Genomic DNA, 135,410 nt, shown 5'->3' on the forward strand with positions numbered 1-135,410 from the left:
AGCCAGACTTGGAAACACGCTTGTGTTTACTGGCTCAGATGTCACCCATCAACAATTATTAAGTCACTGCTAATCAAAACCATAGCGCTGGGAGGGCTTTTATGTCCAAAGCAGCTCGAGTCCCACGAGGAGCAGAACCTCTGTGCCAGACAGAGCAGCGCGTGGCACACAGCTGGGAGCAGATCCACGTGTCAGCAGAGCGATGCTCCTAGAGATGAAGTCCTAATGTGACCGCCATGTTCTCCAGCTGATGTTGGGCAGATTGGTGAGAACTGCAGTTTGGAGCCAAGGGCTTTCCTTCTACCCAGAGAAAAAGCAGAGCCTTTATGTTCTCGTATGGGATCCGAGAGCCACTTGGGAGCACCCAGGATGGAAGAGCAGCCTGGCAGCAGGGCACAGTGCTCAAGGAACAGCTCCACATGTGAGGAGGAGACACAAAGTGCTGCTCCACACACTGCTCTCAGAACTTTCCTTAGAGGCAGCAGAGGAGTGCACTAAAAGGAAGTGCACTCAGTTGCGTAACCGCCAGCATGGCTGAACTTCGAGATATTTCTCTTAGGACATCTTGCATTTTAAATCCCTTTAATTCCACGTAATCTGAAGCATGGGGAGGAGCAACTTACAGAACAGGGCACCGCTGCTCTGACACATAATGAGGACAAGTGTCAGGGCGGGCAGCACCACACGGGCCGTGTGCTGCTATCAGTGCTGCCAGCAAACACCGCCCTGCAGCACTGGAGAAAGGACATAACTGCAAAAACAAACATCTCCAGCCCTTCCCTCCAGAATTCTTCACACACAGGGAGTCAGAGCTCAAAGTGCATCACGGACAGAAGTCTCTTCCTCCCCTATCTTTGATCATCGGTGTCTTCATTTTTCAGCTAAGGTGCACACAGAAGAAGACAGTTACTCGTGAATAGCTTCTGCTCAAAAAGGGATGAGCAGATGCATATACACAGGCAAAAATAATTAGCTTGAAGTGGTTGGGTTTGTCGTAATCCCATGTCAGCTGCGTTGCTCTGTGTTTGTAACACGACAAGAGTTCAAAGGCACAGCCGTGATGGCAGCTCCCATCACTACGGCAATGCAGTCATTCAGCTCCGCTCCACCACTGGTGCTCTGCCCCACACGGGTTTTTCATAACACATAAGCAATATTCTGAATGGGCAGAAGAAAGAGCAGGGAAAAAAAATAAAATAAATGAAATTAATGAAATCATAGAATGGCCTGGATTGAAAAGAACCACAATGCTCATCCAGTTCCAACCCGCTGCTGTGTGCAGGTCACCAACCAGCAGACCAGGCTGCCCAGAGCCACATCCAGCCTGGCCTTGGATGCCTGCAGGGATGGGGCATCCACAGCCTCCTTGGGCAACCTGTTCCAGTGCCTCACCACCCTCTGATGAAAAACTTCCTTCTAATATCCAACTTTAAACTCCCCTGTCTCAGTTTCTATTCATCCTCATAAACAGAAGAAGGGAGCACGATGAAGTGAGCTCAGTCCCCAGGACAGCTCACTCTCCCACTGCTTTCCCAGCACAGCTCTGGGACAGTGGCTGCTGGCTGTGACCGGCGCTCAGCAGCTGCTCCTGGAGAGCAGTGGAAAAACCCCCAGTCTAACACACTGGGTCGGGTGCCTCCGCAGCACAGTGCCAGCACCTCTGCTCCGTGACTCAGAAAGCAAAGGTTGGAGGAAGCCGGCTTTACACCTCAATGGCAACGATCCCGGGCGATTTACATAACGCATTCCAGAAAAGTCTCTTCGGTCTCTCTTTGGTGCCACCCTGCCCAGCAGAAGGTAAACCTTTCTGCCCCTGGCAAACAGAACCTCGCAGCGTGCAAAACTCCCACCAAGTTCCTCTCTGCCATTCACAGGTCGTGTCGGTTCCGGGTGCCGGCAGCCGGGCCCAGAGGTGCAGAACTTCTGCCCGTGCTGCCGAGAGCACCGCTCACCTGAAGCCCGAGGGAGCGGAGCTGCTGCCGTCCCACCTGGCACAGCACTGAGATATGAAGTGCCTGCCAGCACTGGCACGCCGTTCCCGACCCCGCCGCTGACCTCCAGCCCGGCCAAGGTGAGCTGGGGGAAGTCAGCCTGCGGCTGCAGTTTACACATTACACGTCCATGACTAATCCAACGGGGAGAGCAGCCCTCGCTGCTGCCTCGATCCTTCAGAGGGACTCCGGCTGATGAACGCAGCGTCCCGTGGCAGATTCCAGCCAGGGGAGAGGTTGTGGTGTTGGCACAGCTGCTACCCAGCACCCGGAGCTCCAGGATTAAGTGACACACTGATCCTGCCCTTGGCATCTATCGCCCCAGGCACCAGCATTAGTTTCCTCCTGCTCCGAGTCTGTTTTTCAAATCACAACTAAACTCCAGCTCTCACCCCCCAGCACACCCAACTTTCCCTGAGCACATTATGGCCTCAGGACCACGACCCGGTCCCTGCAGGGCCCAGGCACATCCCCACACCCCAAGTGGAGCTGAGTGCACAGCACAGGGTGCAGCCGCCCACCCCCCCACCTGGGCAGCTGTGACAGCTGGGCAACCCGGCCTCTGTTCCCAGTAGAGCTTCTTCAAGAGACAATTTTAAGTGGGAATAAGCGAATCTGACCGATTAACCATTGTAACACCCCTAGGCGTGATAGGAGGGGTAAGAGGCACGGGACGGTTTAAAACGGGAGAGCAGCAAGAAGTGAGCAAAGCTGGATGAAACCCACACGAACTGCAGCTGGGCTGTGTTTGTGCGCGCACCTCGGCTGCCCTACAGCGGAGGAAAGGCTGCGAGAGGTCCCGACGTTCCGCGGCGGCTGCGATGCAACGTGCGGTGCGGGCAGCGCACACCTGGGCTGGGGGGGCCTCGTTAAGAGCGAAGCGCACGCATCCGGCGGAGAGACGCAGGACGGCGGCCGGGGGAAGCGGGAAGCCCCCAGCGCAGAGCCGTGCTCGTATTCGCCGCTCGTACCGAGGAACCGAAGGGAAGCAGCGCAGCCGTCAGCCCGGCAGCTCCGAGCGATTCGCCACGCCGGAGCGCTTCCCAACCCCGCGGGGCTCAGCCGGAGCAGCGGGGCAGGAGCAGAAGGAAGGAAGGAAGGAAGGAAGAAAGGAGCAGGCCGGCCGGGCGCTCCTTTGTTCCGCGAGACCCCTGGGGTCGCCGCCCTCCACCCCGCTCACCTCCGTGTCCAGCTGCACCAGCTCCATGTTGGGCCAGGGCTCGGCCAGCTGCGCGAGCGGCATGCTGGCGGCGGGCAGCCCCGCGGGGCGCGGCACGGCTCGGCTCGGAGCCCCGCGCTGGGCACCGGCTGCCCGGGCCGGGCCGGGAGCGGCGGGGCGGAGCGGGGGGCGGCGCGGCTCCGCCCGGCTCCGGGGCGGCCCCGAGCTGCTCTCCGAGAGCCGCCGTTCCGCTGCGCTCTCTGCCCTGGGCGGTCCGCTGCGGGCCCCCCCGCTCTCCGGTGCAGAGCCTTTCCCCGAGCACCGCCTGACCCCCCGCCCCGCGCCGTTCCTTCGGGCAGCGACGTTGGTTGAAGGACGGATCGTTTGTGTACATCCACGCGCACCTTTGGATTCTTCGGTAGAAGATGAGGCGCTGCTCGAATACGGGTAACAAATCCCTACCCGCCTCGGGGTTCTCGGGGATGCTCGGAGGAAAGGTCTTGTAAGCACGGCTGCTCAAAACACACCCAGCGCTTTTTGCATTTGCCAGGTTTATCATGCAGGAGTTGTTATCTTCTCACTTTTACTGAAATCCAAAGCACCGTGTTTTCAGATTTCTGTTTAAAATGATTTGTCATTAAAAAAAAAAATGGCAAAGGGTGCATTGCTAAGGGCTGACTTCACCAAGGTGTGGCTGAAATATCTTTTAACGAGCTGAAGGGAAAGCACAGCATAGCTCTACTGTTGCATTCCGAGGGCAATGTCCCATGAAGCCTCCCTGTCTGCCCCGAATGCCATGAGCTGATCAGAGGTGGTGAAGGTGAAGAAAGCTGAAGTAGGACAGAGTGCAGCACGTTGAGAAATTCCAGTCGATCTTCGAAACGCTCAGCGCTAATCTGTAAGCCGTCATCAGGGCCATCTTGTTCACATGTGGGGAATCCTACGTAAGAAATTCCCACGGCGACAGAAAGTGTGTGAGCCCAACACTGCTGTCTGTGCTCAGAGCACCCGTCTATGCCGTAAGCGCCAAGTCGCAGATGAAGGCATTAAATAACACAGATCCACCAGGCTGGTGCTAAGCGAGGCCAATTAAACTGATGTCACCTACTGTTGGAGCAAGCTGAAGCAGATCTTGCGGAGAGTTATTCATTCAGCTCCAAAGCTGTCCGTAATTTTCCCCTTATTGCTCGGTACATGGCATGCCGTCTGCTCGCATCCCTCCTCCAGCTGCTGCAGATTGCAACCTGTTTTAAATGGCATCGATAACATGATGATGTCAGTGCTGGCATCCTGCTTACCTTCTACACTTGTTTGCAAAATGCAGCTCCTGTTCCAGGTTTCCAGCTGCTCTGCATGCATCCCGACCAGGTCCGGGCTGGGAATGCATAGAGGAGTGTGTGTAGGAAGGAGAACAAAATGAGACACCGCTCTCGGTGACCTGCTGTGCTTTCATGCCAAGTCCCACGAAGGTGACCTTTCTGTGCCACATCCTGCGGCACTCCCAGCTCTGCTGCCCGGGGGGGGTGGAGTTCCCGTCCCTGGAGATGTGGCACTGAGGGGCAGAGTGGGGGTGGGCTGGGGCTGAGTGCTGGGAGGTCAGTGAGGGAAGGAAGGAAGGAAGGAACGCACTTCTGCATCCCCCCAGGAGGTCTACAGAAATGCAGAAAGTCCTTGGTGTGTTGCAGCAGGACGCCAGGCAGGCTGCCCTGGAGCTCGGCTAATGCAGGAACTGTGAGGCTTTATGGAGCAGTGACGTCCTGCTTGGAGAAATGGAGAGCTCTACACCCATGGGTGCCATTGCACCGAAACAAAGGACTATCCTGCCCAATTCTTTTCATACAACAGCGAACTAAAGATACTGGGGAGACTACAAATAACTTGTGCATGTCTACTCCCTGCATCTGTGCAGCTACTTTGGTTAAAGGCCAGCAGAGAATTTTGCTGAAGAAGCTCTAGGGAACCCACAAAGTTACAGAAGCATCCCCCAAAAGACCAGGCAACAGCACAGCAACTCAGCAGGGCTGGGTGGGCAAGCTGGGCCTCTCAGTCCCCACCTATGGCACTCAGAGCAGCAGTGCTATCGATTTGCAGACAGACCTTCCTTCAATAACTGCGACTCGAGTGCAGGAGATGAACAGGACGTGACACGTGTCACTGCTGTCTGGGTGAGCAAAATGAGGTGGTGGACCCTGGTGTTTATTTTCTAGCCAAAGAGCAGCTATAAAAGCAATCTCCACCCTGAAAGCAGGGTACAAGAAATGCTCTGCCTGCTCTTTGGGTAAGCAGCTAAACACAGTGATTAAAACCTATGTGCTGACACTTTGGAGAAGGCTGCTGAGCAGGATTTCTGCACTGCCATGTAGACTGCTGCTATGAGAAACAGAGTCCTCCAGCTAACCAGAGCCCCGCTAACAGTATCACATTCAGTGAGAATCCAAAACGCTGAAATGTTTGGTTGGTTTCGTTTAAAAAGAATTAAATCCTCCTCAAATACAGTGGTAGCTGCATTTTGCTCTGCAAGCTGGCTGGCTTTTGGTTTGTAGCATTCTCCTCTTCGGGAAGGCTGGCAATGTTCGTTAAGCCCACTGTCCCCAAGGAAGCCCTTCCAAGGCAGAAGTAGTGAGGCTGGTCCTTACCCACACAACCAGAGGCTGATTTTAACTGCTTACACTGAAAGATGTGGCAGTGATTCTCCACCCAGCTGTGCAGTGCTCCCACAGCTCACAGCATCCATTTGTTCCTCCTGGAGCCAGCGAGCATCTGTCTTTAACTGTGGGCTTCATGCTACGCTGCTTTTACACATATAAGGAGATGCAAAGAGATTGCAGGCATGAGAACACACAAGCCGAATCCCAAATGCCTGCTGCAATTTACAAAGACTCTTGAAATCTGCTTTATGTATACACTCAGAGGGCTGTTTAATTAGAATTTACAGCAGCCTTCTTTGCATTTTTAAGATTCACTCATCAGTTCATTGTTAACCCTATCACTAATAGGGAAACTGAGTCGTGTTTTCAATAGCTCATCAGGACAGAACTTGAACTCCATGTCCTGTCTTCTAATGCCCAGCTCTCTGTTCAGGCTCTCATTTCCTCACCTCTTCTGCTTTGTTTTTCCAGTGCGGAGGAAGAGATGATAAATCACCTTGTTTTGATCCCAGGGAGACATTTTTCCTTACCACGGTTCAAACATCACACTGAAGATACAAAGCAGGAGCCCTGCAAACGAAGAGCTCTGGCTGGATTCAGCAGCAGAATTGCTTTTCCCTTTTGTGACAGATTTCTTCCCGATGCTCACTGCTGTGCACTGCCTCCCATGGCAGCGTTCTCCAGGGCAGGTCTGGAATACAGGAGGGACACTCCAGCAGGTGTGGGGCAAGGAACTCCTCGGGGACTGCAGTGCAGGCAGCCCTCCTCCCGGAAGAACACGTGCAGACTGAAGCTCTGCTCAGTGAACAACATGTTTAACTTCTACCAACGCTTCCAGCAGAGGTGAGCATTGTGCTGCCTCGCTCAGCTCACTGAGTCCTGCATTTGTTAGGGTGGCTGGCATATCTGAAATGCTTTCGGGCTGCATGCTGCATTTTGCCTGCATCTGTGCGGTGTGCCTGCAAACCACAACTATCCTCCATAGATCAGATTTCCTGAAGCCTCCTTTGGGGCTGCCAGGGAGCCCTTGGCAGAAGCAGATACCACTCATGTTGGGGAAGAGTTCTGCTGATGAACACAAGAACTGATTAAGCTGTTGCCACATTTCATTTGGAAATTTGGCAGCTATCTCTCAGGAACACTGAACTGCACCAAGGGGCGCCTCAAGGAGAGGGACCCATGGGAGCTGGGAAGGCAGAGGAGGCGACCAGAGAAGAGCTGGCAGGCAGGAGGGCCGTATCTGCTGGTTGTCATGGATACAATCACCCCGGCGGTCTCCCTGATATCAGTTACCTTCCATTTCCTGGATGCAAATCAATGAGTGGGGGGTCTGATCCTGCTTCTGTGCAGAACAGAACGCTTCACGTTCAAACAAAAGGAGCAAGCTGTCTGTTGCAAACCTGGACACGTCTTCTTAACACTGGCTAAGAGTGGAAGGTGACTCGTTCCTTTGGCATTCCAACTATGCGATCTGATCACGCTCTGACCAATTCCATTCGGTGCTGCTGCACACCAGGAGCTCAGAGGAGCTGCTCCAGGCCGTTCAGCTCAGCTCAGCCTTTCCGTGCATCGCAAGCTGCTGTGCAGCGCTTGTCATCAGCTCTGCTGCTCTGAGCTGAAGGCAGGCACACAGCTGGGCACTCTTGGATGCCAGCAGCTCCAGGTCTGGAAGAACAACTGAAAAAGACATTCACAAAAAGCCACATAAAACCAAGAAGTTGCTTTATTTTTCCTTTGAGGGAGATTTTTAAAGCAGGTGTATGGCACATGCAGTAAGTTACTCAGTGTGAGCAATGCTTCGGTACCTTTTGTTTTTAATTAGCATCTGGATGTGTTTGTAGTTAATTTCACTGCAGCTATTCGAGGAACCGACAACATGAAAGAGAAAACTCTGAGAAACTGTAAACAGAAGGGAAACCGTCCGGCCTGTTCTCGTTGTGCCCCAGCCAGGGAGAAAGATGAATGAGCAGAGCTGCTGTGTGCAGCCCGTCCCTACCGTTCTTCGGGGTTTAAGAATTTGCAAGGCAATGAGGGGTCCTTTAAGTGCATACAAATAGATCCCCTCTGCTTCGTGTGCCCACAGAGCAAACGGAGCTGTGCAGATCCCAGTTTCTCCAGACAGGGAAGGGGAATCTGGCAAGCAAAACCACATTTCAACAGAAACCCAGCTTTGGTGAGAGGAAAGCGTCACTCCTCTGTTCTGAGCCTTCACCACGCAGCTCAGTGAGTCTCATCCTGCTTAACCCAGGGCACACACAGATTGCTGCTCCTCATAACTCCGTCACACGGTTTGGGACGCCGTGATGCAAAGTTAGAAACAAAGCTATTTCTAAACTGGAAGTGCTTTTCAGAAGTTCTGATGACAAACCTGAAGATGAGGAAATTATAAAGCAGCTTTATATCAGATTTATTCAGAATCATGTTTGTCACCATTTAAGCACTCCCATTCAGCCCCAAAGCACCAACAAGCTGCCTGCTTTTGGGTGCGTGCGTCCCCTCGTTGCCATTCTGTAACTGCTCAGAAAAGATCATTTCATGTTTTCTAAGATGAAAAGCAAGAAGAATACTCTTATCTTCTTTCCTTCAAACTCTGAGGGCTTCCACATGGTAAGAAGCAGCCTCTGTTATGCTGTGTTAAGCTGGGGCTGCATCTCTGCGGCTGCAAAGAGAGGAGGGTGGTGCTGCTCAGCTGTAAAGTCGTAATTTGTCACCCGGGGGGTAAATAAAAGCTTCAGTGCACACTGCTTCCTACCGATGAAGGTGTTCTATACCAGTTTTGCTAGAGGCAGTCAGCACTTCAGTGTGTTCCATCTCTGGAAGATAGTTTGTGTTTTGCTGCTGACTTCAGTGACAGCAAAAATGAGGCTTGGTTCTTGCAAGGTAGGTAGAGGCTTCTTTCAGCCTTCTCCTGCAGGAAATCAGGTGTATGCTCCCAGCACTGCTCCCCAGAGTCCTGGCCACACCTCATTCGCCCACTCAAAATCTGCACAGACTCATTTTCTCCCCCAGTGTGAAAAGCTGCTAACACAGTTAGAGATGAATGACCTATGGCAGCATCCCAGTATAAGGCATGGTGGAAACAAGGCCAGCATGCTGGGAATGGGTAATAAATAACACTGCACAATGTTATTTAACTTAAAAGTCTTCTATCAAGTACGAGGACACCGGAGCACCAAGAACACAGTGCTGTTAGCACCCAGTAACACCACATGCTTGTTGAAAGGCAATATTGATCAACAGAGATGGGAACAGCTTTTGGCAGCTGTTGCCCACTCCTTGGAAATTAATACAGAAGTCAGTTTCTGCTGGTTTAAGGTCCCTCCTTGCAGAGCACTGGGGCACTCTTGGCACGAGCTCTTCTGCTGCTGGGAGCATTTCAGGAGGGGCAGATACAGGCCCTGTCAGAAACACAAAAAAGCAGCAGAACCAATGCTGGTGAGGTGGCAAAAATGGGAATAATCCCTCTTGTGAGTAAAGCAGGGTATTGCATAGAGACTTGCGTAATTGCTGTGCACGGGAGCTGCTGCTGCACTAACTGTACGCAAATGCAAAGAGGCCACAATTCCGTCTGTGTGTCTGGTTCTGAAACCGGCGCCCTTGCTCTGTGCCCAGGCACCATTTCCTCCCTCCAGGCATGAACTACACACCTTGGATAGCAGAAAAGAGGTCACTGCATTTCTCACTGCACAAAGGCAGCGTGCCATGAAGCTGAGCACTGTGTGAAGGACCTCAGGGTCACACTGGGGCAGTCTATCTTTGCAGTCTGGTTACTCACCCCTGCAAGTCAGGCATTGTATATAAGCTAAGCTTGCAGAGGCCAATGCGCTCTAGCCCACCTACTATGCCCACTGAGGCAGCCGTGAGGCTCACCACCTCAGTGATAGGAAGAAAAGGTCTATCTGGTCTGAGTTTGCTTTTTTTTTCCCTTCCCCCTTCAAACTTGTGGCTGGCACTTCCTTGCTTTGTTGATAGCAATAGTTCCTTTCATGAGTTCATCAATAAACCCAATTTCTTAAGCATGCCCACACAAGTGGTGAGGGCTCTGGTCTGGTCGTTTTGCACATCATTAAGTAATCACTGTAGGCTTATTATCTAGGAATTAGCAGGGAACTGCGACAACACCAATTTAATGGAGACATGAATAAAATCTTGTATTTTCCAGCATGGTGCTCACTCAGATGTCTCTGAAACAACTGATCTCAGTGTTGCTGTATCTTCTTTTGTCAGCAACTGGAATCCTTGCCTTCCTGTAATTCTGGGTGGTACTTTGTCCACTATATCCAATAAATCCACTGAGCACAGTAATCTCTGTCCAGATCAGTTACTGAGAATGGAAGAAAAAGAATTACAGGGCTGGGTAACCAGAGGCTGATCTTCAAGGAAATATCACGAGCGTGTTGAGTGCTGCACATGCCATCTCTCCAGCTCTTGTAAGCAGCTGCTTCCTTTCCAGCTTCATGCACCGCTCCTTGTTAGAAGTAAACATCGAAAGCAGGTGTTAGAAGGAGATAACCCAATAACTGAGGTGTTTCACAACGTACAAGGTTAAGGACAAAGAGCTTTCTGCAAGTGGCAGTATTGCTTCAGCCCAGTACATATGGGAGGATGTCATTGTTAGAGCAGACAGGGGCATTAGTGCAATGCTGCTAGAAGTTGCTAGATAGCAAAGTAAGCTCTGAATTTTACAATCTATCCTAAATTTAGTGGAGAAAATTCAAATGCACTTGGATGCTGGCATACAAAAGCAAAGGGAAACATGACAAAAAGTACAGGAAGCTTTGTGATGAAGTATTGTTTCTTAGTATGGTACAATCATCTCAGGTTGAAGATTCAGCACATCTGACATAAAACAGTGCCAACAAGCCTAAAACTGATCAGGCTTATACAATAGCTATTTCAGTCCGGGTTTAAGATATAAAGTACCTCTTGTCCAGCTGAGGATAGGTGAGATGGATAACCAGCTTAGGCTTATGTGGTCAGGACGTGTGTCACAGCAGCTGCATTGCTTGAGGAATAAAGGAACGGCCCAGTGACTGTCGAAATGAAATCTGAGAGGCCTGTGTTCATGTTGCTGCCTGTGAGACGCCAGCAAACCTGCACCCCAGCAGCAGACTGCTCTGTGTGGGCACCGAGCAAAGGCGTAACAAAAACTGCAAAGCGTGGTTGGATGGAAACATTTGAAAGGATGCAAAAGGAGACTCGCTGCTCAGGTGATTCCCGCTGGCCTAACGCGGATCTTCTGAAGCTGAACGTGGCCGAGGAGAGCGGTGGAGAAGCGCTTCTCCCGCTCCCAATTAACGCACAGAGGGGCTGCCATCTGTGGGCTTCCAGCTCTGATTCTGTGTTTCCTGGTACCACCTTGTGGCGAAGAGAAGGAATGAGTCGTTAACCGAAACGATAAGGAACCGAAGGGCGCTGCGGGAATCCCGCTTGGATGTGACAAGAAGGAGAGGCTGCCAAACGCCACGTTCCCCTGCCAGGTGGCTTACCTGGAAACCACGGCTATTTTCGCAAGGGAAATGAACTCCGTATCAATGGAATTTTTCTTCCTGGATTTCTGGATGAATTGCCCCCATGGAGCTAATTGGGTCACGCCACGACTGGGAACTCTGGGCATTTCCAGCCCAGGTGGTCCAACAAAACCCCAAATCACAGCGCCAATCTCACGCATTATCTCTAGAAAGAAAAAACAAGCAAATTGACTCAAAAACGCAATTTAGTGGGATAGCTGAGCAGCAGCAATTGAAATCCACTACAAAATCTGCCATCTAGAAGAGGAAACGCGGGACGTTGGGATTTTGAGCATTTGATAGAGGAGCACCACGCCTGGTACCTGTGGTGGGTCGGAAGGTGGAGAGCAGATGACATCCCTGTGACATCCGGGCCACCAGCAGCCACTGAGGACCTCTCCTTCCAACACATTTTCTTCTCACGTTCTCCAGGCTGTTTTTAACACTGAAGGCATAGATCTCACATTCAGGAAGTTTCCCTGATGTATTCTTGTTTCTTTCATCACATCCCATGTTCTCTGGTACCCTCAAAATTCTGTTTGCAAGAAGACAGTTAAAAAACCCCAAAACAATACCCACAAAATATTTCCTTCATATATGTATACATACATATGCATACTATATATATAAAGACCATTCCACAACCGCAGGGTTCACTTTGTTCCTGAGAATCCAGACTCAGAGGGAAATCCCAGACTCCAAACTCTCCATCAGCCCTCACTCAGCTGAGCTGCTCTGCCCACAGCCCTCTTTGGGAGGACGAGGCAGCGCAGATCAGATCCATGTCACTGTGATCCGAGCGCCTTCCTCACAAATCTGTAAATCCTCGAGCTCCTTTCCACTTGGCCCCAGCACCTCAGCCCCACACTCGTGTCCCAGGTCCCCAAGTAGCACCTCTTGGAAAATACATACATACAAATATATACATGTATTTAAGGACTGCACGTCAAAAATGTTCCTAACCTCAGCTTACCAAAGCTCTATTGGCTGGTATTTCCTCCTCAGCTTCTACTGTCACAAATCCTTCCCACCCACTGCAAAAGAGGACAGATGTGTTGTAAATTGTCTGCTTAACTCCATCTCCATTTCATCTTTATGAACTGGAGGATAAGGAGACATTTCTCAAAAATTATAGTTGGTGGTATTAGTCCCTGGATATGGTGTCACCATATCTGGGATGATTTAGGGACAATGAAATCCCTGTGCTATCAAGCTCAGTGATTCTTCTGACACAAACGATCTTGCAACTCAATATTCACTGTGAGCTCCTGCTGAAACACGGCCTCTTTCCCATCCTTGTTCCTTTTCATACCACCCATGGCAGGACTTGGCTGCAGTGCTCCTGTCTCTGAATATAATTAAGCTCTTGAACACAAGATGAGAACTTCTGCAGGACTGCGTTATTCTGAAACTGAAGGCTGTTAGTGCAGGGGCACTGCTCTGGGAGGAGCAGGGCACGGGTCTGTGGTTCTTGGGGAGTCCTCCCAGCACAACCTGGTCTACTTCTCATGCTTTCTTTAGCCCACAGCCCACTTAAAAACAAATAAATGACAAAAAATGGAGGTTCTGTTTCCCACTTTCACTTTGGACTGAAAAAATAAGCTGAGAAACGACTTAGCAGCACAGCTACTGATTTTATAGGACTTTACACCACACGGGTGCACAGACACTACTGCAAAGCCTGAGCCTTACTCAGAAGTGCTGAACCTTACTTTGCCTTCCTGTTGTCCATGGTGAACGTCAGGATCCTGGATGCAGCTGTTCCCCCTTGCAGGACAACAAATCCAAGCAACAGGTTCAGCCCTGAACCAGAAGAGCAAACCACGCTCTTCTGAAGATGAATAAAACAAAGGTGGGAAAGGTATCAAAGCAGAACAAGAAGACTCCTGTGAAGTGACAGAGGATGTTCAGAACTTGGGTAATTAGCAGGGAGACAAAAAGCTTTTGTGCCGTATTCAAAGCACGGGGCACATCCAATGTACCCAGCACTACTCTGACAACACAGCACACATTTCAAGACTCAGCTGTCTGAAGTGAAGCGATGCAGTATTTGGATGTTACCAGGGCTCCAGCCTTCCAAAATTCCATTGCTGGCCCTCAGCCACCCAGGAGAGCAGCACCCAGCCGCAGCAGTCACTGCTCCACATCACACGCACTTTTCCACGTAGAACAGTTATGATTTGACAGAAAAACTTATTTTTAGCTTGAGGCATTCTGGCAGCTGGAGATGCAGATTTGTGGCTATTCTAACCGCTAAGCATGCGTGCGGCTTGCAGCACAGCGTTGTCTGCTCTTTAGCTTTTAATTTATGGAACTAATTAGTTGGATTTACCATCTTCAGTGTCTCCTACCCTCTATTTGCTTAAGGAGAAAGGATGAGCTCTGCGTGTCAAGTCAAGCCCCAAAAGACAAAAGAACACCGCTTTCAGCACGAGGGCATGCCAGTGGGAACCAGCTCAGATGCAGCAGGAGATTGTGACCCTGCAGCACCAAATGTCACTGTGCAGAGGGGCAGCTCCCCCCATACTGAGGTGCAGAGCACCCACCGGGCTCAGGACCCAATGAAACTCCTTCGAAGCACAGAGGCGTTCGTTCCCACTTGACATCCCGGCCAGCAGCAACCCCTTCACAACTCATTTGGAACTGCTTGCTCCCTGTGCTCAGAGGACAGTAAGGCACGGGTAGGATAGCTGAAGATTTCTTCAGTCTTGCATTATTAAAGCATTTAATTATTAATCTAATTACACTGTTATTGGGTAAAACCTTAATTTTGTTGTCCAGAGAGCACTTACAGCATCATCCAGGTTGAGATTGAGACCATTTCAAAACCTCAGGGTTCACTTGGCACCCGCGACTCAGTGGGAAATCCAACTCCAAACTCTCCACCAGCCCTCACTCGGCTGAGCTGCTCTGCCCACAGCGATCAGATCCTCTGTGGGAGAACAAGGCAGAGCACATCAGATCCGTGTCACGGTAATCTGAGCACCTTTCTTGGGCATGAATCTGTAAATCCTCGAGCTCCTTTCCACTTGGCCCCAGCACCTCAGCCCCACACTCGTGCTCAGTGCTGAAGCAGAGAACTCCCTGATGTTACCCATCTCTCTGCAGCCTTTCACTGGCTGCATTCTACTTTTCAGTCACTTAAACGAGTTCTCAGGAATTTTGTCACCCCCTTCTGCACTGCTGCTACTGGGTGGGGTACATACAAGATTATTAAACCTTATTAGCTTACTTATCTCTGCTAAGGCAAATGTAAGATGTTCCAGCCGTGGTAATGCAAGATGGAAAAATAGCTCTTATCGGCTCATTTTTGTGTTTTCTGTGCTCTCGAATACCTCTGGTACCGCAGACACAGGATACTTCTTGGTTTGTAACTCCTCCCTGCTTTTGTTGGATTCCCCTCCGGAAACAGCACAGGTTGGAACAGGCACTGCTTCATCAGGAACTGCCACTCAGGTCCCAGGGAAAACCAAGTCAAGATGGAACGTTTTTTCCATCTCCTAAAGTTGCTGAAGGAGGTGTTTGCACATCAGGGTTTTGGTGTGGCTCTGCTCTTTACTGTAAGTAGCGACCATAAAAACGCTGCATTTTTACTTAACAAATCTTACTTCCTGCTTAGCCACTGCCACAGCAGTCTGCACTTGATTAGCAGAAGCAACAATGTCTGAGCTTGAGCATGGAAATCCAACACAATCAGTTCCACGGAAGCCATCTGGTTTCACCAGGAAGGAAACCTTACCAAAACCAGTTGTCTCTGCAGCAACTGGAAGACTGCAGCTTCTCCCCTTTCTGTGCAGTCAGCACAAGGTAGATGCTATTTTTTAAACAACAGCAAAGAGAAATTGTCTCAGCAGACCCACACACAGGCTTCAATCCGGGCCTCCTATTAAGTCAAGACTTCCAAAACACCGAGCAACAAAGGTACCTTATTTAGCTGCCGGGTATAAAAACCCTGCTTCTCACTGGTGAATTAAAACAGAGTTAATTATCTGAACGGAAATACTTCAATTCTTTTAACCACATTAGAGATCAAACAACGGCAAGAGAAATTAGGGAGGCATTAAGAACAGTCCAAGCCAAACCGTATCCAGCTTTATTAAAGGTACTTTTCATAAACAATCATGGTAATTTAGGCAGGACATGGGCTACAATCTGCAACATTTTACAACAACTGTCAAACTCCCCTCCCTTCAAGGACTACCCAAACATAGAGGCTGCTATAAAACCGACAAATCTTCATTCTGTATACTTGCAGAGGGAAATGTTTAGAGTGAGGGCGGACACTTTCACATTTAGCGTGTTGTTTAACAACTCTTCACAAATCTACCCTGACTTTGCGAGGAAAAATTAAAAACTGCAGATTCCTTAATCTGTAGATCCACAATATGAAAGAGGAAAGCAGCTCCTTTTAGAGCTATTATATCCCAAATTGAACACCAGAAGTCCAGATCACCTGACAATGCATTTAGAGCAGTGAGTCCCAACATGCCGTTCCTGCCGTGAGAGGCTCTAGGCATGAAAGGAAACGCAGAGGGCACCGCAAACTGCAGCTCTGAGGTTGGCAACAGGCATCTCGGGAGCTTCCGTTCACTCTGATGCGGTCCAGAAACGGAAGAGGTGTGCAGCACAAAGGAATCCCTTCCTGCTCCATTCAGGAAGAGTCCTAAAAACTGGGAAGGGGTAAACTTGAAAATGTAGGTTCCAAGAAACAGATTAAGTGACATTTGTCCCACTGCCCCCCCCAAAAAACACAACAACAAAGCGGTCTGTGTGCTAACAACATAGCTTAAAAAAAAGTAAAACAAAATTCTGCATTGTTATAAAACTTGATAAAAAATAGTATTTCAAACTGTACAGTCACCAGAAGTACACAGTTATCAAAAATTCACACATTTTACTTGGCATCACCAGCACCTTCGGCTTTCTGTGCCTGAAAGAAAAAGTGGAACCAGTCAATACACACCACACACGCACCAAAAAACAGTAATTTATTTTCCCGAGTAACAATTCTCTGAATAGCTGAAATTTTGTCACTGTAACTTTTAACCAAACCAAATTAAAGGTTGCAAAAAGTAACCTGAAGCTGCTTTAGGACCTGCTAAGTTTACACCACCTCAGAAAAGACTAAAGGTAACTTTTCACTCAAGTACTTCAACCAGTAACTTGTTACCAACTGAGCAACACAGCTCCCTGCATCCATAGCTGTGCTGTCAAGTCATGATCAACAGATCTAAATAATTGAGTGATAATTCATCTTCATCATCACAAGCCTGGGCTTGCCTATGTTTGATACAGGGAACAGTAACTTGCTGATGTACCACACTCTGCTAGAGCTGCTGTTGTACCTGGTCTGTTTTGGCATCTCCATTTTCTGCAGGGTTGTTTCCCTCCTTGCCAGCATCAGCTTTCCCCTTCTTTCCCTTGGGCACTTTCTCACTCTTCTGTCGAACGCAAACGACACACAGCATTACAATTATCAATAGTCATTAAGCCACAGGAATCCAAAACCTAGCATGGTAAAACCAACATGGGATGTTAGCCTGAAAATGAGCACAACACCCAATGTTCACAAGTTTAAGACTCACAACTGCCAAGTGCCATCCTGAACTGTTATCAGTCTTAGGTTCTTTTAATGCAAGTTTAAAACTATAGCAAAAACTTTGTAGAAGTGACAACACATCCTGATGCCACCACTCTGATTCCAAGTTCTAGGGTACCAAGACCAATCAGTGGACAAGTCTAAAGCTTGTTTCTCACTTACATCTCAAGAGCAGCACAGAGCAACTCACCTTTGGAGCTGACTTTTTAGGTTTAGGCTCTGGCTTCGGAGGGGCAGGTTTCTGTAAAAAAGCGTAAGAAAACCCAATCTATGAATGTTACTTTATGAGGAACACAAATACATTAAAATATTCACCCCAACTGGTCTACTTTTAGGAAAGGAAATCTAAACACTTGAAATCGAAGCACTTCCTGGATTTGCCAGTGATCTGCCACTCCCCCAGCACACACAATGGGGCAGTTTGTTACACCAGTCTCTTTCTTCCAGCCCAGCAAAGCGTCTCTGAAAGCCCACAGCTCTCACAGCCACAGTACGTAATGCACAAAGCTAAGAAATGCTGTGCCATCCCAGAATACTCACAGCAGATAACCTTGCCGACCTCCGCTGTGGCTGAAAAAGCAAAAAGATTGCATTTAGTGTGAGGAAATGTAAACCACTGAGTATGAGTTCAAAGCAACGGAATCCCAAAAGTCAATGTAAAGTTTCCAATTCTCGAGGAGCATGGGAACACCCTGCTGACATCTCTGCTACCAACCGGCAGAAGTTAGGCAGTTTTTCCTGGGTTAAAAGCAACAGGCAACGCTTTGCAGGGCAGCATCCAGCAAAAGGAACCCCTTCTGCCCCTGCTTCCCGGTGAAAATATCACTAAGCACCACCTCCCACCCGCAAACGTTCCCCGATCCAAGTTTTCTCAAGACGCCCAACTTCTTACCTCATCCTTAACTTTGGCCTTATCGCCCTTGGTATCTCCTTCAGCCTGCGGGGCGAGACAAGAGCCGTGCCAGCCGGTCCGCGGGGCGGGGAGGGTCGCGCCGGTCCGCCCCGCCGCAGGGGGGCGCTGCCCCGGGGGTGACTCTCGGCCCCGCGCGGGGCAGGGGGCAGCGCGAGGCCCGGCGGAAGCGCGGCCGCGCCCCCCTCCCCGCCTTCACGGGGGCCCCTTCGGGGAGGCCCCGCGCCCGCCCACGGGCGGCGGTTTTGGCGGCAAAGCGGCGGCGGCGCGCGGGCTGAGGGAGCGCGGCCGCTTCCCGCCCTTTCCGCGCGTCCGAGGGCAGGGGCGAGCCGCCCCCTCCCCCCTCATCCCGCCCTCCCGCCAAAAGCAGCCGGCTCCGACCGGTCCGCGCCGCGCCGCGCCCCGCCCCTCCCGGCCGTTAGCCCCGGCGCGCGCGGCCGGTAACGGTCCCGCCGCCCGCCCCATCCCCCCGCGGCCGCCGAGGCCGCGCGGCCGTTACCTCCCCGAAGGAAGGCGGGGGTGGGGGGAGCGCGGAAGGGAGAAGGGAGGGGTGAGGCGCGTAGTCCTGCCCACCCCCCCCCCCCCCCCAAACGACGGCGGGGGGAGCGGGCCTCGGCGCGGGCCCCGCGGTGCCACGTACCTTTCTCTTCGGCATAGCTCCGGGCGGCGCGTGTGTCGCGCGAGGAGAGAGCGAGCGGAGGGGGCGGGCGGGGGCGGGCGGCCGGGCTCGCTCGGTGGCGGCGAGAAGCGGGGGAGGGCCGAGGGGGAGAGCGGGGCGGCGCGGCGGGGCTGGCGGCCGGCTCGCTGCGCTGGCTGCCGACCCCACTAATTTGAATCGGGTGTTTATAAAGTTTTATATAGAGCCGGACGCGGCCCAACCGGTTCCAGCCGGATCCCCGCCGCCCCGCCAGCCCATTGGCCCACGCGGGTCACGTGGGGTGGGGCCAGGCGGGGAGGGGACGGCGGGGAGCGCCGAGGAGGTGGCGCGCGCGCAACTGGGCCTCACCGCCCCCCTACCGCGCTCTGCCGCCGCCTTCCCGCGCGCCGCCTCGCGCTGCCCCACAGGCGGGAAACGCGGTGGGGAGGGGGCGGCGGCGGCGCAGGGCCGCGCGAGGCGCGCGCCGCGGGATGCCCCGCGCCCTCGGGGCTCTGCGGACGGCCCCGCTCCGCGGCGCGCAGCGGAGCTGTTCCTTCAGCACCAGGCGCGGGGTTGCGGCTCCGCGGATTCGGGGCCCCGACGCTGCCGGCATCCTGCGGAGCGCTCCGGGAAAAGGAAGGGGGAACTTCGCACTCCCCCTCTCCCGTCTTCTTCGAGGAAGAGCTGAAACAGAAGGGAGACGATGAGGCAGCGCACCTTTGAAAGAAAGAAAAAAAAAAAACAAACCATAATTCAATAAATTTTGCTTTAGAGAGATTCGCAGGTGGTGCAGCGGAGCACCTTTCTCTCAAGGACAGATGGACAGACACACGGACGCACAGCCACACACCACCCCAGCCCTACAGCTTTCCTTCCATGACAGTCAGTGCAAGGCTGACCGGAAAGATGCGCTCCTGAAAACTCAGCTTTTGCCGTTATAGCTCACACTGACCTTATACTGATGCAAAGCTTACAGGAAAATTTGCATTCACTCCCATAACTGACACAGGTGGAATAAAGCTCAGAGGCAACAAGCCCTCCTACTGCTTGCAAAAACTCTCATGCCCTGCCTCACCCCCATCACAGCAATGGCTTTTACGAAATGGATTAAAACTGCCCCTGCAAACCTTCTGGATCTCACACCCTGCAGTTACCACTGCAGCCACAGTTACACTCCTTTGTCAGGAACGAGCACTGGAGCCTTGGTCACTTGCAACATAGCCAAAAAAATTCAAGGCAAAAAATACATCCTTGGATAGAAACACTCCCTGCATCTGCCTTGCAAAGCAGACTGGAGAGTGCTTCATCTCATGGAGAATGAGTTATTTCTCCAGAGAACTTCCCAAAACCTGCAGAGAAACAAAATAAAATAGAGCAGAAGTTTAAGTTGACACCTCCAATCATCCTCCATCCAAAGGACTCCTTGCTACTTACACGAGAGGACGCACGTGCACAAAGCCTCACTCAGCCCGGTCCTGGGATAGCAGCTCATTGCTCACACAACTGGAGTAAGAATGAAGCCTTCAAATCTTTCCCAGCCTAAAGAAACCAGATGAACAGTCTGCCATAGGTTAAACAACATGGTAGATCTGGATGCCAACTTCATTGCACTTAAGAATATAAAACTATGTGGTTTTAAACGTTAAGCTTGTTTTTAAAATGATTTGATATGAATATACTTTATTCACTGCTTGACAATGTAGTTATCCTCTTCACAATCACATTCAAAATGCTGAGTTTGCAGTATGTAAAAGTCCTTTAAGTTTGCATTTACTCATTTTCACCTGGAGGTAAAAAAAGAACACTTTGAAAAGAGCAATAGCTGATACTGCTGCACCTGTACGTGCATCAGAAACACTTCCTGTTGTTTTCCACTGTAGGGACGGAAACCAGAAAAAAATTAGTGACAATCAATCTTAGAAACTAGCTAATCCTCCTCCCTGCTAAAAGAGATTGGAGAAATAGCACCCACAGCTGTTCTGGCCACTCCCATTGAAGTCAGCCGTACAGCACTTAGACCATTTTGGCTGAGGTCAGGTTTTGGCTACTGCATTCCTGTATTCCCAGCCTCATTCCCTTTTCCAGGGTGTCTGAAGTCCTTGCTCTTGAGATCTCAGATGATTTTAGCATAATTTTCCTATCACCTAGTTTTAGTTAACTTTTCCTTTGTAAGCCATGACATTAATTCCTAAGTAATTGTTTCTCCTCACCTCTTTGGATCATTCCCCCTTTTTCCTGAACACACTGTTTCAACATCACCTTCTACATTTGGGTATTCACCCCCCCCCAAACACACTCACTCTGCTGGGAAAGGATTGCAGGACCTGATCCAGTTCTTCTTTTTCCTTTATGGCAAGGCTGACAACATCTCACTTTACCTCTTTGGAAACCGGGAGCAAATATATCAAACCCTGCTTAGTGAGGTGGGGAAAAGACAAGATGCTATCCCCAAGCAGGCAGTGGGGAGTATCTCTGCCAGTGCTTGGCACAGGGCTCTCTTACACACCTTTCTGTCTGTTGAGGAAGGAAGTTGAATGGGAACACAGAGGAAATCTCACTAGATTTACTACTACAAAATCACAAGAAATTCAAGTCCAGGCTGACTTTATATGACTGAAACAGTTTGCCTGGGCTAATCCATGAGGAGCCCGACAGAATGGGAGGCTTGTTTTAGTTAATTCCTTGTCATCAGTACATCAAGCAGTGGAGATACAGTGAGGTGCATGTATTCTCCCTCCATCATCAGGGACAGGGAGGCAAGATAGAAGGACGGCATTACCTCCCTCAGCAGCATTCACAGAACTAGAAAGGTTCACAGTACTCTGTCCCTGCCCTTAGACAGGGCCAGTGGGGACTCAACATCCTATGGCAGTCCTGCATCCCCACAGCAGAACCACCCCAAGTGAATTCCTCTGGGCAGCAGCTATTCCAACACGATTAAATACTGCCTTCCCAAGAGCCACCCAGCATGTGTGTCACGCAGACACTGTACATAATCTTTCAAAGAAGTCCGCTCTCTTGTGCTCTAGTGCCTGTAGAAAGCCCTGGATTCTCTCCTCCCGCATGGCAGTGCATTTTTGCAACAGTGTCCGTCGGCGCCGAGAGTCTCCATGGGATGCAAAACCCTCCTGCTGCAGCTTCTTTGTCACATAAGCCTGATCCCTTTCCATCTGTTGTTGCTTCCTTTCCTCCATGTAGGAGTCTCTGGCCTTCTAGAGTGAAAAGCAGTAGAACGTTAGCACTTCACCAGGCCTTTCAGCTCACCTGTATTACAGATACAGGGCAGCACAGGCTTCGGAAGAAACAGCCTCTGCTTGGCCATTGAGCTGCAGGGCAAATGAAGAGTGGCTTTGTGTGTGCTCCTAGGCAGTGTGCTCAACTGGTTGGAGAAAACACGGGGATATCCTTCAGGACCTTCTACTCCAGATAGATGTCTGCTCAAGGCACTAACTGCTTGTTGAAATAGGCAGAGGTCATGACTACTTGCGGAAAGGTCCTCAGATATCCATATCCGGAGGAACAGAGTACAAGAATACTTCAAACCACAGATGTACACACAAGCCTGCCCGTGTCATCACAGAATCTTTGCTATCACTCATGCAGCAGCTGAAAGGTTTTAGGGGATTGAGAACAGTGATTTATAGGGCAATTCTTTTAGCTCGTGATCAACTGTAGATCTACCTAGCTTTACAAAAGAGCAAGAGTGGTCTCAACATTCCTAAATGTCTGTGTTCTAATAATTTATGAGCTCAAGACAGAGCAGGATGGGCAGCAAAAGGTAAAGGCAGTAGCCCTCCTTGCCTACCTTTTAAGTACTTGAAGTATTTCAGCAGAACATCATTTTTGGATTTCTTCTTATGTACATCCTAGCCTGTAGTCTTTAACACACAAACTGAGAAGCCCTCTACTGTTGCATGAAGGGATATTAAGGGGAAAAACTGGGCTTTCAGATGAGGAAGGAGTATCACAGAATCACAGTAGTAGAATCAGAGTAGTAACTGTCTGGAGCTAAACTGGCTGATTTTGCTCCACAGCAATGAAGACTGTTTACTTGTTCTGTCCTGCCAGATGAGAGAAGATGTTTCCAACTGGTACAGTGAAAATAACCAGTAGAAACAGCAGTGACCTCAGATAATTTAGTTGTTCCTGAAAGCAGAGGAATCTGTCCACATGCTAACACATTGTAACAAGACACAGGAGATGCAACGCATCTCACATTGGCTGCTGGTACTGCAACAAGGTCTTAACTAAGCTCACTAAATGAACAATTCCTTTGTTCCACTTTGCACACTCTCACCTGATCTCCAGCTCCCTTACCTGTAATGCATTATAGTTCATCTGGAACCGAAGGATAGCCTCACACAAGTTCCAAAAGGAATATTCTGGCCACAACACTGACTGAAACACCAGGCATGAATGGGATGTCTGCAGAAAGCAAGATCACCAACAATGTTATCATCTAGCAAGGGAAAAAGAAGTCATCAAGATGCAGCTCTGATGCTCAAGCTACGCCAGCTTCCCCACAAAGATTTTACGTAGGCTGTTTTAACAGAACCTACTTAAAATTAAGTAAATACCAGCCAGGATAGTTTGAAATTGCACTATGTAATGTCTATCTAATAACTATTAATGCTAGAACAGAAGTTATTCATTCATGTAAAAATACCTGCAGAATTCTCTCCAACGTGACCCTGGCCTTTATAGAGGCATTTTTAATAGCTTAAGTGCCACAGATGTACAACAAAACTAAAATAGCAACACTGGACTATCAAAGGTTGAGTTAGGGGAATAACATGAACATGATCAGGACATGTAATTTAAGCCATTTATCAAATAACATCTCATGATATTCCTTGCTGTCCACTCATGGCATTTCAATTGCTTAATGAATCTATGAGTTGTGGTATGCTGTAGATATTCTAGAGCTGAAAAACCCAAGCTTTCAGCTCTAAGCATATTTTTGCCTCTCAGTATTTCAGGTAACTGCATTCATAGAACTACAAGAAACAGACTCTTTAGAGGTGCCCCTGCACTCAGTCCATCCAACAAGTTATCTAAGCTCTGGCAGAGAAAATGGAAGAGCCATCATCATCATCACACCCAGAGACATACCACTCACTGATGCAAAGATGGAACACTTAATGGAGAAAACAAAAACTTTTACCTGCCAGAGCAGGAAATCACTCAAGCGGACCTCTCCAGAGGTTCGAATCAGGAGGTCTGGGTCAGGGGAGTTGCTGGTATACAAACACTTATCAAGCAACGATTCAGACACATCACTGAAAGACAGATGCATCTTTTTAAGGCCGCTTTCCTGATCTAACAGGATAGCAACAAATCAGAATTACTAAGCATTTTTATTACGACAGAACTACAGATTAAAATCAGGTGGATGGGACTGTACCGCTGCCCGTCATCAAATGTTTCTGACAGACTGGGCCAATTTCAAACACTCTTTCAGCCCCCTGAGCATCCCCCGATGCTCCGGGAAACATAAAACAGTGGTAGAAGGACTGTGAAGACTTCCATCTGGAGCAGAGCTAACTACTCCTTCTCCTCCAGGGTACAGGAACAGTTCAGTACTCATGATTCATCTGTTGTTTGACCTCACGGCTGAAACTGCCAACTGAGCAGCCCAAAACTGCAGTATGAAATCTGTCTTCACATTTAAAGTAACTTAAGATACAGACCTGCCTTCTCTTCTGCCTTAGTTGTGTACCTATCACCATGGTAACTGCAGTAATAAAAAAAAACAAATATTGCATAGTAACTTGAAGTCATTTGTTCCAGTTGGACTGGTTCAATTGGATCTATTTAAAAGCCACTTGGTTTCTGAGAGGTTAGTATTAAAGCGTAGGAGGAAAGACAGGCAGCCTTTATCTATGAAGCCTCACACAGAAAAACAAAGAGTTACCTGGGTTCAAGCAGTCCTTGCTCTACCCCCCAGGCCATCTCCCTGACAGCATTGCTGATTTCATGTCTTGATGTGTATGCAAAGCAGACATTTAGAAAGCACCTGAAAAGAGGAAAAAGATGTGGAGAACCTGGAAGTAAAGAAGGTCCACCAGGTAACAAGGAGTCTATCTAAACTGTTATGTGATTCTTGGACCAGGAAAAGCTACACCATGTCTGACAGGTGTACCTGACAAGCAGAAGGCAGCATGAGGTACCTTGAACTCCATGTTACTTACTTGTTGTAGTTCCTGGTTGCCATCACAGCCTGGGCAATCAGCTCCTGAATATCCAAGGGTAGAAGTGGCAGGTCCCCGAGCACACGGATACACACACCATGCTTCTTCAGGTTCTCCCTACACCCAACAACAAGAGTGAGGACTGCAGAAAACAGACCAGCCCTGATTGCATGACTGCCACATCTTTGCATAACATCCATCAAATGAAAAAAAGCAGGCACGTAGCAGGCGTAACTTCAGCAAATCTCAGAATCAGACAAAGGCATAACAACTAGATGTTTTTTGAGTGTTAAGAATTTGCTTGGGTTTGATCATCCCAAATCCTTCCCTAAAGGAAAGATGATCATTCCCCATACAGGTTTCTCAAGTGCAGACATAACCAAAGGACTAGATAATGATCACAAATTAGGCATGCCTATCTGAAGTTATGAAAATCCACATACAGAAAACTTAAAATAAAACCATAGGCAATAAAATAAAACTCTAGGCAACTAACTAATAAAAAAAAAAACCAAAAAACAGAAAAATAGCAGAATTACTGATTAACACAGAATAGCACAAATACTTTCTGGTCTATCGCTCAAGAAGAGCTTACTTGGGTAGAAACTGGGCAACTAGCTACCTTGAATCGTGGGGCACTGCAGTGCTCAAACAGAACTTGAGACAACCAGAGCAGTGCACACGTGCTGTCTTCTCCCACTCATGTGCCTGGCTGTATACCCTCACCATTTACTTCAACCATATAAATGACTATTTCACACAGCACTTATCTGTCAGGCATGGGGAAACAATTACAACCAAGGTACTGTGCAACACTGCACTGTAACGTCCCTCCCTGCTCCCTCAGACCTGTACTAGTTCCATCCACATGCTCCATGTGAACTAGTTCTCCAGCTCTAAAGTGGGCCAACACTTGATGTGCCCATATGTGGAAGTCTCAGGTTGAGAGCTCTCCCTTAAATATGTCATTCTGCTTCAGTTCCACCCTGTAGGAAACAGCCACCAGAGGATTCTTACTGTTCTTCCAGTAGGCGGCTAAATTTCTGCCTTGCCAGATCCATTAGTCCATCCACCTCCTCCTTGGATCGTTTAAAGTTCTCAATACTAAAGGCATAAACAGTGACCTCCCGAATCCCCAGATTTAAACACCACCGCAGTGTCTGCAAGAAAACAAAAACAAAAGTGAGATCAGTAGCCTTGTAATCAGATAGGTCCAGAAGGCCCGTATCTGCAACTGCCAGAGCTGCCGTTTCCCACTATGCTAACACTGTATTAAAAATAATAATAATAAACAAACAAACACAACCATCAGGACCTGACAATGATTCCTGTTTAAGAGAGTTTGATTCACCTTAAAGAAACAGATGGAAAGTGTCACCACCTAGGATGAGACTCCATGATAGAGATGTGACTAATCCAGACAGCAGAAACAATTCCTGTAGACAACGTGATAGATTAAGTAACACCACGATTTTCAAAGCCTTTTCAAAGCAATTCAACTTGCTTTTCAGAATTAAGCTTCAAGATCTCCAAGGCAGACATTCTAATCAAGTGTAAAGCAGAGGAAGAACTAAGCAATCAAGACGACTCAGCAAGGTAACAGAATGAGAGAGCTGAAGTCAGGCCCATGATGACTAATATCAGCTGCAAGCACAAGTCTGGCTCCAGTCAGGGAAGAGAAGGAATATAATGCATCAGTAAAGCAGTAAAGGTCAGTTACCAAACACATCACAACTTCAGTACACAACTCAGAGGCAACAAAAACTCTTCCCACCTGTGCCAGCTTATCAAAGCCCTGCGAATGTCCTTGCTGCCTCTCCACGTGACACTTCTGGGCATAACGGCGATTGCCATCCATGATGAAGGCAACATGCTTGGGCATTGGACCTGCCTAAACACAAGGAGAAACAAGGACAGCCAACAGGCAAGCGGGCATCTTGCATCACAGAGCGTAGTCCCACCACTGCGGAAGCACCCTGCATCTGTGAGAGTGCACTGAGTTTCTCCCAGCTTAAAGCCTGGAGCTTTAAGATTAAGATGCTGAACACCAATCTGGTAACTCCAGCTTAGGCTCCCACTAAAGATGTCAGCACTGACAACGGCCCACACTGAAAAGGCAACTTTGCCCACCTCGTTTCTATTTCATGACAGAGAACTGCAGTACTTCAGAGGGAGAACAGCACTGTCACTGCACACCTTCCTTCTGCAGCCACAGGAGAAGGTGCACAGAGTTGCATGTTGCAAATATTTTTATTTCAGAGTTCAGGGACATTTTCACAGACAACTCACGTCTGTGAAGAAAAGTGAAGTCATGAGACCTTCCTCCCTTTAAGGTAAGCAACTCTTTTCCACTGACCTCATTAGGCCTGCACAGATCCTTCTGAGAAAAGGACAGCAGTGCCACTTCCAGGACTCTGCTGAGCCAGGACAGAATTTCCCAGGAAGTACTGGGTTTTTATTCCAGTCAGCAGAAACTCAGTTTCATTTTTTAGATCTATAATCCAACTACCTCACACTCTCCCTCCTCCCACGTCCTGCCTTCATCAGCAATGGCTTAGAACCTGGAAGCCTGGATGTGTAAGCTCATTATTGGCAAGCACAGCTTACTGCATTGCTCATTTGCAAGACCACGCTTAAGTAATTTTCCATCCCTGAGTACTACTTAGGGATGTAAATGCAGTGCCAGCATTAAAACCTACCCTTGCTAGCAACACCATCTCTCTCCAGCAGATCAGTCAGAGATATTTGCCAGGGTTCCAAGTGGCACTCTGTTAGCTACTGTTTACCATAGGCAACCAAAGTTCAGTCCTTACCTTAATTATGTTGGCACAAAACCTCTCAATGATGGTCAACTCGCCTTCTCTGATCCACGACATGTCTTACCAAGAATTCTCTTACAGCAGGAAGATGAAAATAAAGGGTTAGAGGTACAAAAGACTCTATCTGAGTCCAAAGCAACACTATATGGGATCACCTTGGAAAAATAACCTTTGACTATCCTAGAGCCCTTTTTATCATTTGGATCAGCAGACAATAGGGGAGGTGAATGGATCAGAAATTAGCTCTGGAATTTCTACCTGTATGTCAAGATTCAGTGCTCTACTAACTGATATAAAACTAAAACTCTTACTGCTTCTACCTCAGAAACAGCTGCTGAGCTTGTACAGACACACAGCAAACTCTTGCATGACATTGGACCACCAATGAGCTAGTCATGGAGCAATGATTGTGAAATGACCTTCAGTGCTTTTGTACTGAAGTTGTTGGAAACCCTGCAAAGCAACCATCTAAGCCACCAACCAGCCTGCTTCACAGATATCACTTTACAGTACGATTTCTTCTCTTTTACAAGTAGAACAAAATCAGCCTTTAGAGTTTAAAAAGCTCGCTTTTCACCAGATCAAACATAAATATCTGCTTTATGCAAACAGGACATAACAGTCTCCTGACATTCCACATTCACCTCCATTGCGCTCAGCCCTGACAGATGCGTGCAAAGCAGTGCTGTGGGGCAGCAGGGCTGATGCGACCGCCTCGTAAGGAAAGCAGAGCCAAACCGCAAAGTCAGCACGCCTTCTCCACACGTGCATTCTCTGTGGTGCCCTCAGAAAGGGCCGGCCGGCCACAGATACGGCCGCAAAGCACGAAGGACCCGCTGGAACATGAGCTGCATCCATACCACTCTCGAATAACTCGTCCTAAAAGCACCTCTTCTCCCAGTGCCGTTAACAGCAATCCGTCTTCCACAGAGATTTCGCACAGTCACTTTTAAAAACGCTCCCGCAAAGCAGCCGCTGCCCTCCAAGCCGAGGAAAGCGGCCCCAGGAGGCCGAGCCCGACCGCAGCAACACGGCTCCGCCCGCCCGCCAAGGACAGCGGGGTGCTCCGGCCCACGGAGCGAGCGGCGGGAACAGCTCGGGCTCCACGAGGCGGCCCTCAACCTGCCGCCGGCAGGGGAGAGAAAAGGAACGAGGCGGCACAAACCCGGCCTACTGCAGAGAGCAGCCTCCCCCCAGCCCTCGGGGTACCGCTATTGCTGCCGCTATTGCTATTGCTATTGCTGCCCCGGCCCCTCCCGGCCCGCTGCCCGCTACCTGCCCCGGCGGCGCCGCCTCAGCCCCTCAGGACACTGACGCGCCCTTCCGCTTACGTCACCCACCCGCGCATGCGCAGACACGGCGGGGAGTGTCTGGCGCGCATGCGCACGGGGAGCATTGGTGGTGGTTGGAGGAGGGATGCGGGGTGCTGGGTGCTGGGTGCTTGACGGCCTTGGGGCGGAGGAGCTTCGGGAGCGTAGAGCTGAGACTCTGGAAACGGGCGGCTGGTAACAGAATCACAGAATCGCAGAATGGCCAGGCTTGGAAGGGACCTCAAGGATCACGAAGCTCCAACTCCCTGCTACATGCAGGGCCACCAACCTCCACATTTCATAGCAGCCCACGCTGCCCAGGGCCCCATCCAACCTGGCCTTGAACACCTCCAGGGATGGACGGGGCATCACAGCCTCTGATGAGGTCTCTGGTGAGCAGCTGTTCCAGCACCTCACCACTCTCATAGCAAAGAACTTCCCCCTGACATCCAACCTGAATCTTCCCTCCCTCAACTCAAAACCATTTTCCCTTGTCCTGCTGTTTTCTCTCCTTTCTAAGAGTTGATTCCCTTCCTGTTTGCAGGCTCCCTTTAGGTACTGAAGGCTGCAGTGAGGTCACCCCGCAGCCTTCTTTTCTCCAGGCTAACAAGCCCAGCTCCCTCAGCCTGTCTTCACAGGGGAGGTGCTCCAGCCCCCTGATCATATGGGAGCTGCAGGCCTGCAGCAGGTGGAAGAAGCTGTGGTGTAGAACTGGGTGGGGATCCGTGGACCACCATTATGTCTGCTGTTAGCACTGCTTTGGGGATGAGCTGCTCAACCCATAGCCCACAGGTAAAAAAAAAGAGCCAGCACACAGAACATCACCAGCAGCATTGCCCATGGTTTTTGTTTATTTATTTTTTCCAGAAAAGAAAAAAAAAAACAACACAACCCCACATTTTACATAGTTGGTACAAAAAAAAAAAAAAAAAAAAAAAAATCACAAACGAGGAAAGGAGGGGATAAATCTGCAGCAACAGGAACTCAGCCCTGGCTGCGGGGATTCCAGCAGGAAACCTCATTGGGAAGCACAGCCGAGCAGAGCCACATGCACCCCTACATCCCCTCCACTTCATACAATTGAGTTTGTCACAAACAAGCTTTGGTTGCTAGCAGTAAACATGGAGTTACATTCTTCTGTCTCCTTGTAGACGATTGTGTGACTTGAGGCATTCACACCAGTGGAGACACCACCTGGGAAGGGCCATTTCTCCTCATACATTCAAACGCCTGGTTACAGCAGGACCCTGAGTGCAGCCTCGTCCGCCTGCAGTTTGCTGTCCCACAATGCATAGTGCCCAGCATGAGCCGAGTGTGGGCATGGGCGATGCAGCAAGTTAATTATTGTCAAGACACAGGAAGAACCTTGGCAGCAAACACAAGAAGATTCAAGTCAATTCCATCTTCTCCAGCTTGGCTTCCCTCTACAGACTAAATCCCTGTTTTCTTGGATCCCGGTGCCGTACTGGCCTCGGGGAAAACCTGAGTGATTCTCTAAGCCATTGGCTCTTTGCTTTAGGGACAGGGATGGCTACAGAACTCATATCCCCACAGAGTTGCAAGGCAGAGTACACAAAGAAGATCCTGTCTCCCTGGTCCAAAATCTATTAGATGCTTTGGCTATTTTTTTTCCTTTTTTTTTTTTTTTTTTTTTTTTTTTTTCCATCTTACTTTTGTAAACAATAATCAAAGAGAATACTGAGAGAAAGAGGAAAGATTTACAGAGATATTTACAGATACTAGGCAGCTAGCAGAAAATCACCAAACTATTAAATGGGGCGGGGGGGAACGGTCCTACACGACTCTTCAAACAGATACAAGAACCAGGGACAGGCAACCAAGGTGGGCCAGCAGTCCCCACATTGGGACTGAAGCCCAGGGTTAGACACGCAGCCTGGTGTGTTCTATTGCATTTACCCCGTTCAGACAAAAGCAGTTTTCCTGAAGTGGGTTAGTCTAAATCTCATCACTAGTCGAGAACTTGAGGTCCTTCCCCCACCCTCCCAAGAAGAGACCACCACCTCACCATAGGAACTACTGGAGCAGGGCAGGTTCAGCTAGGAGCTTCTCTCTAACCCCACAAGCCTCATGGCAGGGTAGATTTGGGGCAGAAACAAACCCCAGAGGGGTCATCGGGTGCAGTGATTGCTGCCGGTGAGGTTGGAGTAGATGCTCTCCATCTGGTCCAGCCTGCTCCAATCTAAACCTACATTCTAGTAAAGAACATCAGAAATCGTGCACATGTCCTGAGACACCAGCATGGTAAAACTCCCTCACTGGGAAGGCTCCAGGCAGCCCCAGGCTGTGGAGTAATGATGGCCCAAAAGAAGGGATGCAGAGCATCCCCCAGCCATCCTGAGCCCACGTCTGGGGAAAGCCAGGAAGGGAGCAGAGAGATAGAGCGGTTGCCCTCCTTGGCCATGAGTTGGGTCCACCTTGGCACCAGGCCCCATGTACCAGCAGGTCCCAGCCTGGGGACGATTGAGGGCTCGGGACAGTGCTCAGTCTCTCAGCACCCTCCTTGGCTGCTGTCAGCTCACACTGCATGCCCTGGGATCCCCATTCTGGCTTTTAGGTCACCATCCCCATGGCCTGCTGGGAGTCTGTGTGGCATCCCAGCCCACAGGCGATGGGGAATCCAGCACGAGGTGGACAGAAGTGTTCCCACGGGGCAGCAGGGAGGGAGCACGTAAACAGGAGAGAGAAATGGAGGACAGTCCTCAAAAACCACCGGGCTGGGAGAAAATCTGGAGTTGGGGAGCCAACATGGGCTCTAGCAGCTGTTCCCTGCCCTGCAGCACTGCCTGGCTTCTCCATCCCTGTGCATGGACTCACAGACCCAAATTCCTCCTTAGTCCAGTAGAGAAGGGAGATTCTATTAATACAGTTAAAAAGGAAACAAAACCCAAACATACCAAAAAACACAACCAAAAAGCTCAACAACATGTCAATCCACCTAGCGAGCATCCAGTGAGGTAGATCTACACTTCCAATAGAAACTTTGTCACATCTTTGTGCTGTTAGAAAAAACCCTCCTCTCCGTCCAGCACTGGGCTACAGAGGTATTTTATCCCTGAGATTGCTCGAATACCTGAGAATAAGTTGCAGGAATTAGGTCCTTTCTCTTTCTCTCTTTTTTTTTTTTTCTTCTTTTCTTAAAGATTAAAATATACAAAAATACAAAACCTGAATATTTATATAAAAAAGGCAAAAGAAAAAAAAAAAAAAAAAAAAAAAAGCAAAAACAAAAACAAAAAACCAAACCAAAGACAACAAACAAACCCAAAGATACGTCATTCACGCACATCCTAGTGCAGCTTTCATTTGGCATTGGCTTTGGCATGGTTGGGGTGTCTGGCCTCAGGAGAAGGGCTGTCACTGGGGCCAATAAATAAAGGCAAGGCTGGGGAGGGATGAGGGCAGCCACTGCCACCCCGGGTCCCCATTTTCTTGTACCTACAGGAGGCTCAGCCCAGGGTGCTGATGCAGCATGGGTAGGAGGAGCAGCAGTGTTTGTCCCATGTGGCTTTGATCCACGCAGAAGACTGAGCTCTACTGAGCCGTGTGCTGCTCTCTGGGGAAAATATCAGCACTTCCAGCCCAATTTCAGGGGTGAGGAGCTGAGGGGGCCATGAGGCCGGCCTGCGGGCAGCCCCCCCAGCCCTGCCACTCTCGTCTCTCCCTGCTCCGGCTGTGGGGTGGGGAGCAAGGAGCCACCAGAGCTTCCCTGAGCCGTGCCTCCCTGCTCCTCCTCCTAGCTTCCCAGAGAATTAAGACGAACCTATTTATTTATTAATTTATCTTATCTGAGAGAGGTGCGTTGGATGCTCCCCCTCCTATTTTTGGAGTCACCCCAATGAAAGCTGGGCTTTAAGGAGAATAAGGTTCTGCCCTCATCCCTCCCCATTTGCCTTGCCAAAGCCTCTCCATCCTGGTGTTAGCCCTCCCCGCCGCCCGCCATCATTCCCGGGTTTCGGGGGGCAGGGCTGAGCTGTGCATGTCCTCCTCCTCGCGGAAGTAGGCAGGCTTTCCCTGAGAGCTGGGCGACTGCTGAGCTTTGGCGGGGCAGTTGGCGACCATGTGGCTGATGCTCTGGCAGAAGTGGCATTTCTTGGGCTGCGGAGGCAGCTTGCACTCTTTGGCATGGTGGTCCAGCCCGCCACAGTTGTAGCATCTGCGTGGGGAGGAGAGAGATTCGAGGAGGGGAAACAAAAGGAGAGGGCTCACTGGGGCCGGGGGTGGCCCTTGGGTTTGCTCCCCGGTGGTTTTAGATCTGTCCCAGTGGTGCTGCTGGTACCCAGGAGATGGCAGCAAACCCAAACAACCCAATCAAGAAACAAGCACATGGGGGTGAAATGGGGGGCTCACAGCCCTCTGGCAGCACTGTGGTAATAGACCCTGGGTTTGTGGAAGCTGCATCGCAGGTTACTCCATGGTACGAGCTGCCAGTGCTTGGTGCAACAGGAACAGACAGAATCCAGTTTTCTAACTCACTGGGAAACCCAAAGTTGTGAGCATCTCTCCTTTCCTTCCCCAATTCCTTCTCAACTGATTGGAAGCCCCAAGCTAGGGGGTGCAGCCGCAGCCCTGCTGGGGTGCAGAGTCTTGCTGGGGACACTGAGATCCAGCATCCTGGGCAGCAGGGCTGAGGGGCGGCTGAGAACTGGCTCCAGGGCCCAAGAGCCTCCCTGTAGGAGCCGCTGCCAGGACGTCCGGTCATTTCCTCCCCACAAGCAAGGGTTTCTCTCTGAGAAAATTACCCCTGCCCAGCTCAGCCCAGTGCGGCTCCCACACACAAGGGGAGCGTCAGCCCAGGGTGTCCCCGACCTCTGCCCTCTTGCTTCTGCCTCTCTGCCCTTTCCCCACCAAGCTGCATCTGCCACTCATTAAGTGCTGGAGGAAGTGGCTTTCTTAGAGGAAGGGTCGCTGCCCACACCGTGCCCTGCAGCCCTTGGCCAAAAGTGGGCAGGACAGGGCAACACAAGGGGTCCCTGACCACATAGCCCCCACCAAAGCCCAGCCCCAGGCAGTTCCTGGCACCCGCAGGGCTCAGAGCCAGCCCTAGATCAGGCCCCATCTGCCCCTTACCGGTCTCCTTTCGATCTGCGTTTCTGCAGGCTCTTGCCCTTGGGTCTCCTTTCGCTGCCAATGCAGAAGACGCCCCCTGGGCCGGTCACCCGGATGGACTCCAAACCTTTGGAGGATTTCTTGAAGGTGAATTCAACGGCTTCACCTTCCTTCAGGCTGCGGAAGCCCTCCATGTGCAGCTTGCTCTGAGGAGGAGAGGATGGCAGTCGGTGCTTGCACACCACGAGTCCCATCCCATGGTGCCAGGGTGCTGATGTTCCTCCCCCATACCCAAGGGAGTGGGCATCAGGACTGAGCCTGACTGTGCACTTTTCATCTGTTTGATAATGCAGAGATGAGATGGGCTCACTAACCCAATAAATGAGCTCTGACCCTAATATCTGCAGGGTTTGCTGCAAAATGCTGGCTCTTCACACTGCAAACCTGCAGCCCCCTTCTCTCCTTCCAACCCTGCACTGCACCCTGCAAGCTCCCGAAGCTGCAGGCTGAGAACTCAAAGGGAAATTCAAAACTTCATTTTGAAGAGACAAAGGGATCTCAAGGCTTTGCACATGCACGTGGAGCCCTCCTCTCCTCCCCATTGAAAAGCAGAACAGGAGGGACATGGATGCACGACCAGAGGATTTCACCCCAAACCACAGCTCAGCTGCAGAGGATGCAGCATGCTGGGGTAGGAATTGGGGCCCTCGGGGCAGTGTCCTCTGGTCCCTCCCCGCTGCACTCAGCAGAACAATAAGGAGCTTTTCTCTGGGGCCCAAAGGTTGCTATTGCCTGTTGTGACATAACACGGCTGTTCCCAAAAGCAACTCTCCTCTGGCCTTAGCTCACCCCAACTCTGTGCTGCTTTTGCTTAAAATGCTTAAAAGAGCATCCTTAAAAAGCTGCTGAGCTGGGTGCTAGAGCAGGGTAACCCTAAAGCTCCAGCCCTTTAAGTGCCCCAGCAATGAAGCTGCCATTTGGCTGTGGCTGCTGGGGGCATCCCCTGTCCCACTGGAATCAACGCAGAGCAACACTGAAAGCAAATATGGGGTTTAGAAGAACCCAGGCAGGAGGGGGTGGAAAAATCCACTCTGCTTTTATGAGGCACATCCATTTCAGCAGAACAACATCACAGGGAGAGGAGATGCACCCGACATCTCCTGCCACCCATAGCATGAGCATCGCTGCTGGACCAGCTCTGCCACATCCCAAGCATACATTTGAGCAGAGGTTTTGGTCTGCTTTGTTAGTGGAAGTCTGATGAGCAAAGAGTTAAGAGGGATTTGCTGTCAGAGGGAGGAGCAGCTCTGTGTTGCTGGGCTGGGATTCCTGGCAGAGCTCGGCACTTGCACAGCCGTAGGACCCTGCTTTTATGAATGGAGCATCTCCCATTCATGGGCTGCAAGTTCCCTCACGTGGCCACCCACGCTTCCCACAGGGATGCGACATGGGCACGCTGCCCGGCAAGGACAGCCGCACCACTTCCCTCTTCCTTTTCTGCTACACTCCCAGATCTGTCCGGGATCCACATGGGGACACCCCACAGGAAAGCAGAGAGGGAGGAAATTGAGTTGTTGATGTTTCGGAGTGATTTTTCTCAGTGCAATGTTGCAGGATGTGCATGCATCTGTGAGCGCATAGAAGAAGTGGAAATGCAACGGGGCTTGAGGAACTGCCCCTTTTCCTGCTGATTTTTCCGTTTCCTCTCCCAAACCCCCCATGGGGCTTTCTCCATACTAGTCCCTACCACCACATCCTGGAGTCTGGCTCAGGGTGGGACAAACCACATGGGCAGTGCCACATTACCCACATCTGCTCACCCATGGGGATTGGGGGACCCTCCAGACGGAACCACCTTTTCTGTCTGAGGGCCTCTGCTGCCAAAAACAGTGCCAAAACCCGCTCGACAGGGCCTGCCACCAGTCAGCTCCCTGGTAAGCTGAGTGTAACCATAAACATCAGTACCCAGTCTCAGCTCAGCTTTCCCCAGGCTGTGCATCATGGTGAGGATGCTGAGCATCACCAGGAGGGTGACATGGTTTAGCAGGCATGGTGGTGATGAGCTGATGGTTGTGCTAGATGATCTTAGTGGTCTTTGCCAACCTTCACGATTCTGGGGTGCTGGGCATCATCACCCAGAGGTTGCTGAGTACCACCTAAGCAGGAGACTTGTTCAGAGCATGGAGGAGTTGAGCTCTGCTTGGTGGCACTGGAGGCACTGCTGGAAGCTGGGGGACACGAGGCAGCTGCCTGTGCAGACCTCCATCTCTGGCAGAGATCTCCACTGGGGTGTTTACAGCCCAGCTGTGTTTACACTGCCAGCAACCAAATCTCACCAGCACTCTGCTCCATGCAATGGGTCAAAGCTGCACCATGGCAGGGGGGACCCTGGCACATTCTCTGGGTCCCGCTCTTCATCCATGATCATGATCTCCTTCTTCCCCCATCTCTCTCCCCAGTGCTGCCGCATTTTGGCTGACGAGGAAGAGGAGGACTGGAGCCAAAGCTGCCGCAACATGATGGGGAAGCTATTTATTTTCCAGCAGCGGGTGAGGATGACAACAGCCTCCTCAGCCCCCGGCCCCTCCGCCAAAAGGCCAAAGGAAACGCCCTCTCCCCGGGGAAGGAGGGGGGCAGTGGCCAGGGCACCCCAGCTCTCCCCCCGCTGCAGCCTTTTGAAGTGAGCTGCGAGTGGCTGGTGGTCCCTGCGCATCCCCCTGCCCCCTTCCCAAAACACACACATTGCTGGCATTCCTCTGTTATCAGATAGGTAATCAAACTGCAGCCCATTGAATTAGCTGCATACCTCCTGCATCTGAAAGGAAGGGGCCCAGAGCCCCTGTCCCACACCACACACAAAGCGGGAGCCTTCCCAGGCCTCCACACCCCCCCCCTCCCCAAAAAATAAAGAGAGGAAGGGGGGCCCAGAGCGAGCTGGGGATGCTGGTGAGGGGGAGCGTAGGGGAGGGCCTGGGCTGGGAGCCACCGGGGCTGGCCAGCAAGAACAAAGGGCTGGCCGCGCTCACGCCGGCCAAATTCCAGGAGTTCCAGGCCACGACGGGGGGAGGAAGGGTGGCCGGCATGGACACAGCCCCACTGACCCTCTTCGCTGGCTATGGGGGCTGGCAGCCCCTCTGCTGTGCCGTGGTTGCCCTCCTGAGCTCCACTCCCCATGCACTGGCATGGTGCCGAGGTTTGGGGTCTGGGGTTGGTCTTGGGGAGGTGGTTCTGGTTGGGAGGGTGTGGAGTGACCCCTGGTTCTCAAACACAAAGCATTTGTAATAAAACTATGTTTTGAAGCATAGGTACTGATGGGGTTCTGCTCGTTGTCAGTAGGGTTCAGAGTTAGCCAGTAGGACAAGGAGAAGTAGCAGCACCAACACTGCCTGTCCCCACTCCCTGCGCTGCCAGGCAGCCCCCCTGCAGACCCTACACCCATCCCAAACCCCACCACCGTTATTTAACACAGACAAAGCCACAGCACAAGAGCAGCTGAACGCTGCCCACTGCCCCAGTGCATCCCGCACCCCAATTCTGCCCGTTCCCCCTTCCCCACCTGCACCTCCCACCTCCTCTTCTCATCCCACAAACCCCCCGTTGTGTCCCTTTGGGGTTGGAGCATCCCAAACCCAACACTGCTCCCCAGGCAGCGGCAGAGGTTCTGTGGCAGCCTCGGTTTTGCCCCCACTCTGCTGGGCACTGGAGGGGCTCAGCTGGCCCCAGGGTCACCATTGTCCCCGCGGCCTCCCCAGCGTGACACAAGGGGACGTTTATTCCAGCCAGCCCCGGCCACTCAATCAAATCATCTTTGTGTCCAGAGGGGCCTCGGGCGGAGCAGCCGCTGCACCTCGCCCTTATCTGTACGGGAATTGCTTTGCTTTAAACCGAAATCTCTGGGCAAACAAGCCTGGTGGGATGCTGCTTTAGGAGCAACTCTGAGCTGAGCTGGCCTGGGCAATTGGGGCAGCCTGTGTTTCCCCAGTTTGGGTTTGGCAGAGAGCAGATCCTTCCTCACTCCTGTGCCAGGGGAGCAGAGGGCTTGCGCTCACCCACTTTGGGCTAACACTTGCCCAGCCTGGGCTGGCACAGCCATGATTCCTGTCTGAAATTTCCTCTTCCCAAATTCCACAGCAAATCTTTTCCTGGTGCTGCAGCTTTGGAGCAGAGCAGGGAGCGACTGCCTGCAGCCCAGTGCTGCTGCCAACGCTGGGTAATTGCTGAGCCTGGAAAGAAAGGGTGCTACAGGGATGGGGGAACCCAGCACAGTGAGCACCAAAACATCACCGGAGCTTTCCAGGCTCTGTATTCCTACCCAATTTCCTCAAAGTAAATCCAAAATAAATGCATTTTCTTGCCAAAATAATCAGGCATTCTTTTCATTTTCCACCATAAGCAAGTGAAATGAAACACTAGGTTAATTTGGGTTAAAACAACCCATTCGATAAGGTTCTTTAACAGTCACCTGCCCTAAACCCACATTTCCACTCACTTTTACCAGCCCCAGGTTGCCAAACCTATGTGCTTCCCATCTGCAGGGAGGGGGCAGCGGCAGTGGCCATGCAGAGGCTAATTAGGATCAGCTGCTGCATATTAATTTCATACTCCCATATTGGAGCATGTCCGAGAGCGCAGTACCTTCCCTCAGTCCCCATCCAGGTTATTTTTGGGAGTAAACAAATTTGGGGGGGTGTTCAGAAATGGTGGAGCTGGGGGTGGCCAGGGATGGAGCTCAGAGAATGGGAGAAATCCCATTCATTTGGACCATTTTCTCTCGCAGACCATGTAAGGGTTTTTTTCTCTCCCAGCCGTCACCCTGGGGGCTCGAGAGCAGCGGATGGGGGAAGGGAGGTGCCTGCAGCCATCAGTTAATCTTTAGACAGAGACAGGAGGCTTTTTTTTGTGTGTGTGCATCTTGAGGGAGGTTTCAGGCTGGGATAAAGCCGCTCTCTTTCACGATTTGCCATCAGACAGACGCGGCATTCCCAACAATTCCCATTGCCAGGACGCGGCAGTGTATTTTGCAATGTAATTTTATCCCTGCACTTATTTAAAAATAATAAAAAAAAATAATAATAGAAACAAAAACAAAGGGATTGCTCGCTCCTCCCCTCGAAAGCAGAGGCCAAAGTGCATCTCTGCCCCATGGAGCCCTTCCGAGGGGACGTGCCCCATCCCACAGCTCCATCCTGCACCCGCGGAAGCATCGCACACCAGACTGGAAAACAGATTTTTATGCCCCTCTGCCCTCATAGGCATCGCTGCTCCAATGTGCTGCCTGTTCCCTTTCCCATGGGGCTGCATCCTGCCCCATAGCTCAGCCCTGCAAAGGCAGAACCCCTCAGTCCAGGGAGAAGCCTCCTGTGTGTGCCTTTGCAGTAACTGGGATGGGGCTGCCCTCCAACACGTGCTTTTCTTAAAACCTCCCATCGTGCTTGCTTCCCATCAGCATCAGTCCTGGCTGTGCTCAGGGGCACGGCGCCAACCCAGGGAGCCCTCATGGAACCTACAGCAGAGAGGTGGCCCCTCTGTGCTGTTCCCCACACCCCTTGGTGGGGATGGAGCCCCATGCCCTCAGCACCAGCCCCCTTGAGGCCAATGACACCTGGGGAACCACGGCCCCCTGCCTGGGTAGGACACGATGGCCACATCCTGGCCACATCTCTGGTATGGCCACTTGGGACCATGTCACCAAGATTTCAAAAAATGAACCATTGCAGCAACCCTGAGTCCCAGCTGCACCCAGCAGCTCTCCATGCCAAAAATCATGAAAAGCAGCAAAACTACCAAACATTCTCACTTTTATCTAGGATTTCAGCTTGTTAGGTTGGATAAATACTCTGAGACACAGAGATGAGATGCAGAAAGGCTGGGAGCAGCCTCATCCCCTCTGCTCTCAGCCAGGGCTGTGGGGCAGTGCTTGCTCTACTGCAGGCATTGAGCTCTGGGAATGCTGCAATGGGGCACTCAGACTTCCCCTCTCATCCCTGCACCATTGCAAGCCCAGGACCACAGCCCCCAAATGAATCCATCTCCAGTGTCCAGGGGAGGCATTTTAACCCAAATGCCTCATTTTGAGCTCACAATGAGAGGGAAAGGCAGCCCTGGAGGAGCCCTGTTAGTCTCCTGTCCTGCCGAGATTTTAATCTCTTTGTGATCAGATAAAGGGGGAGAGAGATGGAGACGCACTCCCTGCAGAGCGGGGCCATTCAGACCTGGTTCCTGTAATAAAGTGATTTAATAGATCTAAAGAGGCCAATTCCCTTCTTTTTCCCACAATTACTTCCTGTGGGTCATCATTCACATATGTAAATGAAGAGGGGAGGGCTCTGGGGGGGCTCTGGTTGTTGTACCCCAATGGTTGGGTGGGTGCCGGGTGCAGCACCCTGACCCGATACTGGCTTTTGCCCTTTAGGTCTGACCTGCTCTCCCTGGGTGCTCAGCAGGGTCGAAGCGATGCTGGCAATGCCCTGCAGTGGGACAGTCCCAGTTGGCTTCACTGCGGGAAAGCAGTGACTTTACACCAAAAGCAAATGGAGTGGTGATGGAAACACTGCATCAACCCCAAATGGCCTTACTGCTGGCGGCTGCGTGCGCCAGGAGCATCCAGGCTCTGCTGCATACATCCGGGCAGTGAGAATCACGCACTCACTCTGGGCTCCCCAGTGCCACCCCGTACCCTAAACTGCCCAATGCTCACTGCCTTCTAAGCACCAAACCCTGCTCTGGTCTCTGTGGCCCCAACAAATGGGGAGTGCCAGGAGGACACCCCACTCATCCTCTTTTCCTGCAGGAATGTGAGCAAGAGCAATCAGGAAACCAGACTGCCTGGAGGCAATAAAGCCTGGGGAGAGGGGCAGGAGGGAGGCTCCCCCCCACTGACACAGCGCTGATATGCAAAGACCCATTTGCTGCCCCTGGGAAGAACCCGGAGCTCTGCTTTCTCTGGCAGTTTTGGAGACCTCAGCCTGAAATCCAACAGCGCTTCTGCACAGCGGCTCCTACAAAGAAGGGGTTCGGTTTTCCCCTATTGCCCTTTTTGCCAAAGGAGGGCTGGGAGCTCCTCAGGACCTATCACCAGCATCACTCCGTCGCCATCCTGCGCCCAATCAAATGCACAAAACCACCCGAGTTTGCTCCAAAGACATCCTTATCCCCTGCACTCCCATACTGCTTCCCATCCCCAACAGCTTCTTCTCTCCCTGCTTCCTGGAGGAGCGGGAGCCCAGGTTCAGTGCACAGCCCCGTTGCCAAGCACCCAGCACCGAACCCATATCTCCCTCCCAGCACTGCCCACATGGCCCCAGTTCGGGCTCCATCTCCAGTCCCATTTCCCCAACTCCTGCACATGGTCCCCACCGGGGCTGGATCCATTCTCCACTGAAGTGTCTTTGAGCAGCCACAGCTCCAAAGCTGCAGTCTCCCTGGGCTCAGGACACCAGCCTGACGCATGCAGGTCAAACCCGGACACAAAACCACAGTTATGGTATGGAATCCATAGGGGCACATGTGTGACCCCGCATGCTTTGTGCCATGCAGGATGAAGTGCAGCCCTAGCCCACTGACTGCACACTGCAGCAGGACTTTGCCCCCCACAACGCAGCAGAGGGACCGAGTGTATGTCATCATGTTATGGGTGGTTTTGTTTCCCCAGTTGCCAGGGTTGAGCGTCCCCGGGCTCACGTGGACTGAACCCCCACCCACAGAGGATGAGTTTGGGAAAGCCCCATCCTGCATCCCTGTGTGGGGCACCGAGCACCCTGTACCTGGCAGTGGGGGAAACGCAGCTCTTTTCCCTTTCCCTCCATGGGGTGAGCAGCATCCCTGCTCCGCTGTGCCCTATGTATCCCTTTTTCCACCAACGGGCACCTGCCCCTCTGCATCCAGCCCTCCAAAGAGCTCCCCAGTGAACCGCGGTGAGAAAATTAAACGATCCCAAGGATCAGTTTACGGCGTCGCTCCCTGGAGAGCAATCCAAGGGCTGCACTGCCCTTCTCTGCCCTCCTCTCCCGAACACGGGGGGTCCCATCACCCCCACAACACCAATTTGGGATGGCAGTAGCAACGGTCCCCACCGTGCCGGCGGTACGGAGATCCGCAGGGCAGCATCTGGAGCTGCATCCCAGCACCTCCAGCCCCAAACCCGCCGCAGCGCACCTGGTGCACGAAGACATCGACGGGCGAGTCCAGCGTCGCGCCGCCCTTGGCGGTCATGGAGAGGAAGCCGAAGCCCATGCGGACGTTGAACCACTTACAGATGCCGGAACCATGCAGGGGTTGGGACTCATTCTCGGCTTTGGGTGAATCTCCGTCCGGCTCCTCGCCCGGCTCCTCGCCCGGCTTCGCACCTGGGGAGAGAGCCAGCGAGCACCTGAGTGGGGCTGGGGGGGTCCCGAACCCCCCCCCCCCCCGGGAAGGAACGGAAAGAGCCCGAGGTTGGGTCCTGCTGGATGGGAAAGGCAAAATAATGACCACCGTGACCCAAACGCGGCGATCCGCTGAGCCCGCACGTGTGTGCGTGTGGGATCGCCGTGCGACCGGGGTGGGAGCGCTGGGGCTGTTCTCCAGCCTGAAGTGTTTAGGCAAGAAAAAATTAAAAAAAAAAAAAAAAAAAAGAATTAAAAAAAAAAAAAAAGAAAAATGCATCGCTAAAAACAAACAAACAAAACAAAAAACAAAGACGGAGAATTTAAGAAAAAAAAAAAAAAAAGAAGAAAAAGAAAAATGAAAAGATATTGGAAAAAAAAAAAATCCCAAAAGAACAAAAGCGGAAAAATTCCCCTAAAACACCGACCCGACCCTCCGATGAGGATTCCCCGCAGCACCGGGAGCTCTGCTCCCCACTGACCCCAACCCGGCAGCCCTGAGCTCCTGCGCTCAGCCCGGCGCTGGGCTGGGAAAAAAATCCCCCCACGCCGGGCCCGGGGCACAGCGGGGCACAGCGGGGCTGGGGGGCTCCCAGACCACCGTCGGACTCTGCCGCCGTTATTAATAATCGCGGAGTCGAGGAGGGCTGCGACAATAATATAACTTAACCTGCGAACTGCTGGTTGGAAACAGACCCCATCCCGACACTCGCTTGCAAATTCCGAGTTGTGGCTGTTACCGCCTCCTCCTCCCTCCTCCTCCTCGGCCAGCTTTGAGGGTATCAGCCCAAAAAAAAAAAAAAAAAAAAAAAAAAAAAAAAAAAAAAAAAAACCAAAAAAAAAAAAAAAAAAAAAAAAGCAACAAAAAAGCCCGGCTTAGACCCCGACAGGAGGGAGCCGGGAGAGGTTTGACTCCATCTTCACTCCAACAATAGGGGTGGGAGGGAGCGGGAGGGTTTTTTCAAAGGCTCCCAAATTCTCGCAGACAATAGCGGCCCCCGCTGCCCCCCCCCTCACCCCCAACCCGGGCCGGGACCCACCCGCGGGACTGGGGGGCGCCGGGCCCCGCTCCGCCATCCCGCCCCCACGTGATCCTAATTAACCCCCCTTCCCCCCCCGCTAATAGCGACACATTCCGGGAGGGATTTGGGGGGGGGGCGGTGTGACCCCCCCACTTAGGGGCGAGGCCACCTGTCAAGGGGAAGACACGGGGAGGAGGTGGGACCCCCCCCACCCATACCCGGACTCGGGAGTTCCCCACGCCGTTTCGCCACCTGCGAGCCGCTCGGGTCACGCGTGGGGCCGGGCTTTTGGGGGGTAGAGGTGGCACCGAGGGAAAGCGAGCGCTTCTTGGGGACGCCACGACCTTCCCGCAGCCTCATCCCAATTGCTGCACGCGGGATCAACCCGAGACCCCGACTTCATCCCAGCTCCCCCCCCACCCACGCGTGGCTGCGGGGAGAGCGGGCCCGGGGCCGGGCGGGACAAAGGGCCGAGTGACCGCAGCTCCATTTCCGGCGGGAGGACACTGCCCGCGGCCTCCCCGCCCCGCGGGGGCACAGCGCCTCCCGCAGCCTCCGCGGCCCCGCGCGGTGCGGGCAGCGCGTGGGCCGCCCCAGCTGTCTGTGATCTCCTCTGCCAGCGCCCCCCCCCCAGCCCCCGGCGCTTCCACGGGAGGTCGATGTAGCATCGTCTACGCCGAGAGCCGCCTCCCCACGCGGGCCTCCGAACCGCGTGGCCCCACTGCGTGGGGAAGGGGCAGCGCGCGGGGTTGGCGCACGGAAAGCAGCGAGGGCGGCCGTGGAGGGGAGCGGAGGTTCGGGCCGCGGGGAAAATCCCGCGTGGGGATCCGCGCGGGGGGCGCCGCCGGGCCGCGCGCTGTGGAGCTGTCCGCAGTGCTGAAGCGCGCACTGTCCAGGGTTCTGCGCGACGGTTGCCTTCATCCTCCTCTTCCTCTTCCTCCTGCTCCTCATCCTCCTTCTCTTTCTCCTCTTCCTCTTACCCTTTTCTCGCCCCGCTCACCGCCGGACCCCTCCACTCCCCGGAGTTCCATGTAGCCCCATCCCTGCTGAGCTCTTCTGGGTTTAGGGGATGGAGGAAGAAGAGGAGGAAGAGGAGGTCGGTTTTCCTCTTTGCAGACGAGGGCAGGGAGGTGGGTGAACTGGGCCTTGGTGGTTGTGAGGACACAGCCCTGGTGCCCGCAGCCAGTTGAGCCTCGATGACCTCATTGCAGCAGGGATGGGCAGAGCAGGAGGCACTGCTACCAGCACGCAGCGGTGTTAATAATGCAGTGATGCTCATAGGTTGTCCATCATCTTTACACCAGTGACAACGGGGATAGACGTGGTGGGTGGAATCCACACTAACAAGTCTCTTATCCCAACACCATTCTTGAGTCAAGTCCTCAGAGACAGCGAGCAATCTACTGTAGTAGGAGATAAGAGTCTGGCTGGATGCTCTTCCTCCCACCCACTATGGCAACAGAAAGGACAGATGGAGAGTCCTTCTATTCCTTCGCCATGTGCCATCATAAGCGACCAAGCTCCCTGTCCCGCTCCCCCTCCCGCTCTTTGGGGACCTCTTTGTGCCACTTCCATCCCCGCTTCCCACCAACACGCAGCGGTTTGCTGTGTTCCCCATTCCCTGCTCCTGGGATCGCCGCTCCGGGACTGTCCAAGGGAGCGGCAGCGTTTGGCACCCTCTCCTGGCCAACCTGAGGCAGCTCGCTTTGATTCTCTTTTTCCTTTGCAGAATAATTTGGATATGGGTGTGGAGTGAGAAAATAAAAATAAAAAATTGGTGTGCTCTTTCTTGTCACTTCTTTCCTCCCTTGCTTCCTGCCAACACCATCTCTTAACAGTCCCCAGTTTCTGCCCATCCTCGGTGACCGCCCAACTACACAACCCCTAGCACAGCACCTCCAGGCAGTGTCCTACTGGGATCTGTCCTATCCACCCCCTGTCCTGGCGTCCTCTTTCCGTGTGTGGTGTATTTGTTTTTGGGGCCTGTTGAATGGCACATGTGAACGGGAAGGGGACTCCTTCCTGTTCTTTCAGAGCCAGTCACTGCGCCTGGCTCCGCTTCAAGGGAATAGCCCGCAAAGCGTCCGCTTTCACAAATAATGGCTTCATTAGATTGAAAGAAGTGGACAGTGACCTCTCTGAAATGGACTTTCTGACCCCTGCTGACCTCTGGCCCCAGCTCTGACAGACGGTAAATCTTCCCCTATGCACACGGCTGGGGTGAGAGACAGCAGTGCCCGACCCAGTGCCAGGCACCACTGAGCCACCCAGCCCACTGGTTCCCAGCCCCAAAGGATGAGGCCTGGGGGCCATGTGAAACCAGTTGTATGGGGTATAGATGTGGCAAACATGGGGACTGGTGTCTTTTTGGTGCTGTGGGTCAGGTTGACGGCTGGCCTCAATGGTTGCCTCTGTGGTGTCACCTCCCAGCATTGGCAGCACCAATATGTGATGATCAGAAAGGTACAGAGCCCGCTTTGGGGTGAATCAAGCTGTCCCCCTGCCCATCCCGTTGGGCTTAGCCCTCCTGGCTGCACATGCAGAGCCTACTGCCACCTCTCTCCCCATCAGCACAGCCCCAGTGGGTGCTGACAACCATTGTGTGGCCAACTCACCCCAATTCTTCCAGTTTTCTGTTGGGGAAACTGAGGGACATCAGGGATCCCAAAGCTGGTGCTTGCCACCATGGCGTGGTCCCCAGCCACCCTGGTGCCACCCACCTCCCTCCTCCCGGCATTGTGCACATGCCGCTGACCTTTGGCTACGAAGCAATCAATAACTGAGGTTGTGGTGCTGCTCCTCCCCCTTGGCCGGTGCCCCTAATGAGCTCCGCTGTGATTGAGGGACTGTCAGGTACCTCCCATTGGTGGGGACACCAATGGTGGGGATGTATCAACCGGCGCAGCGCACAGGTGTGCTCCCAGGGATGCTCTACATGGGAATCCCAGCACTCCAAAAGCACTCCCTTGGCATCAGTATACTTTGATGCAAGGATGAGCAGTGCTTGCTCAGGGCCTGTCGTCATGCCACGCTTCCTTCCACGTGGGGTGGGAGGGGAACAGAATTATGCTACTGGAGTGAGGGGTCCTGATCAGGTCCATGGGCTCCACTTTGCACCCCAGCTCCCTTTGATAAAAGCCCCAGGGCAGCTCTGATCGATTGGCTGCAGAGCAGGGATTGATCAGGACTTCAGCCCCATACATATTCCTGCTCTCTGATAAAGGGAAATCAATAGTTGAAAGAGATTGTCCTCTGAGGCAGCCCCTCCAGAGGCAGCAGCTTCCAGCAGGCCAGAGCAAGCCCTGTCCTTTCCTCCTAAATGGCAAAAGGGGTTCTTCTTTTTCTTCTTCTTCTTCTTCTCCTCTTCCTCCTCGTCCTCCTCCAGACCATTCACAGCCCACCGCCTCTAAGCCCCATGGCTGCTGCAGGCACTGCCCTGTGCTCAGCCCCTTCGAGAGCTGGAAACTCACTGCAGATGCGGCTGGGCTTTAGGTCAGCCCAGATGGCTGCTCTTTCTTCCCCTTCTCGTATCCCTTCTCCAGCTGTGCCTCAGCTTCCTTACCTGTTAAATGTGACTCATGCCCGTGCTTTTCTCCTGGCTGCTTTCATTTCTCGCATCCTGAGCTCACACTGTGCCATTGCCACAGTGCCACAGCTCGTCCCCCCCCCCACTCCCCCTGCTGCAGAGCTGGGGAAGGCAGCTGGCATTATTCCTATAGTTTTATTCAATAAAAATTCCTTCCTTTGTAACAATGCTGCCCCCATCCCAGGGCCCTGTTTGCTCTCCAAATACCGGCGCTGATCTCCTTCAGGAGCTCCAGCACAGCACCAACCTTTGCTCCCAGAATCTCCTCCTCCCCATCCCAGACCCCACAGTGTGGCTTTCCCAGGGGTTTCACAACCCTGCAATGGGGACAAGCAGGGCAGAGTCCAACTCGAACCGGCAAAGTGTCACAGAGAACTGTGAGCTCCTCAGATCCCACCCTGAAACTACTGGCCGAGGTGCAGGGTGCCCCAGCGTCCCCAGGATGGTGGCTGTGTGCACTGAGCCAGTGGTGACTCGGGGGCGGCGGCCCGGGACGAGGCTGGGAGCCGAGGCAAGGCGAGGAGCCAGGGCCGGTGCCGTTGCCCGAGCTTTTCTAGTGCAGCCTACACCCCGAGCCATGTCTCCTGTGGTGGCCCAGGGCCACCGCGATCACTGCTCTGTCCCCCTGGGGGCAGCGGAGCGTTTATGGCACAGGGATGATGGATGACCATCGTGATCACCCTGTCCCTTTGTGTGCCACGTGCTTTGAGTCCTGGCAACGAATTCAGCTGTGATCACAGCCACGGGACACCCGGTATCACTGGGGACGGACCCGGTGGTGGGAGGAGGCGGCAGATGGGACAAAGGTCCCACCAAGGTGGCCCGGCAGGGCTCTGGGGGCCTCATCAACCCAGGCGGGCCGGTCCCCCGACCGGCGCTGCTGAGTCTCAGGAAATGGAGGAGCTGGGTTGCTGGGGAACCAGCCCGACCGGCTCCCCGGCTGTCAGCACCTGAGGAATGCCAAACCTCCGCTCGCCAGGGCTGGGTGCTCACCGAGGGCTGGGTGTTTGCCGGGTGACTCTGCCGGTCCGCCCAGCCGCGGCGTGCCGGTGCAGGGAGCAGCACCCCGAGCCCTGCGCAGTGCCTTCGGTGCGGTCGGTCAGTGCAGTGCCCACCCGGCGCGGCGGGACCCTCGGGCGGCAGGTACGTGGGGTGTGGGTTGGGGCCCGTGGATGCTGTGGGGGCCAGGAGCTGTAGGGCACCTGCTGCCAGTCAGGGCTGTGCTCAGATCCGTGTGCCGACGCTGCCGTTTGGTCCCCACTGAGCTGATGTCGGCACGGGTTGGGTTGCAAAGCCCGTTTCTGCCACTCGGCTTCAACTCCTTCAGGCTTTTAACCTTATTCCCAACCCAAAGCACATCCTCACACCCATTGAGGACAAAGAAGTGCTCACCCAGCCCCAGTGGCCTTGTGGCTAGCAGATAGCAGGGTCCATGCCCACCCACATCCCCTCCTCTCTGCAGGGCATGTGGCTGCGGAAGCACCGGTAACAAAAGGGGAAATGGAAATTGCCCTGCCCTAATTATTAGTCCTGATCTGTGCAGCAGCCACTCAAACCAAATTCTCGATTTTCCTGGAAGTAGCAGGTCTGCTCTTACCTGCAGACATTGGGAACATCCCAGTGTGTCTGCAGGCCAGATTTCCCCATGGCCACAAGCTCAAAGCTGGCCACAGGTTGCTGCCACTCAGCCCTTGGTCTCTTCATTACACTGCAGGCATCTTAATCAGGTTCCAGGAGCCCTGATCAGGCTACTTAGGGACCCTTCTGAATAGCAAGAGCCAACAATTAGCTGAGCGGGTTTGCTTGGGTGGGACAGGTGATTAATTGCTGTGCCAGGTGCCCATTGCAACAATACAGCTGGGTTTCATTGCAGCGTGTCCCGGCGTGCAGGGACGGCCACATCCTCACCTGCCTCTATCTGGGGTGCTGGTGCCAGGCAGGGCTGCAGAGCATGGGGGTGGTGTGCCCTCAGCACCCACTGGGTGCCAGAGCCATCTGTGGCCCTATGGATCCAGCTTTGGCTCTGTGGATCCAGATGTAGCTTTGCTGATGCAGATGCCTGGCCCTGCCTGAGCTCTTCCTACATCCAGCCCTGCTCACTATCCCAGACATGGTCTCATAGCCTACTGCAAAATGACACCAACCCCTCCTATATAGACCAGAAAGACCTGCCAGGCTGGGGTGCATGGCGGGCGGGCAGGACCCAATGTTCCCGTGCCATCAGTGAAACATTCTGGTGGAGGGCAGAGCAGATGTGATGGGGTTTAGAGGGACCCAGCCCCGGGTGAACCCCACAACAGGAAGCATCCAGCGCTGACCCCAGGGATGGGGGAAGTGGCCACATGGGAGAAATCCATTTCTCATCCATGAGGAATCAGCCCATGGAGGGCCTTCCCCATCCCCAGCCAAGAAAGTGCTAAATTTTAGCACTCTTTGGGCCATACCCCAGTCCCAGCCCCTCCCGCTGCCCCTGCAGCCCACATACAGCTGGTGTTTGGGTTGGGGACACCAAACAGCCCCTAAATGGGAGATGCTGAGATGCTGCCACGCTTCCGGCTCATTCATCCACTGCTGCTTTGTCAGCTGCTTTCCATTTCCCAAACACAGCAATAAAACCATTCTGGGGCAGTCACGCAGCCCTGCATGGCGTCACTCTGCCAGCCGCGGCCTCGGGGTGCCCATGTCCTCCCCGGCAGCATCCAGCACCGCCCAGCATGGGGACACGGGCACAGGGTGCTGGGTGCCTGCTCTGATCAGGGTGCAAGCAGCGGGTAATTAATGCAGCTCATTTTCTTGTGCCAGTGGGGCCTCAGATGTGGATGGAGCAATCCCATCTTTGCTGAGCAATAACTGCCATGATCAAGGGAAGATGCTGCTGGCCCCAGCCTCCAGCAAAACCCCTGGGTGCTGTGGCACGGCCCCACTGAGGCTCTTTCACCTCATGGAGCTGCTTCCCTGTTATTTTTTGGGCTTGTTTGTTTGCTGTCTTTGCTGACTCGGTGCAGTCCTGCGCCCTCCTGACTCATTCTGCAGCTCGGGGCAGAGCACAGCACAGCCAGATCCTGCCCAGGTGGTGTGGCAGAGCGCTGGGACGTGCAGACATTGCATTGCATTGCATTTTGTTGCACTGCGTTTCATTTCAATGCATTGCATTGCATATCATTGCATTTCTTACATTTCACGCAGTTGTATTGCATTTCGTTGCATTGTGCTGCATGTTGTGTCATGTCACTGCATTGCATGAAACGTTGTGTTGTTGCATTGCATTGAATTTTATTTCATTGCAATGAAGGGATGGTGGTACCCCAGGTCACGCATGGGTGAGCATCCCAAGAGGTGCTCTAAGGAAACACAAAGTTACCACCTGTGTGCTCGAGATCCCCAGAATGTTCTAAAGGACCACGGAGGGGAGGACCAAAGTCCAAAGGGATGGGCTCAAGGTTTGGGGTCTCAGCTCAGCTGGATCCCGGTGCCTCTCCCTGCAGCTCCACCAGCCCTGCTGCGTGGTGGCAGGGCCCGCATGGATCTGCCGTTCCAGCACAGTGAGGCGAAGGGCTTCGTCTCCAGTGCCGAGCTGAGCATGAAGCAAACAGCAGCACCCGGACCCGAGAGCCGATCCCGGTTCCAGAAAGTCTCACTGGTGTCACGACGGCTGGAGCACACAGCAGGAGGGGGGGCCCGGGATGGCAGCCCCTCCCGCGTCTCCCTGCTGCTGCAGGCCTGGGAGAGGGAGATCGTGGAGAAGACGGCGTCGGGGCCGAGTGCGATGACGCAGCGCAGCTGTTCGTCCTCTGTCAGCATCCTGAAGGACTTTGCAGCGCACGGCCCCATTTTCTCACAGGTCTTCTCGCCACGGCGGCGGGAGGAGAAGCGGGAGGATGACACAGTGCCTGCACCCAGAGATGTCCCTGTGCACCGTGAGAGCTACATGCACGGCGTGCTGCTCCCCACTGCGCCCCGCTGCCAGCGCTCAACACGTGACCCCAAGCCCAGGGCCAGGCATGTCACTGTGCTGCGGGAGGGCAGGGAGGCAGAGGAGGGCAGGAAAACCCAAAATGGAATGTGCAAAGCCACCACTGTGCCCCCATCGCATCAGAGAGGCTGTAAGCCGGATGGTGGTGGCATCACCAAGATCACAGCACGTGGCAAAAGCTCACTGAACACCCTGGATACCAGGGAATCCTCCGGGGAGAAATGTCCAAAGCCAAATGAATCCATGTCCGATGCAATGCCAAGAGGCAGAGACAAACCCCAGGACCTGCGAACCAGTACAACCAGTGCCCAGTGTCCTCTGACAGATCAGTCTGGAGCCAGAGAAGGAGGTGCAGTGCACAGGGATGGCTCTATTTCAGCCATACAGCCCAGGACAGAGAGCTCTGAGGAAACTGGTGGCACCTCCAAAAACATCTCCAAGGAAGCAAGCAATGGACCTGAGCTGTTACATGGAGCACGAGCATCTCCAAAAGACACAGAAGTTGAAATGAAGGAGGGTGAGATGGTGAAGAATCATGAGGGTGTGGCCCAGGATACCCAGAGCATCCCTGAGCCTCCTATGGAGAGCACTGCAGAGCCCCAACCTGAGAACACTGCAAAGCCCCAGCCTGAGAGTGTCCCAAAGCCTCAACCTGAGAGCATCCCAAAACCCCAACCTGATAGTGTCCCCAAATGCCAACTTGATAGTGTCCCAAAACTTCAACCTGAGGGTGTCCCAGAACTTCAACCTGAGGGTGTCCCAAAACTGCAAAGTGAGAGTATCTCAAAGCCTCAACCTGAGAGTGCCCCAAAACTTCAATCTGAGGGTGTCCTAAAACCTCAACCTGAGAGTGTCCCCAAACCCCAACCTGACAGCACCCCAAAATCTCAACCTGAGAGTTCCCCAAAACTTCAATCTGAGGGTGACCCAAAACCCCAAGGTGAGAGCATCCCAAAACCCCAACCAGAGGTGGTCCCCAAACCCCAACTTGAGAGCACCCCAAAACCTCAACCTGAGAGTGTCCCCAAACCTCAATCTAAGAGCATCTCAAAGCCCCAAAGTGAGAGCATCCCGGAGCCCTCCCATGAGTCCCTAGCTCCACCATCAGAGGGTCCCCCAGATGCATCCGAGGAGGATCCTGAGCTGGTGGTGGACATGGAAATCTTCGTGGACACGCTGCGCAACATGGAGCCCTCAGAGATACGGAAGGCATCCAAGGTTCCGCGCCAGCCCCGGCCCTCAGCACTGGGTCGCTGCACAGCACTGCCACCCATCCATGAGGACCGCGTGGCCCCACGCACCCACATCTCACTGCCTGTTGCCCTGCAGGAGCTGCTGGCATGGGGAGGGGGGGGACAACGAGCTGAGACCCCCCCAGAGGGCACTGAGAGCCACGATGAGGAGGAGGAGATTGAGAACCCCTACCTGAGCCCTGGGGAGAAGGCACTGAGGAAGGCTCAGAATGGCAATGGGGAACTGGGTTCGCTCCTGGGGGGGCCGATGCAGGGCAGGGCCACGGGTGAGCGCAGTATTCTGTTCCGAGGGAATGTCCTCAAAGGGATGGCACTGCTCTCTGACTTCCTGGAGCACCGTGCAGCTGCAGCAGATGAGGCCAAGCCCTACTCACGCCTGGACAACAGCATGCTTTACAGCCGCTTCGTGTCCTCTGCCAGCACCCACAATGGGGTCTCCAATGGTATGGGTGCTGGTGACCAGCCCAGCACTGAGCTGGAAGCACTGAGTCATGACCACAACCCTTCTGTTCCTGAAGAGCCAGAGAGCGCCGGAGTCCCATGCCCCACTGACATCCCGGTAAGTGCAGCCCTGGAGCAGTGCCTGAGGGTGCTGGGGCACATAGGGATCTGAATCCCCTGAGCATCTTCCCCTGCTTCCAGCCTATGGATGGTGCATTGTATTGGGGGAAGCTGTGCTGCATAACTGCCAGTACAATGGGATGGTGCTGGGATGGGTGATGGGAGGGTACCAGCATAGGCAGTGAGAAAGGGTACTGGGATGGGAAGGTGTTGAGCTGGAGACGGGAGGGTTCTGGGATGGGTGATGGGAAGGTATCAGAATGAGCACTATGAGGCTACCAGTGTAGGTAATGAGAAGGTTCTGGGATGGGCAGGTGTAGGGCTGGGGATAGGAGGGTGTGGGGATGGGTGACAGAGGGCAGGGGCTGGGCAGAGGCTGTTCCAGATGGTGCAGGAATGCTTGAGGTGTGGCTGCTCGGGGCAGTGGGAGGGATTTGCTGGCTGTAGACACGAGGCTTTGGCTGCTGCTCTGTTGGGCTGAGGCAATGGCTGGTGCGGCTGATGTCCTGCGCTCTTCATGTGTCCTCGGGTGCGCACAGCAGGATGACAAGGAGGGCTCTGTGAAGATAAACGCCAGACCCGGAAAGGTATGGGGCATGGGGCCGGGGCTGGGCAGGGCTGGCCCTGGGGCCACGGTGCTGAGCAATCTGCTGTCACCCCAACCAGATCATCCTCTTCTCTGAGGCCGGCTTCGCAGGGCACAGACGGGAGATCTGGGGTGATGTCCCCGACGCTACATCTTGGGAGCTGTCACACAAAATCTCCATCAGGGTCATCCGTGGAGGGTAGGGACCATGCAGGGACAAGGCTGGGGGCAGCTGGGGAGGAGGCTGTGTCACAACCCATGTTCAGTGGTCACCATTGTGCCACAGGCAATGGCTATGGCCATGAGCCAATAATGGGGTGACGGGATGCTGCTGGAGGCTCTGTATGGCCATGTTCTGCACCCTGCCACTAGGCAGAGACTGGTAAGCATAGCAATGGGCATTTCCCTGATGGCAGGTGGGTGATGTATGAAAAACCACGGTTCCATGGACGCAAGTGTGTGCTGGCAGAGGGGGATGTGGAGATTGACAACCCCTGGATAGTGTATGGGCAGAGCGATGACTCACGTGGCAGTCGGCCCTTCCGCATCGGCTCCTTCAAGAGGGTGGTGAAGGTGAGCAGCTGGAAAATGGGGTGCGGAGCCCTCCCAAATTCAGCCACCCTTCATTCTGTGCTCTCCCCACACCAGGATTACTGCACGCCTGAGATCAGCCTGTTTGCTGAGGAAAACGGAGAAGGCGCCAGACTGCAGTTCAGCAACTCGGCTGAGGATACCCGCATGCAGGGGCAGCCACTCACTGCTTCCTCCATCATTGTGCACTCAGGACTGTGAGCAGGACAGGGTGTGGGGTGCTGCTGGCACGGGACGCTCCTAGCCACCAACGAGCATTTGGGCATTTCCTCCCTAGGTGGCTGGTTTACTCCAAGCCCTTCTTCGATGATGACCCCTATGTCCTGGAGCCAGGCGGGTACCCCAACCTGAAGGCCTGGGGAGCAAAGGATCCATCCATCTGCTCCATGCATCCCATCAGGCTGGTAAGCAATGGCTGTTGGAGCACTGGGGCCGTATTCTGTGTGAGCACATCGCTCTGCCTCTACTTCCATTTCCCAGGGCTGCCCGGTGGTGGAGTGTCCTGGCGAGCCGCAGGTGCTGATCTATGAGGACAGGGGCTTCCAGGGACACAGCTTCATCATCAGCCGGGATGTCTACGACCTGAAGCGCCTGCCCGAACTGCTGCTGCCCACCGTGGGCTCAATGCGTGTCCTGGGTGGCTGGTGAGCAGTGGGGTGACCCACAGGCGAGGGCTTGGGGGCTGTGGGACGCAGTGAGGTGGCACATCTCAGAGATGCTCAGCTGTGGGGATCTCAGTGCTTGTCTGATCTCAGTGTCTTGCACACAGCTGGGTCGGCTATGAGAAGGAGGGCTTCCGTGGCCACCAGTACCTGTTGGAAGAAGGAGAGTACCAGGACTGGCGGCAGTGGGGTGGCTACGGCAAGGAGCTGATGTCCTTACGGCTCATAAGGACGGTGAGAGCATCGGGTGCCACCATCCCACGTCCCATAACGTCATGTATTACGGAGAGCAGCCATTCTCCAATCCCTTCCCCACAACAAACTGAGGGCTCGGGGCTTGTCCCTGCAGGATTTCTCTGACCCAGCACTGGTGCTCTTCGAGGCCATGGACTTTGAGGAGGGTCCCAGCGTGGAGCTGAGTGAGGCACTGCCCGATACACAGCTGGCTGGCTATGGCACCGTCACACAGTCCATCCATGTGCTGAGTGGTGTGTGAGTATGGAACCTGGGACACGGGGACAGAAGGGACATAGGGATGGCCAAGCCTGAGCCTGAGCTTGCATCCCCCTGGCAGGTGGGTGGCCTACGAGGGCCCCAACTTTTCAGGAGAGCAATACATCCTGGAGAAGGGAGTGTATCGCAACTTTGAGGACTGGGGAGCCACCAACTGCCGCATTGCCTCGGCACAGCCCATCCTGCAGGTGGGTGTGCATGGACCCCCAGAGCCTGGATCCCCCTCTGCACACCCATGGGTGCCCCATGGTTGGGTGAGCTGGCAACCAGTCCCACTCTGTTTGTTTGCAGGTTAGGGAACACAACCTGCACTTCGTCTCCAAGGTATGGAGTGGTGTGTGGGGAGGGAGACACACCGATCTTGGTGTCACCACTCTTTGTGGGATAGTGACAGTGCTGCTTTGCCTGCCTCACTGAGCCTCTCCATGCCCCTCCCCAGATCCTGCTCTTCTCGGAGCCTGACTTCCTGGGGGAGCACCTTGCCTTTGAGGACGAGCAGAGTGCCCTGCCTGACAGCTTTGTGCCCCGCTCCTGCAGGGTTCGTGGGGGCAGGTAGGGCACTGGGGTCTCAATGGTGGGGGATAGGACGGGGAGTCCTGGGAGACACTCACCCCCCACAATGGCTGCATCAGCTCAAACATGCTCCTCTGCTCCTTGCCAGCTGGATCCTGTTTGACAGCCAGGCCTTCACTGGGCAGCAGCATGTGCTATCCGAGGGTGAGTACCCCACGTTGGGTGCCATGGGCTGCCTCTCCTCCACCACCATCCGCTCCTTGAAGAAGGTCCCAGTGGTGAGTGTCCATCCAACATCACTGAGGCAGAAGCCCTCAGAAGCCTCCTTGTTTCCTGCAGCATTTGTTCTCCAGCCCCAGAGCCCATCCATACACATGGGTGCTGGTTTCCCCCAGCTTTCCCCCTTTACACCTTCATCTTTGCCCCCTCCTGCAGTTCTTCTCAGAGCCCTCCATCTTCCTGCACGGCCTGGAGTGTTTTGAGGGGAAGGAGATCGAGTTGAACAGTGAAGTGCGGAGTCTCCAGGCAGAGGGTTTCAACAACCACGTGCTGTCAGTGCGTGTCAAAGGCGGCATGTAAGTGAGCCCAGCCCTGCTCTTCCCATCCCAGCTGGGGTCTGTTTGCCTACTGAGGCTGACCGCACTCTGCCCATCTCTGCAGCTGGGTGCTGTGTGAGCACGGTGACTTCCGAGGCCGCCAGTGGCTGCTGGAGTGCACTGAGATCACCAACTGGCTGACCTACAGTGGGCTGCAGCACGTCGGGTCCCTCTACCCCATCCGCCAGGTGAGCACCCAGGGAGCCCCCAAACCAGCCCTGGTGCAATGGCGCTGGGGAAAGCAGCACGCTGCTGGCAGTGCTCAACCATGAAAGTGCCGCCAACCTTCCTCGGCTCCCTGCTCCTCCCTGCAATTTGTCGTGGCGAAATGCTCCCCACGGGCAAGCACCTTGCACAATGTCTTGGCAGCATGGCATGGCGAGCCATGCTGTGCCAGCTGTGAGATGAACCAGGGCCACAGCCATCACCCTGGCGCTGTGGAGACATGCACAATGTGATTCTTGGCCGCTGCAGAGATCCTGAGCAAAAAGAGCTTCTCTCCTTCCAGAGACGGATCTATTTCCGCATCAGGAGCAAGGAGCTGCAGCTCTACCTGTCTGTCCCTGATGATGTGGAGGACATGAAAGCAGGGCGCGTGGTGGTCTCCAGCCTGAGTGAGCAGAGCAGCTCTGTCTGGTACTACGAGGATGGGCTGCTGAAAAACCAGGTCAGGGCTGCAGATTGGAGATGGAGGGGACCTGGGAATGCCCCAGACAAACCTTTTAGGGCTTCCACCTGTTTTTTTTCCCAGGATAACCTCAGCCTCGTCACCAAAGCCCATTGATTCTCCCTTCTTCCGGTCTCCTCTGGAGACATGAATGCATTTCTGCCACACCAGAGGATTTTATCACCTTGATCATGCCTGCCCCTCATTGTTTTCCTGCCTTCCCCATGTCCCACCCCAGAACCAGATGCTTTTGACATGAAACCTCCAAGCCCAAAGCCCCTGAGCCTCACCAGGTGGAGGCAATGGAGGGGATGGAGCTGACGTGTCCACCACCTCCCACTGCAGGTTGCCCCCGCCATGAGCCTGCAGGTCATCGGGCCAGCTGGGAAGGGAGCAAAGGCCGTGCTGTGGTCCGAAACCCGGATGCCACGTCAGACCTGGAGCATCAATTCTCAGGGACGGATTCACAGCCAGATGTTTGAGGATATGATTCTCGATGTAAAAGGTAAAGCTGTGGTGCCAGCACAGGGGCTGCTGTCCCAGGCACCCCGTGGAAATGAGGTGTCAGATGGGGCCACTCTCCTCTTTGCAGGCGGCCGATCATACGACCGGGACCATGCCATCATTTGGGAGGTAGCTGAAGAACGCCCCACACAGATCTGGGAGATACAGGTGCTATGAGCAGGGAGCATGTGGCCCTGGTGCCAGCAAGTGTAACAGGGAAGGACAGGAACACCCTGCAGTGGTGGGAGCTGCCTCCTGCCCCGCTGCCTGGGAGCAGCTGCCATGAAGGATGCCATGACCACCCCCATTGCCCACCTCCCTCCTGGAGCACCATGGACACACGTGCTGCTGACTGCTGTGGGACGCACTGAGTGCAACGCAGCAGAGCCTCTTCCCCACCCCATTTCCCTCTCTGAACTGTATTTATGTACGTGTGTAAGATACGGCCCCACTCGAGGGGGCCAGCCCTACCTGGTTTTGCTCTCCTTGTCCTCCTTGCTGAGTTGTGCAGTGCTCCTCAAGCACAGGACCCAATCCTGCTTCCCAGGCGGGAGCTCAGTGCCTTCTAGTGTCCAAGTGCTGTGAGCAACATCCGAACCCTTGGTTCTGAAAAGCAAGGTGCACAGGCTGTACTTCTGAGGTGGCAGTGTGTCTGGCTCTGGATGCTGCTGTAAGGGCAGGGGGCTCTGGGTCCTTCGTTCCTGACTGCAGCAGGATGCTGTGTGGATGTGTCCTGGCACTGCCAGACTGGGCTGGGCTGTACCATAGGGATGGGTACAGCAGAGCACTCATGCCCTTCAGATGGAGGGTGTTTAACCAGGGAAAGCCCTGCCATGGAGAAACATGAAAGCATGTGGGAATCAGAAAGCATTTAGGTGCTCCAGGACATAATGGTTTCAGTCCCACATGGGGATGGTGATGGTCTTGGGCTGACATCAGCACCCTGCTCTGCTGCAGGCTTGGGATTGCCAAAATCATCGCCAACGTGAGCCCCGCTGCACATCCCCACTGCAGCTCAGCTCCTTCTCCAGTCTCCAGAACAGAGCTGCCCTCCATCCAAGCAGGGCTCAGAGCAGGGCCGGAGCTGCCCAGGAACGCAATGCAGAGCTGGAGGAGACACGGTGGGGGATGTCTGCACACCCAGACACTTCTGTCCTCGCTGCTGGGCAGAGCAGCACTCCTGGTTTGCTCAGCAGGTTTGGACCCAGCTTGGGGACATCGCGTCATGTGGGAAGCAATCAGTTACCAACCCTGCAGCAAAACCGGGCTGTTCTGGCGGCAACAGGCAGCACAACGCCTTCCCTGCGGGTCTCTCCTGCAGACAGGGTACACTTAAGTCCTGACATCAGGCAGCTCCAGCTTGCCAGTGATTGCTCTGGCTGTCGGCAGCAGCCGTGCCCAAACACCAGTGATTATGGCGAAACATGCCGAGCTGCCGTGAGGCTCACTGGGGAAGGAGGTCAGAGAACCACACAGATCGCAGCACAGGGGCTGGAGCCCAACAGCGCCCTGCAGGCAGCAGCGGGAGGGACGGAGCGCACACAGCGCTGCGCCGAGCAGAGCAGAGCTGCGGCCGGGAGGCGATCACCTGGGAGAAGGGCCTGGCCGAGGCCTGAGGGTGCCCGGCCGCTGCGTGGCCGCCACGCGTGGTCCGTCACTGGCAGGGACGCTGCCGGTGCGGGTCAGCCCCCTCGTGTGAGGCGAACGGCAGCGGGCGCACAGCTGCACCGCACCGCATTGCACTGTATTGCACTGCACTGCACCTCATGGCACCGCACAACCAGCAGCCCGCCGCAACGCAACACTACCGCACTCATTCCGCCCTTATATAAACCACGCCGGGCCGGGATAGGCCAGGACCGGCGATTTGCAGCTCCAGATTGGCGAAGACCTGGGAGATTTGAATTCGGTGATTGGTCCGCTCGGCGAAGACCGCCTGTGATTGGTTAGCACTGGGTGGAGGGCGGTGCCTCGGGTCCGCCCGTCCTGCTGGGGGCGCTGTGCCCTTGTGCTGCTTCAGCCCGGCAATCGGGGCGCGGCTGCGGCCGCCCCGGAGGCGCGGGCGGGCCTGGTGCTCCCGTCACCGAGCCCGTCCCGGTGCCGGCCCGTAACAGCACGAGAAATAAACGCGTCGGAGCCTCCGTACTTTATTTCTCAGAGCTTCGCAGCACGACCGTGCTTGGAGCTGATCCTCCTGGAGGCTGCGGCCATAGGGAAGCACTGTGGGGACACGGGGACGGGAGCTGGCCGGACCCGGCGGCGGAGCGGGGAAGCGCTGGACTGCGGGGACCTTCGGCTCAGCAGAGCCGCAGGAGGAAGGCCGCAGCCAGCCCCAGGGCCAGGGACAGGAGAGCAGGGCTGCCGCAGGGCGGGCTCCGGGCTACGATCCCCTCTGTCATGGTGCTGTTGTCCTCCGCCTGGCCTAAGGGCTGGAAAAGCAGAGAGGGCAGTTGGCGACGGCTGCAAAGTCAGGCAGAGAGGTGGGATCTACTGTCTCGTAGTGTCTCAGTGCCGTGCGCTCTCCTGAGGCCCCACACGCCAGCAGAGCTGAGGACTTGCGGGTTTTCCCATGCCGGAAGCAAAGCGGGCGCTCCCTCATGCCGTCGCCGTTTTTCGAGGCTTTCAGAAACAGCGAGTAGGAAAGCAGAAGGGAGGGGCTGGCCTCTGAGGAAGTGGCTGGGGATGTGGAGCCTGCGAGGCCAGTGCTGGAGGATGTGGGGTGTGGAGACAGAGCTGGGAAGGTCCCTGGTGGAACCAAGGGGGAGGGGAGCCAAGACCTTCCTGTTGCGAGGGGCACTGCAATTGTTACATGAACTAGTAATGCATCTGGGGTGGAAATTTCAGGGCAGCTTCCTTCCCTCTCTAAAGAGCCCCTTCTAAATTAAGGCACTTGCTTGAACACTCCCGCCATGGCTGTGCAGAGCCACTTGCTTTGTGTTTCACTGCTCCTCAATCCCACAGGTTCCCTCTGGAGCTGTAGTGGACGATTAGGATGGGCCTCATTTTGCAGGCACTCTTTCTAGCTGTGAAGGCTTGTTGTCACAGGGTGAGATGCTCAAAAGTAAATGCATCCCATGGAGCCTGCAATGTGTCACATCTGTGTGGCATTTGAGAGTGACGCCAGCTCATCCGGCCTCATTATCAACATACAGCAGAAAAGAATAAGATCAACCCAAGAGCTGCTCTGAGGAGCATCACCCTCCCTGGAGGTCTTTGCCCACTTCCGAGCAAAGGTCCCCACCCAAGTGATAGCTGCTATCTGCCTGCATGGTGCTGGAACCCTTGAAGGGCCTCCCAGCAGTAAAAATGGGGAAGGGAAGGGAAGGGAAGGGAAGGGAAGGGAAGGGAAGGGAAGGGAAGGGAAGGGAAGGGAAGGGAAGGGAAGGGAAGGGAAGGGAAGGGAAGGGAAGGGAAGGGAAGGGAAGGGAAGGGAAGGAGGGAACCCTGTTGCTATGCCCAGCATCCCTACAGCCATGCGCAGCAACCCTGAACCAGGCAGCAGCTGGGATAGGGAAGGGGCTAGCATGCAGAGGAGAAGATACACAATGGGGGGGAGAGCTGAGAGATGATAAGGTTATGGATATGCGTAAAGCTCTTAAGCAAAAAAAAAAAAACAAAAAAACCCTCAAACAAAAAGCAACATACAGAAGTATTTAAACTTTGTAGCCTGCAGTTCAAAGCTCCTTTTACAACAAGCATGGTTAAAATAAATTGCTGTGGCTCCCAGCTGAAGGCAGAATTCCCCCACCGGTTGGATCCCAGACCCCTAACCACTCTTACACCCCAGGGATGGGTCTGGCTGCTCCCCAACTTTTGGGGTGCCCGAGCAGTGGGCTTTCTCTTACCAAGCAGAGGGCAAGCAGGGCAATCAGGAGGAGCAGGTGGGCACACTGGAGAGGCTGCATGGTCCAAGCTCAGTGTGCAGCTTGCTGCAATGCTTCCTCATCTGCTCACGGTGATTGCTATCAGAGCTTTTAAAGTGCAGCCGTGGCCCCATCTCACCAATCACACTTTCCTTCCTCATGCTGCTTCTGCAGAGCACAACCCATCACGCAGAAGGGACACCATAATCGGATCCATGGAAAAGCGCCAGAAGGCATTACTGGCGCTGCTGATGCTGCAGGGATGTGCAGGTGGGGATGATGCTCTGAACAGGACATCCCAGCCACCATCTCCAGCAAAGGCAGTGAGCCCCTTGCCCTCCCATTTCCAACACCATATAGCACTCCCTACATTGTGCCCCATGCCTGTGTAGGGCCAGCACCAATTACAGGTTCAAACCCTCTGCTTCAGCAGGAGGGTCTGTAAACACTGCGCCGTGTAATGAACCTCCTGCCCCGCAGTGAAGGACAGGAGCTGGGCCCAAGACACAAGTGTGGCAGGGTGGTCTGATCCACATCACAGACGGTGGCAGGGCTCCCTTCAGCCCTAACAGCATTTGCAGCACATCGCTGAGCTGCACCACCCACCTGCCAGCAAACAGCAGAAAACAGAACGGGCTATTTTAGGACAGGTTGAAACGAGCAAAGCTACACCTGTTGCTGTGGCTTTCATTTCTGTGAGTGCATCACAGTGAGCCCTGCGCGGGGGCTGGCGGCTCAGAGTGCAGCACACTGAATGCTCTTGGCATTGCATCTCCTATCTCACCCCCAAAAAATCTGGAATGCAGAAATAGCCATTTTGCCTGAGTACACAACTGAAAGACTGCTATTTCTCAACCAGCCAAATTGCGGCCTTGCAGCTTTCTCTGGCAGCCAATGAATGCCTAATAGATAAATTCCAACTTTCCTTCTTGCTTTCTTCATATGTTTCCTTATGGTACACATAAGAAAATATTTGTTCCTATTTGTGATATTTCTGTCCTGAGCAGCGCTGGAATTATTTGTTAAGGTGGCACGGTGTCCCATGGTTATTTCTCGTCCACTCTCTTATCTCCCATTTCGTGGAGGTCCCCTGAGTTCATTCCCACTTCATTACGGTCACTTTTTAATAGGTGCAAAGCGATGCGCGCTCTCTGCCGCGGTGCACGCCGGGACTTGCAATCCTCGCCCGTCCGCCCCGCTCCACGTGACCGCGGCTCAGCCAGTCACAGCGTCCAGGCGTCGCCGTGGCAACCGCGGGTAAACAAGATGGCGGTGCGGGCGCTGAGAGCGGGGTGAGTGCTGCGGGACGGCCGGCCTACCTCAGGCCTCCCCGCGGAGCCAACGCCGAGAGGCCGGGGTCGCTTCTGGCCTTTGTTTCAAGTCCCGTTGTGGTGGGGGGCCCTCAGGATGCCTGCGGGAGCATTCGTGGCCATTTCTGTGCTGCGCTGACTGAGAGGTGCAGGAACGCCCTGCCCAAAGGCGTGCAGTGTGGGCCGGTGAGGAATGCAGAGTTTGGGCCCTTCGGGACAGCCTCTTCCTTTGCGTTTTGGGAAACTTGCTCATCAAGCAATCCCTCCCCCCACAAAGCTAACAAACCTATCCTCATTTTTTATATTCCCTCCTCACCACTTGTCACAGCAGGGCCCAGCTGAGCTGTTTGCTGGCAAGGCAGTGCTCACCATCCACACCTCTCGTGGTGAGCGCAGCTCTTCTTCCTACACGCCCACCATCAGATAAGTGGTGGAGGGTTTCGACATCCTCGGCAACCCATGGAGCACATTAGAGCTTCATTTCATTTCACAGTTTCACTTTAGGTCGTAGCTGGCCTGTTAGATAAACAGCACAAAAGCTGCTCCTCTGCTGTCAGTGAAGTTTCCTGTTTGTGCTACTCCCAGATGTTGTACTTTTCATTAAGGCAGCTCTGTGGTACTTCCTGCCTCTCTGTGTGGCACAGGATGTTCTGTACCAGCGTCACAGCCTCTTTCTGCCAGCCCCATTTTGTGTTCACTCTGAGCGAACTGAGATCCTTTTGGTTCTGTGCAGTAACAAATGCTCTCACCCACTGATTTTGAGAGTGCTCCTGGGAGTGAATAGCCTGGGGCCACTCCACTTTCAGTGGAGTTCACTTTCAGTGTAACACCTATGTTTCTTTACCTGTTTTTGGAGAAGTCATATGCAAAATACTAACCTTTCATACATTTTGTGCCTCCTCACAGGTGACACAGCCTGTCCCCTACGGCAGACTTCCCTTGCAGGGACAACACTAAAAAAGAATATATGACATCACAGAATGGCTTAGGTTGGAAGAGACCTTAAAGATCATCTAGTTCACCACTTCACAGGGTGAAGTCCCTCAAAGATAAGGGGTTCTTGACCATCATAGTCTCTCAGTGACAGTCTGGTGGACTCAGTACCCCAGGCGAGGGCTATTTTGTGTTGTCTCCCCATCACACACACAGCATGCTGCCATTGACATAGCTACCTCCCTACCAAGAGCTCTCAAAGATAAGAGCTGAGGGATTTCCACCCCACACCCGCCAAAGGTATCCTTTTTTCGCCTGCTTTGGCAGAATCAGAGCTCATGTGTGGTGCAGATAAGCCTCCAATATGAATCGCCTTTCTAAAGGTAACGTTGTATTTGTGCTTTCAGGTACAATTCCCACTGACATGGAGCTCATGTCATCCATGATGCAAAAAATCAGTCTGTTGGAACAAAAAATAGATAAACAAGTGCAAGAAATCCAACTGAAGGTAAAAGTTCTGGCCCTTACCAGGCCTGTTCAGTGTCCTGATTTACCTTTTCAAGCCAGGGTAATGATACACTCACTTAGACACAGTCTGGGCTACAAGTTAATCCATAGCCTACTCTGTTAATTAGACAGGTTAGCCTTTGTAAAACAGCAGAGCAGTCATATCTGCCCTTGACATGGAAGACTGGACAGCCCTTACTGCTCTGATCCTGTGACTTTACAAAGTAATGACTCTCAGCATCCTTTCACTACTATCTATTTGGCTTCAGACTCTTCTTTCTTTTGCATTCTGAAAACAAAACAAAGCAACCAGTGGTTTAGACAAGAAAAGTAATCTTAGAACAGGTCTTTTTGTAATACCGTTGAGAATAAATACTGTTTAGTTTAGAATAAATAGCAATAGGTTGTTTTTTTGTTTTTTTTTTTTTGGTGGTTTTGACTTCTTTTCTAACCAATGGTGACAGAAATGCTGGTCTGCTTTCTAGATCAGCCACTAACAGGCCTAAGTATGAGCTGCATTCTTGTGCAGATGGAAGGGGGAGATAGGTTAGCAATGTCCCCAGTCTAATATTGGAGCAGTGTATTACATCCCACCCCTCTGCTGAGTCACAAATTAAGACATTTGTGAGGCCATTTTGACCCTTATTTTTCCTCTCTGTGAGAGAGCATGTGCAGCACTGCCTCACCCAGCCAGGACTAATTATGCAAACTGCATCAAGGTCCTGAAAGCAGAGGATCTTAACAAGGTCATTATTCATTCTGATCTTGAAGGACAGGAAGATTGCGGAGCTTGAGGAGAAGATGAAGACTCTTCAGAAAGGAGAAGGTAAAAATTGTTGGACCCTTGGTACCTTGCTCTTACCCACGGGAGAGTTACAGGTCTCCTGGTACTGCTGCAGAGCAGGCTTGGAGACCTTCCTTCTCAGCCATCCCTGCCTCAAAAGCCTATAAGCCTCTTCCATGGTGCTATCAGTTACACACACGGTGCTGTTTGCCAAGGTAGATCCTCACTTCAGTTGTTCTGCTTTTCTGGCGCAGCACTAGACATTATTTCCTGACCTATTTTCCGTGCCTTAATAAGTTTCCATGAGCACAGAATAACCACAAACCTGAAGATGGCCAGAGAAAAAAAGAACAATATACACCATACAGTTCAAATAGGTTGGGAAAAACAAACAAACAAACAAACAAACAAAAACCAACAAACAGAGCAACTCATAGCTAAGCAAAACCAAAAATTGACTTGCAATCTCAAACAGCACCTACAGGTCCAGGCTCACTCGTTTGCAAGGCAACTTAATGCTAAAATAAGCTCAGCTTTAAGTGAGTCACTGAAGCTCTTCTGCTCCTCAATTCCTTGGAATCCATAACTCTCCTGCTGATCCCAGACACGTTTCCTGTCATGGCTGAAATACCTTGTTGGTGTAAAGCTGTGCTGTATCTCTATTTCCTGAGCAGAGAACACAAAGAAGCCTGTCAAACCACAACTGTGTTTTGTACCTCATCACACACTGTGCCAGCTACGAAGCCTAGGTTTCTGGATCCAGCTTTGGTGGACACCTGCTGATTGTTGAATAGGTCTCTTAGGACCAAGACAAGCAGCTCTCAGTGTACAGCAGTGGACAGCACCACTCACATCAGCTTCCTATAGCATAAAACTTCAGCAGTGTTTTACAGTTTACTGACGGTGCAGGCAGACTGCTGGGGCTTCCACATTGTGTGACGTGGGCTACCAGTAGCTCTTCTTTAAGGCTATGCACAGTAAAAGCAGATCTTCCCTCTCAGCTGCTCCTGACTCATCCACAGCAGAGGATCTGGAAAGGAGGTGCCTTCAGCTGCAGACTCAGGTCTGGGAGATGGAGGTGAGATGCCTGCTTTACTTGCTCCAAGACATTTGCACCTTCGGTTTCAGTTTGTTGCAGTCCCAGACTGCCTGGTTCTTTTCAAGCTGCCTCTATGATAACTACAAATTCTCTCTTCACTCCTCTGAAAGAAAATAACAAGCTGAGTGTGAACTACAGGGTAGTATGTTATTATTATATTGTACACTACAGGTTTTATACACTTGCCTGCTGCAAGCCTCATCTTTTTGATTTCCAGGGCTGTGGAAACAACCTACACAGCTACTAGACTCTTGGGAGACTGCTGTATCACTACAGATAGTTTAATCCTTCCTCCCTTTTATATGCTTCTAGTAGAGCTGCTACTTCTACTGCCATGAGTTGGCAGCCTCCCAACCCTGAGGTAAACCTTGTTCACCTCCACTTCTGCTTCTCACTGTTGCAGCCAAGCACTGCGAGGCTTCTCTGTCTAGTTTCTAGCTCTGGTCTACAATGCTGACTTGTCCTTTCCTCTTACAGCAGTTTCTAAATGACTATGGTCTGATCTGGGTTGGAGACAGACACGAAGAGCTGGAAGAGTCGCTGAGAGATGACGAACTGCTGGCAAAGAGGTTCTGGAAGGCAGGTAAAGCATCCGTGCTCTTTGCTAAAGCAGCCATCCCAGCTCCTGTGCATGCTTAGGGAAGGTCTGATACTCCTTAGATAAGCGGGTGATCAGAATCTGAGATCCTGTTCTGAGGTCTTCATGTCAGTCCATCTCAGGATTAGAGACATGGAGCAACTTAACAGGAGCTGGGACAGGCAGAGCACTGGTATTCTATACACCTATATTTTATAAACTTCATCTGGAGAAAAACGAGAGATCCTGGTGGCCCAGACATTTGGAATAATACCTTCACAGCAGCTGCTTCCTGAAGAGTTCACATACCCTGAATGTTTGAAGCTTGATTGCTCTAAAAACACTGACATAAAATGGGTGGAAAACAGAACCAGATGCTTTGTGTATTTAGTAGCCATAGCAACTTACCCGCATTGTCTGGCTCCCTCAGAGTATTGTTTGCCTTTCCTCCCAGCCACCATGTGAGTGGTTTAACTGGGACCCGACTGTGCTGTATGGAGTCCAAGCATATTTGGCAGAGTGGTAAAAGAGGAAAAAAAAGAGCACTGCTTGGGCTATGTAACTGTTGCTACTAACTAACAACTGAGCAAATATGAGCTTGTTAATCTAATCCTTACATGAAGGAAGGAAGAAGACGTGAAAAGCAGTAGAAATATTTTTATACTTTTCATATTGCTTGCCCTTTTTTTAAGGGAGATTCCCTCCCTCTCATTTAAAGCTTTTTTCCCCCACCCTTAATCAAATCTCAGAAAATCAGAACAGAAATACCAAAGGTCTTACCTTCTGTTTCATTTTCTCTTTTCATTTCATTCTTCTGTCCCACTGTAATGCTCTCACTTCTTCGCCCTATCACCTCCTCAAACACCCTCTGCAGCGTCCCAGCAAGAGAGAAATAAATCTGCTGCAGTGAGAAGTGCTGGTGGCTCAGAGCATGCAGCCACACTGACATTTCTTCAGCAGATCTGCCCTAGTCCATTTAGCCAATTTAGGTTACTCATTCCTCTCTGTGCATTTTGCAGCACCACGTTAAGGGTCAACACTTAAGAAATTACAACCAAAACCAAGTTGCCGAACAGTTGACTGCACTTTGGCTAGCAGCTGCTATGCTCACTTTAGGTGAAGGCTGTTTTTCTGCTACCGTGCCCTTGCAGTTTTGCACACACCCACGTAGATCTGGCAGCCCTGAACCACGGCGATATTGTTGCACCATGCTTTGCAAAGTGACAAAGTGACGTGCACATGAAAGGCAGCAATGACAGCCCCAAACTGTTGGGATGCAGAGACTCCTCAGGCACATCCACACAGAGGCGAAAGCTGCTCGGCTGGCATCTCCTTCCCCCCATAACTCTGCTCTTCCTGCCACAGGTGAGGCAGTTGTTTCCAAACACCAGGTTGATTTTGATTTAATCTTGGAAAACATGAAGGGTTTGAACATGCTGGCTGGAGATGGCGTCTCTCATGTGCAGCACACACCAGGAGGAGCTCGGCTGAGGCAGCCAGAACCCCTCCCTCTGACCCTGTATCAGAATGGGATCGTCATGCTGGAAGGAGCCTTTCGCTCCTATGAGGAACAGTCTGCTCAGGTATGAAAAGGTTTGTGCAGGAGTCAGACGTGGAGCCACCCTGCTGTGATTCACAGTGTATCAGCAAAGGGAACTCAGAAGAACAAGGCCAGTGGGATCACCTCAGTCCCCAAAACGAGCAGCTAACGAGACCTCCGGCCTTTGCATCCCACTGCCCTGCTGGGATGCCTGTGCTGTTCTGCACATCTGTCGGAGAAATCACACTGCAAACTGCTGCCATTCACAGTAAGTCTCCTCCAGCCCTGTTGGAGTAGCAGTATTCAACACTGGCAGCAAAATCTTGTGGCTTTTTTTTTTTTTTTTTCCCAATTGGCTGGAAACAGAAATGCTGAGGTGCTAACAGGGTGAGTCCTGTTCTTAACCCTGCCATCAGAATGATCCCAAAGATTGGGTATCAATCAGGTGATAGGTGCTTTATACATTAAAAAAAAAAAATATATATATATATATATATTTATATTCTGTGATATAAAAACAAACCTTAAACTTGTTCCCAGCACACCTTTAAAAATCAACTGAGCAGCATTTTTTTGTTTTTGTATTATTGTTTTTTTTTTTTTTATGAGAGAGGGAGTCTGGGTGCAGACTTCTTTTTTTTTGCACGGCAGAAATATTACAAACAGGAGCAGCCCAGGATGTAAACATTAGTCATCAGATAAATAGAAAATCAGAGGTATGACCATGAACGAGCTGTCATTTTTTGTTTCAGCAATGCCTGCAGGACATTATGGATGGTTATTTCCCTTCAGAGTTGCAGGCACACTACCCAGATGGTGTCCCTCTGCAGGTAAGCAGTGCAAAGCTCTGCTCTCATGGGGTTTTTGGAAGAAATGGCTCTCTTTTTTCCCCAAGGAAGTTGTTCAGATTTCTTTCACCAAGCTACATGTTCCCTGTACCAATCTCTGGTTGAGGTTTCTGAACGCAGCATACGAGCAGCTAAGTTCTGTGCATGCGTGTATGGCAGTGGTGAGGAGCACACCTGCCTGAGCCGTTACAGGATGTAGGTGAGCAATTGTCAGGGCTGAACAATTTCTCTGCCTGGCTGAATCTTGCCTTGGATCAAGACTTGTGAGAGCACCAATAGGCTTTGCAGAAGAGCAGTGGTATAGGTGGTATATGCAGCCCCTGAAGAGCTGTACAACATCAACATCTCAACTGGTTCTCCTGGAAGAGTTTCTAAAAGCAGATTGGAGAAGTATATCTTGCACAGTTTGCAGAGAGTTTAATTTGCAGTAATTTAAATGGGTTTGGCCACCTGCAGTCCTTTTGGGCCCAATTTCTTTCTAATTTTTCAGGGATGGCAAAAAGCCAAGGCCACATTTTCAGACTGAGAGCCTCAGAGGACTCCGATTTAGGTCTCTAAGTGCCTCTGAAACGTAAGCGGGCGCAGGCAGAGGGGTGCACCTGCACCACCAAGAAGAAAGCAGGGCACATCTGTGCAAATAGGTCAGAGCAGCGTGAGCTGGAGGGGGTGCGGTTGGAAAACCAGATGGAACGGGAGGGACTGTGTGGGGCTGTTGCTCATGTGGTGCCTGTAGCCAGCTTATTGCAACCACAGCTACAGGCCACAGGACAACGCTGAAGCCTAGGCAGAAAGACTGACCTTTATACAGTTTTTCCCACTGCTGGAGGCCTCAGTCTGGCACTGTCCCTTTGTTGGAGCCATCCATCAGATCCCACTGCAACTTCTGCAGTGCAGCATGAGTGACAGTAAATCCCCCTCCACTTCCAAACAGCTGCTTTCACATCGTAGAGAGCATTTTCAAGTATGGAAACAGACAAGAAAGGTCAGGCCTGCACACATTTTTTACAACTTATGGAAAGGGGATGGCTGTCCTGTGCCCGTCGAGACATTGAACTACACTGAGGCCCGGATAGGCCAGGATCTAGCAGGATTTGCTTTGTTAGAAAGCCTAGAGGAACTGGAGATGTGTTTCATTGGGTTTGGACAGCTGGAGCAGCTCCCAAGGAAGTATCTCAGTTCCATTTGGGACTTACTGCTCTACGTTGCTTATTTTATTGCTTCTTGATACAGTGAGCCTTGCTTATAGCAATCGGCCTTAACCAACAGGTCACTGACAAAAGAGATGTGGTATTTCGGGAGACAGACCTTCCTGGGAGCTTTCCTGGCCACGGCCGAGTTGTTGGCCATTCAAAACTAAGCAAGGTGGAGGAGCCCACTGAGATCCCTGGTAAGTTCCTACACCTATCTCAGAAATGCATCTCCCAAAGAAAAGAACTGAAACCTCAGTGGGGCAGTCCAGCTAGCAAGAAGAGAATGTGTGGGGTCTTAAAGAGGAAGGCAACACTTCCAGGTCAAAGCTTCACCTTTCTCAGCATCAGAGGACGCCAAGGAACCATGCATTCTTTGAATGAGGTCAGGCCTCATATTTCCTCATTTTGCTTCTGGGTTCCAGCAGCCTGCATAAGCAAAGCTGAGATACTCTGACTGGCTGGAGAGCCAAACGTGCTCAGCCAAGTAGGCAGAAAACAGCAGAGCTACACAAGCATGACTAAACAACCTGTACACATGCACTGCCCTCAGCAGCATCTTCATATTTATATACATGAATACTCTTGCTTATCTCAGAGACATTCACAAGCAGAGAAGTTCCCTTTATCCTTTATTACTGGGAAAAAAGTAGCTGCCCACTGACACCACCAAAAGGAACCGACACAACTGCAAGATGAGCAATTTTCCAAGCATGTATGAACTGCCACAGTATCAGACCTTCCTGTTTGCAGCAGAGATAACAGGGTTTCTGCCTGTTACACACTGCAGGTGTGAGCTGCACAGTTGCTCTCTGGTTCCACTGGCAGTCACAACGTTAGCGGGACAGAAAGTGGGACAAGCTGCAGCTGGGGACCAGGAGCCAGCATCCACATGGCCAGGAGAGGGGTAGAGCTCTCTCTGCCAGATGTTCTGCTCCCTTTTCACTAAACCAGTTTATTTGGAGGGAGAATTCTGTAGGTGTATGAGCTTTTTGACACATTCCTTCTTCTCTGGCAGGTCCCAAACCCTCTCTGGAGCAGTCTTGGAACAAGTATTCTAAGTCATCACTGTGCAGTGAAGCAGTGGCCACCCAAGACACAGTCGGAGCAGTGCAGCAGGTATGGATGTGCCCAAACAACACCCCAAGGAGCAGGCTGGCATGGTTCCTCAGGCTCAGTGCTCTGCACACAACCACACCTCCTCCTAACCTCCTCTTCCCCAGATGCTCCATCAGAGCACACACGCAGGACTTTGGCACCTGCTCCTGGTCTGTTCTGGCTCTGGTTTGTCTTTGTGTAGAACAGGTGGTGATACTCACCTGGGTTTGGTTGCAGGGCTCTGATGGGGTGCGGAGCAGCAAAGAGATCGTGGTGGGGACACCCAGGCTGCCTGCCCTGCAGAGGTATGGCTGCACACATCCCTGCCCATCAGCTCTCCCTCCTATCTCACTTTTTTTCTTTTTTCCCCAGGGGTTTCTGCCCATTGATTTTAAACCTTGGGAATAACTAGGAAAAAAAAAAAAAAAAAAAAAAAGCCATATTTGTTTTTTTTGGGAAAAACCTGCCAGCTCTTACAACTCTAACAAAATTTCTGTTGTTCAGTGTAACTTACGGCAGTGAAATACTTTTCCTGACGGCAAGACAGAATTTAAGAATTTAAAGCTACCCGAAGCTGTTAACTAAATGGAAGAATCCCTCCAGGAAAGTGATGTGCAAGTGGGATGTGACATAAACAGTGTATTTTCACTCAGTTTTCTAGGCAAGATAAGACCCAAATAGCTAATGAAAAAATCCCAAGCAGATTATTTTTAATCAAAAAAGTAGGGCAGAGATCTTACCAGACAACCCTGATCTAAAATAATAAAGCAAAAAAAGGTCAGCAATCCTCTTCTCAAGGCAGCTTTTAAGCAGTGAAAGCAAAGTGGCAGCTGGGTCTGTGCGCAGGCTAAGCCTTGCTCATCTCAAGCACGTTCCCAGATGGAAAGCTCTTCTCCCCAGTTCTGATGACCCCAGCACACCAGAGCCCTCACTCCTTAACTGAGACAGCTTTCTGACCTCCAGCTTAGAGAGAGCTGAAGAGCCTGGAACTTCTGCCCCTGAAGTCTGCACTCTTCGCATCAAATCTGAGAGCGGGGAGCAGACGTATGTCATAAAGATGCTGTTCTCAGAGACAATAGGGGACCTGCGCCAACACCTTGCCCACGCCAGGTAGGACTCTTGCCCTCCTTGCTCCCCACTCTGCTCCATCCAGCTCTAGGGGAGGTTCTGCTGCTGCTCAGGGCCCTGGAGCCATGCTTGGAGCAGAGCAGCCTGCACTGAGCAGAGCTGGGTCCTGGGCACTCTCTGCTGCTTTGGCTCCTCTTGACACCAGAGCTGCTCTCTATCTGGCAGGGATCTGCTCAGAGCACCTAATACACATCTTTGACAAAAAGCTGACGCATCACAAGAGATGCCTTTCATCCTCTCAGAACTAACAGTTCCGGACGGCTGGGGGACCTTTTTGGTCTTCACTCATCATAGGCTGTAGCCCTTGCCTCTATCCAAGCTCATGCTGAGCTCACTTCTGCTGGGACGGAACAGCCTCCTTCCCACTGCAGCTGTGAAGCCTGGAATGGCTGCTCTGTGCCTGGCTACGCGCAGTTTGGGCAGGAAGCCTTTTTTTCTGCTTGGCCTGCACTTGCAAGGCAGCCTCTCCCTCTGCTCTTAAGTAACTGCAATTGGATGAGCCACAGCATCTCTGCAAAATCTTGGGGGATGCTGTGCATAGGAAAAGATTGCGCTGTTCTTTCCTAGGGGTGGAGATTCCGACTCATATGAGATCATCAGCACCTTTCCCCAGAGGCTGTACGCGGACAACTCCAGGAGCCTGCAGAAATGTGGGCTGATCCCCAGTGCCTCCTTGCTGCTGCGGAGAAGAGACCCCTTCCCACCAGAGGGGACGGGTCTGCAAACAGCCTAGCGGCTCCTCTGCAGGAGGAAAGAGCTATCTTGCACTGTTAGCTGAATTACAACATCCTCCTGGCTGGAAGAGAGCAGAGTTGTCTTTCCAGATCTAGTTTCATTGTGCCGTTACCTGGGATGGAGAGCAGGGCTCCTTCTCCCTTTAGCAGAGTGCCGCATGCCAGCTCGTGTTCTGCTGCCCCCCGGGTGGATGGTTGCTCTTCCCCAGATCAGGTGGACTGCTGTCACAGGGATTTCTGTTAGCTCAAGGCAGAGGCCTGGTTTCTCACCTCTGCTGGAGGTTATATTGCCTGATCTCTGCTCAGGGAAGGCTGCCAGCTTTGCACTGGTACCAGGGCAGTTGCTTAGCCGGACTCAGGGATTCTCTACAGCAGCAGATATCTGGGCAGGGCAGACAAACAGCAAGGGGTCAATCTCCTTTCCACAGAGTTGCTGCCCGGAGATTTCAACTGTATGTATAGCAGAAGTAAAGCAGGCTCAATGACACAGTCTTGAGCAATGGCCTTGGGCCGTTGCAGTACTGGGACTGAGCCAGCCTCCTTCCAGCCAGGAGATCCTGCTGCTGGGTTTCCTGGATGTGAGCAGCTCCTTTCCTTGGACAGCCCCCAGCTGCAGAGGGGCCGAGGCTCACAGCCACACGGAGCCAAGCCTGCTGTGGCTTCAGGCTGCTGCCTTCCTCCATCCCAGCCCGCCACTCTGCTGCAACAGGACACCGTGTCATTGGAGAAGAGCATAATCCCTTTGCTTCTTCTCTGCTGAACCCTGAGAGTAAAGCATCTTCCCCTCCTTTAGGCTGGGGCAACGCTCTGCAGGCCCCTTTCTGTGCACATTCTTCCCATTTCAGCTCTGACAAGTTCCCACTTGACTCCCAGCTGATAACACTCCCACATGTGCAAGGCAGCGCCTTCTGGCAGCTTCCCTTTTAGCAGAAGCCCAACACGTGCCATCACCCAGCCCTCTTTAAAGGCTCTTGGTAAAAACATTTATTTGGTTGCAATTTCCACTTTCATTAAGTTTCAAAGCAGCAGCGAGACGCAGAAATAGGGCAGGGTAGTCTGAGCACTTCCTGGGGCAGCTCTGCTTTCCCAGTCCCCTCTGACCAGAGCTGAGCCACGCACAGCTCACACAGGAAGCACCACAAGCTCGGGCCAGCTGCCTCCACAGCCTCCCTGCAATCGGTGACTCAATGCCTGCAGCTGTCTGCTGGTTTCCTCCCTTTTCACATACACTCTTGTATTTGCTTTAACAGCCCCCTCCTACAGGGCACTGCCCTTTTGCATAGAGCTGGTCTGTAACCAACCAGGTAATTCCAGTTCTGTATTTTGCCCCTGGGTCTGGCTGCCGCTGTCCTTTCCCCAGGCTGTTCTTACCACGCATGGGCTGCTTAAGAGAGGAACCTGCCACTGCTGCTCTGCTGGATACTGAGACAAGTCCCAGGAGCCCTTCATTAGCAGCAGTGGTCTGAGGCATTCCGATCTTTGTGTCAGGCTGCAGTAGCACCTCAGCTCCTCCAAGATGGAACTGACTTAGAATCGTTATGTAGGCTATTTAACCTGTCAAAATAAAAGCAATTTAAAAGGAACCCACGAGTACCAGCACAAAAGGTACAGTAACATTTAATAGCATCTCGGAAGACAACGCTGGTTATAAACTCACTTTTTGGCAGGAAAACAAAATGCACTTGGTCCAGGTTGCAAAAAGCCAACAGAAAACAGGAAGGATGAGATAGCTGGAGCATCAGCTGTTGTGAAGCAGCCCTGAGCCATCAGCGCTCACCAGAGAGCCCTCAAACTGTGTCACAGCACTGATGGAGCAGTGCAGGTCCCAGCTCCAGGCCCACCCGCTCCCAGCCTGCTCCCCAGTGGGTGGTCATACCCAGCTTTGTGCAGTATTTCTGCATTAAATTATTAAAAAACAAAACAGAAAACTTAGTTGCCATGATCTGTGCAGTTGAGATGAAAGTTTTTTTTTTTTAAAAAAAAAGAAAAAAAAAAGGAAGTGAGGCAGCAGGATTTACAATTTTAACAGCAACTGGGAGGAGTGGAAGTAACATGCAACCCTAAGCCCTTCCCTCCTAAAGCAGAAGCTCTCCCTGTAGAGGAGAAGGCTGATGGGCAGCTGCACTTCGCACAGCCCGAGAGGCTTTGCTGTTTACAGAGGCACTGAAAGCTGCGGTGTGAGCCGGGCCCAGCTCTGTTCTAAGGCCATGCGCAGCGAGCGTCGGGCTTTCTTTGGATCCCTCTGAGATGACATCGGGGTTAGGTAGGAAGGAATCGTAGGCAGCTGCAGTGAGTGGTTTTGGTCACGGGTTTCCTGGTGCTGGAATACAAGTCGCGGTGCCAGGACAGCGCTGACAACACGGAAGTGAAGATGGTCGGAGATGGGGGTGCACAGGAACGCAGGTAGAGTCCAGGACGGGCAGAGAGCCTGCGGGTCAGGCCAGCTTCAGGAACTCCTGCAGGGTGTTTTGTTCCACCGCTTCCACAAAGAGCTCATAATCCTGCAGGGAACAAAGCACCCGGTTGCTCACAAGCAAGAGGCACGCAGCCCCAGCGCCCGTGTGCTGCACGCTGCCTCCAGGCGGGCAGTGCGGCTCTCCCAGCACCCAACACAAATGTGCACAGCGCTGCTGCCAGGAGGTCACGTGGAAGATGATGGGGCAAAGTTACGCCAGCCCCACACAGCCCAGCCCCACTGCCCGTGGGCACACACAGCCACCCCAGCACTGCACTGTGCTCCAAATGCAGATTGACACCGACTGCCTTTTGTCTGCGCACCTCAAGGGGAAACACCTTTCCAAAAGCATCCCGAGGGCATTTGCAGCAAAACCAAGGGGATAACGTCACTGCCCTCCAATCCGGCTCTCGCAGCACCGACCCCCAGCGCAGCCTTACCCCGCAGTACTGGTCTCCATTGACAATCTGGGGTGGGATGGCTTTGGGGTTGCCCGCCTTTGCCCTCATCTCCTCCCGGAGAGCGTTGTCCTGGGAGATGTCCACCAGCTCGTACTTGATGTTCTTCCCATCGAGGATTCTGGTCACTTCGCTCTGTTGGGATTTGATCTGGAAGCGGGCGGCAAAAGCAACGTTATCGGGATGCGGGGAGGAGCTCCGAAGGATGAATGCACGCTCAGTGCATCAGCCTACACCTGCCCGGGGGGGCCTCTACTGGAGGGGGAGGGGAGGCCACGCAGCACAGAGCCACAAGCAGAGCAGAGCGGGCGGGGACGGGAACCGGGAGAAACACGGCGGGAGAGCAGGAAGGGAATGCCGGGATGGGGCGGGGTGGGGAGGCTCGTACCCCCATGGAAAGGACGCCCGCCCGAGGAAGGGAACCCGCGGCGCCCAGCCCTGCTCCCGCCGCACCGCGCAGCCCCTCACCTCCCGGGAGCCGGTCACCGACGTGCTGTACACCTTCAGAGCGCTCATGCTGCGCCCGCGGCCGCTCCCTGCGCACAGCCCGGGCGGGGGACGCTTGGAGGGCGGAGCGGGCCGGCGCCGCCCCGCATGTGACTGCGGCGACCAATGGAGCCGGCGGGCGCGGGCATGCGGGGCTGCCAGCGGCGAGGGCCCGGCCGGAGCGCGCGGAGTCCCGGGGGCCCCGAAGCGCTTCACGCCGCCACGCGGGACTGCTTTGCACGAGTGGAGCAGAGCAGCTTTATTTTATACTCAAAACATTGGGTACAAACAAGTGGGTAAAGACAAACGCCGATATAAATACACCCGTGCTCGACTCGACGAAGGAAAGCAACGCGAGGCTGAACGCCAACCGTCGGAATACGAACTGCACAACCAGCAGGGAGGTGAGGCACGTGGTCCTGCACGCTGCGCAGGGTGCTCGCGAAGGAAGGGCCGAGTCCCGCGCCCACCCGGGCTCTGCGTTAAGCCCAGAGGTCGTTTCCTGCAGGGTAACCCGCAAAGCGGTGACACGGAAGACGGGGCTCAGTACGGGCGCAGGGCTGGGGCAGCCAACCCAGCCTCAGGGCTGCGGCATTCTGCCGCGATCCCATTTGCGCAGCCGGTTATGGACAGGCAGGAGGCGCACGCGGCCCTGCACCCAGAGTCACATCTCCCACCGCACCCTGAGCAGAACGCGGCTGCTGCTGAACAGCACATCCCAGCCTGCAGCCTTCCGTGCCAGAGCTCCCGGCGGCCGGGACCTCAACAAGCTTTGGCCCACAGCGAGCTCAGGACGTGGCACCAGCAGTGTGGGGACAGAGCCTGAGATGTAACACAGCAGATGCTGGAAGCTCTGCATGCCGTCTCGGAGCTGGCTGGCACGGCACACTAACCAACTCGTGGCCTAACTTCAAGAACAAAACAGATTTGGTCTTGAATCTTAACACAAAAGTTACAACAGCATTTCTCTCAAAATTAGGGCTCACAGCCCCAGTGTGAACCAAGAGCAATTGAAGGGGCAGAAGTTTCAGCAGTACGTTCCCTGTTTTACCACTGACTTCATCATTTGTGGGTCAAGAGAGAGCGACCAACACAAGTTTCACCCTTGGCACCACAGCACTGTCTCAAGCCAACACTCAGGACTGTAAAGTTGCCACTAAGATTAAGAAAGTTGTGACAAAATTAACTGTATCCCACACCAATTTAGATTCCAATTATTTGGCACAGGAGTGGGGAGCAACCAGAGAACCAGAGGCAGAACTAGAACAAAACCTGAGTAGTTGCAGCCTCACTGGCATCAGGAGGAGCTCTCAGATCCAGCTGTACAATCCTGCTGCCATTTTAGGACCAGAAGGGCTTTCTCCCCAACAAGGAGTAAGCAGAGCCATGCAGGTTCTCCTAACAGGCCTGCAGCGCGGTCCCCCTGTGCAGAGGGTCCCTACAGCTCAGGCAGGAGCTACGTACATTCAGAGCCCTGCAGGATTGTTTGCAATGGCTCTAAAGGCTGCTACAAGAAATAGTAATTCCTCACCCTGCCAGCAGATGCATTAGGCACAAAGCAGTGTGTGGACAGGAAGCTTCTGTAGCACATTAAGGCACTTCAGCATCAATCCATTTCCTCTGTAGCCTGGGTCATACACACACTCCGCGTGCTTTTTCAGGGGGATAAAAGGTTTAAGGCTTCTAAGATCCAGGGGCAGCATTTTGAGTCTTCTGTTAGTGTTGTTTTATTCCCCAACACCTGTTGGCTACCAGAAGACTCTGGCTGCATTTACCTGAGCAAAGCAGGTCCTGGTGCATGAATGGCTACACAAGCATCCAAGCCAGAACTGCACACAGCACCTGACAAGCCTGTAGCACAGCGATGTAATTAGTGGTAGCATAATCAGCACACCTGCTTGCCTACAGAATCCACAGATATCCCTGAGCACTCTGATAGCACTCCACTCTTACAAGCTGCACAGGATCTGTGCAGAGAATTTATCAGAAAGACCAGGGCATACATTTTCTTTTAGTGTTGGTTTTAGCTTTTGTCACATTTGCATGTTCAGTGTCTGACATGCCTGGGAGGCTATTCAGAATTCATCTCCCAGAGTGAGAGAGTGCACCAGCTCCAGCAAAGACAACAAAAAACACATTCCATAAGATCAAAGCTACTGCAAAGCCTGACACTGAAGCCCTGAATGATTCCAGTTAGCCAGTCAACAGATAAACACTTCTGGCAACAACCCCCAATTTCTCCTGGATAAGCCACACGTTTGTACCCAAGCATTGGGATGGTAAAGTGCTGAACAGGTTTTCAATTGTAGGAGTTCTAGTCTCCTGAGAGTTCAAGTCTTCATTTCCTGTCTTACTCTGGGGGGAGAGCTCTCCTCACTGAGTGATGCAGTTGTCTCCCATGTCCTGGGCGTATCTGTCAGATATTGCCGTTCTTAAGTCCTCCACCTCTCTGTGAAGCTGTTTTACCTCCACCAGTTTTTTTGCAAGCGCATCGGGGCTCAGCAAGTCGTCCTTCTCCTTAGCTGAGTACTGCGCAGCTGTGGAATCAGAGAAAAGCGTTACCTCAGGTATGCATTTCTGACCAACAGCCCCATGCATCTGTAAGTGAGACAAAAATCAATGCACATTTGCAATAGACATATTTGTAACATGCAGCTGTTACTGTATGCACTCTTAAAGCTTGCTAACTGCAGTAAGAAGGTTCAGGAAGGTAAGAATCTTCTAAACTGTAGGTGAGGTACTTAATTCTGCTGCAGCACATGCAACAAAGGGCTCGCTATGCCATCACTGCATACTTACAGCGAATGCCCAGAAGCAGGGAGAGATTAGGATCCTTGCCCTGAGCCCTCTGAGTGACAATGCTGTAGACAGACTGCAAATCCTGCAGGCAGCTGGCCAGCTCACAGTGCAACTCCTGGGCAAGGCGGGCAGTCTCAGCAGGCAGGGGCTGAGCTGTCAGCTCTGCCTGCCGGAGCCGTTCCTGAAGGGTCAGGTTCTTCTCAATGAGATCCTGGTTCTGCACTGAAAGCTGAACAAGTGGCAGCAGATGAGTGGTCACTGGGTACAGAACAAGAACACTTCAAAGCAGCTTAACGCAATTGCTCAGTGATGATGGGAGCACCGATGTCAGGAGGAGCAGGTCTATATTTAAAGCCCTCCAGACTCTCTCCAAGTGAGTGAGAAAGTGAGCAAGTGTCAGCCCTGCAGGGTCTGAGCAGCCTGCTTTCCTGGCTGACAGGAAGCACTCAGTGATGCTGTGCTGTCCCTGACAGCGTGTGACAAACAGTAAAGCTTTCAGGAAATGTACACCACCATCTCATCCCCACCCTAGCCATCTCTTCCCTCAAAGGCTGCCACTGTGCTTCGGTTCCTTAGGCTTGAGACCGAGGCTCAGTCCTGCCTTTCAGCCAGGATTGCAGTTGAGTTTGGACTCATGTTCACTGCCTTGCTGCCCCCAACAGGCCAGCTTGGTGTTGTCCAATACAATCCACAGCCTCATTTAAAGTTCCCGAAGCAGAAACTGCCTCTCCCCTCATGTTTTTGAGCACTGACAGGACAAGTGATGGGCAGAAAGCAGGACAGACTGTGCTGCTGACTGCAAATTAGAAGCCCTGCTAAAAACCACAATCATTCAATTGCTATGCTCAGGTACTCCGCACTGCTCTGACCTCTTTCACTGCAGTCCGCAGCTGCTGCAGCGCATTTTCCCTTCTCACTGCCTCCTCTTTCAGAGCTTGGCTTGTTCCTTCTTCCTGGGCCACCTGTTCTTCCAGGTTCTGCAAAAGACCATGGGAAAAATGGTAAGTCTAGCTTGCTTTATAGAAAATTGAATTTCAAGGTACCTCCACAGCCACCTTCTCACCTTCACTTGCGAAGACAACTGCTCCATCTTCTTCTGCTGTTTTTCCACAATCTGGAATCAAAAGCACAGGTGTTACTATGAGCCACAGGGAATTTCAGCAATGCCACCAGGACTCCTCCTTCACTAGGACAATCCCTCTCTTCCTTGTTCCAGTCCACTTACTGCTTTAATTACTGCCTACATCAGTGGGAGATTAAGGTGCCCTGATAAAAGGCACATCAGAAATATCAGCTACAAACAGACCAGCAAAGTTACATTCTTGTGGTTTTCTTCTCTACATACTGCAGCTTTTCTCCACTAGTACTCCTGTAGTGCGTGGTTATCACACCAGGAACAGTTCTTAAAACCTTTTGGTTTAGAATTACAGGAACTGCTGTTTCAGTGCAGTTGTAACTACCTATAGATGTAAAAGTCCTCGATTTCATTCTTGTGCCCAGTGTGACTCCCTGGAAAAAAAAAAAATTATGGTTCCCAGTTGGGAGAGCCTGTTACCTTCCTGAGGCAGTCGCATTCTTTCTTCAGAGAGTCATTTTCTATTTTCTGTTTCTCCCCATCCTGTACAGGAGTTCCTCTCTCTGCATTCTTTACACACTGCTGCACCTTGTCCTGCAAGCTGAAAATAGCACAACACCATGGGAAAACCAGCTTTGTTTGGGGCGTTTCCCTCTAGATAATGTGAGGAGGCAAATGATTTCCATAGCAGATGTCAGTGCTCTCAGTTTGCATCCCAGCAAAGGGATGTGAGGGAAGGAATCCCATTCCCTGGGCACAGCCCTGAGCTTAATATTGGTGGAGCCTCAGACACTGCAGGCCACAAAGATCTACTGTGCAAGGAATTATGGTTAAGGCCAATAACCAGAAGAAACAAAAAACTAAGGAGGACAAGAGAAGCTGTTTTTCTTCCTGCTATTTTGATATTCTTCCACCCCCTACTCTCGGCATATAGAATTTGAGCAGTGCTTTGGTGAGTGGTCGCATAATCTTCACAAATTCATGGCAACCCAGTTCAGAGGTGGGACAGCAGATGAGCTAAATCATCACTGGTCTCATGCAGTTACTACTTCAGTCCTAAGGTGAAGATTAGATCTAATCCCATGTATTTTTACCTGTGCACAGTGGAAAGAAGTTCCAGTTCTTTATGTTTCTGGGTTTCTAGCTGCATCCCTTGCTCTCTGAATGCAGCTCGTACATCTCCAAGCTCTGTTTCCAGTGCCAGCACTGTTTCTTGCAGAGCAGTACTCTTCAGTTCAGATTCCTTTAGCTGTAGCAAAGACAATCACAACACTAGAGATCTCCCAGGAATTCCAATCACGTGCACAACATGTTCCAACTAACTACCCTTGCAATGCAGATTTTCATTACCTATGTGCCCCCCTTCAGCTGTAGCTCAGAACACCCTTCCCAAAAAAGGGAGGGCTGTAACTTTACTTGGGCAGCTGCACAAGGGTTTATTTGCAGCTGCAGAAAAGCCACCTGAGCAACTGTTTGAAGAGCTATCATCATTACCCAGAGGAAGTTTTACCTTCTGACTCTGCTTCTGGTGGTCCTCAAGAGTTGGAAGATCAGCCAGGTATCGTTCCAGGGTCTCGATTCTCTGCTGCCTCTCCCTGTTTTGTTCAGATTCCTTCTGGCATTTCTTTTTAAGATTATTAATGTGTTTGTCTCTTCCCTTTACCTGCAGGGATGGTTAAATATGAGATTAGTTTATATTATTTCTTGTCCATTCTTCAGTCATCTGTATACCCACTCATTAATCTGTTTGTTCAGCACTCAGCACCAAAATGCCACCTTGCCTCGGCAGTATTTCTGCTCATTTAGCTAAAGACAGGCTTCTTCTCTGCTTAAAAGCACTTGTAACTACAGGACAAAGGATTTTTCCTTATAAAGCCAAAGTACTCTTTAAGGAGATCAGAATATACATACAGCGCATAGCTGTGAAAAACTTTCGTGCACCTCTCTACACTGCCTTTTGACTTTTCAAAGACATCTTCCCATCTCCACATCGATGGCATCGTACCCTTTCTTCCTGCTTCTTTAAATCCTCTGCATATTTCTGCTTATTTTCCTTCAGTGTCTCCTGGATCAGCTTTGCATCCACCTCTGCAGCAGCCAGTTTTCTTTCCAATTCAATCTTCTCCTTACTGAGAGATTCAGTCTTCTCTGCGAATTGTGCTCGGAGAAACGTGTTCTCCCGCTGCAGCTCCTACAAACACAGACAGCCCGTGAGTTCTGTTCACCACACCAACGGTTATTAACTGGCAGGAAGCAGATGAGTTGTCTCAGAGTTGTGTGCTTTTAATCCCCAACCATCGTTCAGCACATCTTATACACTGCAGTCTCTGACGCTGCACTCATCAGAGCTGGCAGCACTTGGATCAAAAGCACAGCTTCTGAGCAAACCCTGCACTTCAGGGCTCTCAAGAGTCAGAGGCTCTCAGAGATGACATAATAAGGATCACACACGGGATAATTTTACTCTGCACAGCCCTCCTCCTTGGGAAACAACTAGTGAGGAGTGGTAGGGCCCGACGTTTCAATACTATTTCCCACTGGCAGCCTGCAGCACCTGCATTCTCAGCATGCAGACGTCTCCATAGGGCGCTGGGCAGCCAAGCAGGGCGCTGTGAACCTGCAGTTCGCTCTCCCGGACCTTCTGCTCTAACTGGGATATGTGTTGCCTTTGCCTGTAAACAAACAAAGACAAAAACAGGTGAAGCACTTTTCTCCAATCCCTTCTTTTTTAATGGCAGTGCAGAGCAATGCCACAAACAGTGCCACAGCAACTCTGACTAATGCTTGATATGGCAACAAGCACAGTGGAAAGACAGCTCGACAACTCAGAGCTGGCCTGCACTGAGCACTGAGTGAAAGCTGCTCATTTTGACCTTTCTACAATTTGCATAAACTTTTCTTCTCTCTCCTCCTCTCAGAATTTCCCTGCCCACCCCCACAGCACTGGTTATACAGCAAACACACAAGCCTTGCATGTTCTGGAAGATCCAGCTCGACTGCAGAGTTTATGAGTAAAACAGACATCAGAGGACTCGAGATGAGCAAGCAGAAAGGATGCTTACAGCTCAGATGCTGAAGGCAGCTTTCTTTAGAACTTTTTCAAAAAGCTTACAGTCACTAGCATTATCTATTGGAAGTGCTCTTTGTTGGTCTAAACTCACAGAAAAAACGAACAGATTTGACAGGAAGATCCCCAAGAGCTTCCAGAAAGTCCTCAAGCACAGAGGAGGTAGTTCTGACATTTTAGATAACTGTGATGTAAACAAAAATATTTTTCCATTACAAAACACAGAAAACCATAATTGAAGTTGGTTTATTTGAACTCCTTAGGATCATTGTCTCATTTTCACGATGAAGGGGAGGAGAGCATGTTGGAAAAAGCAACAAAACAAAACGGCCATTTTCAAAGGTATGTTCTTCCTTACAGGAGAATAAAGCAAGTCCATTCAGGTCTCCTTTGTATTTTCAAAACTGTCCCTTCCCAAGAGGAAATACACTGGAGCCCTTAAACCCAGTGTCAGTAGGAAGCTCTCACCTGTCAATGAGGAGCTCTTTCTCCTTGAGTAGGTTTTCATGGGAGTTCAGGATGTTGATCCACTGGGCTGGATCAGGTGTAGGTAGTGAAGGAGAATACATGGAGGGATGGTGGCAGGTACCTCCATTTTGTAACTGAAAGAGGAGACAAAATAAGGAGGGAGAGATTTATGCTCCACAGAGGTAATTGCAACATTGCTAGAGCTATTTTGCACACCGCGTGCTCATCTGCATGCCAGGACACAGCTATTTCAGTCTCTGTTGATGTCCAAGAACAAGCAACTTCACCCAAGAGCAACTGGAGATTAACAAATAATTTTAGATCACTGTGCTTGCCCACTGGAAATAATCTGTCTCCATCAGGGTAGAGGTAGCAAAGGCAATAAGCAGTTCCTCTCCTAAAAACGAACTGCAGTTTACACACCTTCTGAGATCTGTTTTCTAACATACAGAATAGAACTGTTCTATAAACTGCTAAGAACTGGCATGTTTTGGCCGATGGGTATTTCACCTCTGCATCTGCACTGAACTATTGTGCAGTATTTTAACACAATGCAGTGCTGCTCAGAGTAAGCAGCAAATGATACCTGTGACACCACACTGCAAAACAAGCCATTAAGAAAATTACTGTTTGTGTAAGATAGGAAAAGCAGAAGATATTATTTCCCTCACTTCTCAAGTCCCAAACAATCATTCACGAGTAAAAAGAAAGGACAGGTTTTAAACTCACACACACGATGCCCTACCTGCATCTGCTCTATCTGCAGTCGCACACTGTCCAGCTGTTGTTTCCAAGCACTGAGCTCACAGACCCTCTCGTGCGGATGCAGCGTGCAGGTCTCTTGCATCCATGCCACAGATGGGGGTGTTACAGGTTTTGGAAAGAAACTGTTGGTCTGGAGTCCCGTTGGCATCAGCCTGCTGCCTCTTGGCCACGTCCCGTCACAGGCTCCATTAGCCCCTGCAGACTGCTTGATCTCTGGCAGCACTTTATAATGGTCTCCCCCTGCCTCAGCTGCCCCAGAGTTTGGATTGAATTTCTGGAACCTCTGGAGAGGGTCAGCACACAAACTATCCAGAAAGAGAGACTGGTTAAGGGTGCGCTCAATGGCAGGGGTGTCAAACTTCCAAGTATCTTCTGTTCTCACGTGATCAGAAACAGGACGCCAGGATTTCTCAAATCCATTTTCCCCTGAAGTCCCACAGAGGCGCAGCAGATCCCTGTGTGGCAGCTGAGATGACTTCCCAGCATTAAAGTCTCCGTTTCTCAAGAGTCCTGCATGTTCCAAAGCAGCCCCTGGCACAGCAGTTTTGGAAGTACTCTGCAAACAGCCCTGCTCTCCTGCTGAGGACAGCTTGGAGGGTGAGGCACCCAGTGTGGATGGCATAACATGGGCTGTTGGGATGGTTGCTTGGGTTTTAATGGGCTGGAATGAGGAACCGTTACTGGAACTGCAGAAGTCTGGGAAAAGATAAGCCATACTTTAATCTTGGAAACATTCTGACATGAACAGCCATTCCTCTGCTGAACATTTTTCCTCAAGAATCTAAAAAAGCAATTCTTCGCACCCACCCCAAGCAGCAGCACAATGAAGGCTCCCCCCACGACAAGTTTACCACAGTAAACTACAGGGAGAATCCAAGTTTAGTTCAGTACACATTTTTAAGTGACTCCAGTATACTAGTTATTCCAGCATAAGCTTAGATAAACAAGGTTCTCTTCCAGTAATTTTAGAAATCAAACCCTTTAAATCAAATAAAAAGGCTGAAACTTACTCAGCTGAACACTGAGAGCATGATTCTGCTCTGTCCATCCCACAGCTCAGTGACTCTGAACCATGCCCAAACCCAATGGGAGCCTTTGCTAGGCCCATCACCAGAGCACTACATCACCAAGCAGCGGATCTTCCACCTCCTCCAGGACACAGCAGCAAAGGAACTCCTTCCCGAGGCTACAGTAATGGCTGTCGCCTTACTGCTACAGGAAATGATACAGCACAAGCACCCCAACGTGAGCCTGTCCTGTCAGATGGGCACCAAACCTGGCTACATGGAAATACAGGGTTATTCTTAGCAACTCTCAGATTTCAATGCAGCAACAGCACGAGCTGAGAAAGGCAAACACCGAAATGCCTGTTCCCTCTCCTCCTCCCAACACACCGCATATCTCAGAGACGCCAGGTTGCCTACAGATACACAAACTTGTTTTCTTGTTTCTTAGCTGAACTGGTTTGGCTGGAGGCCCATCTCCATCGGATGTTCCTTTGATCCAAGGTCAGAACTGCAAGGTCACACTCGCACATGCTTGTACCCTCAAAGCATTGCAGCAAGCAGTAATGAAAGGTAACACTTTCAATATGATCTTTTCAATATGGTCTTTTCAATACCATCATAAAAACACTGGAAAACCACCATGTGAAAGGACAAGATCCTTTCCTCCAAAACGAGCAGGAAAAGTGTTTGAGGGAAGAAATCTCTTCAGACATTCCTTGGCTGTGTCCAGGAATCCCGGAGAACAACATGCTACCAAGCAGTCACAAGAACACGTTGGCAAACAGAGAAGGGACAGTGCAATTTCCTTTTACAGCCTCTGTATTTATACCCCAGCATCACTGTCAGGAACTTGAGCCCTCTGACCAGCACGCCACGCACGGACGCTGAAATCAGTCCCTTGAAAGCACTGAGGATCATCACAACAACATTTCTACGTAACTGATGAGCTGATTTGAAAGTCAGCATGGCTCAGCCAGTTGTCAGTGCTGCAATTCGGCCTCAGCTCTTGGAAAGACTGCGGCACTGCAGACATTCAGAAGGGCAATTTCCTAAAGAAACATCCTTGTTCTCTCTCCTGCCCTCAGCAAACAATAGGATGTTTTCTTATCCTGAGAGAGGCTAAATGAGAGACATAAACATATGCTCTAGTAATATCTCCAGTAATCACAGAATCACCCAGGTTGGAAAAGACCTTCAAAATCATCCAGTCCAACCACCCACTTATTGCCAGTACTTCCCCACTAAACCAGGTCTCTTAGTAGCACATCTAAATGTTTCTAGGACACCTCCAGGGATGCTGACTCCACCACCTCTCTGGGCAGCCCTTCCCAGCAGCTCACCACTCTTTCAGAAAAGTATTTCCTAATGTCCAACTTGAACCTCCTCTGCACAGCTTGAGGCCATTCCCTCTAGTCCTATTGCTAATTACACAGGAGAAGTTGATCCCCATCTCAGCACAGCCTCCCTTCAGGCAGTTGTAGAGAGCAATGAGGTCTCTGCTGAGCCTCCTCTTCTCCAGACAGAACAATCCCAGTTTCCTCCACTGCTCCTCAATGTCTTTCTTGTAACGAGGGCCCAATGCTGAACAAACACTCGAGGTGCAGCCGCAGCAGTGCTGAGGACAGAGGGATGATCTTCCCTGCTCCTGCTGGCTGCACTGTTGCTGATACAAGCCAGAATGCCATCGGCCTTCTTGGCCACCTGGGCACACTGCTGGCTCGCGTTCAGATGAGTGTAAATGAAGAGCCCCAGGTCTGTTTCAGCCACAAAGTCTTCCAGCCACTCTGCCCCAAGCCTGTAGCGTTGCCTGGGGTTGCTGTGGCCAAAGCGCAGCACCTGGCACTCTGCTGGACTTCATCCCATCGGCCTCAGCCCAGTGATCAGCCTGCCAGATCTTCTGCAGGGCCTTCCTACCCACAGGGAAATTGACACTTTATGCCAACTTTGGTGCCATCCCAAACATTTCTACGACCATTTAAAAAAGCCTTAATTTCAACTCACACATTAGGATCTATAGCTCGCTCAAAAGAGACAGACATAAAAGGCTGAGATGTAGAAATGCATGAAATGCACTGTTCTAAAGAATAACACAAACTTCCTCTCTGCTGGAACAGGCATCAGTGAATCAATAATGTTTTATGTCACTTTTATGAATGAAAGCACAAGTAGGAAAGATCTAAGAGACAAGAAATTTCACCTTCAGGGCTTTAGCTGAGTGCAAGCCACTGTCATTGTCCAGTGAGAAGCACACAGCTTTCACACTGATAAGACTTATACACAAAGGTACACTGATTTTAAATCCCTAAAATCACAGAATGGCTTGGGTTGCAAAGGCCCACAGTGCTCATCCAGCTCCAACCCCCTGCTCTGTGCAGGTCACCAACAGCAGACCAGGCTGCCCAGAGCCACATCCAGCCTGGCCTTGAATGCCTGCAGGGATGGGGCATCCACAGCCTCCACAAAGCACACACGAGACTTGCTGGTAGATCACTTGTATATATGGGTATCAAACATCACATCACCAAGATGGCTCTTTCAATCTGCTAAAATGCTTATTAGTCAAAAGTCAACAACTCATTAGAGAAACAGTAATTTCCCTGATTACTAGTTTATGTTTTAGGCAGTAAATCTGAGTAGTATCTGAGACTCTGGTTTTGAAATAGTTACCAGATTTCATTATAGATTCTGCTCCCTCCAACTCGCACATACTAGGGTTCAGTAACTGTTTAATGCCTGTGGGTCTTCTAAGAACACCTCAGGCAGTTATTGTGTGATCCCATGCTGAAAATCACCTTCTGTGCTGTCGGAGCAGGAGGTCCCTATGCCCACATCACCGCTGTCGGCCATGCTGGAGCAGCGACTGGTGCGGCTCTGGAACTTCACAGACAGCATTGGTGTTTTCCAGTCAGTCTCTGAGAAATGACTCTTCTGAGCAGCACTGGGATCTAGAGAGAGAAAGCCAGTATGTTTGTGTTTAGCCAGCAGACTGAAAAGCCGTTTAATATATCTCACTGGTGACAGGACGAGGGGAAATAGCCTTAAGCTGCACCAGAGTAAGTTTAGGTTGGATATCAGGAAAAACTTTACAGAAAGCACTGGAATGGGCTGCCCAGGGAGGTGGTTGAGTCACCATCCCTGGAAGTGTTTAAAAACTGGATGTGGTGCTCAGGGACATGATTTAGCAGAGGGTTTTTAAGGTGAGGGTAGCAGGTTGTGGTTGGACTTGATGATCTTTAAGGTCTTTTCCAACCTGAGCAATTCCATGACTCTATGCTTCTATACATATCTTATTGAGCCATACCAACTTGTCATTTGTAGCAGAAAATAAACTGATGCTTGCTCAACTTCCCATATTGCTTCTAAAGAAATTCCTTTTGCAATTACAAGGAATTGAAATACACTTACATGGTTGAAAACCAATCCTGTCATAGAAGTCAGAATGCAGAAGCAATGAATATTTCCAGCAATACGGCTGGTGGTGCTGTGATACTGATTAAAAGGGAGCAGCAGCGAGGGCACACAGCAATATATGCTTTCATATTAACTGTTAAGAAGCGATTACCCAGCAGATGGGCCCGCTACCAAGCCACAGCCGAGCCATAAACCTGCTCTGCAGGAAGCAGCGTTGTGCTGCAGCAGAGCTCTGGGCCAGCAGCTCCTCTCAGTCGCGTTTCCCCCAGAGAAACGAAACGGGATCCCCAGCAGCGCGACAGCCCTTACCCAGCGGATCGCCGCGCTGCAGCCTCAGCTCCGGCTGTTTCTGGAGAGCAGCCATCTTACGTGCTGCACGACCGCGAGGCGACGAGAGACGGGGCTTTAATCAGCGCAAAGCAAACCGCGATCCCACCAGCCGGACCCTGAGGTGAGGAAAGGGAACAACAGCCCAGGATGGAGGAAGAGAGGCGGAGGAAGCGGTAAGGGAGGGAGCCGACACGTAGCACGGCACCTCACCAACCGCCCGTCCCGCTCACCTGCCCGCCGCGCCAACCGCGCGCCCCGACCGTTACGGCCCCGGGCGGGGGGCGGAGCCAGCAGGACGCACCTCCCCGCCGCTCTCCCCCAGCCTATCGGAAGAGGGAGCTTCACCCCCAGCTCGCGCCGATTGGCTGAGCGAAAAGATGGCCCCGCCCCGCGGCGTTTGGCGGAGGAAAAGTGTCGGCAGCCGCCACCGCGGGGCGGGGTTCGCTGTTTTCTTGCGCGTGCGCAGTGAGGGTGGTGTGCTCAGGTGTGCTGAGGTGTGGGTAGCCCCGGCCCGAAGGGGGTGGGGGGGAAGCTCCGCAGTGGCCGTCAGCAGAGAGCGGAGATCCGCGCTGCTCCTCCGCTCCGGGTCCAGCAGCCGGATCCTCCCATGCTGGCTATGCCGGTGCTCAGCGGTACTGGAGGGCTCTGTCGGCTCCTCCCTTCCCCGGGAGCACGGCGGCACGTGGTGTGGGGGGCCGGATGTCACCGCAGGGACACTTCGGCACGTGGCACAGCTATCAGCGATTTATTAGCTGCAGAAGAGAGCCCGGCTGGAGGCATTGCATTGGGGACGCGTTCCTCCTGGAGAAAGCCCCTGTCCTCAATGTGAAGCGTCCTCAGAAAAAAGCAGGACTGGCCCTGCGGTGTCCCACGCCTGTGGGCGATGCAGCAGAAGCCACTGTGGGGGGCTGAACCTTCTGAAACGTCACCAAACCCCCACGCACCGATCCAGGACAGGCAGAGCACCCGCAGTGCTGTGAGTTCAATGGGGAATGATTCCTGCTGGGGCCCGGGGAGTGTCAGGGCTCGGCTGCTCCTGCTGGAGGCCTCTGCTCAGCCTCATGACCCCCGCCGCTGTCCTGGCCCTGCTGCCGTGCCCACCACTCCTGCAGCTCCTGGTACAGGTCCTGGTGCTCTTCTTTCCAGCGCTGGAACTTCTCGGAGGTCAGCGTGGCATCATCCAGCAGCTGCTCAAGGGCCTGCAGCTCCGCCAGCTTCGCCTGCAGAGGGGAAGGACGCGTTTTGGGGCTGTGTTGGCAGGAGCAGGGGCTGGGGAAGAGCTGTGGGATCCCACCTTGAGCGTGCTCTGCAGGGCCCGCACCACGTGCACCTTCTCGTTGATGCGGGGGTTCTTGTTGCGCCGGATGAAGGACTTACGGCACTGCTCCTGTGTCAGGAAGCGCTGCCGCCCAATGAGGGACACCCCGCCCTGCCTCAGGCACCACATCAGGCTCTCGAGATCCTCCTCGCAGGGCTCTGAGCATGGAGATGGACACCATGATATAGGGTAACCCCGAAACCCTGCTGGGGCACCCTCACCTATAGCCCACATCCCAAGCGGAGTTTGGATGCCAAAACACAACCCCTCAGAGCTGCAAAGACAAAGATTAGCCTCTGCACTTCAAAACGGCAGCTGTGAATTTGGTTAAAGGATGCACCCAGGATGACAGGGATGCGCCCCTTTTAGCACAGGGCATAGAGTCCCTCGTGCTGACCAGCACCTACCTACAGGTGAATGGGGCTGAGGGCTGCTCTGCGGGCTGCTGGATTCACCACTGGTCTGGAAGAGCTGGGCTTTCTCTGGGGCGTTCTGCAGCCTTTTCTTTGGCTGGAGAAGAGATGAGATGGGGATGAGATAAGGAACTGCTGTCCCACCCTGGGGTGTCCCTTAGGGCCACTCACCGAGTCAAAGCCAGGTCGGGGAGATTCATCATCAAGGTCCTCAGCTTCTGTCTCGCTGTAGCAGTCTGGAGGCCATGGGGGAGGATAGAAGCGGAGATCCTGGGCCAGTCCCAGCAGCAGCGCCGAGCACCACCCCCATGCACCTCCTCTCCGTTTCTCACTTTCCCCAAATCGTGGACAAAATTCCCAACGCTCCCACCCGCTCCCCATCTCCTTCCTCCATGTTACCTTCCTCCCTGTGTGGGACGGGCTGGTGGGCTAGTGCATGCTTTGTCTTAGCTGTGATCAAGTGGCTGACCCACCTAGGGAAAAAAGGCCAAACAGACAGTGGGTCATGGACAGCCCACTGCAGCAGGACCACTACAAGCTGCCACATCACTCACATGCTCAAATCTGCCAGCGTTTCTGCAGCGAAGACGAAGGGCTTGTACTTCTCATGGGAGAGCTGGAAGACACTGCGAGGAACACAAGCTGCCCTGAGCCCACGTCCTGCCTCCCCCGTGTCAAAGCACCCGCTGCTCTGCAGGGACCCCACCAGCACCGCAGTGCTCACTCACTATTTCTTCTTCTGCTCCCTTGTGCTCTCCAGGTTGTAAGTGGCCACATTGATGAGACCTGCAGCCTTGTCATCCTGTGGGGGACACGCGGTCCTGTCCACTGCCTGCCTTGGCACAGAGCCTGGTGGCAGAGTGTGAGGGCATCCCCACTCACGTTGGGGTGGTTGTACCAGTAGAGTGTGTGGCCCTTCAGCACAAACCAGCAGCGCTTCCACTTCTGGGCCATGAAGCCCACGTGGTCCTTCTTCTTCAGGAGCCAGCCATCGCAGTCCGCCCGGCCCAGGTCCCGGCATGAGACCCGCCGGCGGCTCAGCCTGGTCGCCACTCCTGCAGCATTTTGGGGTGCTTCAGGTGTGGGGCGGTGGGACGAGCCCCCAGCCCGCCTCACCCCAGCCTGCTGTCACTGGCGTCCCACTCACCTTTGGCTCTGCGTCCCGTCTCAGGGCTGCCCTGGAAGGAGACAGATGAAGGGTGAAGCAGCACAGCACCCACAGCCCCGTGGGGCCCCCACCTCACTCACCCTTCAGCAGCAAACTCAGCAGGCTGCCCCCCAACGCAATCCTCGTGCCCCCATGGATGCCCCCCAAAGCTCCATGCTCCCACCAGCTCTCACCTCCCCGGGGGTCTGGCTGGGCTCTGCACTTTGTGCCCTGGGGGCTGTTGTGGGGCTGAACTCTGCTGTGCAGGGTTGGAAGGCACACGGTGAGCTTGGGGTGCCTTGTGGGGTGCCGGCCTCCCACACCACGTCCTTCCCAGCACCTGTAAACAGTGAGTGAGGCTGCAGCCTCCTGTCCCAAGGGGAGAGGTGAATCTTTCCCCTCGGTTCCTCCATACCGAGACTGAGTGCTGCTGGCCGGAGCTCACCCACGTCCTCCCTGCGCAGGCTTGTGCTGTGTTTGTCTTCGTCAGTGCTGGGGTCCGGCCCTGAGTCTCCGTCGGCAGTGGTGCTGGGGGGAGAAGGGCCCCCTGAGCCACACAGTGCCCCCTGCCCGGCCGTGGAGCTCCCAGTATTGCTCCCACCCGGAAAAGCTCCCAGCGGCAGTGAGCTCAGCCTGCGGAGCCAACGGCTCGACGCGCTTCTTTCCATTCCGGGAGAGGAGAAGGGTCATTTCTAAATATAGTTTCCTCCCCATTAAAACGTTACCAAGTGAATTAATTACAAACAGAGGCGCTTCTCTCTGTGTATGTGTGTTGCTTAAGACTCCTGGCAGCTGCCCGGGCTGCTCACATGAAGGCTCTGCTCTGCGGCGATGGGATGTGAGGTCTAAGCTCACCTGGATGCTGGGGACGAGGGGCTGCTGGGGCACTCGCTGCTTTTGGGGAGATCCACAGCATCCAGAAAAGCACCCGGCACCTGTAGATGGAGCCTCAGTGCTTCACCTTGCATTGCCACATTCTGGGATGACCTCCCATAGGGCTGTAGACACCTGGCTGTGTCCCAGCACAGCCCTGTCTGGCACTGGGAGTACTGGGAATGCTCACCTGCTGCCTGGTGCTCAGAGGGGAACCAGGCAGGCTGAGGGGCAGCTTCTTCAGCACAAGTGACGCTCTGCTTGCCTTCTCCAGCAGCTTCTTCACCAGGTTGACGCGTGTCCAACCCACCTGCCAAGGGCACCTGGTGAGTAGGGGCACAGCCCAACCCCTGCATCTGAGTTCCTGCATTCCCCAAATCCTTCCCAGCCAGAGGCAAGCACCCCTCAACTCCAGCTGTACTGGGGTCCGTCCCAGCCAAACCAATATCCCCACGTGTCCCCGTCCCCAACTCACCACCACTTGCTCATCGACCTGCACGATCTCGTCCCCGGGCAGGATGTGACCCCCGTGCACAGCCAGGGCCTGGAGCAAATACAGGCAGCAGGGAGCTTTATGGAGCTTTCCTGGCTGGGAGGACTTGAGGGCGGGGTGGCTCGGAGAGAGTGGGATTAACCATTAACCCGGGGACTGACCCCGGCGTTGGGCAGCTGCAAGGGTCCAGGTGGGGGGGATGGTGGGATGAGCTGCAGCCACTCATGGCATGAGTTGCCCAGACTCAGCCACGTGCAGCCATCCAGCAATATGGGGACGGGAGAGTGGCACAAGGCCTAAGAAGCTCCCAGGACCCAGCCTGACAGGCTGCAATGTCCCAAATGGCCAATGGTAAAAGGGGGGACAAGGTGGCACCAGGGTACAGTGACAGACAAGAAGGGGATGGGCCCCAGCTCACCTCCGAGTTGGTCATGGACACAAAGTGCAGGCAGGAGCTGGTGGAGGTGATCTCCAGACCCTGCAGGGCAGTGGGGGAGGTGTGAGTGAGGGGGGGTGAGAGGGGGTAAGGGGCACCAGGGCAGTGGATATCTCACCAGTGGGTTGTAGGGCAGCATCGGGGTGCTGGGGGATGCTGGAGGGCTCCCTGGAGTCTCAGGAGGCAGCACTGGGATGCTGGGAGATGTTGGGGGGCTGCCCCACAGGCCAGGGGGCAGCGTGGGGGTGCTGGGGGAATCTGGAGGGCCATCACATGGTGTGAGGGGCAGTGCCAGCTCCACGTGCTGCAGCATGGCCCTGCGGTCCAGCAGTGCTGGCGGACTGCAGCCCACGATGCTCTCACAGATGCCTATGATGTGCTGGCACTGTGGGTAAAAACATGGAGATGGAGCACTGCTGGGACCCCTATGCCGACAGCCCCCTCTTTATCTAGCACTCACTATACACAGAATCTGGCTGTTCTTCTCTGCAGTAGAGCAGTCCTGGGAGGAAAAATAAGAGGGATGAGTGAGACAGATCAGCATGCTTCTTCCAGCCCTCCCCACCACCTCCTCCCTCACCCCATCTCTCCCTCATCTCCAACACAGAAGGGGCTTTGGGGGTAGGAGATCGCCTGGCTGCCTTCCCCACACCATGCCCATCACCATGGCCATGTGGCTGTGTGGCCACTCACCATCTGCAGCACCTCCACCAGGCGGGCACAGAGCAGGACAATGTCCCGAGTGGATGAAAAGTCATTCAGGGTGGAGAAGAGGTATCTGGAAGGGAGGTTTGAGAGCTCAGCACCAGGGAATGTATGCACAGCACCCATGGGTGCCCCTTGCCTGCCCCAGACCTGTTGAGCCAGGAGAAGAGCCTCTTGGCAGCTCCAATCAGGTCGACAACACAGGTCAGCAGGGCGATGAGGGGTGGCTGTGGGGTGGTCCCCCCGGGTGAGCCCTCAAGTACCACAGTCTCAGTGCACTGTGCCAGCTCCCGCAGCCTCTCTGTCAGTGTTCGCAGGCTGGTGCTCACCAGCTCTGTGTCCTGCAGTGAGGACATGGCCAGGACAGTGGTCAGAGGTGGCCAGGATTCCTCCACAGCCTTTCCTGTTCAGCTCAGGGCAATCTCAGTGTTCCCCCCTCCATCCAGCCCAGAGTGTCCCCTTGCTCCATCTACCCCTAGGTAACCCCCCATGTCCTATCCAGTCCAGGTATCACTGTATCCCTCTTCCAACCAGCCCACTGTGTCCCCATGTCACTTCCTCAACATCCATACAGTGCAGGGTGTCCCAGTATCCCCCTCTCCATGCAGCCAGGGTACCCCAATATCCTATTCCATCCAGCCCATGCTATCTCCGTGTCTCCCTTCAACCTCCGTCCATTCCAGAGTGTCCCCATGTCCCAGCTCTGTTGAGATCCAGGTGTCCCCTTTTCCCCTCCTCAAACTCCAACCAGCCCAGGATGCCCCTATGTCCCCCTGCTCTATCCAGCGCTGGGTAACCCTCCATGTCCCACCCAGTCCAGTTGTCTCCACGTCCCCCTTCAATCCATCAATCCCAGAGTGTCCCCCAGGTCCCCTCTCCCAGCAGCCCACAGTAACCTGATGTCCCCCTTCCATCCGGCCCACACTGTCTCTGTGTGCCCCCTCCATCCATCCATCTCCGATCCACCACCCATCGCACCGTTGCTCACCAGGGCTCTGAGCTGCTCCACGGCCTCCAGCAGAAGCTCCTGGTGTCCCACACGCCAAACTCCCAGCGCCTCCAGAGCTCCCTCTGACAGCCTCAGCAGCTCAGTGCCTGCCAGACCCCACTCCTCGAAGGGATACCCCTGCACGGCTGCGTCCAGCCCTGCTGAGAGCCAGGCACACGGTGAGGGGGAGACCCTGCCACCCACCCACTGTCCCCTGGCTCGGATGACCCCACGGTGGAGGGTGACACTTGCTTCCGTCCATGCACTGAGCACGCCAGACCTCAGCCAGCACCGTGCTCACAGCCCCCACCTCTTTCCCTTTGAAATCCCTCAGGGTTTTGGGAAAAGGAAGAATAAAGGCTGGGGAACGGGCTCCCACTGCCGCCACAGCGTTGCTCCCAAAGCAGGGACGCAACCCTCCCACCTGGGGGCTGAGCTCCTCCCTCGCTGGGGGTCTTGGGGCGGGGGGCTCTCACCTCGCAGCCAGGCCGCAGTCTGCGCAGGGCCCCAAGCGCCCACAGGCTCCATGGCGGCGGGGCTGGAACCGCCCTCGTCACTGCTCACCTGCGCCAGGTGAGGGCAGCCCCATTGGCGCACCTGCGTGCTGCTCACCACAGCTTCCTGCCTGCTCTCCTCCCTCCATCCCGGTACGGCGCTGTGGGGTGAGGCACTGCGACGCACCCCAGTGACTCAGGCTGCAGACAGTGACATGCGGCCATCAAAACTCCTCACTGCGTGGAGCTCCATCCTCCGCTCCCCCTGCTGAGCTGTGACTTCCCCTGCACCAGAGCTGAGGCCCGGCACAACTCACAACACTGACGCAGCCACACCGATGGGGATTTTGCAGTCCCCCCTTGAACACGATTCCATTGCAATGGGGAAATTGAGGCCAGGTGCTGGCCTCACCTCCAACCACGTCTTTTACAAGCCACAAACCCGCCCTGGTTCCCCCCCGAAACGCCTCCGTGCCGCCCCGCCGCACTGTGTGCGCTTGGGGGAGCAGCGGGTGCTGATTGCTGCTGACAGCCGCGCCGCGCCGCTGTGTGCGAGGGGCCGTGGGTCCGACCTGCTGCTCCCTCCGCACCATGATCATCCGCCCCCGCCGCCTGACCCCGGGCTATTTCCGCCTGCTCCAGGTAAGGGGCTCACAGGGCTGGGAGGGGGCTCAGGGGCACGCCAAGATCCTGCCCATGCGGCTCAAAGGCCGCAGAGCCGTGCTCGGCCCTGTCCTGGCTCACGGGGAGCACAGAGCTCTGCCTGTGAGATCTGCAGGCTGTGGAGCTCAGGAGGAGCCGCAACCCTTCCACGCAGCCGGCAGGCCTTGGGGCTGCACTCGGCCCTATTCTCGCCCCGAGTGGGCCGTGAGGGTGCTGGGGGGCACCCCAATAGACACCAGCTGGGTGCAATGGGGGTGCTCAGGCCACGTAATCCCCCTGCTGGGGTTTTGGGGCTGGGGTCTGCCATTGCCGCCTTCTTTATCTCCTCCAGATGCAGCTGGCAGCGGGACGGGGGACTGAGCCCAGGGAGTGGGCGCTGCCCCCCACGGCCCTGCTGCTGGCAGCTGCTGGGCTCTGCCTCTCCCTCTACAGCGCCCGGAGGATGGCTGGGACACCCAAGGTCCCCCCACAGCCCTGATGGGCCATGGGGATGGTCCCCAGGTCCCCATCTAGGCCTTGGGATGGTGCCATGACTCTCCCCTGCCAACCTACGCCACTGCCCCATCTTGTCTGTCCATGCCTTGGAGCTGGGGAACATACATCTATCCCTGTCTTGGGAGCCAGGATGCCACAGGATAGGTCACAAAGTTGATTCAAGCCCTCAACAACATGAAGGGATGCAGCGAGCAGGGCCCAGGGCCACCAGCACAGCCCCAGGCCCCACTGAAGCCCCAGGATTGGGCATGAAACCAGAAAATGGAAGAGCGGATGGAGGAGCCGAGTGCCACATTCACTCCCCCCTTAGAGGCTGAAAGGAGGTCAGCTCTGAATGGCATTAGGTAATAAAGCACTGGGACCAGGAACAGCCTCTGAAATGTGTGGACATGGGGCTGCCTCCTGCCCAAGGGTAAAGAGCAGTCAGTGCTTCTCCCAGTGCAACCACAGCCTTCCCCTTCCCCATGCTCACTGACCCTGAGCGGAGAGCGAGGCTGCTCCCCCCCGGCAGAGGGTTGGATGCTGACAGCTGGATTTGGCTGCTTTGATCTCTGAAGGCAGGGGGGAACAAATCCAGGCAGCGTGCATGGAAATAAATCCTTTCCCTCTGAACAAAGCTGTGTTGTTGTCACACTGCTAAGCAGCAGGGAGGAAAAACCCCTGATGAGTTTCTCAGTGCAGTATTGGTACTGCCACCAGCAGCAGCACAGGGACACAATGCATGTGATCAGAAGCAGGTGGGGGGATGCAATGAGGGGACCACATCATGCCCTATGCACGGCCCCAGCCCCTCACTTGCACAGTTCCACCAGACCAAAACTCAATGACATTGATTTTCTATAAGCCTAGAAGTGTACCTGCTGGGGGGGTAAACACTAGCATGCCTTCTTCAAGGCCCAAAAGAGCAGGGCCAGCCCCACAGTGAGCTGCTTACAATAAACCCAAGTGCTTGATGAAGACTTCATTCAGGGTGGGGATCCCTCCCCCTAGGAGGGCAGAACAAAGGGGCTTTGCCATCCTGCCCCAGAGAGCTCCAACATCAGCGTTTGGTTGACATATTTTAATGGTAACTCAACCTCTGACTCCAGCAGAGGCACCTCTGAAAGCAAAGAGACGAGTAGAACACTGCACAGCTACCCATTCTTTTCCCCCAGGAATGGGGACGCAGCCAGGGCACCCAGGAGCACACTGGCTGCTTCTCCTCATTAGCGCCTGGCAAAGAGCTGAACAAAGAGTCCTTTCAGCAGCACAGTAGCAAAGGGACCCTCAGCTGGATGCCTCCATCTCAACGACTTCATCCAGGGGCTGGGTTTGCACATGGACCTTCTTTGGAGGGATGTAGGAGCCCATCCCAGCAGCACGCTCGGCCTCCTCCTGTGTATAGGGCTCCTCACTCAGCTGCTTCAGCCTGTGGGGGACAGAAATGGGTTGGAAGCGAATGGATGAAGGGCATCACCACTGTCCTTCTTATTCTAGTTATGGGGCTGGGCACAGCTTTGCTCAGCACCCCCCCTATTACCTCTTCTTATGCACCTTGGATCTGAAGTGCTCCTTCATGCTTGTCAGGTCCACAAAGTAGCGCCTGAGGGATAGAAGGGCAAGAGGCCACGGTCAGGGGAAGTATGGATTCGGGAGCCTGTGTGGATTTGGGAACCTTCCACCTCCAGACCCAGCACCCCCACGGTTGGGGTCCCACCAGAGCGCAGAATCAGTGCTCAGAATGTAGAGCTTCCCCAGACCCAGACCCCTCTCCAGCCATAACCCACACCAGGAATCCCTCCTACCCCACCAGGTCTCCGCCAAGATCCCCTGCCCCGCAAGCCAGGACCCTCCCCTAAGAACTCCTCCCCAGGACCCCCAGCCTTCCCATCAGCACCTCGAGACACCAGGGCGAACCCTCCAAAAACCAAAAACCACTCCCAAGACAAGCGTTCCCCCTCCCAAACCCCAGGAACCCCATCCCCCTCCACTGACTTCCGCTCTCTCCCCACTCGTCCCAAAAGAACCTCACAGACCCCCCACCAGGACTCCCCACCACGACCCCACGCACGCGCAGTGCAGGCAGTAGAACTGGGCACAGCCCGGCAGGTCGGGGTCGGGCTCCTGGCGCAGCAGCCGGGCAGCCCGCCCGGGCTCCAGATCCGCGTGGATCTCATCCAAGTCCCGGCGCCGCCGCTTTGTTTTCGCCTGCCGGGCCAGCGAGTGCGCCCGGTGCGCGCCCGTGCGGCGACTGCTGCGCGGCGACATGGCGACCGACAGGAAGAAGCACTGCTCAGGCGCGGGAGAAAAGAGCTCCGCCCCGCGCCTCTGGGCCACGCCCCCAGTGGCCCCGTGTGCAGCCGATTGGCGCGACGCTGAAGTAGATTTGCATGTCCCCGCCCCATCCCCGCCCCCTCTCTTCCTGCTCACGGGGAAGTCATTCTTCCTCGTGCTTTGGCCGCTCTGTGCTGCCAGACTCTATGGTCAAAGGTCCTCCGCGCCGTACTAAGCATGCGCACAGACAAGCGGAAGTCGGAGCGAGCTGAAAGCTGCAGTAGCGCGTTGCGCTCAGCGAGGTGGCGCCGTGCAGCGCTGCGAGCGCTACTGGCTGTACCGGATTCTTCCCAGTGTGCCTTAGAGGAACTCAGGAGCCACCCATTGTATCCTATGGGCCGCCCTGTAGCGCTGGCACAGCTCGTCTTCGTGCTTCAGGGTTCGCAGAGTGTCCTAGTGGGCTCCCAAGGCCCCCAGTGTGCTCTAGGCCGCGCTGGAGTCCTCTCACTTCTCATCATTGTCATCGGGGGAGCTTCAGTGACTGCTCAGTGCGGCCTTGAGGCTTCCAGGTGCCACCCCTTGTGTTCTGGGGCACCCTAGAATCCTCTCAGAGCTGCTTAGTTTGCTCTGGGATTTCTGAGAGTCCTCCCAGTGTATCTCAGCAGAATCCCTGGACCTCTTGGTGTGCTGCAGTGAACCCTAGTGTATTCCCAGAGCTCCTCAGAGTGCTCTGCAATGCCCTCGAGGTTCCCAGTGATCCTTAGAGGACTCCCAGAACTCCCCACTTTAACTTAGGGCACCTCAGTGTGCTCCCAGAGCTCCTCAATGTGCTCTAGGGTACATTCCGTATACACTTGCAAATAATTTATGTTGCACTCGTACTTTGTGTTCCTTTTTCCTTTTACTGTGTGAGGTGGGTCTGCTGCCACCAAAAGGTTAGCTTGGATTGAGTTTTTCCATGAATGAGAACCATAGGAGAAAGAAATATGAAGACTACTTGATTGGTTGTCTGCTTGGATGCAGGGATGGACAGTAACATTTTGGAAAGGTATATAATGATACACTGTTTGCAGTACTGAACACAGGAGCTGCCATGCCTGCATGAAGGGGCATCCAGGACTGCTCTGAAACAAGGAACTGGGTGACTTTGGAAGACACTGTGTCTCCTGGGGCCTTCCACAGTGTGGTTTGCATAGACTGGAAGGAGCAATGCTTGGTACCTTTGCCCTTCATGTCCCACTCTGAGGTGGTGGCTCCTGGACATGGTCCTACCTAGAAAGGACTTTGTTTCAACCTCCAAAGACATGCGCAGTACTGAGTTTTATGCTGCAAGTTGTTGGGTTAAACTGGCAGTAAGAAATGTAGAATGAAGGGATGCAGTTTCTGTGAAGGTGAGGATCCATCCTTCACATTACGTACCTTTTATCACATTACCAAGTCAGCCAGATGGATCAAACAGTAGTGGAATGACGACAGTAGTACTTTTTTCACATAGACATTTCCGTGGGTGCCAAGATGGATTAAAATCAAATCCATCTTTTAGTTCCTGGTTTACCCACCTCTTGTCCCTGGAGATATAGTGCTGGCATTTTTGAGCCCAGGCAATTTTCCACTGGAGCCAGTAGGGGTCATGGTAAGAACTGTTAAATCTTGTCCTTATTTTCTGGTCTGTATCTTACCCCTAGTTTCAAGCAGAAGAGAAAATAAATAAGCAGAGGAGTTGCTAGAGGTTATTCTGGGATCTAGGCTACACAAGATTGGATTGAGACTGCTAAGTTTTGCTATCAAATCCTGACTGCAGCTCCTCGGTATAATGCTTGGAAATGTGAGGACTTATTCCTCCAAGTTGGTAAAGAAGATTTTTGTTTAGAGAGAAAGGTCTCAGTATCTCTACAGACCTGATTCTTCTCTAGTGCTGAAATAAAAGGTTGTGACTTGAAATGGAGGCTTTCCTGTCTGCTGCCAAGATTATGGAGAGGTGTTGGTGTCAGGAATGAAATCAAACCTTATAGAAATAAATAAATTTAAAATCATTTTAAAAGTTTTTAGCAAACTTTAATCTTTACCCAGAAAAAATCTGCAATGGCATCATTTCTGAACAGGCCAGGTCATCCTTGAAAGCTTTTCACATAGTCTCAAGTATAAATATTTTGATACAACCCCCCCTCCCCCCCCCCCAAAAAAAAAAACCGAAAACAAATCCCTCCAAACTCAACTCCTTGTGTTCACGTTCAGTGGCGCAGCATCGTGTTGTGTAATCATGGCCTCCTCACTCTGCTCCCAGCCACCCCACATCTCTAGCAGAAGGCAGTGGGATGCTTCTGGCCCGCACTGCGCTTTTATTTTTATTTCTTTCTTGCCAGCGCTGGGGATCCAGCATCCAGGAGAGGATGTCTGAAGATGTTGAAATAGGCTGACTGGCTGCTGAGGTGTGAAGAGGTGTGGGCTGAGGAAGGAGCTGGTGGTCACTGCAGTGATGAAGGCACCGCTTCCATCGGCAGCAACTTCAGCAGCAGTTCCCTGGGTTCTCGGTAGGAGCTGAGCTGTGGGTGGAGGACAGAGAGCTGAGGAGCACACCTGGGCTGCTGCTAACAGCGCTGCCTTGTGCTGCAGAGCCACGACTGCAGGCTCCTTGTACACCATCTCAGGACGTCGCCAGAACGGGTCTACCTCAGGCAGGAGCTCCTTCACTCAAACATCACGAGAACAGCTGCTAGCTAGGAAGGCTGAGCTTTTTGTCTTTCTGTGTTTTACAGTAGCTATGGATAAACCCAGTGAGCAGCAGCATCCTAATCTATCTTATCTGTGATGCAGATCATTACTATACTTCACCTACTAACTGACAAATGGTTCATGTTTACAATAATAAGCCCATCAGCTGCTCCGGTTCTCTTTTTACACAGCATCTGAATTGATTTTAAGTCACTTTGACTTTTAAATTAAATTACCTCATGCGTACAAACAGAAGATATGGAAGAACTCAGCAAGGATTCACAGTAATCAAGTACTTTTTAACACACATATATATTAAGCTTTAAATCAAAAACAAATCTTCCCCATTTTTTTATATATGCACTCTATATGATGCAGTGAACATGAGCATGGTCTAGCTCCCGGCCACGCGGTGCTCTGCCTGTTATACAATGTCTGCTGTACTGCTCTACTTTTTCCTTTTTAAACAAATGCAGGTAGACTAGACTCTTTAAAAGAAATACAAGCTGGCCATAGCGCTGTGGCTGAGCTGCCCTCCGTACAAAGGAAGGAATTCTAGTTTTGTTACATCAGGAAAGACGGGAATAGAACTTTTTGGGGGTTTTAGATGATTTTATTCTCCAGGGCTTCAATCCTTTTTGCCACAGCTTCCAGTGAGCGAGAGTTAAGGTGAAAAATGACAGTGCATATCAGTGATTCATTGCTCAAATCTTCCCTGCACAGTGAATGGAGCTGCCTGCTGGGAGCAGGTAGCAGAGGAGTGCTGCCGTCATCTACCTGGCATTTCCACAGCTGTTCAGGCTGATGAACTTCTGTTGAAGGTGGAAAATGTTTATACATGCACAAACACTCACGTACCTATAAATTTACTTTAAATATAAGAATGGTTGGTGTGTGTTTTGACCGGTTGAGAGAATTCCTGACCTTGAGCAGTTTGGGTTGCACAGAGAGCAGAGCACATTGCTTTTCTTAGAGTTACACTGTCTTGCAATTTTCTGCTCTTTTCACTAATTGCTCTTCATGATGTGCCTGTGAGCGGCAACCCACTGGGTGAGAACTACTGATTTACTCTGACCTTTTGCTTAATACAAGTCATGAATTTCACTCAATTTGATGTAAAGAGGAGAAAACATACTGTGTAACTGAAAGAGCAAGCCACAGAAATGCATGTATAAATTAAAATGTTTCTGAAATGATATTCTCTCCTAATTTTCAGTAATGAAGTCTCTCTCTGACCATTCTGTGAGCTGCTCCAGTGTTTCACTAATTCCTCTCTGCATGAGGCATTTGAAGTTTATTCACATTTCTTTTTCTTATTTCTCTTCCAAGAATTCCCAGTCTTTGTGCAATATCACAGAATCATTAAGGTTGGAAAAAGCCTTTCAGATCATCTAGTCCAACTGTCCACCTACCACCAATCCTGCCCACTGAACCACATCCCTAAGTACTGCACCTACCCTTTCCTCCAACACCTTCACACTGTGCTGGGCAGCACGTTCCAACACCTCACCACACTTTCCGAGGAGAAATTCTTCCTACACCTCACATCCTATTTCTGCTACCTGGGAGAAGAGGCTGACCCCTCCCTCGCCACAGCAATGCGGTCTCCCCTGATCCTCCTCCTGCCCACATGGAACCATCCCATCTCCCTCAGCCTCTCCCCACAGCACTGTGCTCCAGAGCCCTCGTAGCTCCGTTCCTTTCTCTGGACGCACTCCAGGGTCTTTCTTGTAGTGGGGGGCCCAGCACTGAGCACAGCATTGAGGTGCCATGCAGAGGGATGGACACCTCCTGCTCCTGCTGGCTGCACCGCTGCTGACACAACCAGGATGTCGTTGGGCTCCTCGTCCCCCTGGGCACCCTGCTGGCTCACGTTCAGCAGTTACCAGGATCCTGCTCCTCCACACAGCTCTCGGCTGCTCTGCCCCACGCCTGCAGCACCGCGTGGGGCTGTTGTGGCCGAAGTGCAGGACCTGACACTTGGTCTCACTGAGCCTCATCCTGCTGGCCTCAGCCTAGCGACCGACCTGTCCAGGTCCTGCAGTAGGGCCTTCCTACTCTCAGGCTGATCAATACTTCCTCCCTAGTTGGTGTCATCTGCAAACTGATTGAGAATGCACTCAATTCCTTCATTCAAATAATCAATAAAGATATCAAACAGGGCCAGCCCCAGCACAGCCCCTGTGGAACGCCACCTGTGTCCAGTTTGCAGTCAGATGTAACGCCATTCATCACCACTCTCTGGGCCTAGAACCCAGCAAAGATTGTTCCTGTCCAAGCCAAGGGCTGCCAGCTTCCCCAGGTTCTGACTGAACCTGATCCCTTGGTTGTCCCTCACATGGCATGTGATCACACTCAAAGATGATCTGATCCATAACCTTCCCTGGCACTGAGGTCTGGCTGACAGGCCTGCAGTTCCCTAGATTCTCCTACAGCCCTTCTTATAGATGGGCGCCACACTGTCAAGTCTCCAATCATCTGAGACCTCTCCAGTTGACCAGGAATGCTGATGGATGGTAGAAAGGGGATTCACAATCACCTCTGCCAGCTCCCTCACACCTCAGGTGGATGCAACAGAATACGACAGAATCCAGAAGGAAACAGGTGGTCCTAGCCCAGCCAACTCCCTATGGACACATCCTTTATGTCTTAATGAGCATGGTGGTGGTGGGTTAATGATTGCACTTGATGATCTTAGACATTTTTTCTGACCTTATTAATTCTATGATTCTGTGACAAAAAAGAATCCCACAGACACAGGGGATCAAACTCACCTCATTGAAGATATTTGCAGTGAGCAGTTATGTGAGACAGTGAGCAGTTTCTCAGCACTGGAATTTGACCACTGGAGAGAAATTGGACCTAAGCAGTGCAATTCCCCTGACTTCACCAAGACCACCAACTACATGGTCAGAAGTGTTGTGCTGTAGAAGACTCTCTTTTTCAACAGCTCTGTGGAGAGTTTAGGCAGCCAGGTCAGGTATTTGTATTGTAGACATTTACTGTTGCATAAAAAGCATTTCATCTACAGAGCTTTAATGACTTATCATTTGCACACAGGCACCAGCGTTTTTGTTTCTTTCTGCTCGCCGGCCGATGACAGCCACTGCTGCTCTCAGCCCACATTCTGGCTGCATCACAGGACCCGCAGCACACAGAGGCAGCGGCAATATCCGATACAGGAACCTAGCTTCCACACTTCTGGCATCGGCATCGTTTAAGCATCTTCCTAAAAACTGACTTAGGATCTGATGTCTGCATGTTGCTACTGCCTCCAATGATTTAGCATATTCTACTTTGATTCTATTGCTTTCAGTCTATTTCTTATTTTGTGTCAGGCCAGTACCCTGAGCTCTAGCACAGGAATTCTTCCTCCTGGACACATTCAGAACCTAACTGTCTAGTTTCCCAGCTTCCTGACTGTTATCTGAACTGTTTTCCCCATGGATAGACTTTCTCAGGTGGTCCCTCCCGAAAGCCCAACCCAGCCCACTGGGTTCTGAACACAGAGCTTCCAAAGGATATATTTCCGTTGCAATGTATTGATGAGTTCTTCTACTTTTGCCTGGAACTTCACAATAGATTTACATTCGCATGGATCTTCCTCTGTGGACCAGAGTATCAAGAAGATGTGTTAAGTGACACAAAAAAGAATTAAAATCACTGAGATGTGAAGTAAAGCAAGTCATATTCTTTGTCATAAACAGGAAGGAAATAAAAATACCATTCATCCTAATTACTGACTGATCACTTCTGCCTTTAACCTCAAATGACTAGGGACTCTTACACTTCATTGCATCCAGGACAGGCTCAAATCTTTCCTGGGCTTCCAGTTCCCTGAATACCCACTGAGATCTACTACTAATGCTTAAAGCGTGCCCTAAAAATTTGAATCTGATTGAAACAGATGTGTTCAAACGCGCTCAAAACAATCTTTGTTTGTGAGTTCATTTCCCAATAACATCACCATGGTGGGTCATACTGTTTGCTGCTCATAAACTTACGCAAAATAAAAATTTGGAGGTACTGTTTGCAATCTAAGAGTCAAGAAGTGTTGGAGCTTTGCTTCAGGTCTCCATTTCTTGAACAGACAGAGCAATGTGCATTCATCAGTTCTGCAAATGCTGTGAGTAAACCTCCCCCTCTACCCAGTCCCCCACTCTCACCAACGCAGATTTTCATTTGCAGCTTCTTCCCAATGTTGCTGATGGTTCTGAAGTCGGCTGTGTAGAAGTAGTGCTCAGCTACTGGTTCGGAAGCAATTTCCCTCAGCTCATCCTCCACTGCGTTACCGACTCCCACAGCAAACATCCTAAAGCCTGTAACCAATAAGAACCTGTCAGTTGGCACCAATCCTCTTCAACTTCTTGTCTTCAATTCTTGTCTGCCTTCTGCACCTCCATGCAACTCTACAGTTGTTAAATTGAAAACTTCTCTCTGCTATTACTGACTTATTTCAGGCCATCCGGGGTTCCGGATGCAGGCAAAGTTTTACTGGACTTATCTAGGCAATGACCACTGTCATCACAAGAACAATGATTTGGAGATGCAAGAAACAAAAGATCATTACAACACCTTGACAGGATAATGCATCCAACTAATAGGAAAGCAATGATACAGCAAAAGGAAACAGTGGAATTTTTCAAAATAGCCTGCAGCCACCATTCATCAGCCCCTCTCATAGCAAAGTCCCCTCTGCAATGGAGACCTGCATGTTTAGTAAAAGTGTGCTTGGATTGCTTTCCAGTATTGCAACTCATATTGTCTATCAAGACATTCTATGAGTTAAGAACACGAGCCCAGTTACTATGCATCACTACCAGAGATTGACTGCTGCTTTTGTCTTAAATCCTGCTTCTCTTGAACCCAACTGCAGTTTGCCTTGACTTGAACGATGATAATAGGCCTAGACTTCAGTAATGCTTTCCCTCCCTCCCCTTTTTGCCTTGTCTTTCTTCTTCTGGATCTTTTCAGCTTTTTTTTTTTCTTTTTTTTTTTTTTTTTTCCCAGCATTCAACTCAAGGAACATGTTTGGAATCTAGTGATAAGCATTTTTTATTTATCTCTGTGAAATCACTTACCAACTGATGTTGGGGATATCTGTGTAGGGAGAAGAGAGGAGGAGAAAATAAGGCCTGAAGTCTTGTTTCTATGCATACAGTTTGTAAGGACCTTTTGTCTTCTAAAGGCTGAACACTCACACAGCCTGTCGACTTGTTTAGTAAGCATCAGCATTTCATGACCTTGTGCTTGACCTGCTATTATGTACTAGCCCTTAGTCCCATCTAGTTGTTGAGACCGAATCTAAAAGGAAATGAAGGATTTAGCAATTCATGAACTTATTCACATGGGCTGCATCCATTTAACGCAGTGATGGCAGAAGACTGGGAAATGACCCTCAGCAGGAGGTCAGCAAAGGGGCAGATCTCACTGGATTTGCACTTTGTACAACTGATAGTAGATGCAGTGCCTGATCCAAGGGAGAAACGAGCCGCTGAAAGTTCAGTAGACCTACCTAAATCTTTGGCTTTCTTAGCAGCGTCGGTGATGTAATCTTGTGACCGTCCGTCTGTGAAGACGATGCCCACCTTGGGAACGCCAGGCCTGGCTCCATTAGCAATGGAGAAGGAACTGTCCACTAGGTACTTCAGAGCCTGGCCTGTCATGGTGCCTTTCTCCATGTAGGCCATTTTCTTGACTGCTGCTTTGATGTCCTTCTTGTTCTTGAACTGTCCCAGAGGAAACTCCTGCCTGACAGAGCTGGAGTACTGAACCAGGCCAACCTGGGCTTGCTTCTCTGACACCTCCAAGGATTCCACAATTTGGTTGATGAATTTCTTCACCAGCTCAAAGTTCTCAGGCCGAACGCTCTTGGAGCCATCAATCAGGAAAACGAGATCCAGGGCAGATCCTGACCCACCACTGCAAGCTGAAGCAAAATGAGAGAAGGGAGAGACGGCAACTAAGATTCTGCTTAATTGTATGAGCAGATGAAATCCTAATACCACTTCATTGCTAATGAAATATGCTAAATCAATCAAAAATCAACAACAGTTCACGCTCATGTTTTCAAAATAATCCTTGGTTGTACGTTCATGGTTTCTTTTTCCTCCTTTTCTGAACAGAACATGCAATTCTCTCAACCTTAACCCAATCCTACGATGGCAGACCACAGCGCAGCTCAGTGCAAATGGAAATCATTACGTACCACTGCAGGTCTTCCCATCATTGTTCAGCGTGAAGCCCTCTCTACAAGCACACTTGTATGATCCCGGGGTGCTGATACAGATCTGCTCACAGTCGTGGTCACCAGTGGCACACAGGTCTGACACCACTGCAAGAAAAAGTGCAGATCGAAACCAAACACCATGCCAAGGCTTCTCAACCTGAGCACACACTGCCCACGAAGAAAGCATCATATTTGTTCTATACACTCAGTGGTAACTAAACCCACCCTGCAGCAATATAAAGCAGCAGGAAGTCATTACTCTTTGATAGTAATTGAAGTAGAAAAAGCAAAGAGAAGTAGTGACAAGTCTCCAGACTGCAAGGCACAGCTAGGCCTAGATGTAGTTTCTACAGTGAGGGCAAAAACCATCTGTCTGTCAAGCATATCACAATGTAATTCCCTCTCCAAATATATGAGGTGAGATTTGGTTCCCAAACTACCATCTGGTCTGGCCAATACCCATTTTTTTCCAGCTATATGGTGCAATTATGATTTGTGAGTGCCATGTGCAGCTGCCATTCCTGGGTGGGATTCGTGCCCAAACGCACTTGGACTTCACTTCAGAGCTATCCTTGCACGTGCAACTCTCAGAATCGCTCTCTCCAAATATTTCTGCAACCATGCAGTTGGCTCCAACACTGGGCTCTCAGTTCTTTGAAGGCTGCAGAGTTTTGATGAGCCTAACTAGTAGCTGGATCAATAAGGGTCTCCCTTTCCCTGGACCCGTTGAACACTATGGGAAGCAGCTGGACAGTGCTGCGCAGTTCTTCCTGCTGTTGGTGGCCACAAACTGCTTTTCAATAGCAGGTGGTGTTTGGGTACATCTCCAAGGACAGCTCTGTGCAGCTGCTTGCATAGCATGATAACATCCCACTTGGCAGTTAATGCGGTGCTGCTCTCCGTTAGCTGTAATAATCCCTAGGACAGTGCTTCCCTCAGATGCATCTCTGGAGGTTTTTACCAGGGGGAGAACTTTGTCATCTGCATTTACACATTTGAAAAGCAAGGCACAGAAAGGACTTTTTTTTTTCCCCTCTGTCTTTTTGAATGACACCAATGCCAGAGCTTCCAAACATGCTGTCAGGCCTCTCTGTCTCCAGCTGACTCCTGACTCCAGGGCAGCCAACACAAACTCCCACGAATATTCATGCCCTGCCTTCCACCTTCTTGAATTCTGTCTCTGCTCCTCTTAGCATGTAGTGTTTGTTCCTTTCTTTCATGAGCTTCTGCTGCAGTGACACCTGATTATAATATATGACTCACTTTGTATTCAAATTTTTCCTCCTTCCTACAAGAGGATGAAGTTTTCCTTGACAGAAAGCTGCTCCCCCCATTATTTTCAAGCTGAAAGTTGATCATGAAGCATTACACCTCTTGAAGAATTGTTCTCAGATAGTTTTACACGTCCATATGTGTGTATTGGGTTGCAATGCCTTGCTGCAAGCACTGTGGTGCATTTAAGAACTGATTTAAGAACTTAACGCTTTAAGAAGCGTTGCCACACTGTGCTGAGGCAGGATGGGTGTGCGAAGCCCCCAGGCCCCTTCCCAACACATGGTGCTTTTTATAGACCACTTCCTACACATTTGAAAGCAATAAAGCTTTCTCATTGCATTCACTGCTTCGTGTAGGAGTGTGTTGTTCAACGTGTAGATCTGGTACTTAGGGACATGGTTTAGTGAGCAATATTGGTGGTGGGTGGACAGTTGGATTAGATGATCTTAGGGGGTTTTTCCAACCTTAGTGATTCTGTAAGTGACTGTAGAACAGCCAGGCTCTTTTTACATATTATGCAGAAATTATGAGATACTGCACCAACCAGGAGAGTTTTCCACCCCACAGAGCTTCCAAAAAAGTAACAGCAGTCAGGGAGAGGCGGCAGGGGAGTGAAACCAGCCCTTGTTTAAATGGGAACTCAGAAGATGAAACTGGCAGGGGAAACTGCAAGGCAGATCGTCAGTAGTGCCCTGCTACGTTAAACCTGAGGGCAGTGATTTCAGCTATTTAAAGATCATGTTTTCAAGGTTCTCTAGAAGTACGTGAATCATATTTACAAACTCTTCAAACAAATAAAGCCTTCTTTAAAGAGACATCTTTAACCAAAACCCGAAATTCCCTAAACAAAACCTCAAATTCCTGAAAGGCCACTTTGAAGAGCATCCATCTTCCATATTCTTTTCTTCTGCACACCCAAATCCTTGGCAGAAGGAAGCAGATGGATGAAGGATGATGACATGTGAGACTTCCACGTGAAAAGCTTGCTGGCAGCCACTTGTACTCCTTGGCTAGGAGCCTGAGGGGTGCGTGGCAAGGACTTACCACAGAATGCTTCTTGAAACTTGTGGGTCAGCTTCTCGATGACACTGTAGCTCTCCACGTAGTCCACGTGGTCATCCAGGGGCTCGCTTGCGATTTGCCGCAGCGTGTGCATGTCCACCCGGCCAACCCCGATGGCAAAGATCTCAATGCCAGCCTGCCTGGCCCTCGCTGACACGTCCTGCACTCCGTCCTGGGGACGTCCGTCAGTCACAACAATCGCCACCTACACAGAGCAGGGCACAGACCAGGCCTGGATGAGCGCTCGTTCTGCCATCGCTTGTGGCTTACTGCTTTACTAAAGGAGGTTTCACATTTCTAAAGTTAAAGAAGAAGGAAATGCCACCTCCTCCCCCTCTTCCTGTTCCTCCCGAGATCACAGGAGCCGTTCTCTTAATGTGTAGCTTGTGTCTTTCTGAGCTGCAAAGGTTAAACTGCCATGCTTTAATTATGGGACATCTGGTGCGTCTCGGCCCTAAGAAAAAGGTTGCACTCTCCATAAGCAAACTAACACCCAACCCAAACTTCAGCTCTCTTTGTGAAACCTCAGACAACAATAAGGACGACTGCCGGACTTTTATGGCGCCTTTGTCCATCTAAAAGTCTCAAGAGATGTTGTGGCAACGTGAGGAGGCTAAGGCTGCCCAGAGAGGCGGGGGTGCCCATCCCTGCAGACAGGCAGCGTCAGCTGGGAGGGCTCTGAGCACTGATGGAGCTGTGGGTGTCCCTGCTCAGTGCTGGGAGTTGGACCAGATGGCCATTCAGGGTCCTTTCCAGTGACTACTAGTTTAAGGCTTCTCCCCTTTTTAGAGACAGAGAAACTGAAGCTGAGAGAGGGGAAGTGGTCTGCCTGAGGTCCGGATGTGTCGGTGCCAGCCATGATCTCTGATTCCACCACAAATAGCAGCGTGAGATCCTGCACTGACTGACATCATCATTAAAATGCCAGCTGGTGCAGGTGGGAACTGGATTCTGCCCTGGGTGGCGGAACCCTAAACTGCAGGAAAGCCTCTAGGAGTCCTGCTGCTGCTAGGCTTTCTATTTTCCTCTTTTTCTTCTTTTGCTAAGTGACATTGTCACAAAATCTTCATGCTCCTTTTTTAGCAATTCAGCTGCTCCTGCCACTTTTCCTTGCAATTGTTTCGTTGTGACATCACTGTCAATACAATCAGCAGGAGCAGCTAGCTGCAAGCAGAGAACAAAAATCCACAGTGCAAGCAAATAGCAGGATACAGAAAACATCATCTGCAGATGCAACTGGGAAGACCCTCCAGCTGCTCAGTTAGGACAGTGTGACAGCTGTTTTGCACCCTTAGCAGGGAGAAATCATCTTTTAAGGTCAGAAGTGGGGTTCCGTACCTCATGTCTCCAAGGAGCCCAGTTGGACTTGATGATCTTAGTGATCTTTTCCAAACCCTATTGATTCCGTGATTCCGTGAAGCTTCTCCTTCCCCTCTCTGCCCGCCCTTCCACAGTGGGGTGGCTGAATGCTGCGCCCCGGGCATTTCCAGTACTCAACCTGCTGCCCTGTCCAGAGCTTTCCTTCTGAATGAGAGATGGGTGAAACTGGAAAAATGTGGAGCTTTTAGTCTGGTGAAGCAGCAGCCAGCCGTGCAACCATTCCTTCTGCCAGGAGAGAGAGCCCTTGGCTCAGCAGCAGCGCTGGGATGCGCTGCCAATTAGGGCTTATCTGGAGCCAAAAGCCTGTCAGGAAACAAGATGTTCTATCAAGTGGCTTCTGCGAGGAGCACTACCCATGAGCAGGTTTCTGCCAGCACTGCGTGCCTTTCTTGCAGCATTTGTCATAGGACAGAGGTGTTCTGTGTCCTCCTGGCATCTGTCTAAAGAAAGTGATTCTCCCAGTTTGATCAGTTCCTTAGGTTCTTCATACTGGAGTGGCTGAGCCCCAGATACAGCCCAGGAGACATCTGGCAGCAGCATCCATGTCTGGATCTGATGGGAAAGGTTTTCATAATAAAACACAGCGTGCTCAGAAGTTGTACTGCTTTCTGAGCTGCTGCTGGAATTGGGGAGAAGAACATTTGGAGGCACAAAGAATCTGGATCAGGCACTGGGAATTTATCAGCGAGCCCATGGCTGAAATGAACGTAACCTCGTTTGCTAAGACACACGAGTGCTCATGGGCGTCTCTGGGAGGTCATAATTCATGTGCCGTGTGCAGGCAATCCAGCAGCTAATGAGGCAGCAGCATCTCCTGATGCAGTGCATTACATGAACGTTGTAACAGCACCAGCAGGGGATTGGGAAGGAAGTTGAATAGCCCCCTGATTTGCTCAGCAATTTGACAATCTATTTGTTGTTCTTTCTGAAGAAAGATAAAAGTAATTGGGCATCCCTGTAGTTTTGATAGAGGTATAAAGAGATGTTACTTGGAGCTCCTGCAGAAACAAATAGTTTTTTTTCCCTGTCCTGTGGTGATTATTTGCTGCACAGAGCACAGCAAGACTGAATGAATGATCTGGTTGTGCTGACCGATCCCACGTGTTTGGAAATCCTAGTGCTGATTTCCATGAGGTCATGCTGGATTTCTGCTGTGCAAAGGAGCAAGAGATGTATGCAGCTGAAATTACTGTGGCCTATCCATCATCCAAGGCAAATTAGGGGCTCATCCTGAGCAGAATGAAGGTCTGAGGAGGGAGAGTTTACTGGGCTTGTTTTACACTGGGATACCTTGGGCTGGAGGTACTGGCCAAGAATTAGTGCAGTGAGAAAGGAAATGAGATTTTTTGCAAGGGTGTATTGGAAGAATAGAGAAATAAATGGCCATTTTGCCTTTTGATATTCAGCAGTGGTCTGGCATTCAAACTGCTGGGATTTTTTTTGTGTGGAAGGCAAAACGTCTATTTTGTTCATGTTAGGTTTTTTTTCCTTCTCATTTCAAGCAGGGTAAGAATTTCTGAGAAGCAGAAACAGATATCATTCAGATACTTCTTGTTGCAGTTAAGTTGCTGTTCTTGGGCTAAGCAATACCCAACAAGACAGACATTTCCTACAACTTTTTTCTTCCAGATAGAAAGTCACTGAGCGTGGCCATGGATGATACTCCTCGGGGGTCACCTGCAGCTCCTGCTCTGCCCATGCATTCCCAGCACTGGGTGCTCTGGCCAAATCTATCCCCTTCCACTGGCTGCATGGAATGGTTTCAGTGGAAGAAATGTCTCTTGCTGTTGGATTTTCAGCTGGTGGCTCCTATGCTTGAGGAGTGATGTGATAGCGATGGCAGATCAGAGGAGTTTCTCTGGAGCAAACTGCCAACAAAACCTCATGAAAGTTTCTTAGATGTGATTTTCCCAACTTATTGCTCTTGGCTTTCTTCCTATTGTGTCAAGCCAGACTTAGGCTTAAAATACAGACAATTAGGTTAAAATACGGAGAATCTCATGATAAAAGACAATATGAAATCGGATTCATTAACATTTGCAAGTTCCTTATAGCTCAGCAGGGTGAAGGAGCACAAGAGACAATCAATGGGTGGTATTTTTAGGAGATAGACTCATTTTTCGTATTTTTTTGTGAATTCCAGTCCAGTCCAGCCTTCATGTTGCTGATTGTTGGAATTGGAGGATTTTTAGCAGTGTTTCATTTTTTGGTGATATTTTTGACTTGCCATCCCCAAGCATCCCCAAGCATCATGGAAATGTATTGCTCTGCCTTCCTTGGAGCTTTACTATCAGTGAGGAAAACTGAAAGTGTCTGATGTTCCAAAAATGTTGTAGTCAGGAGAAAAATCCTAGGCTTCCTCGCTCCATCAGCTGGGCTCTCGTCCAGCTGCTGGAAAGCTGTCAGTGCTTGCTAAAGCCTTTGCTTATTTTTCTGGTCTGATCTCATAGCAGACAGCCAGTGGAGCTGGCACAGGACAAAAAGTCCTGAGAAGCTCAGGATGTTTAGCTAAAACACATATTGTCAATAATAAACATTTTCCACATGCTCAGATTAGAGTTTTCCTGATGACCATCGCTGGGCTGAGGTCTGGTTGCCTTCAGGGACAAATCCAGAGGGATGGATGAGGTATCTGGGGAATATTTCTTTAAAGGCTGAGTTTCCTGGATGGGGAATCTGGGTCAGGAGTGGTGATGCCCATTGCAGCCAAGTGTGGAATTAATCTGATTTTATACCACAGTCTGAAATGTTAAATAGTCACTGAAGTCTGTGTACATGAAGAAAATACCCGGAATGGAAGACACAGCTGTTAGCCAGTCTATGAAAAACTAGTAGAGCACTGGAGGGTTCAGAAACAGCACTTTGCTTTGTACACAGAACTGAAAGGGCCCATGTCAAAGGAAACTTTCAGAAGATTGTCACACATTTCATTACGGTGGATTTGGAAGCATTTTTGTTACCACTTGTTGGGGAGGATGGCTGTGAGCATGCTCATGCCTAGCGGACCTGGCTGTATCAATGTCTCAGGGTGGCGCATTGCCCTCAGTGAGCAGAGCCACTGTTGTCCTACACACAGACAATCACTGTTTCTCCTTTTCTGATTTTCCTAACCATTCCACAGTGTGTCATGTGAAACAAGACTTCCAATAAAGGGACAGCGTGCTTGATCTAGCGATTGGCAGCCCTGCCCATGGCAGAGGATTGGAACTAGGTGATCTTTGGGGTCCCATCCGACCCAAGCCATTCCACGATTCTTACCTTATTAATATTGGGAGATCTGAGCCTGGCCCCTTCTGCGTCACTGAAGGCCCGGCTGATGGCAAACTGGATGGCCAGGCCGGTCATGGTCCCCGTGGAGAGCGGCTCTATCCTGCGGACCGCCTGCAGGAGCCCGGCCTTGGTTTGGTGAGTCTTGAGGGAGAACTCATTCTTGACTGCGCTGGCATAATTGATGACCCCGACCCGCGTGGAGTTGGGGCCCACGTCCAGCCCCTCGATCACGCGCGACAGGAAGACTTTGACCTTCTCGAACTCCTGCGGGCGCACGCTCCGAGAGCTGTCAATGATGAACACCAGGTCGGTGGGTTTGGTTCTGCACAGGGTGCCTGGGAAGGATGAGGAGGGAGAAGAAAAAAAAAGAAAAATATGCAAAGAGGGACAAAATAATTCCTCTTACAGCAGGCAGCCGAGGCTAGATGACCTGCGAGCCCCAATCCTTTCTGTCCCTGTCTCAGAGAGGCCCTGGGAGACCAGTTTAACCTAATACTTCCAAATGCTCTTTTGCCTTTCATAAAAACTTCTGTAAGAGAAACACATTTAGCTGTTGACAATATGTACTCCTACAGCAGCTCTGCACTTGTGGGAGCGGGTTCCCACTTGTCACACCAGGCTATTGCTAATGGCTATAGGAAACTTAATGGAAGGAGGAATTTAGCTGAATTAAAGCCTGTTATATACGCTCCCGTATCAAAGAAGGTCTCAAAAGAACTCACTGTGGTGTATAAGCAAGCTACGTGGGTATTAATTAATGAGCTTGTGTCTTCGTCATGCATGACCAGAAGCAGGAATGAAACTCAGCAGTTCAGATTCAGTCGCGAATCACGACTCCCAGACTAACTAACCAACGTAACAATCCAGTCTTGTGTTTTTCAGCTAGTGGCACTAATAATGAAATAGAGCAAAGACCAGCACGGCTTTATGTCTGTGAGCTGGTGAGGGAAAACACAATAGAGAGATGTAGAACCGTGCAATTGATGGTTAATCTCTACAAGCCACTGGTAAGGCATGAATATCCACTCTAAAAGATAAATAGTATAAATGGGAAACATTAGCAATGCAAACAGCTGACTAATATTTTTCTTTCCAATTTCTCATTTTCATGCTGTTTTCCATCCTAAAGTTCAGCTGTGACAAAACATAAAAAGGACTGACATTTTTTATGAATTTTGGAATGAATTGATCCATTTTCCTCACCAGATCTATAGCATTCTGGTCTTTATTTTTTTCTATCATTTAACCTGCCTCTATAGGGTCATCAAGAGCTCTGTTAAGATTTGATTTCCGCAGAGAGGGATGATATAGGTTATATCATAAAAGAGATTTCTGTGGACAGATTTTTAAATGTGAGCTTTTGGGCCAACAAATCTGCTCTAAATTATGACATAAATATTACAGCTAGTCCTCAGTGTGAAATCTAATGTGGCTCTCAGTCTTTCAGACACATGAAAATAAATACCCTGTGATGTATCCATAAAGAATATAATCAGGTTAGTTTCCTGGGAGACATGAACGCTGAATCTGCTTCTGGCTCCCAGAAACGTCTGAGCGATGTGGTGTGCAGAAGAGAAGAGGGCAGTCGTTGCTCCATCAGGTGCTCTAGTTTCCACTAAAAACCTTTTCCCATAGGGGTGGCTTTCACTTTGCCACTGTAATTCATTTCAGAGGAAGGGAAAACTCACTTGGCAGATCCCTCACATTGCAAATCCCTTCAGCAGGGGGTGGTTTTGCCCATTTTACAGGAAATACAAAGAAAAATGCAAGGTCTTGCAATCAGCTCCTCTACAAATGAAGCATGGATTCCCCTTTGCTGCTGTGGCTAATCTGTCACATCTGCTTTGAGTGACAAACCAAACAAAAAAAAAGCTCTTTTTTTTCCCCTTAGGAATAGTCAGATCAAATGGGAGTTTTGCAGCGTGTTTTCTTTTTGTGTAGAAGCTCTGAGATAACATTTTGAATCTCCTTTTTTTTTTAAATTTTATTTTATTTTATGAAAGTGCAGTGTATTGTATTCCTGGGAAATAGAACATATCAGATGTAAGTGCTGGGATTTAGCACACATCAGGCTCTGCAGGACAGACAGACCCCCAGGAGGTGATGGCTCTGGGTGACGTCCCAACTCAGCATAGTTTACTTCAAAGTGGAATGAAACCAGAATTGAAATCCTCTGGTTTTAAAAACATCCACACCTGAAGCTATTCAGGAGCAGCTGAACTTCGTGCATCAATTTAGCAGAAAATCTCTCTCAGGGCATCCTTGCCACATTAATTAAAAGAGCAGGAAACCTACCTAGTAATTCAGAATGAAATGCTGTTTATTTTAGAAATAGCGATTGCTCACGGTAGGGCTGGTTGAATGAGCACTCTGTTCGGTTTCCTGGCTTCGTAGAATCATCGAATCACTAAGGTTGAAAAGATCACTAAGATCATCAAGTCCAACCATCAACCCATGCCGACTGCAGCAGTGCTTAGCAGCTCTGCAGCGAATATAACTCTCCCTTTGTTCATCAGAAGAGATGGTCAGTGCATCAGGGAAGTGCCCTTCGTAGCAGCAGCAAATGCCACAGTCACTGGCACGTCTATTTTACTTACTGTGGGCCCAGAGCTGCTGCCGTGGGGCCGGAGCCAACCCAGTGCTGCCTTTGCTGCGCTCAGCTCAACCTCCCAGCTTTGCTTCAAAGCAATGAAACAGGCAGAAGGAGTTCATCTCTATGTCTGTCTGCCTGGTGGAAAATAGTGGAGGAAGCTGTCTGCTTTTTGGCCAGAAGTTGGGTGTTGCTTCCTCCTTCAGCGCCCTGCACTCCCCAGCAGGTTGGTGACCAGAATTCGGGGACAGAGCCCACAAGCATTCAGCTCCCACTTACCTCTGGGCTGAGGAGGTGCCCCCCAGACTCCACAGCTCTGGAGGAGAAGCAGCAAGGAGAGTGGCAAGGTGGCGAAAATCCTGTCCATGGCTGCGGAGGAGCTGCCGGAGGTTGGATGCGGAATGGCACACGGGAGCCTTGGCCCTGAGGTATTAACCTGCCCTTCCTTGGGGAGGCAAGGGGCCAGCCCCTGACACGTGTGAGGGGCCGGGGGGGCACTGAGGGGCGAGTGAGAAGGGCTGGGAGAAAATATTGCACAAAGGTGGGGAGGAGGTGGACGTCCAGCCCTGCCGGCCCCTCCACAATGGCTCCATTGCTCGGAGAAGGGGATGGGAAGCTATAAAGGGACCCGCAGCCACGCGGTATGTGGGGAATCTGGGATGGGAACAGTGGGAGCAGTGAGGGCAGCCCTGGGGAGCTGGGGTTAGCCTGTCGACCTCCAGCTCCCATCTGCATATCTTCGCTTCCTTTGCTTAATTTGTGGGCTAGAGCTCTGTCACGGGAGGAAGGGAGAGGAAGAGGAGAGCAGGCGCAGGGGCAACGCGTGGGATGCAGAGCAAATTCCTTCCTGAGAGGAACAGTCGCTGCTCTATGAGGCTGTGAGCAGAGGCAGAGGGAGAAAGAACGCAACAGTCTGAGTTAGATAAATAGAGGAGCAGCGCGGGACGGACGGGCAGATTATAAGTTTGATTTATTTTTAACAGAGGAGCGATCAGCTCCATGCAGCTCCAGCCACAAGAAGCCAATAATCTGAATCCACAAATAAGACCAATGATGCTGCAAGAGAGCAGAAATCCAGTGTCTCCTTTCTGGAAGAGCAGCAGGGAGATTTTCTACTAGAGTAAGATGAATTTAATGATGGGTCCATTGCAAAGCTGTGCATCTATTTTCTTTTAATTAACTGCTGTATTACACTGATTAAAGCCCTAGATGTTGATGTTGTCTTTGCCCACTTTTCAGCTGCACCCTCAGAGTGCTCACGCATTGCATTTGCATTGTGTTGGTGCAGCACTGGCAAACCACCCGTGATCCAAAGGGCTGTTCTTCCCTCACTCAAGTCCATATTACTCCAGAAGTGCTTTGACAGACTGAGAGCTCCTGGAGAGAAGGGCTGTTTGACTATGCAGAAGGGGACCTGCCTTTAGTGGTGCTGCCAGACTGTTCTTTGCTCATTCAACATTAAAAGCTTTGATCAAAATATTTAAAGATATTGCAGAAGGTGAGGAGGGATTAGTATAGAAAACACAAGCAGATCTTTGTGTGGACGTTTGCATGCACAAGGACGCTTGTATAAAAACTTCACAAAAGCTTAAGGCTGTGAGTAGATGCATGAAGATGTATGTGTAAATGAAAATACATGCTTGCAAATATGGTTGCACATATGTGCTTACGTATCCATTTGTATGTGTGCACATACATGCAGACATAACTCCTCCTTGCATGGTGTGTGCACAGATGCATGGATTTCTGTGAGTTCAAACATGTATAAATCCAGTGTGTGTTTATAGGATATAATTTGTCCCACAGATAAGTAGAACAGGTACAGACACACTGGCCATTAGTGGGGAACAAAGTGAAATGCAAGCATAAAGTCCTGCAGATTTAGCCTCCAGCCCTGTCTGTGATGGGGTTTCTCCTCTTGCTCTGCCATACATACAAGGACCCATTGGTGCAGACAGTGCTTGCCATGAATAGGATCATTCAGAGCCCTCTGTAAATGAAGTCTCTATGACTGTTCTTGCTGAAGAAAATATAAAGTTTCTCTGTGTCATTTTGCTGCTAATTAATAAAGAAGGATAAATACATTTCAGGTGAATATTTTCTCTAGCAGAGGTTGGGGCACACAGGCAACATTAAAGCTTTGAAAATAAGGCGAGAGGCAAAGGTGTGCTGGATACTGTAGGTCTGCAGTTATACCTCTGTAAAAGCGGTATTTATTTTTAAAATATGAAACATAATTTTCCCCCAGGCCTCCAAAAATGAAAACACTGGACTCAATATTCCAAGGGGAAAATATGCATTTAAAGCTCTTCCCAAGCCCACTTGCAACGTAAACAGACAAACCATTAATGGGCTCTTGTGCTCTCTGGTGCCCATCGTCAGATGAAATGGTTTGGAGACAGTGAGCCTGGCTGCTGTGTCAGGGCCTGGAGGGGTCAATCCTCGAATACCCGCTGCCTTTGTTCTTTGGTTGCCACATCTGCCAGGGGGTGATGGGGCTGGAAAGCCTATTGCCCAGTTTAAGAGTAAGAAATACAGTGAAGCAAAGACATACGAGGGATGTGGTCAGCTAGGAAAGTTGCTGGCTTCTCATTTGCCATAAAACAAGCATGTCTGATAGCGTGGGCTGTGTAAATGTAGATTCTTTATCAATATACACATAATATTTCACAGGAGAGTGGATTGGATGGAAAAGGACATGAAAAATGACATTTTAGTTCTGATAATGTAGAAATGCCTTGATTTGATATGGCATTTGACTTTTTCCAATTTCTTTTGCTCACATTTTCTCTTTAAAAAAAATTTTAGTTTTATATCTACGTTTCCAATAAACACATTTATTATGTTTGTATAAATGTCACACTGCAATGAGCTGAAATGACCAAATCAAAATGAATCAGACCCTGAGTCATATCCATGTCAGTGAGCCAGAAGAAGGCGATGGATTCCTGCGAGAAAAAGGAAATCAGACCATGATGTCAGGACACTTCCAAATTTCTGCTAGAGCCCAGTCAGATGGCATTTTAAATATTGGATTTTCCATAGCAAGAAAGCACAGTGTTTGTGGTCCTGGACCGTAAATGGTTCCTAGAGAGAGTCTGGCGATGCGGTTGAGTTGCGCCAGTTGGCCATGGAGGCAGTGAGCAAGGAGAGGGCCTGGGGAGGGACGAGCAGCCAAATCCTGAGTAGTTTACTGTTGAGTTGTATTTCATTCTAAACAAACCTGGTAGCTATAGTAAACACAGCTTTCTTGCCCTCGAGCAACCAGGAAACTCCTATGTTTAGTAAAATACTCAGTTTTGTCTTTTAATTTTTTCTTTTTTTCTTTTTCAGGCTTGCTTTCCTGTTCCCATGTGTTTCCAGGCCTCCAGTTTTCAAATATTCAGAGAAATAGTGACCAAAGCAGCCATTTAGTCAAAGCTCCAATTCTCATGTTTCATCCCCATGATATTTCTGTATCAGTTATGGGGAGTGGAGGAGCTCTTCCTGGCCTGCTTCATTATCAGAAAGGATATTTAATGCACCACTATTGTATTGCAGCAGTGATATTTGCAGTGAAGGAATTGGTGCGAAGCACAAAACAGATTATGGAAATGGTGAAAAACTGCGGAGAGACGAATGGCTTTAAATACAACCCTTTTGACAAGTCAAGATCAAAAGAAGTACTGTTTATCCTTTAAGCTGCAAATGGCTGGCAAATATCCTTCTGCTCTGATGCTGTAAATAGTAAGTGCTGTTTACGACTAGTCAGTGTTTATGTATTTTATGGGTCACATTTATTTCAGAGGGATCATTTTTTATTTGCTGTGCTAACCTTGCCCACATCCCCTGGGGCCAAGTCGCCTCCTGGGCGCTATTCCCAGCTCTGATGTTGGCCACCTGCAAGGGTTGGGCAGCTCGTGCCCTGCCTCCAGGCCCCAAATTCTGCACCCGCGGTATTGGCCTGGTCCAGAGGGTCGTAGCTGCTCTGCTGAATTGCCTGGATGGAGCAGCAATGTAAGACTTGTAAAAGTTGAAGGTCACTGTGAATGCGGCCCATTTTCTCCAGTGAATGAGCGAACGTACCAAAGCAAACCGTACAAAAGGACCGTGGCACAAAGGCAAGTGGTAAAGTCTGCAGGCTGGTCTAAGAAGAGCTGTGTAACATCATTCTCAATGGCAGTGGTGTTACAAACCACTGGCAGACAGAGGGATGAGGGAGATCCTTGGCTGCTGTCCATGAAGTGTCTGGTCTGATGGATGGGCACCTAGACAGAAAGCCAAAGGCAACGAAAGGCTTTGGGCTGATGAGTGACCACACTTGTCATCTTCCCTCATTCTGGGCCAACCGCTGGGGACAGCATCGCAGTGACTTCGTTCAACTGATGCGAATAATTACTTTAATGAACTGTCTGCAGGAAAGCTAAAGAAAAACACGTCTTGTAATGATGTTTGATTAATGCAATTATCATGGCAGCTGTCCCAAGCTCTAAGTCTGAATCTGGATGGTTTGTAGGTGCCACTCAAAGCAGCAGGAATGAAGGCAGCAAGACAGCCAGGCAGGGCAGTGCGGTCCCTGCGTTGTGCAAGGCGGTCTGCGGTGACAGAGTCCTGGAGAGCTGCCACACACCCATCACCCAGGGTTCCCTCAGCTGCTCCAGAGCGGCTCAGCACATGGGCTTGAATCAGCCTGAGGATGTGCCAGGGAATTCTGCCAAGTTGCTGTCTTTGCTCTCTTCAAGGTCTATTTATGCTCTCTTACGGACATCAGAAGACTCTTGGGACAGAGGAGACCTTTCCGTAATGGTGGATGCCACAACTGGATCTGCCTGATTTTGAGTGCTGTCGTTCCTGTTGCATTATGCATGTTTTTTGCCAAGTTTACCCTCTATGACTATTTGTAGAACCAGAGTTTCTTTGTCAAAGTCTCTGACAAAATTTCTGGATTTCTGGGGCTGCCCATACGGGTTTCCTTCACTGGAAAACATTCCTGATCACTGGACAGGTTTGTCACAACTGCAAGGCTGGGAGTGGTGCATGGGAGGGCTTCCAGCACCTCTCTTGAGTTTGCAGCATCGATTCAGCAAGACCAGCTCAAGCCTGAGGGAAAGAGCCTCAAGAAAAACCAAAGAAAACCAAAAAAACAAATACTTCCACAATGAGGGAGGCTACATTTCATCAATAAAACAGATACTTCTGCAGTGACAGTGAGCACAGCCTTGTCTCTTCCAGCCATGAGGACTCCCTGCAGGCAGTCTTTATAGACACAGGTAGGGGCTGATGGTTGGACTAGATGACCTTAGTGGTCTTTCCAGCCTTAATCATTCTATGATTTGTGTGGACCATTAGAGGCATTTCTTGCAGCCTTGAGTACTGAGTCTGGTTTTGAAGCACACCAGGATCGTACTCAACCATTTTGCAGTTTCTCTCCCTTCTCTATGTCCTTGATTATTGCAAAAGTTGTTTCATTTTTATTTATGCCTCACTTTCCCTTTTTGTGGCATAGGGAGAGCAGTGATGTATGTTAGGTTTAGTTTCTTCTTTTAGAGCAGACTGAGGCACGTCACCAACTGAAGGCAATGGCATGAGGATGCCTACAAAAGAACAGTAAATTGAACCCAAGAGAAGTGTCCAATGCAACGTGAAAGACAATACAGACCTATTTCTACTCATGTGAAACACTTTTCCAGCAAGTTTCTTAATTTCCTCTCTGCAAAAGGGGAAGCGGGAGTAGTGTAAACAGAACCCAAACAAAAAAAGTCCTGTTTCAGGTCAGATGAGGGAAATCGCAATCAGATGGGGAATCTGATGGATATCTCGACTCCTAGAGCACATCTGCCTCCACGAGATGCTGCTTCTAAAGGAGGTCCTGTCCTTCTCACACCTAACTGTCAGCGCTGACATCATCTGCCCAATCTTCTGTCTGTATCAAAGAATTGCTGCTCATTTTTCCTCTGCGCTGAAAAAAAAAAATTAAAGAAAAAGAGGAAGTGTGAAGCAGCATTAAGCATATGAATGTGAATTGGTTCTCAACCTATTTTGGAGACTCACATCAGTAAATCAATTTAAAGGAGAGAAAACTGTATGAGAGTAACATATTAAAAAGAGTCTTTTATCAGACTCAGGACCGGCATTGATAGTGCCATCGTCTGGCTTCTTAGAAAGCTTGTGACACCTCACGCTTGGTTTGTGTTGGCTGAATCTTCTAACATTTCAGAAAACCCAAACGATTTCCCGTCTAAAACTCAGATCCCAACCTGGCTGGAAACTCACAATAAATCTATACATTTTATCAGGTTTCACGGTTTTCTGAGTTAGGCTTTCACAGGGAACTATTCTGAGCCCAACAGAGGAAATACTGAATGAAGCAGAGAGATCGTTGAGCTTGCTAAGAGCTATGAAACATCAGGTTCATTGCAAAGATCAGGTGTGTACCTGGGGGCTCAACTCCACATTGTCTTTGTAACCTGTCCCATCTCTGCAGGTGGTGTGTTGAGCCTATTTTGATTGGACTTGATGATCTTAGTGGTCTTTATCAATCTTAATGAGTCTATGGTTCTATTTTAGCTACTTTGGTTAAAATACAGAACGAAATTTGAACCACTTAAAGAGATCAAGAAAAGGATTTTTAACACTGTTCAGTTGGATATGAGGGATGGATGCTGTCCACTGGGATCTAGGCTGACTTGAGCAGAGAACCTCATGAGGTTCAACAAATGCAAGGGCAAGGTCTGCACCTGGATTGAGGAAATCCCCACTACCAATGCAGACTGGGGAATGAAGGGATTGAGTGTAGCCCTGCTGAAAAAGACCTGGGAGTACAGGTGGATGGGAAGTTGGACATGAACCAGCAATGAATTCTTGCAGCCCAGAAAGCCAACCATAACCTGGGCTGCATCCAAAGCAGTGTGGCCAGCAGGTCAGGGAGGTGATGCTGCCCTTCCACTCTGTGCTGGTGAGGTCTCACCTGGAGAACTGCATCCAGATGTGAAGTCTTAAGTACAGGAGAGACAGGGAGCTGTTGGAGTGTGAGCAGAGGAGGGCAACAAAAAGAATCCAAGAGGTGGAACACCTCTGTATGGGGACAGGCTGAGAGTGGGGCTGTGCAGGTGGAGAGGAGAAGAGTCTGAGGAGACCTAAGAGCAACCTTCAGTATCTAAAGGGGAGTGACAGGAAAGAAGGGGAGAGCAGAGCTGTGGTGATAGAAGAAGGGGAAATGGTTTCAAGCTCAAAGATGTAAATTAGATATAAGGAAAAAGCCTTTTACAGTGGGGGCAGTGGCGCAGGTTGCCCAGAGATGTGGTGGTGCCCATCCATGGAGGCTTTCAAGGCGAGGTTGGATCAGGCGCTGGGCAGCCTGCTGGAGCTGTGCACGGCCCTGCTCACTGCGGGCAGTCGCATCAGGTGCCCTTGAAGGTCCTTCCAGCTCTAAGGATTCTATGATTCTATGATCACACTGATCACATCAACGTTCAGCCTGGTTTTCAGGAGTACAACAAGGCTTTTCAACAATGAAAAGCAGCTCAAGTATATGGTCAACATCACTATCATTACCATCTCTTTTAGTCATCAAATGAAAAGAACATCGGCAAATCATTCATTGAAGTTTCAGAGCTGATCAAGAATCCTAGGCTTTTTCTTACAGTGTAGATGACGTTGGAATAGTTGTTTCTGAGCACATTACACTTTCAAAAAGCAGGGATCCATCCAAAAAAGTAAGCAGATGCTAAATTCACAGAATCACAGAATCACAGAATTGTAGGGGTTGGAAGGGACCTCCTGAGATCATCGAGTCCAACCCCCCTGCCAAAGCAGGTTCCCTACACCAGGTCGCACAGGTAGGCATCCAGGCAGGTCTTGAATGTCTCCAGAGAAGGAGACTCCACCACCTCCCTGGGCAGCCTGTTCCAGTGCTCCGTCACCTCACTGTAAAGAAGTTCTTGCGCATGTTTGTGCGGAACTTCCTATGCTCCAGTTTCTGGCCGTTTCCCCTTGTCCTGTCTCCACTCACCACTGAAAAGAGTCCGGCCTCGCCATTCTGCCCCCCATACCTCAGATATTTATAGACCTGGATCAGGTCCCCTCTCAGTCTCCTTTTCTCAAGGCTGAACAGACCCAGTTCACTCAGCCTTTCCTCATAGGGGAGATGCTCCAGGCCCTTCACCATCTTCGTGGCCCTCCGCTGGACTCTTTCCAAGAGATCCCTGTCTTTTTTGTACTGGGGAGCCCAGAACTGGACGCAGTGCTCCAGATGAGGCCTCAGCAGGGCAGAGTAGAGGGGGAGGATCACCTCCTTTGACCTGCTGGCCACGCTCTTTTTAATGCACCCCAGTAAGCCATTGGCCTTTTTGGCCACAAGGGCACACTGCTGGCTCATGGCCAACCTGTCATCCACCAGGACACCCAGGTCCCTTTCCGCAGAGCTCCCCTCCAGCAGCTCATCCCCCAACCTGTACTGGTGCATGCAATTATTCCTCCCCAGATGCAAGACTCTACACTTGCTTTTGTTAAACCTCATCCGGTTTTTTTCTGCCCAGCTCTCCAGCCTATCCAGGTCTTGCTGAAATTCCATCTACCAGTTATCAGCAACATCATTCACCATCATTTACACAGACTAACCTGTGCAGTCACCACGGGTCATGGATGTGCCAACTCTTCAGAAATCAGACAGTAAAAGATTAAAGTTGTTAACAGGTTTTTTATTATTGAAACTCATTTGTCAAGTCATGGTCAAAGCCAAAAAAAGAAAAAATAATTAAAAAAAAGCAAACTCTTGGGTATAACATGGAAGAGCAACGCTGTCACAATTCCAGCATGCTGGAGTACAAACTCAATCACGATCATAAGCAGATAGAATGAGAGTGTGTTGTTGAGAACTTCATTCTTTTGCTAACTCCTTTCCCTTAGGTCCTCATTAACAGATGCTAGTAAGCATAGTATGCTTCAGGGTTGGGCTACCTCAGAAAGCAGAAAAAAGGTTATTGCTTGTTTTTCCCCTCATTCTACTTCTTAAATGCCTCAGCTGCTGGGTTAGAGATATAAGACAGATAAGAAACAGCATCCTGCTGGGGTAAATAAGCCTACCAAGGGATCCAGGCCAAATGCCTGGCAGATGTCAGAGCCCAGTGATGGGAACCTCTAAGATGCCTGGTGCCAAGTTTATTAAAATCAGCAGTGTAACTCAGTAGTACCAGCTCAAAACTGCCAGTGTGGAATGAGACACCAGCTCCAGTGGTTCGTCACTGCTCTTCATAGGCTCATAAAGTCAGCTAGAGTGCAACAAGCTTGATGCTGCTGTAAAGTAAGGGCTTCTCAGTGAGGCTGAGTATCTGACAGAAGGGGTAGGAGGCTCCAACAGCAGAACTCTGTCTTCTCTCCACGAGTAGAGCTTAGACTGCTACGTAGGGTGGTGGGCATTCCTTGGAAGGCAACTCCAAGGCTTCCTCATAAGATGGCAGCACAGCCTGAAAGAGAAGACCAATAGTCATGCTTTGGATAAACGAAAGGGTTCCAAATCGCCTTGATCTTGGATACGTTTCTCTTCCTCAAGTATCTCAGATTTTTGGAAAGTCTTAAATATCCCTTCATGGTGTCAGAGCAGTTGGATGCTATACTGGAGATCATCGGTAATCTACATAAGGACATTCATTAAAATGAAGAGTGATGCATCAAATCTCTCAGACACTGATCCAGCAAAGGAAGACAAACTTAATTTCGGGCACAGAAACAAAAGTTGATCTGAAATTAAAAACAAGCCTTCAAGCCAGAGACTAAGTGATGCATTTATTTACTTTGCCCAAAGTCTGAGTATCACCTTACTTGCAAATACATTGTCTTTGTAAGTTTTTACAAAAGATTAAATTTAAAGGAATTTTATGTAATTGGGAACTGATTATTACTAGCTGTTAATGCACATTTGAAGTGTTGAAGTGTCTCTCATACCTCCAAAGCAGCAAGCGCAAGGATCATCAAGCATCTCACCATCTGAACCACGACCTTTCATGGCACAGACCTAAAGCAACCTTTACTCACCTTCTCAACTGCCTTCGGATCAACTTTCACCTCCTCTCTCTTACTGGCTTTAATATACTTAAAGCAGCTCAGGACGCATTTGAACATATAGGCCTGAAAAGGAAAGGGAAAGGGAAGCCTTGGCACTGCAAGTCAACAAGAGCATTTCTGTATTTGCCATCATCCTACCACCATCCTTCTCTTCAGGTGAAAGCCTTGAGGTTAGCCTCACACCATACATTCCAAGGCCTTAAATCAGTCTGTCCTGTTGGAGGGGTGCAACTCCATCTGCTCAGATCAGTGAAGTCAGTATGACTGTAGGCACACGCTTGAAGCTGCTGAGTGCCCAGTGTCACCATGCAGGAAAGGAAAGCATTAATTTTCTTGTTATTCTTCTGAGAAGGCTACTAAGTCTGGGTGTCTCAGAAACACATGGATGGGCACAACATCCATCTCCCAGGGATCCAAGCCCCCTTGTTGACCAGGACTGACCTCAAAGGACGGCTCATTCAAGAAAACCTCGTGTTTCCAATCACTTTGCTTTTCTGACAGGCCTGCCTCGCGCCTCGTGGCGTTACACAATGTGGTAAACAGAGATTTTCTGAGAAAAGGGGACCGATTGACAGACTGCGGTGCAAGAAAATAAGCAAGGCCTGTGAAGCATGCCATATGAAATAAATATTTTCCCTGCGCTGTGCACTGAGGCAAAGTCATGTGCCTCTTGTTTTTATTGGCGTAAGGCTGTACTTCAAAAACAGCTGGCATTTTCTAAGGAACACAGGGAGTTGTATGTCCCCAGAACAAGCTCTGTAGCTTAGGATTTCCCAGAACAATGAGGACTGTTTGCCTTGACACAAAGCCAAGACAAAGAATGAGAACAAGGAATGGAGTATCTGAGTTGAAGGAATCTATCTCTCAAATAGGATTATGAAGAGGAGGAGGTCACGCTTTGACCGCCTCCAGGGAGCACTGCAAACACCTTCCCATTCCAAAAGCCTCTTCATATAGAAGAGCAAACATGCAATACACTGAAGCTATCGTACTATCTGTACAAAAAACCCAACTCAACTCCTAAATAATCCTCGAATAAATTTTTAAAAATTACGATAATTAAATATATATATATATATTTACGTATATTTTATTTGATTTTTTTATAGCTAGTCCTGTAGGAAATTCAGACCAACTGATCTGCCAGGTCACGCTGCCAGCTGGGTTGCAGAGTTACCTCCATTCTTACTGCTCAGTTTATGCAAACATTAAGATATGCTGGAGTCACATCTGCAGTGCATCACACAGGTCTCTCCATTCCACGCTGTTTTTCAGGCCACCTGGGAAGAGTCTAGATAAAAAAACGCTTTCCAGCTAACAAGTAGCAATTGTCACTGTGCAGAATCTGCTCTCTACCTGAAGAGATGCAGTTTTCTTTTTGAAACCCTGTGGTGAAAAATCTGTTCTCTGATCCATTGAAGCAAGAAGAAGAGAAACCATCTCACTGTGCAGAAAGTCTCGTATGATGCAGTTTTATAAGATGTAAGCAGAACCCAGTAGCTCATTGCTTTTAATTAAGTTTCAGGACATCTGACTGCATAACTCTGTTTGCATCAGTGCAGACACGGCAACTCACCCAAGTGGAAGATCCAACCTGCTGCTTAACGATTTCATTGATCAATAGCAGAAGTTTCCTATAATTTGTTTTCAAACATCCTTTTAGAGATGAATGGCCAGTCATAGTTCTTGAACACAGGGAGAGCTTTCTTTATAACTCACACCCTCAGAATCATAAGAGTGATCTGATTATCAGACCCTCACTGAGACATAGCTCCTATTGCACTCAAGAGGAGACCCAAGCAGCTTTCTATGGCTCTGGCAGATTTGAGAGAGAAGTAAAAACCACTTCCTCCTATCCCTCGTGCAGCAAAGCTTTCTTTCTTCCCTCACGTCTCACCACACTCCGCAGCCATTTACCTTCAAGAAGAGGACAGCAATGAATGCAACAGTGAAGGTGACCATCACTTTGGCATATTCCTCTGTTGGTAACTTCTCCAGGGCTGGCATAAAGCCCTGTCAAAAGAGGGAGAGGGTCTCAGTCAAACACTTGCCCCTCCGCCAGGGTCACGCAATGTGTTCATCACCTACCCTGTTGTCTGCAGACTTGAGGCTGAGGTATGTGGGCACCTCCATGTAGGAGCTGCAGAGGGTCAGGATGCTCAGGCAGAAGTCCAGCAGCTGCAGAGCCAGGAAAGGGGTCTTCAGGTGTTCCTTCTGTGCAGACAAATAGCAAGGGACAGGGTTTGGTTATGACTATAAGACCTTATAGATTTTCCCTACTTACATGGGCTTGTGCTTCGTCATCATTTACAACCTAAGTTATCTGGGGATTGGGGCTCAATGTTATTTAAGGTTTCTTCCAACCTCAGCCATTCTATGATTTAATTCATTTATACAAACCATAATATTGGGCAAACCATCTTGCTGGGTTGGTTTCTACCAGCTCCTCTGGCGAAGTCTCTAGCTGTTGCAGTGATGTTCCTGACTAATCTCACAGATATATCCCCAGAGCCCTGAGCAGAAAGTAAAACCAACAGGAAAAGTCCCAGATGTGGGAAACCCGATTTTGTCCCAGCTGTCCCCAGTTGCCGTTGCGGACCTTCTAACTCCCAAGAATTGCAGACACTGTAGGAACAGCTTTGCCATAAAAAGCCGTCCCATAAAGAGCAAAGAGCATTCTGACATAAGCTGTTACCTACTGTGTGTCTGAGGGATGACACTGAAACCATGGCTGGGACTTGGATGTAGGAGCTGAACATTGTGAGGAGGCTGAGGAGAAAGTCCATGACTTGTAGAGCAAGGAACGGGATCAGGAGGCGTTCCCTCTTCTGTGAGAAAAATCAGTGTGAGTTATTTCTGTTCCGAATGGGAGAATGAGCCCAAGCATCAGTACCTAAAATTACATGTGTTAAGGTACTACAAGAACAAAACCTCTCCTGGAATTTCTGCATCTGATTCTAGATATTGTGATGACCATGGTAGCTTCAGCAACGGTGAAGGGCAACAACACTGATTTTAATTCTTTTCCTCACTCTGCACTTAGAGTTTTTGTGAACTTTCACTACATGACCTTGATGTTTGATGTGATCAAATCAGTTTCCATTAGTTGTTCAGCATCCCCAAGCTTTCTGCTGCAAAGAAAGTTAGGTTCCCAGATCAGCATATGGTCATTTCTCCCCCAGAAATAGGAAGGGAATCCTCGTGTAGGGGGAGTTATGGTTTCCCTCCAAGGTCTGACCTACACAAGAGTATGGAAATGAGGCAATAAAGCAACCAAAATTTACAAATAAGAGTATTTCCATCCCACAGCACAACAAATAACCTTGTTTTAAACGTCACTCAGTCTTGGTGAGGCTGGCATCATTGTGGTCATGCCTCAGCACTCAGCATCCTCTACTCCCCAGTACCAGAGAGCCCACAGCAAGCAGCTTAACGACATGTGTGGAGAACGTACCTTTACCACCCCAAAGAGGAGGTTGAAGCTGATGACAAACAGCATGATGATCAACAGGAAACTGGTGGTGACATCAGCTGAAAGTGACATTAATTTCACATTACTAAAAGCTGGAGCCTGTCCACCTCCCGCATTCAGGCACATGGGATTGAAGTTTTAAATATCCTGGGCTACAATATTCAAGCAAAACAAAATGAAAAGAGGCAGTGAAGTTTTAAGCAATGATCAACAACTCTGGTCAGGAAATTATTTTGAGACTCAGATAAGCTGATCAACAGCAAAAGCTGTGGACAGATCTATGAGATGCTCAAGCAAGGAAGAAGATTCAACCACCCAACAGTGGCATGGAGCACAGAGCTGCAGGGTGAAATGCCTTGCTTCCATCCACTCTCCGTAGCTGAGAATGCAACACACTCCTTATAAAAAATAGATGTGTGAGGAGAAACAAGGGCCTTTGCTTGTACTTATGTCTTGTTAAATAAATACTGAATTTATTTCTTTTTTTAGCCACAACATAACGAGAACTGAAACATGGAAGGAGACTTAGGAAACAGCAAAGAAAGGAAACCCAAGCCCAGTATCTCAACCTTTGCAGACAGTCCTAGTCCCACTAAGCCCCAGTCGCCTGAAGCCACTTTCCCTGATTCTCCTTCCAAAACCACCCATCAGAGAGAGTTTATCCTTTTAGCAGGATGTTTCCTCAGATTCAGACAAGGCAGCTGCATTTTTCTGCCTCTTTCAGTCTGGCTTCATGCTTTGGGCTTGCTAATTAATTGGACTACTGGCCATTGCCTTTGCTGACTAATTGCCCAGATGAACTTTCCAATTAATCTACAGAGTATCTGTGGGAGCACAGGGCCTGTTAGAAAGGAAAAGTGCCACCTGAAATGTCCCAGCAGGGCTGGCAGAGTGCTGAGGTGCCTTCCAGGACCAGAATTAATGGGGTTCGTGAGGCTGGAGCCTCTCAAAACCATGGTAGACCCCGCAGCTGGGATCGATGTGACTTACAGGCCCTTTCCATGCCCATGTCCATGGCTGAAAAATATAAGAAAGTATTTTTTAAGTCCCTTTAGTACTTATCTCCGTGCCTAGCTGGCTTCTGTAAGATGAATGTTTGACTGTTGTACATAAGGGGCCTCAGAAAATGGCTCAATATAGGAGTAAACTGTAATTTAGGACAAAGTTGTAAGTTAATCTTTCTTAAAGAAAAGATCCAATACCTTCTGTGAGAACAAAATTCAGTTGTTGCTCAAGTTTATAATACGTGAGTTTGGGGGAAGAAGAGCTCAAATACCTTAGCAGGCTTTGCACTGTGTGTCCATTGGCAGTTTTTATACAATAGCTTTTCCAGTTTTCTGTAGCGGGAATAAACCCAGGACTGAGCTCTGGAACAGGTTGCCCAGATTGGTGGTGGAGTCTCCTTCTCTGGGGATATTCAAACCCCCTTGGATGTGATTGTGGGTAATGTGCTTTAGGTGACCCTGCTTGAAGCAAAGGATTTGCACTGGGGGATCCCAAGTCGTCCCTTCTAATCTCAACTCTTCCGTGATTTTTTGATTCTCGTACCAAACCTGAGATGAGCTGTGTCCCAGAGATCCCAGGGAATTTCATGAGAAAGAGCTCGTATGTGCTATGAAGTAAATGCCATTTCCCTTGGGTTGGTGATATCACCAGAATGGAGCCATATGGCAGAGCCTCTGTAGAGCTGTGCTGGACATCTGCACTGCCAGCAAGAAATGCCAAAAAGTTCATGCCAACCAAATAAGCCCTCCCAGCAAACAGAAAAGCAGAGAATTTATTTACCAAACATCTATATTTGGTTAACTTCACATCAGGATTTATGTCCTGTATGTAGCCAGGAGGGACTTTGAGTGACTTGTAATAATTTTGATGAATGTCAAGAAACTCCTGTTTTATGGCCCAATAAACTGGTTTGGGAAATGCGAGCAGGGCTCATATGCTCTGGTTTAACAGAGCATAGAGATATAAACTGGTTCTTCCAAATTGCAACTGAATGTCCCAAAATGCCACACGGCCATTTGTCTCCTGTTCCTTCTGCCTGGCCAGATTAATCTTGTTCTATTTCTTAAACATCAGGTGGTAAAGTTAGACTTGCTTTAGACCAGTTAACATTCTGACATTGACCCCGCTATGAGTCATCTTCAAAGGTTCAGAATGAATAGAGAAGATATTGGATATTCTTCCTGTTTTAATGTTATATTTTTAGTAGATTTACTAATCTCTTGATGAACTTCTACTGAAAAGCAGCTTTCAGAGGGGTGCTCTTGCTGCTACCCTGCCTGCAGCATCTTATAAACCAAGGCAGCAAGGAGAGGCTGCTAGGAACAGAGCATTTCTCCTGAAGACTGCTGATCCTGTCACTCTTCCCATTGTCCCAGCAATGACAAAAACAATCCCAATTCTTCCTAGGTAGCTACAGGTCGGTGAGCCTCACCTCTGAGCCTGGGAAGATTATGGAGCAGATTCTTCTGGAAGACATGTTAAGGCACATGAGGGATGAGCGGGTGATCTGAGACAGCCAGCACGGCTTCACCAGGGGAAGGTCGTGTCTGACCAATCTGGTGGTCTTCTATGGTGGAATGATGACATTGGTGGACAAAGGAAGGGCAACTGATGCCACCTACCTGGACTTCTCCAAGGCCTCCAAGGACCCCCACCACATCCTAATTTCCAAATTGAAGAGCTATGGATTTGAAGGGTGGACTATTCTGTGGATAAAGAATTGGCTGAACGGTCCCAGGCAGAGGACAGTGGTCAACGACTCCATGTCCAGGTGGAGGTGTGACCAATAATGTCCCTCCGGGGTCTGTCTTGGGGCTGGTGCTCTTTACTATCGTTACCAGGGATACAGATGATGGAATCAAGTGTATTCTCAGCAGATTGCTGATGACAGCAAGCAGAGTGGTGAAGCTGATACAGCAGAAGGAAGAGATGTCATCCAGAGGCACCTTGATAGATAGCCCCACATGAGGCTAATGAGGTTCAACAAAGCAAAGTGCAAGGTTTTGCAGCTGGGCTGTGGTAATCCCCAGTATGTATATAGACTGGGAGAAGAACTTGCCAGCATCTCTGCTGAAAAGGACTTGGTTTCCTGGTAGATGAAAAACTTAACGAGCCAGCAGTGTGCGCTTGCAGCCCAGAAGGCCCACGGTAACCTGGGCTGCGTGAGGAGTGGCAGCAGGGCAGGGAGAGGATTGTTCCCCTCTACTCTGCCCTTGTGAGGCCTCATCTGGAGTGCAGCATCCAAGTCTGGGGCCTCCAACACAGGAAGTACGTGGAGTTTTTGCAGAGAGTTCAGAGGAGGGCCACAGATATGATCAGAGGGCTGGAGCCCCTGTGCTATGAAGACAGGCTGAGGGAGGTGGGTTTATTCAGTCTGGAGAAGAGAAGGCTGCTGGGAAACTTCATTATGGCCTTCCAGTATTTAAAGGGAGATTATAAACAGGAGGGAAATCAACCTTTTACGAGGACAGTGACAGGAGAAGGGGGAATGGTTTTAAACTTGAGGTCCCTTCCAACCCAAGCCGTTCGGTGATTATGTCATCTACAAATAGAGCAGCATATGCTGAGGACATCCGCAGAACCTCTCCCACATTGTTCTCCAGCTCTTCCATCTGGGTTCTGAAGTCAAACTGAACTTTTTATACTTCTTATCTGCCTTGCTTCCCTGCTTGTTTTTGGAAATAGAAGAGTTGCACTTTGTTTATTCCCAATATAATCAGAAAGTGCTCTCCATCTCCAGGCAGGGCCCTTTCAAACACTTGGGAGGAGCAGCCAGGTGGGAGGGGGAAGCTCTGCAGAAAGCATTATCAAAAGCACTCGTCGTGCAAGTTAGGTATTGAGCTCCCTCTGACCCACACAGACTTTCCTCCACTTTCTGTGCACTTCTGCAGCTTGGGAAAGGAAACAGTGGAAAAGCAGGGTATGGGCAAATCCTT

At 51.2% G+C, this 135,410-nt stretch overlaps 12 protein-coding genes and 1 long non-coding RNA gene across 23 annotated transcripts in view; 2 read left to right on the forward strand and 11 right to left on the reverse strand.

Moving 5' to 3' along the window:
- The window catches only part of RPS6KA1 (ribosomal protein S6 kinase A1), a 29,331-nt gene extending 26,020 nt beyond the window's left edge, over positions 1-3,311 (reverse strand). For all 3 annotated transcript variants that reach the window (XM_048968769.1, XM_048968770.1, XM_048968767.1), the window contains exon 1: positions 3,172-3,311. In XM_048968769.1, the coding sequence (XP_048824726.1) occupies positions 3,172-3,234 (63 nt within the window). In that variant the 5' untranslated portion in view covers positions 3,235-3,311. The remainder of the gene's footprint in view (positions 1-3,171) is intronic.
- Positions 3,312-15,373: 12,062 nt separating this feature from the next.
- On the reverse strand, positions 15,374-18,712 carry HMGN2 (high mobility group nucleosomal binding domain 2). The gene is made up of 6 exons (XM_048969150.1): positions 18,458-18,712; positions 17,800-17,844; positions 17,448-17,477; positions 17,098-17,148; positions 16,654-16,749; positions 15,374-16,238 (listed from the first exon to the last, which is right to left on the reverse strand). The coding sequence occupies exons 1-6, from the start codon at positions 18,470-18,472 to the stop codon at positions 16,203-16,205; spliced, it is 273 nt and encodes a 90-aa protein (XP_048825107.1). The 5' UTR covers positions 18,473-18,712; the 3' UTR covers positions 15,374-16,202.
- A 1,390-nt stretch (positions 18,713-20,102) lies between these two features.
- On the reverse strand, positions 20,103-28,840 carry DHDDS (dehydrodolichyl diphosphate synthase subunit). Of its 2 annotated transcripts, none has more exons than XM_048968998.1 (9): positions 28,740-28,840; positions 27,459-27,538; positions 26,420-26,536; positions 25,663-25,805; positions 24,646-24,762; positions 24,369-24,470; positions 23,619-23,733; positions 22,772-22,879; positions 20,103-21,666 (listed from the first exon to the last, which is right to left on the reverse strand). In XM_048968998.1, exons 2-9 carry the CDS (start codon positions 27,519-27,521, stop codon positions 21,430-21,432), a joined length of 1,002 nt encoding a protein of 333 aa, XP_048824955.1. In that variant the 5' UTR covers positions 27,522-27,538; positions 28,740-28,840; the 3' UTR covers positions 20,103-21,429. The 2 variants fall into 2 exon arrangements, with proteins under 2 accessions (XP_048824955.1, XP_048824956.1); XM_048968999.1 differs by lacking the exon at positions 28,740-28,840 and adding an exon at positions 28,325-28,731.
- A 3,894-nt stretch (positions 28,841-32,734) lies between these two features.
- Positions 32,735-42,905, reverse strand: LIN28A (lin-28 homolog A). Its single transcript, XM_048925554.1, has 4 exons — positions 42,875-42,905; positions 41,996-42,186; positions 33,863-34,047; positions 32,735-32,948 (listed from the first exon to the last, which is right to left on the reverse strand). Exons 1-4 carry the CDS (start codon positions 42,903-42,905, stop codon positions 32,735-32,737), a joined length of 621 nt encoding a protein of 206 aa, XP_048781511.1.
- A 4,719-nt stretch (positions 42,906-47,624) lies between these two features.
- Positions 47,625-57,690, forward strand: CRYBG2 (crystallin beta-gamma domain containing 2). 5 transcript variants are annotated; one of them, XM_048969110.1, is made up of 19 exons: positions 47,625-47,955; positions 50,105-52,597; positions 53,139-53,186; positions 53,266-53,384; positions 53,602-53,758; positions 53,834-53,973; positions 54,054-54,180; positions 54,257-54,420; positions 54,546-54,672; positions 54,788-54,930; positions 55,013-55,139; positions 55,243-55,275; positions 55,391-55,503; positions 55,613-55,742; positions 55,900-56,039; positions 56,125-56,248; positions 56,569-56,727; positions 57,073-57,232; positions 57,320-57,690. In XM_048969110.1, exons 1-19 carry the CDS (start codon positions 47,770-47,772, stop codon positions 57,406-57,408), a joined length of 4,779 nt encoding a protein of 1,592 aa, XP_048825067.1. In that variant the 5' UTR covers positions 47,625-47,769; the 3' UTR covers positions 57,409-57,690. The 5 variants fall into 5 exon arrangements, with proteins under 5 accessions (XP_048825067.1, XP_048825068.1, XP_048825064.1 ...); XM_048969111.1 differs by having other exon boundaries at positions 50,105-52,003; positions 52,115-52,597; positions 53,602-53,973; XM_048969107.1 differs by having other exon boundaries at positions 53,602-53,973.
- Positions 57,691-59,362: 1,672 nt separating this feature from the next.
- Positions 59,363-61,442, reverse strand: LOC125703863 (uncharacterized). Its single transcript, XR_007380983.1, has 2 exons — positions 61,077-61,442; positions 59,363-59,660 (listed from the first exon to the last, which is right to left on the reverse strand). It is a non-coding gene; the product is annotated as an uncharacterized LOC125703863 (long non-coding RNA).
- A 911-nt stretch (positions 61,443-62,353) lies between these two features.
- UBXN11 (UBX domain protein 11) lies at positions 62,354-74,329 on the forward strand. 2 transcript variants are annotated; one of them, XM_048968797.1, is made up of 12 exons: positions 62,354-62,386; positions 63,745-63,845; positions 64,616-64,670; positions 65,630-65,706; positions 66,205-66,310; positions 67,670-67,887; positions 68,597-68,674; positions 69,959-70,079; positions 70,898-70,998; positions 71,215-71,282; positions 71,941-72,087; positions 72,673-74,329. In XM_048968797.1, the coding sequence occupies exons 2-12, from the start codon at positions 63,762-63,764 to the stop codon at positions 72,836-72,838; spliced, it is 1,221 nt and encodes a 406-aa protein (XP_048824754.1). In that variant the 5' UTR covers positions 62,354-62,386; positions 63,745-63,761; the 3' UTR covers positions 72,839-74,329. The 2 variants fall into 2 exon arrangements, with proteins under 2 accessions (XP_048824754.1, XP_048824753.1); XM_048968796.1 differs by lacking the exon at positions 62,354-62,386 and having other exon boundaries at positions 63,385-63,845.
- Positions 74,330-74,440: 111 nt separating this feature from the next.
- Positions 74,441-76,354, reverse strand: SH3BGRL3 (SH3 domain binding glutamate rich protein like 3). The gene is made up of 3 exons (XM_048968799.1): positions 76,221-76,354; positions 75,735-75,902; positions 74,441-75,340 (listed from the first exon to the last, which is right to left on the reverse strand). The coding sequence occupies exons 1-3, from the start codon at positions 76,266-76,268 to the stop codon at positions 75,275-75,277; spliced, it is 282 nt and encodes a 93-aa protein (XP_048824756.1). The 5' UTR covers positions 76,269-76,354; the 3' UTR covers positions 74,441-75,274.
- A 119-nt stretch (positions 76,355-76,473) lies between these two features.
- Positions 76,474-89,506, reverse strand: CEP85 (centrosomal protein 85). 2 transcript variants are annotated; one of them, XM_048968794.1, is made up of 14 exons: positions 89,391-89,506; positions 89,140-89,276; positions 88,212-88,364; positions 84,393-85,108; positions 83,648-83,781; positions 82,667-82,784; positions 82,118-82,303; positions 81,623-81,775; positions 81,207-81,361; positions 80,593-80,713; positions 80,101-80,151; positions 79,907-80,014; positions 79,038-79,266; positions 76,474-78,775 (listed from the first exon to the last, which is right to left on the reverse strand). In XM_048968794.1, the coding sequence occupies exons 2-14, from the start codon at positions 89,192-89,194 to the stop codon at positions 78,612-78,614; spliced, it is 2,343 nt and encodes a 780-aa protein (XP_048824751.1). In that variant the 5' UTR covers positions 89,195-89,276; positions 89,391-89,506; the 3' UTR covers positions 76,474-78,611. The 2 variants fall into 2 exon arrangements, with proteins under 2 accessions (XP_048824751.1, XP_048824752.1); XM_048968795.1 differs by lacking the exons at positions 88,212-88,364; positions 89,140-89,276; positions 89,391-89,506 and adding an exon at positions 85,423-88,197.
- A 33-nt stretch (positions 89,507-89,539) lies between these two features.
- On the reverse strand, positions 89,540-96,091 carry CNKSR1 (connector enhancer of kinase suppressor of Ras 1). 2 transcript variants are annotated; one of them, XM_048968793.1, is made up of 21 exons: positions 96,010-96,091; positions 95,534-95,691; positions 94,696-94,886; positions 94,534-94,618; positions 94,301-94,342; positions 93,959-94,225; positions 93,823-93,882; positions 93,387-93,455; positions 93,102-93,221; positions 92,894-92,973; positions 92,454-92,566; positions 92,233-92,378; positions 92,039-92,069; positions 91,774-91,946; positions 91,620-91,693; positions 91,446-91,517; positions 91,291-91,364; positions 91,063-91,127; positions 90,886-90,988; positions 90,455-90,636; positions 89,540-90,380 (listed from the first exon to the last, which is right to left on the reverse strand). In XM_048968793.1, exons 1-21 carry the CDS (start codon positions 96,059-96,061, stop codon positions 90,180-90,182), a joined length of 2,358 nt encoding a protein of 785 aa, XP_048824750.1. In that variant the 5' UTR covers positions 96,062-96,091; the 3' UTR covers positions 89,540-90,179. The 2 variants fall into 2 exon arrangements, with proteins under 2 accessions (XP_048824750.1, XP_048824749.1); XM_048968792.1 differs by having other exon boundaries at positions 91,774-91,964.
- A 2,139-nt stretch (positions 96,092-98,230) lies between these two features.
- On the reverse strand, positions 98,231-99,479 carry ZNF593 (zinc finger protein 593). Its single transcript, XM_048968798.1, has 3 exons — positions 99,236-99,479; positions 98,705-98,767; positions 98,231-98,593 (listed from the first exon to the last, which is right to left on the reverse strand). The coding sequence occupies exons 1-3, from the start codon at positions 99,430-99,432 to the stop codon at positions 98,452-98,454; spliced, it is 402 nt and encodes a 133-aa protein (XP_048824755.1). The 5' UTR covers positions 99,433-99,479; the 3' UTR covers positions 98,231-98,451.
- Positions 99,480-101,623: 2,144 nt separating this feature from the next.
- Positions 101,624-118,546, reverse strand: MATN1 (matrilin 1). The gene is made up of 8 exons (XM_048969155.1): positions 118,236-118,546; positions 115,355-115,701; positions 110,699-110,921; positions 108,359-108,484; positions 107,666-108,079; positions 106,317-106,469; positions 105,676-105,756; positions 101,624-102,803 (listed from the first exon to the last, which is right to left on the reverse strand). The coding sequence occupies exons 1-8, from the start codon at positions 118,321-118,323 to the stop codon at positions 102,754-102,756; spliced, it is 1,482 nt and encodes a 493-aa protein (XP_048825112.1). The 5' UTR covers positions 118,324-118,546; the 3' UTR covers positions 101,624-102,753.
- An 8,067-nt stretch (positions 118,547-126,613) lies between these two features.
- LAPTM5 (lysosomal protein transmembrane 5) overlaps positions 126,614-135,410 on the reverse strand; it is a 15,105-nt gene continuing 6,308 nt past the window's right edge. The window contains exons 3-8 of the mRNA XM_048969013.1: positions 131,452-131,528; positions 130,697-130,825; positions 130,086-130,211; positions 129,915-130,010; positions 127,968-128,060; positions 126,614-127,399 (exon numbers count right to left, since the gene is read on the reverse strand). Coding sequence (XP_048824970.1) covers positions 127,325-127,399; positions 127,968-128,060; positions 129,915-130,010; positions 130,086-130,211; positions 130,697-130,825; positions 131,452-131,528 — 596 coding nt within the window. The 3' untranslated portion in view covers positions 126,614-127,324. The remainder of the gene's footprint in view (positions 127,400-127,967; positions 128,061-129,914; positions 130,011-130,085; positions 130,212-130,696; positions 130,826-131,451; positions 131,529-135,410) is intronic.

This window comes from Lagopus muta, chromosome 23 (genome assembly GCF_023343835.1).
Source record: "Lagopus muta isolate bLagMut1 chromosome 23, bLagMut1 primary, whole genome shotgun sequence".
Classification (NCBI taxonomy): Eukaryota; Metazoa; Chordata; class Aves; order Galliformes; family Phasianidae; genus Lagopus; species Lagopus muta.

Bases quoted from the DNA above. Each gene is read 5' to 3' on its own strand.
- MATN1 (XM_048969155.1), bottom strand. From the start codon at position 118,323: ATGGACAGGATTTTCGCCACCTTGCCACTCTCCTTGCTGCTTCTCCTC. The intron at 115,702-118,235 runs GTAAGTGGGAGC...CATCCTTCCCAG, and splicing joins GGCACCTCCTCAGCCCAGAG to GCACCCTGTGCAGAACCAAA. The intron at 105,757-106,316 runs GTGAGAGTGGGG...TCTGGTCCACAG, and splicing joins GCAAATGAAAATCTGCGTTG to AGGAAGATCCATGCGAATGT.
- ZNF593 (XM_048968798.1), bottom strand. From the start codon at position 99,432: ATGTCGCCGCGCAGCAGTCGCCGCACGGGCGCGCACCGGGCGCACTCG. The intron at 98,768-99,235 runs GTGCGTGGGGTC...TCTATCCCTCAG, and splicing joins TTCTACTGCCTGCACTGCGC to GCGCTACTTTGTGGACCTGA. The intron at 98,594-98,704 runs GTAATAGGGGGG...TGTCCCCCACAG, and splicing joins TCCAAGGTGCATAAGAAGAG to GCTGAAGCAGCTGAGTGAGG.
- HMGN2 (XM_048969150.1), bottom strand. The intron at 17,149-17,447 runs GTGAGTATTCTG...GCTTTTTTACAG, and splicing joins GGTCGGCAAGGTTATCTGCT to AAACCTGCCCCTCCGAAGCC. The intron at 16,750-17,097 runs GTGAGTTGCTCT...TGCGTTCGACAG, and splicing joins CTAAAAAGTCAGCTCCAAAG to AAGAGTGAGAAAGTGCCCAA.
- CNKSR1 (XM_048968792.1), bottom strand. From the start codon at position 96,061: ATGGAGCCTGTGGGCGCTTGGGGCCCTGCGCAGACTGCGGCCTGGCTG. The intron at 94,619-94,695 runs GTCTGGGGCAGG...CCTCCCTTCCAG, and splicing joins CTCTTCTCCTGGCTCAACAG to ATACCTCTTCTCCACCCTGA. The intron at 91,694-91,773 runs GTGAGTGGGGAT...TGTCCCCCACAG, and splicing joins ACTGGTACAACCACCCCAAC to GATGACAAGGCTGCAGGTCT.
- CRYBG2 (XM_048969107.1), top strand. From the start codon at position 47,770: ATGCCAAACCTCCGCTCGCCAGGGCTGGGTGCTCACCGAGGGCTGGGT. The intron at 52,598-53,138 runs GTAAGTGCAGCC...GGGTGCGCACAG, and splicing joins CATGCCCCACTGACATCCCG to CAGGATGACAAGGAGGGCTC. The intron at 55,504-55,612 runs GTAGGGCACTGG...GCTCCTTGCCAG, and splicing joins TGCAGGGTTCGTGGGGGCAG to CTGGATCCTGTTTGACAGCC.
- UBXN11 (XM_048968796.1), top strand. From the start codon at position 63,702: ATGAATCGCCTTTCTAAAGGTAACGTTGTATTTGTGCTTTCAGGTACA. The intron at 68,675-69,958 runs GTAAGCAGTGCA...CTTAACCAACAG, and splicing joins CAGATGGTGTCCCTCTGCAG to GTCACTGACAAAAGAGATGT. The intron at 71,283-71,940 runs GTATGGCTGCAC...TCTGACCTCCAG, and splicing joins AGGCTGCCTGCCCTGCAGAG to CTTAGAGAGAGCTGAAGAGC.
- CEP85 (XM_048968794.1), bottom strand. From the start codon at position 89,194: ATGGCTGCTCTCCAGAAACAGCCGGAGCTGAGGCTGCAGCGCGGCGAT. The intron at 85,109-88,211 runs GTGATTTTCAGC...ATCTTTTCCCAG, and splicing joins CTGCTCCGACAGCACAGAAG to ACTTCTGCAGTTCCAGTAAC. The intron at 79,267-79,906 runs GTCAGAGCAGTG...CCACTTGTTCAG, and splicing joins TGCGGACTGCAGTGAAAGAG to CTTTCAGTGCAGAACCAGGA.
- LIN28A (XM_048925554.1), bottom strand. From the start codon at position 42,905: ATGGGGTCTGTTTCCAACCAGCAGTTCGCAG. The intron at 34,048-41,995 runs GTGCGCTGCGGC...TCTCCTCCTCAG, and splicing joins TCGATGTCTTCGTGCACCAG to AGCAAGCTGCACATGGAGGG. The intron at 32,949-33,862 runs GTAAGGGGCAGA...CTCCCCACGCAG, and splicing joins CGCAGATCGAAAGGAGACCG to ATGCTACAACTGTGGCGGGC.
- SH3BGRL3 (XM_048968799.1), bottom strand. From the start codon at position 76,268: ATGAGCGCTCTGAAGGTGTACAGCACGTCGGTGACCGGCTCCCGGGAG. The intron at 75,903-76,220 runs GTGAGGGGCTGC...GCCCGCTTCCAG, and splicing joins CGGTGACCGGCTCCCGGGAG to ATCAAATCCCAACAGAGCGA. The intron at 75,341-75,734 runs GTAAGGCTGCGC...TGTTCCCTGCAG, and splicing joins ATGGAGACCAGTACTGCGGG to GATTATGAGCTCTTTGTGGA.
- DHDDS (XM_048968998.1), bottom strand. From the start codon at position 27,521: ATGTCGTGGATCAGAGAAGGCGAGTTGACCATCATTGAGAGGTTTTGT. The intron at 24,471-24,645 runs GTAAGTAACATG...TCCTCTTTTCAG, and splicing joins GCAACCAGGAACTACAACAA to GTGCTTTCTAAATGTCTGCT. The intron at 23,734-24,368 runs GTAACTCTTTGT...TCTGTCTTTCAG, and splicing joins CAAGGACTGCTTGAACCCAG to TGATGTGTCTGAATCGTTGC.